Source organism: Squalius cephalus, assembly GCF_949319135.1.
Source record: "Squalius cephalus genome assembly, chromosome: 9".
NCBI classification, from domain to species: Eukaryota; Metazoa; Chordata; class Actinopteri; order Cypriniformes; family Leuciscidae; genus Squalius; species Squalius cephalus.
Window position 1 is genome coordinate 20,899,178 of NC_137130.1, and position 131,845 is coordinate 21,031,022.

At 37.2% G+C, this 131,845-nt stretch overlaps 8 protein-coding genes across 31 annotated transcripts; 2 read left to right on the top strand and 6 right to left on the bottom strand.

The window, feature by feature from the left end:
* Nucleotides 1–20,510: 20,510 nt before the first annotated feature.
* Nucleotides 20,511–21,387, bottom strand: LOC307164040 (gamma-crystallin M1; the record flags this gene model as incomplete). The annotated part of the gene is made up of 3 exons (XM_079880437.1): nucleotides 21,338–21,387; nucleotides 20,916–21,167; nucleotides 20,511–20,786 (listed from the first exon to the last, which is right to left on the bottom strand). The coding sequence occupies exons 1-3, from the start codon at nucleotides 21,344–21,346 to the stop codon at nucleotides 20,511–20,513; spliced, it is 537 nt and encodes a 178-aa protein (XP_079736563.1). The 5' UTR covers nucleotides 21,347–21,387.
* Nucleotides 21,388–26,825: 5,438 nt separating this feature from the next.
* On the bottom strand, nucleotides 26,826–27,582 carry LOC307163937 (gamma-crystallin M2-like; the record flags this gene model as incomplete). Its single annotated transcript, XM_079880284.1, has 3 exons — nucleotides 26,826–27,098; nucleotides 27,195–27,437; nucleotides 27,574–27,582. 3 exons carry the CDS (start codon nucleotides 27,580–27,582, stop codon nucleotides 26,826–26,828), a joined length of 525 nt encoding a protein of 174 aa, XP_079736410.1.
* A 2,036-nt stretch (nucleotides 27,583–29,618) lies between these two features.
* On the bottom strand, nucleotides 29,619–36,642 carry LOC307163938 (uncharacterized protein; the record flags this gene model as incomplete). Its single annotated transcript, XM_079880285.1, has 9 exons — nucleotides 36,625–36,642; nucleotides 36,212–36,454; nucleotides 35,776–36,031; nucleotides 35,657–35,676; nucleotides 34,170–34,412; nucleotides 33,812–34,067; nucleotides 30,455–30,501; nucleotides 30,070–30,312; nucleotides 29,619–29,894 (listed from the first exon to the last, which is right to left on the bottom strand). The coding sequence occupies exons 1-9, from the start codon at nucleotides 36,631–36,633 to the stop codon at nucleotides 29,619–29,621; spliced, it is 1,593 nt and encodes a 530-aa protein (XP_079736411.1). The 5' UTR covers nucleotides 36,634–36,642.
* On the bottom strand, nucleotides 31,281–32,135 carry LOC307164046 (gamma-crystallin S-1; the record flags this gene model as incomplete). Its single annotated transcript, XM_079880442.1, has 3 exons — nucleotides 31,281–31,556; nucleotides 31,724–31,966; nucleotides 32,127–32,135. 3 exons carry the CDS (start codon nucleotides 32,133–32,135, stop codon nucleotides 31,281–31,283), a joined length of 528 nt encoding a protein of 175 aa, XP_079736568.1.
* Nucleotides 36,643–37,188: 546 nt separating the features above from the next.
* c9h2orf80 (chromosome 9 C2orf80 homolog) lies at nucleotides 37,189–41,577 on the bottom strand. Of its 2 annotated transcripts, none has more exons than XM_079880433.1 (9): nucleotides 41,509–41,577; nucleotides 40,903–40,992; nucleotides 40,678–40,759; nucleotides 40,407–40,489; nucleotides 40,214–40,304; nucleotides 39,380–39,457; nucleotides 37,791–37,878; nucleotides 37,570–37,670; nucleotides 37,189–37,411 (listed from the first exon to the last, which is right to left on the bottom strand). In XM_079880433.1, the coding sequence occupies exons 2-9, from the start codon at nucleotides 40,941–40,943 to the stop codon at nucleotides 37,343–37,345; spliced, it is 633 nt and encodes a 210-aa protein (XP_079736559.1). In that variant the 5' UTR covers nucleotides 40,944–40,992; nucleotides 41,509–41,577; the 3' UTR covers nucleotides 37,189–37,342. The 2 variants fall into 2 exon arrangements, with proteins under 2 accessions (XP_079736559.1, XP_079736558.1); XM_079880432.1 differs by having other exon boundaries at nucleotides 37,564–37,670.
* Nucleotides 41,578–41,833: 256 nt separating this feature from the next.
* On the bottom strand, nucleotides 41,834–45,907 carry sgo2 (shugoshin 2). 4 transcript variants are annotated; one of them, XM_079880425.1, is made up of 8 exons: nucleotides 45,722–45,907; nucleotides 45,552–45,632; nucleotides 45,240–45,415; nucleotides 44,884–44,961; nucleotides 44,655–44,694; nucleotides 42,542–44,455; nucleotides 42,287–42,392; nucleotides 41,834–42,157 (listed from the first exon to the last, which is right to left on the bottom strand). In XM_079880425.1, exons 1-8 carry the CDS (start codon nucleotides 45,786–45,788, stop codon nucleotides 42,073–42,075), a joined length of 2,547 nt encoding a protein of 848 aa, XP_079736551.1. In that variant the 5' UTR covers nucleotides 45,789–45,907; the 3' UTR covers nucleotides 41,834–42,072. The 4 variants fall into 4 exon arrangements, with proteins under 4 accessions (XP_079736551.1, XP_079736554.1, XP_079736553.1 ...); XM_079880427.1 differs by having other exon boundaries at nucleotides 42,066–42,157; nucleotides 42,287–42,341; nucleotides 45,722–45,898; XM_079880426.1 differs by having other exon boundaries at nucleotides 42,066–42,157; nucleotides 42,287–42,389; nucleotides 45,722–45,898.
* Nucleotides 45,908–46,322: 415 nt separating this feature from the next.
* On the top strand, nucleotides 46,323–53,590 carry uchl3 (ubiquitin carboxyl-terminal esterase L3 (ubiquitin thiolesterase)). 3 transcript variants are annotated; one of them, XM_079880429.1, is made up of 9 exons: nucleotides 46,323–46,505; nucleotides 46,659–46,670; nucleotides 47,017–47,145; nucleotides 51,089–51,245; nucleotides 51,371–51,456; nucleotides 51,553–51,600; nucleotides 52,175–52,250; nucleotides 52,413–52,471; nucleotides 52,585–53,590. In XM_079880429.1, exons 1-9 carry the CDS (start codon nucleotides 46,464–46,466, stop codon nucleotides 52,666–52,668), a joined length of 693 nt encoding a protein of 230 aa, XP_079736555.1. In that variant the 5' UTR covers nucleotides 46,323–46,463; the 3' UTR covers nucleotides 52,669–53,590. The 3 variants fall into 3 exon arrangements, with proteins under 3 accessions (XP_079736555.1, XP_079736556.1, XP_079736557.1); XM_079880430.1 differs by lacking the exon at nucleotides 46,659–46,670; XM_079880431.1 differs by lacking the exons at nucleotides 46,323–46,505; nucleotides 46,659–46,670 and adding an exon at nucleotides 46,714–46,737.
* Nucleotides 53,591–54,016: 426 nt separating this feature from the next.
* On the top strand, nucleotides 54,017–105,146 carry lmo7a (LIM domain 7a). 18 transcript variants are annotated; one of them, XM_079880407.1, is made up of 35 exons: nucleotides 54,017–54,406; nucleotides 59,599–59,669; nucleotides 63,894–63,963; nucleotides 66,983–67,089; nucleotides 77,139–77,169; nucleotides 77,796–77,909; nucleotides 78,502–78,697; nucleotides 81,049–81,289; nucleotides 81,865–82,155; nucleotides 82,426–82,707; nucleotides 83,427–83,582; nucleotides 84,688–85,419; nucleotides 87,298–87,327; nucleotides 87,949–88,075; nucleotides 88,500–88,639; nucleotides 88,951–89,590; nucleotides 90,239–90,472; nucleotides 90,814–90,928; nucleotides 92,657–92,818; nucleotides 93,823–93,998; nucleotides 94,112–94,175; nucleotides 94,642–94,698; nucleotides 94,843–94,884; nucleotides 95,940–95,965; nucleotides 96,147–96,254; nucleotides 96,468–96,560; nucleotides 96,898–97,412; nucleotides 98,223–98,279; nucleotides 98,449–98,504; nucleotides 98,683–98,841; nucleotides 99,966–100,155; nucleotides 100,285–100,536; nucleotides 101,439–101,547; nucleotides 104,267–104,369; nucleotides 104,450–105,146. In XM_079880407.1, the coding sequence occupies exons 1-35, from the start codon at nucleotides 54,338–54,340 to the stop codon at nucleotides 104,470–104,472; spliced, it is 5,838 nt and encodes a 1,945-aa protein (XP_079736533.1). In that variant the 5' UTR covers nucleotides 54,017–54,337; the 3' UTR covers nucleotides 104,473–105,146. The 18 variants fall into 18 exon arrangements, with proteins under 18 accessions (XP_079736533.1, XP_079736543.1, XP_079736546.1 ...); XM_079880417.1 differs by lacking the exon at nucleotides 94,843–94,884; XM_079880420.1 differs by lacking the exon at nucleotides 94,843–94,884 and having other exon boundaries at nucleotides 93,898–93,998.
* The last annotated feature ends 26,699 nt before the right edge of the window (nucleotides 105,147–131,845 follow it).

The following is a 131,845-nucleotide window of genomic DNA, read 5'->3' on the forward strand; positions in this document are numbered from 1 at the left end:
CAAGACGTTCTCGACCGCTTTCATCTCCAGACAGTTTATGTGTAGGCTCCCTTCCTGGGCTACCCACAGGCCAAACACCGGCCTGCCCTCGTAGAGGGCGCCCCAACCTGAGTTGGAGGCGTCTGTCGAGATTACTTTTCGTTTCGAGACATTCCCAGATCCACGCTTGACTGATACCTGTCTGTCACCTTCCTGGGATCCAGTGCTGTAACACAGTTCTGAGTCACCCTGAGGCGAACGCGGCCGGAGGTCCATGCTCGAAGTGGGACCCGCGTTTTCAGCCAGTGCTAGGGAGAGGGCACATGAAAAGCAAGCCCAGTCGAAGCACTGCCGAGGCCGAAGCCATAAGACCCAGCATCCTCTGGAAGCACTTGATAGGAAAGATGCTGACGACCTTGAAAGACGCTACCGAGCACTGTGACGTCAGCCGCGCTGTCATTGACACAGAGTCTAAGTCTGTCCCCAGAAAGGAAATTTTCTGGCTGGAGAAAGTGAGCTCTCGGTCCAGTTGATTTGGAGACCCAAATCCTGTAAATGGTCGAGTAATAAAGCTTTGTGGGTTATCAGCTCTGCCTCTGACAGCGCTAGAATTAGCCAGTCGTCCAAATAGTTAAAAATTCGCATCCCTTGATGTCTCAGGGGAGCGAGCTCTGCGTCCATGCACTTTGTGAATGTACGAGGTGCCAAAGACAGACCGAACAGCAGGACGGTGTACTGATAGCTCTGACCCTCGAAGGCGAATCGCAAGAAAGGCCTGTGATGGGGCGCTATTTGAATCTGAAAATAGGCATCCTTCAGATCCACAGAGATAAACCAGTCTCTCGGGCGAATTTGCACGAGAATTTGTCTGGTCGTGAGCATTTTGAACGATCTCTGCATAAGGGCTTTGTTTAACCGTCTGAGATCTAGGATGGGTCTGAGACCACCATCCTTCTTTGGGACGAGGAAATACCTGCTGCAGAAACCTGATTCGCTCTGTATCAGAGGGACCGTTTCTATAGCCCCTTTTTTCAGCAGTTTCGCAATCTCGGTGCGAAGTAGGTGTGCTACTTCGTCTTTCACCGTGGTTTCGACCCTGGCTCGAAAGCGTGGGGGTCTGCGAGCGAACTGCAGGGAATAGCCCCGTTCTATAGTGTTCAGTACCCAATCTGACACGCCCGGGATCATTTCCCATGCTTTTTTGCGTAAAGCCAGAGGGAGAATGGTGTTTGTTCGGGCTTTGGTCGCTGTGTGTGTGTGGCACATAGCATACAGCGTTTGCTAGTGAGCGCGCTCATGAAGGCGCGCGCTCTGCACACACATAACACAATTTGTGTTTATTGATGGGTTCTCTGCACACAGAACACATTTTGTGTTTATTGACGGGGGCTCTGAGTGAGTGTGTGTCACAGAGCGACCCGTGTTTGTGTGTAGGGGTGAGCACTGTAAGCGGGCACCTTTTCTACATTTAAAACACACGCGGCGTGAGCCGGTTTTATTGATGTAGGCCGTGAATGAGTGTGCAACACTGAACGGGCCGTGCTTATGTGTAGGAGTGAGCACTGGGAAGTGGGCACAGAACCTACATTTATAACACCATCGGCGTGAGCCGGACAAACAGACATAATGCTCTTTTTGAGATTTATTTGGGCGGCCATAAAAACAGCCTTTGGGTACAGGCGAGCGTGTTGTGTAACGGGCTCCTGGCTGTGAAATACACATCTCCAATCGCCTCTGCTGAGGGAACTGAGAGAGCGAAGTGTGCTGATTTTAATGGCGGTCCGGCCGTGGCGAGACTCGACCATCTCCGTCTTCCTAGTGTGGTCAGGAAGACTTTGAGGGTGTTCCGGTTTCAGCGCTATCTTGGGCCTGGGTCCCCGGGGGGGAGGCGGCCTGTGGTGGCTTGAAGAGCGCGAGCGCTGCTGAGACTCTCTCTGTCGACCCTGACTCGACCATCTCCTATGGATCCCCCACCTCTATCTCTATAGAGGTGGAGGATCTAGAGAGCGATGCACACAGGGAGATATCCGGCATGCAAGCGCTTACAGCGGAGGCCTCCGGCGTTCTCTGTGAACGGCGCTTTTTACGGCGCGGCCCAGAAGAGAGAAGCGGAGGGGCGGGGTCCACATCGAAAGATGCTAGACGAGCCCGCAGGGTCGACATAGACATCTCCTCGCATTCCGGGCAGCCGCCCTGGGAAAGCGCGTGGTCCGCATGACTTCGTCCCAGGCAGGAAACGCACAGGATGTGGCGGCCCCCATCGCTGAGGGTGGCTCGGCAAGAGCCGCACTTGGAGAAGAGAGGCATTTGCAACAACGCCTCGCTCTTTTAGAAAAGCGTGTGTAACGTAACACGCGTGCAATGTAAGGATATCGGTGCCGGATAGCGCAGCAGGAATGGCGGCTGAAGCGGCGAGAGATGGCCGGCTTCTGAGAAGGCTCGTCCCGCTGAAGGCTCTTCGACGGCGCAGACTTCTCTGGAGAACAGCGAGGTGTGACCACTTCGCTGAAGAGATGAAAAATCAAAGAACAACCTATCTGGACTCTGCTTATATAGTCTTAAGCCACGTCCCTTCTGGCGGGACGTGACGTGCACGGGCGCCCCCGCCCTCATTGGTGCTTACGTCACGGGCAGTCCCTCGATAGGTTGCAGCAGTTGCTGCAGAGCAACCAATAGGTGCAGCAATGCAGCAATGCGTTTTAAATTAATGCAAAAATTAAGGAAAATTTTTTGGCTTCAGTATTCTAGAAAAAAGGGATTTTCCCGTAGCGTAAGCTAGCTTACGCAACACGAGAGTACTCTCGTAAGAGAACTTAAACACATTCAAGTAAACAAGACTGCCACGAGGCAGCACTCTGACACAGGTTTGGAGAATGAAGACCAGGGTTGGGAAAAATTTTGAATTTAAAAACTTGAATTAGGATATTAACCTTTTACAGAGTTTGTGTAGGCTATGTCAACATGTTCAGTTTAGCTCAGTTCATGGACTTTTAGTCCTGTTTTCCTTTGTTTGTATTCCCGCACTTCCTAGTTGCTATGGTCGCTGTCATTATATGTTTGTTGAGTTCAGCTGTTTGATTAATTATCGTGTTTGAATCAGTACTTAAGTTCCGTTTTCTTCTCAGTTCGATGTCAGTTGTTGTATGCATTATACACACTGTTGTGCTCCCACCTGTCTCTGTTTAATAAAACCTTTTTATATCTCGTCTTCAGACTAGCGCAATTTCCGACACTGATACACGGGGTTGTGTACTTGTTCTCATACTCATTAAAATCAGTATAAACAACTGATACCATGCAGTGTGTACAGTACAGTGATTGTGACAAAGAAACACAGACAACAGAGCAAACAGAGAGCAGAAGTAAATGTTTCGAATGAATAGAATGTTAAACATTAAATATTTACGCCTATACAGCTGCTGTGTGCAAGCTGATAAGCGAAACGCGGAGTGAATTGGTGTGCAGCGGCACAGACAGGCAAGCTTGATGAGAGCACATCCCTTTTTCACAGATATCACTGGAAAGTTTGTAGGTCGGTCAGATTTGTCAATAGCAAAGAAGGTAAAATGAGGCACATATTACTACTGTTAAAGCTGCAGTCCGTAGTTTTTCAATTGTCGCCATCTCTGTTCAAAATCTGCAATTGCAGTTATTCGCGGAATTATCAACTTTTCATGGGTTGTGCCTCGACACGGCACAGCACGGATGAATCCAATGTTTTGAGGAGAATGTGCAGCTGTCAGACACCGCGCCGGTGTGGATACTGTCATTTGGAATCACAGATTCTACTTTTTGGAAGTTAGTTCCTTTTTTTGCAGTCTCTTTTTTTCCTGTAGCCCAGGGGTGCCCAATCCTGCTCCTGCCGATCGACTGTCCTGCACAGTTCATCTCCAACCCTAATCAAACACACCTGCCTTTAATTTTCAAGTGATCCTGAAGACCTTAATTGGTTGCTTCAGGTGTGTTTGATTAGGGTTGGAGATGAACTGTGCAGGACAGTCGATCGGCAGGAGCAGGATTGGGCACCCCTGCTGTAGCCACTCCGAAGTCCGAACAAAGTCTTTTGCATTTTCTTTCAACGGGTGAATCTCCAGTTGTCACTGGTGATTTTCGTTTGAACCTTTCTGGATCCGTCATCAAATTGATAAGTTTAATTATATCAAGTGCTGTGAGAAAAGGCTATAAATCTCCAACATCCTCACACGCAATATAGCCTACTAGCCAAAACACCTTCTTTATGTGTACAGATGTGACGTAATGACACAAAGACATGCTTGAATTTCCCGTGGAAATCCACCAGTACCACTGGAATTAAAAACATTATTGTAGAGGCCAAAGTACAATTCATAGTAATGTGAATAAGAGTTAATGTTAAAAAGGTAAATAATTTCATTTAGAAGTTCATGTAATGGTTAAAATGTTAAATAATACTTAAAAGGTTAAAATCATACGAGAATTCATGTTCTTATACGATTTAGTACATATTGGTGAAATAGTGTACTGCCTCTTTAAGAACCGGGTAACTCTGGTTATATTACGTTGATTCTCATTATGTGATTCAGATCTTGAGAGCTGTACGGTTTTCTTACCTGATAACTGATAACTTTTAGCTACTTTTATTAAGAATCTTTTATTTCATTAGCAACTAGAATAAGTGTATTAGTCAGCTCACATTCTTTCTTTCTTTTTTCTTTTTTGTAAATCGGAAACCAAGGAATAAGGAATTTTCATCTTTTATTTCAACAACGTTTCTGAAGTGAATTTATTGAACTGTGTTGCTGGGCTAGCAATAGAGACTACAAATGGAACTGGGCCAAAAATAGACACTACAAATGGAACTAGCTGCTTGGAATAATGTTAGATAGTTATTAGTGTAAGCCATTGCATATCTCAAGATTTCAAACCTCTACAATTATTACAAGCTTACCGTTTAGAATCGAGCTAAGGCAAGCAGATAGTTTTGAACACTGGCTGGTTATGTACTGTATAATTTTTAACCCAAAAATGTTACGGAATGCAGCTTTAAATTATATTTTATTAACAAAGTTTGGAAGGAGCACGTTCAACTGCTAATAATTAACCTGATTAACACGAAAGGAGCGCATTCAGTCAATCAACTCAATTAACGATAAGAGGTTTATATACAGCAAACTGTTCGTTGACAGTTTATCAGCATCCTTCCACCACACCATCTCCTCACTTATAACTATTCTTATCACAACCAGGGGGAGTACTGGGTTTGGGACAAAATTCCGAGCTCGGAGCCCTCCCCCCAAGACTGGGTAAACCCAGCCTGATCTGCCATCGATTTGATTTTGCCCTGCAGTTCAGGCTGGAAACCTGTACATTTATCTCTGCTGCTTCCTTTACAAATTTGCAGGAACCAATCACAAACTGGCTTATCCACTTGGCGCGCTATTGGCGGGTTTAATCCAATCCAATTCCAGAGCCGTTACGGCTCTGTCCAATTCCTTTTAACCTCTCGACGATGCTCAATGGCTTCTTTTTAGCAAACAAATCGCTTGAGTGGGTGTAAATACCACTAACTTTCATGTTTTTTTTTTGTTTTTTTGCATAACCTGCAAAAATCGCTGGATTTCATTGCTGCTTCTGCAAACCGCTGATCAACACGTTTGGTAACACATTTCCTGCACATTTCCTTTCCTTCGCTCTGCAAAGTACATTACCCGGATTGGTCTGATTGGTTGAAGGACTATCCAATTGCGTACAGAGTCATTTGAACTATGCCTGTTGATCACACCTCTTGTGCAGTAGAAAATACATAGCAGACTCCCCAGACCAATTTTCAATCTTAAAAGACTGAGCTTGGTCTGGTGATAGCCAGATTACCTCCCCCTGGAACAACACGCAAAATAAGCATAACCCTTACTCTATTTAATTAAATGTAAGTGTGAACTCGTGAACTGACGGTAAAAATAGAGAGAGTGTGCACTTCTGTTGCATTCTCTTGATCGCTGATCGCTGATCGCTTACTTAGCACACATGCATAATTTGGATTAAAACTAAATTGTATATGTAAGTAAAAACTTGAACTCCACGTGATTTATGTGTAACGAGTGGTTAGGGCTGTCGCAGTGAAGGAATTTCCCTTGCGGTAATTTTGAGTGGCTTAATAGAGCGATATGCTGTATTATCACCATTTATTTATTTTTATTTATTTATATTTATTTGTTGCTATATAAATGAGCGTTACGATGTGGTCAGCATGCACAAAAACAAGGACATTTTCAGTAACCAATGTAACCAAAAATAAGCAAGGCTGTCACTCAGTGCACAGTTACATTGTTACGGCAACGGACTGTCTTTGAGTGAGTCATTAAACCGTTCATTCAACGAACACAGTCAAAAATGTTGATTCATTAAAAGATAGATGTAATGAAACAAGGTGTTAATTATTTTTAACTTTGAGCTCCACTTTTCAAGGCTCAGCTGACCAGCAATGCGTTGCATGTGTTACCCGCATCAGGGCTGGGAAACATGAATGAATAAATAGAATGACCACTTATGCCGGCTCTAAGACATGCTGTGAGATTGATTGATTGCTTTGGCTGATCGATTGCTCCTGTCTACCCTGCCTGCTGCTGCTGCGTTGCATTAGTTTGTGTCTGTAAGCTTTGTATCTTTCTGTTTTAATCATTATTTACTATCATTCCTTGTTATTTATACTGCTAAATATAACTTAATCAACATCACACATTAACCTGACATCGCTGGCTTCAATCTAAATTGTTATTGCTAGCACAACACGCTAGTAATTCGCTAGCCTGTTAGCGTGCCATCCGTGTGCTCTTTATTTATTTATTTATTTATTTATTCTCTAGTGCGCTCTTTATTTATTTTTTTTTATTTTTTTTCTCACGCGCCTTTTACAAGTTCATCAAAAAACTGTGGTGAGTATCAGTCAACAAACACGGTGAGTCATGTCATCTCAGAAGTTCGAATGGGATTTTTACTTCTGGAGCCCAACTGTTGGCCTCTATTTCAGTCCTCATGCTGCCATCGAGAATGGTGAGACATGTAGTTTTGTCACATAAGCTTGTCACTTCATCTAAATGAGAAGTCTTTCTGGCAAGCCATATCACTATTCTTTATCTACAGTGCAAAAAAAAGCTAAATAGTTAACAATGACAACTAAATTATGGCCCATTCTAATCAAGTGTGCCACACAAGTCCTAAAAAGTGACGTCAAAATGGATCCAGCATAGCTCATAAACCCCACCCTCTACATGTAATATTATGGGACGAGAGACAAACAAAAACAATCAAATTACACTTCCAAGAAATTTTTTTCCAAAGATGGTTTCTGCCATTTTAGGTTCAAGTGTTCGTTAGTTATTTGATGCTATAAAAATGGGAGTGTGACGTCATGATTGACAGCTTTGATTGACAGCTTCTCTGGGTCACTGATCCAGACTGTTTTTCTGGATTTTCAGGAGGAGATTGGAGATTCTGCGGGAGTGTGGGTGAGGCCACTTCACATTCACTTCTGTCAGAAGTCAGCACAGGAGTTACATGTGATAAATGCAGGGAGATAGTAAATGCAGGGAGATCTGGCTGTTATAACTCAGGTACAGCAGCCAAACAAAATCTAAAGTAAATGATTTAAGGGTCAAGAGCCCAACTAAAACAAACACTGATCACCATAATGGTGACTTAAAATGATTTCTTCTCCTTCAGTGATTCTGCTTGTTCAAACATCAGGTGTCTTCAATGTTGGCAATAAAAAAAAATTGTTACAAAAAAAATTGTAAATTTTACTCATTTTAAATGGTTAACTTTTAAGGAATTAATTTGATTAATTATTACTCAATTCTAATTTGTTAAATTTAATCAATAATATTGCTTGTAAACTGATGCCACAATTTTATTGATTAGATATAGCGTATTTATTTTTACAGTGCTGTTCCCCGAATTAGAACATACAAAAAACTCCTAAACCCATTCAAGGGTAAAAAATTAATTGATGTTCAACAAATAAAAAACAGATATAATACGGATGAACAAATGATAAAGCTCGGGTTGCTGAATATTCGATCCCTTACTTCAAAAGCCCTTATAGTTTATGATATGATTACAGACTATAACCTAGATGTGCTATGTTTGACAGAAACCTGGCTAAAACCAGACAATTATATTACTTTAAATGAGTCCACCCCGCAAGATTACTGTTATAAACATGAACCTCGTCTGAAAGGCAAAGGGGGAGGTGTTGCTGTAATTTATAGTAATATCTTCAGAATTACTGAGAAGTCTTGTTTTAAATATAATTCTTTTGAAGTGTTGTTGCTAAATGTAACACTATCTACTGTAAATGATAAATCACGTTTAACATTTGTGCTGGCTACTGTATACAGGCCACCAGGGCACCATACAGACTTTATCAAAGAATTTGCTGATTTTCTATCAGAGTTAGTACTGGCTGCAGATAAAGTCCTAATTGTTGGTGATTTTAATATACATGTAGATAACGAAAAAGATGCATTGGGATTGGCATTTAAAGACATTCTGAACTCTATTGGAGTTAGACAACACGTGTCAGGACCTACTCATCATACTCTAGATCTAATATTATCACATGGAATAGATGTTGATGCCGTTGAAATTCTGCAGCAGAGCGATGACATCTCAGATCATTATTTAGTCTTGTGTAAACTTCATTTAGCCAAGGCTGCAAAGTCGACTCCGTGCTACAAATATGTTAGACCTATCACTTCTGCCACTAAATATTGCTTTATCAATAATCTTCCTGATCAGTTTCATCATCTCAGCATCCCAGATAGCTTAGAAGAACTAGATATTGCAACAGAAACTCTTAACTCTCTCTTTTCCAGCACTTTAGACACAGTTGCTCATTTGCGCTTAAAGAAGATTAAAGAAAATAGTCCAACGCCGTGGTACAGCGAGCACACTCAGGCCCTTAAGAGAGCAGCCAGAAAAATGGAGCGCAACTGGAAGAAAACAAAACTAGAGGTATTTCGCATTTCATGGAAAGAGAGCTCGATTGCATACAGAAAGGCCTTAAAAGCTGCTAGATCTGCTTATTTTTCAAACCTATTAGAAGAAAATAAACAAAACTCTAGGTATTTATTTGAAATTGTGGCTAAGCTAACGAAAAATAAATCTTCAACCCCAGAAGTTTCCAAGCAGCACAGCAGTAATGACTTTATGAACTTCTTTACTAACAAGATTGATAATATCTGGGAGAAAATTACTATGCAACTGTCTACTACAGTATCGCATCAGGGAGTGCATTGTAGTCTCTTTGAAGAAAAATTTTATTCATTCGTTGCTATAGGAGAGGAAGAATTTACTAAACTCGTTAAATCATCTAAATCGACAACATGTATGTTAGACCCTATACCGACTAAGCTACTGAAAGAGGTGCTTCCAGAGGTCATAGATCCTCTTCTTAATATCATTAATTCATCTTTGTCAATAGGATATGTACCAAAAACTTTTAAGCTGGCTATGATTAAACCGCTTGTTAAAAAAACGCAACTTGATCCTACAGAATTAGTCAATTACAGGTCGATCTTGAATCTACCTTTTCTGTCAAAGATATTAGAAAAGGCAGTATCCTCACAACTATGTTCCTTTCTAGAAAGAAATGATATCTGCAAGGATTTCCAGTCAGGATTTAGACCGTACCATAGTACTGAGACAGCTCTCATTAGAGTCACAAATGATTTGCTCCTATCATCCGATCGTGGTGGTATCTCGCTATTAGTGTTACTCGATCTTAGTGCTGCATTTGACACTATCGACCATAACATTCTTTTAAATAGACTCGAAAATTATGTTGGCATTAGTGGAATTGCACTAGCATGGTTTAAATCATACTTATCTGACCGTTATCAGTTTGTAGCAGTAAATGAAGAGATGTCTCATCGATCACAAGTTCAGTATGGCGTACCACAAGGCTCAGTACTAGGACTACTGCTGTTCACTCTGTACATGCTACCATTAGGAGATATCATTAGAAAGCATGGCATTAGTTTTCACTGTTATGCTGATGATACTCAGCTCTATATTTCTTCACGCCCCGACGAAACTTACCAATTCACAAAATTAACGGAATGCATGGCTGATATAAAAAACTGGATGACTGGATGACTAGTAATTTCCCACTACTAAATTCTGAAAAAAACAGAGATTCTAATTATTGGACAAAAAACTCCCACACGTAATAATCTAGAATAATGTCTAACACTTGATGGCTGCTCTGTTAAGTCTTCATCGTCGGTTAGGAACCTGGGTGTGCTCTTTGATACCAATCTTTCATTTGAAAGTCACGTGTCTAGTATCTGTAAAACCGCATTTTTCCATCTTAAAAATATATCTAAATTACACCATATGCTCTCAATGACAAATGGGGAACAATTAGTTAATGCGTTCATGACCTCAAGGCTAGATTATTGTAATGCTCTACTGGGTGGTTGCCCTGCACGCTTAATAAACAAACTACAGCTGGTCCAAAACGCAGCAGCTCGAGTTCTTACCAGAACCAGGAAGTATGACCATATTAGCCCGGTTCTGTCAACACTGCATTGGCTCCCTATTAAACATCGCATACATTTTAAAATATTGCTGATTACTTAAAGCACTAAATGGTTTAGTTCCGCAGTACTTGAGCGAGCTCTTAACGCATTATAGTCCTTCACGTCTATTGAGATCTCAAAATTCCGGCCAGTTAATACCTAGAATATATAAATAGACTGCTGGCGGTAGATCCTTCTCCTATTTAGCACCAAAACATTGGAACAGTCTTCCTACCATTGTCCGGGAAGCAGACACACTCTGTCAGTTCAAAGCTAGACTAAAGACACATCTCTTTGACTTAGCATTCACATAATACATTATAGACTTCTATAATTCCATATTAGGCTGCATAGATTAGGTCAGCCGGAACCGGGAACACTTCCCATAAATCCTGATGTACTAGTTACATCAAAAGAAGAATGGCATCTACGCTAATTTTAGTGTCTTTGTTTATCCCGAGGTTTTCCCGCAGCCTGCCGGATCCAGGCCGTATCCAGATCTGACGAAGGACCTTCGCCTGGACCCGATGTCAACGCAGTGCTGAAGTGCCAACTAGTCTCTCCCTATAGAGGACCCCTTTACCACTCTACAGATAAAGCATTGTCGGGAAAATTCGTTTCGCGTACCTACCCCGAAGTGACAAAATAAAATAAAATTCTGTATCAATTTATAAGGAAAGTCCAGTACTTTGTTTAGGCTTGGTCTGTAGGGAATTCCAAACCTGCACACATATATTAAAATGCACATAACTATAGAACCAATTCTTAATGCGCATGTGAACGCCATCAGCGTTTCTCACAGGTTCGCGTTTAAAGTCTATGTAGAGAGAATGGTGTCGTCTTAGCGGCCCCTAATTTAATAACAAATGATCGGTGCGACGGAAGCGAGTCAATCAAAACCAACTTTAGCTGGAAAATAACTTTATTAAAGAACCACTATAAAGCCAAAACAATCTCTATTACCTTAAATTATACGTTTATCTCTGTAAAGCTGCTTTGAAACAATCTACATTGTTAAAAGCGCTATATAAATGAGGATGACTTGACTTGAGACAGGAGTACTGGCTGCAAGTTTCGCCAAAGTTTAATTAACTCTCAAGCTTTTCTTAGCTCTTTATGTATTCACAACATTAACATTTAACTTTACAGAACAACAATTACTTGTTTCTCTGGAACACAACACATTCCATTAAAGAAAAAAACATTTCAATAAAGGCTTTTCAGAAGTTACTTTTGTCTGTACTTGACTTGTTCTGCAACATTAGAATCAATCACAATACACTGACCTGTCACAGTGTTTTCACATGTTTTCAAATCATCATAAACATTAATTCCATTTTCACACTGCCACATAAACGAGTCTCGCATTTGGCTTCACACTAACCTCATGTTTTACCAAGGGGGTTATCCAGCATCCGGAAAGCGTATGGGGGCATCCATTGGCTAACAAGCCATCACCTGCTGTTAGCATTCCATTGACTCCCATTCATTTTGGCATCACTTTGACAGCGGATAACTTTACATCTGAGGAGTTTAAAGACTCTTTGTCCATTGTTTATTTCTAAAGAAACACGACAATGTATAAAAGGCTCCATTACCTTGTATCTTACGTTATGGCCCCGTAGAAGCCGTTTTTGTAAAAATAGGCTAACAATTGCGTCATAACCACGAGACTCTGTCGCACAGTAGAGAAATTACCGTAGGCCCTATAGACAGGAGGAGAAGCTCGCAGGCAATCGGGGGGACGTGGAGGCATAAAGTCCGATAAAGTCAAGGGAGAAGAACATAGAGAAAAAGAAAAGTTGCTCCTGCTCCTAGCTCACAGCTCCTACTCACACTCTCCGTTTCTGCAAGATTCGGAAGGGAATGATTCAGATTTCTCTTGGCACAGCTACTAGAAGACTTACAACTGTCAGACAGGTTGCTCACGTCACATCTACGTCGTCAAGCTCAGTTTGAGGCTGCGCAGTTGTGAAGTAGGCAATGTAGCTCGACTACGCCACCCAATTGAAGAGCTGGGACTCGATTAATTAAATAACTGCAAGTTCTTTTAATTTGGTGGGAGCAACACAGATTCACCAAGACAACAAATTTGGTAAAAAAAAAATATATTTATTATAATCTCTAATTCAATAGAAAAAGTAGGTGCCCATGCACACACTCTCACTCAGGCTTTTAAAACTATTCATCAAGGTAAAAGCTGGACATCAGACAAACACGTTCAAGTCCACTGGAAGTCCATAGGTGCACAGTCCATAAGCAGTCCCTCTCGCGCAAGTCCGTCTCACGCCAGGCAGTGACGTATACGCAGCAGGCCACCTGTCAATCACCGCACGCACCAGCACAACACTCACACAACAGGAAGAAAAACCGCCAGTATCTCCACAATAGATAACAAACACTGCATAAGCACAGCACCACACTGCATAAGCACAGCACCACACTAGAAAGCTATCAATCGTGCACTAATCAATTACAGCACTACAATCCGTGAATATAAGTTAATGGTATGACTACAGTGAACAGACTGACGCTCTCTAATTTAGATGAGACCGTGGCGTGGATCTTAACTTCGGACGAGGCAAGACAGCATAACTTGGGAATGGGATAGAACGTCACTCACCCATAAACTGGGAGCAGAAGAATCTAACTCCCAGTCTCGTTGAACAGCGCTCCTCAAACCACAGGACCAGAACGAACGAGGCGGGGCTCGGACAGCACAGCGGAGGACAGCAGCAATCCCAGCGCAACAGAGGACGGCAGAAATTCCAGCACAGCAGAGGATGACAGCAAGATTAGCACAGCAGAGGACGACAGCAATCCCAGCGCAACAGAGGAGACGAAAACACCCAGCAGCCACCGAGTCGACAGCAGAAACGGCACATCAGCAGAACTTCAGGCTTCGATACAAGCAAACAATTATCTGTGCGATGATCGCGGAAACAAATATAACAATCCAGCAATAACGTGGGGACAGAGTTGCAACAACAGAGTTCGCAGGGCAGCAGACACCCCGTTTCAGTTCCTTCGCTCTTTTTAAGCCGTCTTTGATTTAACGTAAATTACCAACAGCTGTTCATCTGCTAATCAGCTGTCATACGAACAGCTAAGACAGGGTTCACCAATCTCGGTCCTGGAGGGCCGCTGTCCTGCAGAGTTTAGCTCCAACCCCAATTAAACACACCTGAACCAGCTAATCAAGGTCTCACTAGGCATACTAGAAACTTTCAAACAGGTGTGTTGGAGCTGGTTGGAGCTAAACTCTGCAGGACAGCGGCCCTCCAGGACCGAGATTGGTGAACCCTGAGCTAAGAGAGTACAGGGGGGTGTTGCCCAACATTCTAAATCACAATCAAACAATAATATGTGCATAGAAAATAATCACAAAGAAAATCAAAGGGAAAAAAAAGGAAAAACAACAGTGCAAAATACACACGCACACAGAAACACAGCCAAATCAAATAACCCATAATCTCTACATATGACACAGTACGCTCAGCCATCAGGAAGAGAGTGTATGTATGGCAAGCCGTTTTAACATTTAATCCTTAAAACCTACTAGTCTCTATTTTCATGCTACTAGTACTTATTTTTTAGATACTAGTATCTATTCCATTAAGCTAATGAATAAGTACTAGTACTTAATGGAAAAGGTACTAGTATCAAAAAAATAAGTACTAGTAGCATGAAAATAGATACTAGTAGGTTTTAAGGATTAAATGTTAATTAAATGCTTCTAATTGACTTCACTGGTCTCCGTCGAAGTCTGTGGGGTCGCTGTGTCCATTTATTTTTCTGTCTATGTGTTTTACATGAAAGTCGCCATTTTGGCTCTAGTTCATGCAAACATGCGCCGTCATTTTGGATCGAGATAACTCTAGTAGCAAATGTACATTTAACTCACTTAAACTTTATCATCCAATTACAATCAACATCTAAAACACTTTAGAAACATTGCTGAGTATTTTCTCTCATTTCACTTCAAATTCACATATTTGTCACTCGTGTGTAATCCGATATATGACTAATTACTACTGCATGTGTATTAATAAAACTAACAGTCTTTCTCAGTAACCCATCAAAAATCAACATACATGTTTGAAACAGTGTTTAACATCAGTTTCAACCAGTTTTTGAATCGTTTTTTTTTTCTCACCTGTAGAATAATAAAAGACACACTGTGAGACAGGAGTACAGGCTGCAAGCTCCGGCAAAGTTTAATTAACTCTGCAGTCTGCAGCACCCGCGGGCGCAGTACCTTCAACAGCACTAAACTAAACACCCTCTACAAAAGACAATAAAAACAGCAACACATTTTCTTTACCCACAAAATGTTGAAGGCACATACATTTATGAACAATAAAAAAATTTTTTAAAGGGGTGTCTTTTTTTCCTCTTTTATTTAAACATATATATACACATTTTCCAACCTACATGGGTAATGCTGAAAGCTGATGCTTCACTTAATAGAGACCAATGGCATTGATTCAATGCGTGACACACTGGTTTTTTTTTTTTTTTTTTTTTTTTTTTGCGGATTCTTCGCGCTGTGGAATGCTGACCAGCGCTGACGCCATTCATGGAATACCCTTAAACGTTAAAAGGATGATATGACAAATATTTTGCTTTCCTTGGACACAGCAACCTTTTCACGAATATAAATGACTTGACCTCAAAGACAGACGCAGGTAAAAGCACAAGCTCAGTCGATCTCTCTCATTCACTGTTTAGTCTGTTTAGGCTTAAAGGATAACTGTCGCCAAAATGCAACCTAGGGTCTTTTTGTTAATCTACCCAAGGCAAGCTTTCGTTTAAAAGCATAATTAGAACGGAATACGAAACGTATTTTCGTTTTCGGTCAAATTGCCTTTTGAATGGGAGTGCTTGGGGCACTACTATGATAGCATCAAAAATCACTATTTTTAAAACACCAAGAAGGCTCGACACAACATGAAACTTTGCTCAAAGTATCACCAGGGGCTCTACACATGAACTCGAGCATTGAGAACATTGTTTGTGTACACAGAGTTTACTAAAAAGAACGATTTTGAACAACTCACTGTAGCTGTGTCCGCCGGCATTTTGACAGTCAAAAATAGTCGAACTCCGAATGTGAATGAACTGACTCTGAATTTTAGAATTGCTTCTTATATGAGCATCCTTTTTCAAATACAAGGTCAATATTGATTTTCACTAACGACAAAACAACAAATTATCTGTGAATTTATATGGAACTAAGCTTTAGGAGCTTTCCATCTTTACTCTCCTCCCTGTTACGTTGCATTGCCCTTTCCCAGACTGGCGAGAGGAACAAGGCATCGACGGACCGTCACCGTTTTAGGCCCCCACTTTACATGTGTGGTCAGAAGGTTTGGTTGTCAACCGAGGACATTCCTCTCAAACTTCCCGCACGTAAACTGGGACCCAATTTTATTGGACCGTATGTCGTAACCAAGGTGCTTAACCCGGTGACGGTTCAACTCAAATTATCCCCTCAGTTTAAGAAGATTCACCCGGTGTTTCATGTTTTCTGTCACAGTCTTTCTGTGGTCGTCCTGTGCTAATTTCCTCTCAGTGGTCTCCTCTGTCTGTGTGTCCTCTGGTGTGTGTGCGGAGCGCACGGGAACCACCATTCAGAGAAGCATTTATTTTTGCATTTATTTTGTGTTACATGAAGTGTTTCTTTTGTTCACAAAGTTTACTAAAAAACTTTTATCACATTTGTCACCGCAATTGAGTCCTCCATTTCTCTGAGTTACCTGACAAACATAACCATGACACTTGGGTCTCATAGATTACTTTCATGTTGTCTTTACTAACTTCTTTGGCTTGAAAGTGGTAGTTGCGCAGGCTGTTAATGGAGGGACAGAAAGCTCTCAGATTACGAGTTTGGAATAGGTGTGTAATGATACAGTACATTGCTATATCAGATATCGCGTTATAAAAATGTGATTATGTGTATCGTTGATGTAAACGATATGATTCGCGATATAGAGTTAGTTTTATCCAAGACTCAGTTTACTGTATTTATAAGGTATGATTCACCAAAAAAGATTTCTGTCCCTCCATTTAAAGTCCATTCCTCTAAAACTTAAAAGATCTAAAAAAAAAAAAAGTCATAAAGGCATCGGAAATAATTAGATCCAAATATTTAAGTGGCTTTATTTTACATTTGACTGCATTATTTTTAATTTCTGAATGTTTACCTCAGTTGTTAAACACCAAACTGACTGGAAAGACATTTTATAGTATATTGATGGTAGGCCTAAAAAAAAAAAAAAAAAAAAAAAAAGAGGTTTATTTTACTATTTGATTAAATTCATGTATTTTGTTGTTATTGTATTAGTGTCACGTTTCTGTGTTTTGGTTTAGTTATGTTATCTAGTTTTCCCCTGTCTTTTGTGCTTTTGGTTTAGTCCTGTTAGTTTCTCCTATGTTCTAATTAGTCATGTCTTTCACCTGTGTCCTGTCAATCACCTTGTTAATTATCCAGTTAGCCCCAGTGTATTTAAGCCCTGTGTTTTCCCTCAGTGTTGGTCGGTTCTCGTCTTTGTGAGCTCCTGAGCTCCTAAGCAACAACCCTGACAATTAGTTTGTAGAGAATGATTGCTTGACTACATTAAACAAGATGTTATTAATCGCTTTATGCCATTTTGATACAATATTATATCAACTTTGTATATAATTTTATTTAAAATAAGAGAAGGCGATATTTATATTGCTTTTGCTGCTGTCCAATAAAAACCTTTATTTGCTTTTATTTATTTGTCTGTTTTGTTATTTAGTAAGAAATCCCTATTACATTACATGGCACCAGATGGGACTCTGAAATGCCTTATACTATAAATTATATAAGTGGAGGGCCCATATCAATGCTTTTTAAGGGGGCCCAGATTTCCCTAGCTACGACCCTGATAATAGTGCATATATTATGATTTTATCGACCATGTACCTAAAGTAACAAAGTTCTGTATTAGTCAGTAGCTCCATATTTAATTTATGACAGGAACGAGGATGTGTGGTACAGAACTACAGTGTGTTCAATAGACAGTACTGTTGTTTAAAATAATGCTGGTTAAGCTCAATCCACACACAAAATAGAATCAGCATTTTTTTAAGCCACTACATCAACATCTCTTATCATGGGGTGGGGGAAAGGATTCCAACAGCTGTTTTGTTTGCCATCAGATTCTGTTCCCCCCATGTTTCTTACACAATGAGGTTCTAATTCAAATTTGAGTCCTGGCTTGTAGTCTTTTCCTGATCCCATCCCTCTCTTTCTTTCCCACTTCTCTTGTAGTCTACATACTGTCCTATCATAATAAAAGGCAAAAACACCCAAAAATACATATTTTAAGCCACTACATCAACGTCTCTCATCATTGGGGTGGGGGAACAGATTCCGACAGCTGGATTGTTTGCCTTCAGATTCTATTCCCCTCATGTTTCTTACACAATGAGGTTCTAATATTTACAAAACTGATTCTGGGCTGTTGGTCTGAGGCCTGGCTCATGGACTTTTCCTTTTCCTGATTCATCTGCGTAAAATTCAATTTGGCATCGCAATATATGTGGCGAGCAGGACGAGGCCGAGGGGCGTGAGAGAGTGGCACTAGGCCGGTGGCGTGATTACTGATGAGCGACACCTGTGTGACACACCGGTCTCGTATCTCTCACGGAGGAGCAGAAGCATAAAGGGGGAGCGAAGACAGTGGAGATCGAGAGAGGACAGGCCTGAACTTGTGTTGTGTTTTATTATTTGTGACAGTAGTCGTCGGTGAGGGGCTGCTGTCTTTTACTTTCGTTTTGTATATTTGTATCATTAAAGTTTTTGAATGTTCGCTGGTTCCCGCCTCCTTCTTCGCATAACAACGAACTGCGTTACACTGGTGCCGAAACCCGAGAAACCCGCGTTGTCAAAGAGCCCTCGCCACTGTAGGGAATCCGCGGTGCCATCATAGACAGTAAAAGAAATGGACACAGCGACCCCATTGGAACTCAATTGAGACAAGTGAAGCCCATTTTTAGCGATTTCTTAGCACTTCCTTTCCTGACGCGCAGACTCAAACCGAGCAAAGCGTTACACGGACCACGTGAGCAACCCGTCTGTCTTCTAGTAGCTGTGCCAAGAGAAATCTGAATCATTCCCTTCCGAATCTTGCAGAGACGGAGAGTGTGAGTAGGAGCTGTCCATGAGCTTGGAGCAGGAGCAACTTTTGCTAGGTATTCTGATTAATTATTTTGTCATTTTGCCTCCACGTCCCCCCGATTGCCCGCGAGCTTCTCCTCCCGTCCATACGGTAATCTCTCTACTGTGCGACAGAGAGTCGCGTGGTTATGACACAATCGTTAGCCTACTTTTACAAAAACTGCTTCTACGGGGCCATAACATAAGCTACAAGGTAATGGAGCATTTTATACATTGTCGTGTTTCTTTAGAAATAAATAATGGACAAATGGAGTCTTCAAACGCCTCAGATGTAAAGTTATTCGCTGTCAAAGTGACGCCAAAATGAATGGGAGTCAATGGGATGCTAACTGCAGGTGAAGTTCTGCTACAAGATGGTGGCACGCGGCCGGCTTCAACTTCCGGTCGACTTCCTGGGTGCCATCGAGCATGTTGAGCAGTCCCGACGCCATGGACGCTCGAGGCGGTGCGCTGGTGTGCGTTGCCGGGTGGACGGTCGAGCTCGCTGCCGCCCGCCTGGGTGCTGGAGGGGCGGCTGCCGTCTATGAGGGAGCATAGGAGTCGCCGCTGTTTGCCAGAGGCCGGAGCCTGCTGTCGTCCACCTTGATGGGGAGGAGCAGGGAACGAGGGACTCCTTTTGTTTTATTATATGTGACAGCAGTCGTCCGTGAGGGGCTGTTTTATTTGTATCATTAAAGTTTTTGAATGTTCGCCGGTTCCCGCCTCCTTCTTCCCATAACCGAACTGCGTTACAATATAGTTTACGCCCTCACAGCTGCAAAGCTGTAGAATTTTGAGCGTCTTTTTCCACGCCAGTAGACCGAAATTGCTCTAAACATTCAAATATATTTAGATATTTTACATTTTCAAGGTTTAGAATGCTTTTATGCATTTTATAGTCATTAAACATTGAACATAAATTGTCATATGTTCATATCAAATTAACCAGACAGATAGACATATGTACAGAACATGTGCTCGGAGAAAACTCACCAGAGTTGAGGAAGTCACAATAAACTAGAACCTCTGTTGTAAATGGACTTTTATCTTCACAAACAACAATTTAAAAATATAGTCTAAAAATAACAGATTCCACTCTTGCTTCAGCTTCTATTATTTTTTTTATAAACTCTGTCTCCACTTATCTTCTCTCTCAAGTTCAGTAGCCTAAATATAAAAATTGCCCTCCTACACATGCATACTGCAGAGTTGTCAGCGGGTCAATGGATTAAATGTATATTGTACAAATAGTACAAATAACTACTAAGTAATAGACATGTTTTCATTATTCTCCATAATATTCTGCCTTTGATGTGGTTTATAGGGAAAACTATAAAAAAAAACTATAAAAAGGTCAGTGAGGGCATCATGAAATAAACAAAGCACCTAATTTGGATTAATATTTTTAAATTAAATTAAAGGTTGATCTATGCAATTGTTTTCAAATCTGAATTGAAATTAAGATGCAAATGGGTGTTCTGAAATGTTTGGACCTTTTGGACATGAAGCAAAAAAAGCCCTACTTAAAAAAAAGCCCTATTTAATTTTAAGGCTCAGAGAGAGGGTGAAAAACAGCCATGCAAAACTAAATTATGATTGTTTTAGTCTAACAAAGTGACTTATGTTATTAAGTTAGGTTTAAGTCTAACAAAAAAGTATTAAATTGTTTAAAAATGCATGATCTAACCCTTTTAAAATGTCAGCCATTCAGTAATCTAATGAAACAATGGAAACGAAAGCTAGTTCTGAAAATAACACTTTATTTGCTTCTAAATTCTAGCTATTTAACACATGTCAGTGATACGCCTCATGCTCATGAATCTCATGTTGCTATATCCCATATCCCTGAAGCTCCTGTACTCTCCAGGCCTGAAGTAGGACATCCTGCCTCTGTAGTTGGGCTGCTCATACATGAGCCAGTGGCCGTCCATCACATGACAGGACTGGCAGTCAGACATACGGAAACGTTCCATGATGTTTTCACAGTCATCCATCAGCTCGTACATCTGTCCTCCAAAGTTATCCCTCTCATAGATCCTCATCCTGAAGGATCCCCTGTACTGTAAAACAAAGAAAGATTATTCATTTAGCAGTCTTTCAGCAATGCATGCATAGTATACCGTTAAAATTATGAAAAAAGTGTGCATTGCTAAATCTGCACAACACCGTTAACAAAGTGAGACCCTTACTGAAGGAATCATGCGGCAAGATCTGATACTGTCGAACGTCATGCCCATGCTCATCATGCGCTGCATGTCATGGTACTCGCCCCTCCTCAGGAAGAACTGGTTGCCCATGAAGTTATTGCGCTCATAGACCATGAAACAACCACTCTCCACCCTGATGGAACCAACGCGGCTCAGGTATGAGGAGATATCAGAACAGTCACTAATGCACTCATAGTTGCGGCCCTGGAAGTTCCTGTCCTCGTAGAAGATGACCTGTTGATGGAATTAAAAAAATACACTGTTTTTAAATAAACAGAATGCTTTTTAGATCTGAATTGCATCAGGTTTTAAACAAATACACACTCGCTTCAATATGAACATATAAAGCTTTCTATCAATTATTAAGCATTTGTATGAGGCATACTTATTTCAAGCACTATTACCTTGCCCATGGTGGTGATGTGTTGTTTTTCTCAGTGCTTCAGCTCACTGTACCAGCTGTACTTTGATGGCCTTTGGTTGTGGTTTTTATACAAGAATCAGGGGCCCACATTTTGTTGTTATTCAAATGCCAAAAGCTGATGATTAAGCAGTATGACTTCTGCTGAAGTGGTCCTGTAAACTGAAACAATAGATTTTATCCATACATCTCTGGCAGCTTTTTGTGCATTGTCTTTTACAGTATAGACAAAGCTTTAGTCACATCCAGAGTGAATGTGACCATATTCACATGACAGAGACAATGTGGCTGATAGATTTTCCCTTATCATATTAACTAGTTTACAAAAGGGACAAAATAGACTTTAGACTAACCTCTAGAATTATACATGTAATTTTTATACTCAAACAAGGTAAGATTGGATGTCAGGACCATGGAAATAAATACTTTTTATGCACAAGTATAGCATTCATCACATACAAACATACAACATTTAGTGCATTTGACAATATTTAAGTCTCTTTGTATTTACAGTCTCTTGTAACTATGCATGTGCCATTTATCATTAAATGTGCTAAATATTTTATTTTATATTTATAAATATACATTTATTACTCATATTTAAATATTGCACATGGAAACAGAGAAAATTCAGTTTCCTAAATTTATTACATGCACATTACAAGCAGGATTGCTCATTCCAAGAGAAATTCAATTGACCATGGTAGATGAGCATCAAATGAACCAAGCAAAAGTAGTATTTTTTTTAATTAAAATAATATATTTAATCCAAATAATAAATATATTTAAATATATATAAAGTTGTAAATGTATTATTTGGATCAAATGTATTATTTTAATAATAATAATAATAATATATATATATATATATATACAGTGCAATGCATAAGTGAATACACCCATGCTAAAGTTGACTAAAAAGAGGAATAAAAAATCATATTTTGGAAATTGAACTTAATGCCTTAATTTAAAAAATTAGGAAAAATCCAACCTTTAAGGACACCAATTTTCTTTGTGAATGAATAATGTATCGTAAATAAATAAATGTTCTTCCTTAAAATACATGGTGCATAAGTGAGTACACCCCTATGTTAAATTCCCATAGAGGCAGGCAGATTTTTATTTTTAAGTATTTTTTTTAAAAAATTTTTAGGATACTATGCATCCTGATAAAGTTCCCTTGGCCTTTGGAATTAAAATAGCCACACATCATCACATAGCCTTCACCATACCTAGAGATTGGCATGGGGTACTTTCCATAAGATCATCTCTCAATGCAAATCAAACCAGCTATTAGGCTAACTGAAATAAAACCATGCCAATCTCTAGGTATGGTGAAGGCTATGTGATGATGTGGGGCTATTTTAATTCCAAAGGCCAAGGGAACTTTATCAGGATGCATAGTATCCTAAAAAAAAAATTAAAAAAATACTTAAAAATAAAAATCTGCCTGCCTCTATGGGAATTTAACATAGGGGTGTACTCACTTATGCACCATGTATTTTAAGGAAGAACATTTATTTATTTACGATACATTATTCATTCACAAAGAAAATTGGTGTCCTTAAAGGTTGGATTTTTCCTAATTTTTTAAATTAAGGCATTAAGTTCAATTTCCAAAATATGATTTTTTATTCCTCTTTTTAGTCAACTTTAGCATGGGTGTATTCACTTATGCATTGCACTGTATATATATATATATATATATATATATATATATATATATATATATAACTAAATGAATAAATATAATATAATGAATAAATAAATATATTTATATATATTTAAACACGTGGATGAGAATATTTAGCGAGTATGATTTTAGATGTTCTGAAGTATGTGCTTCTTATAAATATAAATGTGCTTTTTAGTTTCAAAAGATAAATAAAATGTATTTTTTGTTTATTAATGTTTAGGCAGTGACTTTAGTTTAGATCAGATTTTATGACCATTTTATGGAAAATCCTGTTAAATATTTCCCTGTATGTATTCCGGATAAGTTCTACTAACTCTAAAACTTTGAGGCAACTGATTGCCTCTATTTTTTTAAAAGTTTGCCAACTTAAATATCAGTAAGCATAGCTAGTTTTTTTTAATAAACATTAATTTGAATCAAAATATATATTTAGTGTTTTGTTCATCTTAATTTAATGCAACTCAAATTTTTAAGTACTGACAACTTTAATTACTTCACTTATGCAACTTAAAATATCCCTTTTATATATATCCAAATTTTACTTTATCTAAACTTAGTTTTTTTAAGTCACTTTAAATGTTATTAAATTAAATTATAGAATTTCATATAACTTCAATTCTAGTAGCAATGTTACTTAAATATTTTGTGGCAACTGATCGCCTTGTTTTTTTTTTTTGTTTTTTTTTTTAAGTTTCCTCTACTCAAATATCTACATTTTACAACTTAGACAGTCACTGTAAACCCGAATAATTTGGCAAAACTCAAAAAAAAAATGCAAAAAAAAATTACGTTTAGAAATCGAAAGTTTAAGCAGAACTGGCAGATTTTTATTTTGTACTCATACATTTTACTTGGTCTTAACTTGAAATTTTTGAGTAGACTATTTCATACATATAACTTAAAATGTTCATGTAATCTCAAAGTGAATAATTGTTTAATTGTTAATTGTATTTAATTGTTTTAATTATCATTTTTACGCTGACGACATTCAATTATGTACTACCTGTACATCGACTTTATCTCTCACAACTGACAATATCTCTGCTTGTGTACATGAAATGAAAGATTGGCTTCATTCAAATTTTCTAAAACTTAACATGGACAAAACTGAGATTATTTTCACTGGACCCTCATCACTCAATAATAAAATTCTTACCAACTTCACCTGTGAGATCGCTGGCTCTCTTATCAAACCATCTAGTACTGTTAAAAATCTTGGTGTCATTTTTGATTCCTCTATCTTTCCACTCTCACATTAATTCTATCACTAAATTGGCATTCTATCATCTACGTCGTATTGCTCAGCTCCGTCCCTTTATCAGTATCTCAGATGCTGAAACTGTCATCCATGCATTTGTCACCTCACGTCTTGATTACTGCAATGCACTTTTCATTGGCCTATATGCTAGCTCCATTTCCAAATTACAATACATTCAAAACTCTGCTGCCAGACTACTCACCCACACCAAGCGTTCTGCACATATTTCCCCAATTCTGCATGATCTTCACTGGCTTCCTGTGGCTTACCGTATCAAATTCAAAATTCTCCTTCTCACTTTTAAGTCTCTGCACGGCCTGGCTCCCCCCTATCTCTGTAACCTGCTTCTCCCCTACACCCCTACTTGCTCTTTACGATCCTCTGATTCCAGCCTTCTCGTCGTCCCTCGGCATCGCCTTGCTTCAATGGGGGGCAGATCATTCAGTGTTGTTGCGCCCAAAATGTGGAACTCTCTCCCCCGATCACTCTGTTCTGTTAACACTATCTCTGAATTCAAATCCATGCTCAAAACTCACCTATTTTCTGAATGTTATAATTCTTAATTTCCTATTTTTATTTTTTATTTTTCAAAGTTATATCTGTTTGTATTCTGTTGGTTGCCGCCCTATCTACCCAATTTTCACTTACTGTACTTGCACTCTCAACTGCCTACTGTTGTTCTGTCTGCTGTCTTTGTCAACTGCCTTTATTGTTGTTTGTTTATTGTAAAGTGTCCTTGAGCCCTGGAAAGGCGCTATATAAATAAAACTTATTATTATTAGTAGTAGTAGTAGTAGTAGTAGTATAAACTTAGCTAGTTATAACAAACTAGTTTAATAAATGCTAACTTGCTCATTTGCTAACATGTTAACAATAGCATGGTATAGCATTTTCTGTATGACTGCAGCATATAAAGCTTGTAACATTGTTCTCAAACCAAGCCACATGCACCACTTGTCACCATGATGGTAATTCTCCTAAAATCAACATTAACAGAAATTAGTATAAATTAGCATAATAAAACATTAGTCACTAATCTCCCACTTAACATTAATCTTGCTCAAAAAAACATATTACACTTAATTTAAAAAAATGTCTCTCCCTTTCGTGTGCCATCGGCAAAGCATGCTGGGAAATAGAAATCCCAGTTTCAGTTAAATTTAAGTTTGTCTGTAAACTTAAACCTGAATAAGTTTGCAAAACTTAAATAATATGAGGTAATTAGTTACATCAAATTTTTAAGTTAAGACATTTAACATTTAAGTAAGCAGAACTTACAGATTTTTATTTGTAATCATACATTTTTATTGCTGTTAACTTAAAATATGTGAGTAAGCTAATTCATATTTAACTTTTTTTTTAACTTTTAACTTATCATGTAATCTCAACTTAAATATTTTAGTGTAAACTTGGCTAGCTTTAACCAGCTAATTTAAAACAAGTAATAAAAACTCAGTGAGTGTTTTAGCGCAATTTTCTGACGTCATGGGATCACAACACTAAGAGATAGTAAATCTTTTTATGTTTTGTTTTTTTTGTTTTGTTTTTGTGTGCGTTCCCGAGATTAGACCTTCCTTAACATAATGCCGAAAACCCGAAGTCTCTAGGTGGTCTGGTTGAGGAGGAGATAGAAGTGCAAGATTGGTGCGCACAGACAGAACAGAAATCATGAGTTAACAATCGCAATTTTGTCCGTAGGAATATTGCGCTAAAAAATGCTACCTTGCTAATTGGTGACATATATCATACACTGTTCTCAAACCAAGCTCAAGTCAGTTAAATTATAAGTTTGTCTAAATTAAAAGAAACAAGTTCATGGAACTCAATGAAACAATTCAACTTACTTAAAATGTGTCAGTTTTGTGAACTCAAAAGAAAAAGAAAGTTCTAAATACTCATGAAAGTTAATTTGATTGAACAAATTTGTGTAATTTAAGTTGGCCCTACTCAAACCAATTAATTATTTTGAGCGTTAGGGTTTACAGTTTACAGTATGTGTGACATTAAAATATTTGATTATGGTTGAAACTATTTTTTCAAGTTCCCTAAACTCTAAACTTTATCGGAGTTGTAAAAACTTCAAAAAAATATCTAGTGTTAACTTAAATCTCTGATAGATGTTGAATGAACTCAAAAATAATAGTTAGTTAAACTTTCTGGCACATTTTGAGTAAAAGGTACTCATTATAAGTTATACTTTTTGGGTTTACATTTATTGATATAAATGCAATTTGTTGTTATTATTATTGTTTTATCTTTTAATAATTGTAAGATTTGTAAATGTGTAATAATGTAAAAATCAAATTAAAGTGGTTGAAAAAAAGCCAGTTAATTCTGTTATAAAAGTCTGATTTCTGACAATTCAGTAAAACGAGAGTACTTTATTATTACAAATATCATTTTATTCTTTTTTTTTTTAGATCCAGGCACAAGAAGTGAAAAATCAAAATGTTTATAAACAGTTATGCTTATAAACAGGAAATGAACAGTTCATATAAATTAGTGCAAGCAGAATGGCTAATAATCATTGACTCGTCTGAAGGAGCCCACAATAGCGCAGGTAGCACACCAGTCTCGGTATCTCCTGTATTCCCCAGGTTTCAGGAAGTACTGCCTCCCTCTGTAGTTGGGATATTCATAGAAGATCCAGTAGCCATTCATCACATTACAGGAGTACACATGCCGATGGTGGAAACGGTCAGACACACAGGGGCAGTCATCCATGAATTCCATCATGTGACCTCCATAGTCAGCCTTCTCATAGATCCTCATTCTGTATGGTCCCCTGTACTGTTGACATCAAGATGCAAAAGAAGGATTCAGTACACTGGCATCAAAGAAACCATCATGTATATCCACAAAAGCAGCACATTCAGTGAACCTCACCATTGGTATCTGGCGACAGGATCGAATACAGCTACTGAAGCCCATCCATCTCTGGTAGTCAGAATACTCGCCTCGCTTCATAAAATACTGGTGGCCCATATAATTTGGACGTTCATAGATCATGAAACAGCCACTCTCTACTCTGATGGAGTTGCAGCGACTGAAGTAAGTGTGTAGGTCTGTGCAGTCGTTGCTGCACTCATAACTACGACCTTGAAAATTTTTGTCCTCGTAAAAAACAATCTGAAAAAGTTAACAAAATCAACACTTCATTTTAGTGCTGCTATTAGGAGAGTAATCCGTATGCATCAAAGGTTAGTATACATAGGGGAGGTGCAATTCATTGTAAAAGTCATGAAAGTGGTGCCAAAAATCCTACCTTGCCCATGGTCACCGTTGGAGAGATTCCATATGCTTCCCAAGCTTTTTATACTGCCTCTTGACAAACAAAGTATTGTTATTCAAATTATCACAGGAATATGTCAGGGTACTGGCACATGTTACCTTTTTGTTAGAGCACAATATTGGGGTCAAAATATGGATTTTACTTGAAAAAGGATATATAATTACATGTTTGGTGTTTTCTCTTGCATGGTCCAGGGAAATGACTGGTACGGCACCCACACATTCACAACACAATGCTCACAGAACAATATGGAACATCCCTTTTGCATTAAAGAAGTTGCTCAACAAAGGGAGCGGTTACTGAGATTCCATTCTCAATAGGACTTTCAACTGCACTGACATACTTTACAGAATTTTTACAGAAAATGCAGAAATTATATGGAGAATTTACAAAGGGAAATTAACAGAGAGAAAAAAAACCCCTATTGTAATCCTAACTGTGTTTTGGGAATGATTGAACACAAGTGTTATGTGAGCATTGTCTCATTCAAATGTCAATTTGTCTCTAGAACAGGGGTGTCACATTCAGAAACAGGAGGGCTACTATCCAGAAGAGTTTAGCTTCAACCCTAAATAAACATACCTAAACCAGCTAATCAAGAAACTTCCAGGGATGTGTTTTGGTGCTGGTTAAAAACCATAGATATTGGTTAATAAAACTTTTAGTTTGTTTTAGCTATTAGTTAGGCTAGCAATATTAGCAACAAGCAAAAGGCCCAAATAAAGTATAAAATAAATTAATTCATATATTGTGGCATGTAAAATATGCAAAAAGTTTATCAAAGTTTTGTTTATCAATATGATGGTCATTTTCAATTTCTTACTAACACACCTACAGCTGTGGATGCAGCATCTTGCAAAAGTTAAGTAGAAAAAGTTCAATGTAGAAATTGCAGCAAGCTTGTCAAAACAAATTTTCTGTAACGTGCATGTGTATTATTTATGTGCTTTTTGTAAATCTCTTCTACATGTGGATAAATATCCTAAATATTTTTAATGGTAAAAGTAAAATTAAATGCAAAACTTTGTGTGGAAAAAGTGGAAAAAAAATACAAACATCTTTTAGAAAAAGGCCTAGGATACACAGTAAAAACCAAGCAAGCAAGCAGTAATCATTTCATGTTCTTGTGATATCATACTAATTGACTATGTGTGCAAATAGTTTTTATCAGTCACACAAAAGGAAAAATGATTCACAAACCTGTTAACAGTAGTATTCCAAGAATAAAAATAACCACATAATCACAAAGCCATACTTGCATAAATCCAAGTAAAGTAGGACACTTATCCATCTACCATGTTGTGTATATTCTTCCATTAGTAAAAAACTTGTATTAAGTTAATTACAAAACTGTACAGCATGGCATTGATGTAGCTATTTGGATTATGCCTTAAAAACAAGCAGATATTATCAGAAATTTAACTGTATCACAACTTAAATTACTTACTTTCATTAAAAATCCAGAATGACTTAATTGATTGATTGATTTTGTCTTCTTACGCAGTCTTCTTCTTTACATTATAAAGCTGAATAGGTGTTTAGGAGAAAAAACTTTGTAATTTGGTATTTAATAGCTTCTTTGTACCAAGATAACATGCATGTGTATTAAATACGTCCTCTAATTTCTTTGAGGTCAACGTGCATTTAAATAGCAGAGCTGCTTTTGTTTTTTGTCATGGTAGTGATAGATTTAACTACAATGAGGACAGTTAATCCAGACTGAGCCCCACATTGTTCAGCCAAAAGCATAAGTTGTGTGATAGACAGTTTGCCCTCAGTTTTGCTTTACTGAATTTTTCAATGAATATTTTCCAGTCTGGTAACCAGATTTTCACTGATAGGTCAGTGAAGTAAATTAAGTTTAGAATAACTATAATTACAGTTTAATTATTTAAATGATGTTTTATGGTGATTTTAAGTTCACGTTAAAACACTACAACAGAATAATAGCCAGACAAGAAGATGCTTCAGTCAAGAGAATTTATTTAGTGCATATGTTGCTGCACAGTTCATGTTGTCTAGTTGAAAGTGGTTATTCTCCTGAGGGACCCAATTCTTGGGGCCGTTCCTCCCCAGTCGCTGTGCTTTCTGTATTCACCTGGTCCAAGGTAGTACATTCGTCCCCTGTAGTTGGGCTGCTCGTATAGAAGCCAGTGACCGTCCATCACGTGGCAGGAGTGGATGTCAGATGTATGGAAGCGGTCCATGATGTTAGGGCAGTCTTCTGTGAGTTCAATCATCTGACCTCCCATATCAGCCTGGTCATATAGTCTCATTCTGTAGTTACCATTATACTACAAGAAAACACGGATTTGGGATATACTAAGCAACACATTTATCATTTCAAGTGGCAAGAACATAAGAACAAGTTTGTTTCAGCAGTCAAAAGCATTATATTTATTTGAATTCATGAACTAGTGCATGGTTATTTTTTTAATCATTTAATATTTAATCCCTTAGATCACTTACCATGGGGATCATACGGCATGATCTGATATAGTTACTGAACCCAATCATACGCTGACAGTCAGAATACTCGCCACTTCGCAGGAAGTACTGCTGTCCCATATAATTTGGGTGCTCATACACTATGAAGCACCCACTCTCTACCCTGATAGAGTTGCATTGGGTAAAATAGGGGTGCAGGTCTGCACAGTCACTGCTGCACTCATGATGGCTGCCCTGAAAGTTCCTGTCCTCGTAGAAGATGATCTATTAAAGAAAAGTGGTACAGTAAATCTACTATTCAAGTTTGCAATAATATGAGCTTACAGCTGTAAACTGGCTTCATATTATAGAGTTAAAAACCATTATAAGTCTATTAGTCTGAGAGTGAGGGAAATTACAATCTTACCTTTCCGATAGTCATGTTGGCATCTGGCAGGGCTATACTGCTCAACACTGGCATCCAATTTATCACTGTCTTTTATAAAACCTAGAAGCAGCTGTGATAAAGTTTTGTCAGCATAAAGTATTGTCATTCAAATAAATCTAGCCCAGGGAGTAGAAATAGGGGCTACAATCAGGGGGACAATGAAACAATCTGATTATGTTTGGCTTGGCCTGGTGCAGTTTTTCCATATTCAACAAAATGCTCCTGTCCTGCTAGCAGAATCTTCAATCTGGCTGCAATCAGCACAATGAATCAATGCAAAATATCTTTTACTGAACCAGTTGTGTAATAGATGCTTAGTCTGGATGAAAGCTGAAAAATTGTTATAAGATTCATCTTATATATAACGACCAAACTAAAAAAAAATACCAGTAAACTAACATGAAAGCAGAACATGGAATCATTTTAAAGAACTTTTGTCCTTTTACAAAAGAAAACATTACAGTCATTTATAAGCGGTTTTATTTGATTTATTAGTCGTAGAAACAAAATTACATAATGAAACATATACTGTCAAATATGAAGTAAAACATTCTATGAGTCAAAAATAAACAGAGTTTATAAACATTTATTTTTGAGGTAACATAAGAGAGTGTCAAAGCTCAACATGGCAGGCCCTAAGTAAGCAAATATTGCCAATTTGAGTATTAAGCTTGGTGTGTGTTTACAACAATATTACAATACAAAATGAACAAGTAATAAAATAAAGCATCTAATAGATTAAATATAGCAAAGTTTTAAATGAGGTTTAAAAATATTAGGTTGATTTTAAGCTTAAAAGTTAATTCTAGTAATCCATGATTCGTTTGATGGAACCCACACGGGCACTCATTCCTCCCCATTCAGTGAATCTGGTGTATTCTCCAGGCCTTATGAGGTACATCCTGCCTCTGAAGTTGGAATTTTCGAAGAAGAGCCAGTTTCCACCAATTACCTTGCAGGAGAATATGTGGTTTGTTTGGAACATGTCCATCACATCTGGACAGTCTTCCACAAGAGACATCATTTGACCTCCATACTCCATTCTCTCAAAAAGCTTCACCTCATGAGAAGATCCCTGTGTGTGATAGACAGAAGAACAAAAAGTGTATGTAAATTACAGTAGCTATCCACTCATTTTTTAAGAAAAAAATCCTGAAATGTAAAAGAATGATTGGAGAGATAAAAAAGTGAAGTTTGTAATTTCTTTCAATGTAAATCACTCAATCATATATAGTAGCATATCATCACCATGGGAATTACACGGCAGGAGCAGACAGAATCATTTTTGCCCAACCAGCTTTCAAACTCTGGGTACTCTCCTTTACGGACCAGGAATTGCTGGCCGTTGTAATTTGGTTGTTCATAGATCATGAAGCATCCACTCTCCACCATGATGGAGTTGCAGCGGTTAAGATAGCAGAGCATATCTGCACAATCACCACTGCATTCATATTTATGACCCCCAAAATGTTTGTCTTCATAGAAAATTATCTGTTAAAAAAAAGATAGAAGAAAAAAAAAGAAATTTTATACATGCACAATTTACAGTAAACCATCATACATGTCTTCAATATAACACAAAACAAAAGCCTATTTTTGTGGGTTAACCCAAACCCTAACCCTTTCTCACTTTCCTCACAGTATTGCATACCTTCCCCATTTTTGACAGTGCAGTTGTACCATGGGAGTGTGACACTGCTCATTACTTTGAGGACACTCTTTGGTATATATAGCAGACACGAAGTGCCGACACTGTGTGTGTCATTCATATTACAATTGCAAAAAAAAACAAAAAAAAAAAAAAAGGGAAAGAAAAGGGGGCAAAAAACTTTTCTACTGGTATTCTTTGTTAAAAAAAATATATTGTCCGTACTGCCATTTTGTGAAATAGATGATAAAATAGAAACTGTAATCACATTAAAAAATCTTTAATATCCATACCCAATATCCAATAATTCCTGAAATATTGTTTACAAATTGCATTTAAGTCTCGACATGTGATATTTATTTAAATCTATGAATTTACAATGGTTTGTGGGATTTGCATATCTCATAAAATGATAAACATGCTTAATGTAAATGTATGTATTTTAATTATTTAATTACTTAATGTTACTGATTATTTAATTTAAATGTAACTTTTGTATCTATATTTTTATATCAGTTTCTAATGGATACGTTACAGTTAGGGTTACTCACTCACCATGTGCTTACAATAAAAAAATCGATTGAAAATATATTTAATCATTTTAAATTATATGTATTTAATGCTAATACACACACACACACACACACACACATATAACAGTCAGAATACTTGCCCCTCTGCAGGAAGTACTGCTGTCCCATATAATTTGGGTGCTCATACACCATGAAGCACCCACTCTCTACCCTGATAGAGTTGCATTGTGTAAAATAGGGGAATATATAATATATTAATATATAATATACCACTAAGTCACGCCCCGTATTTAGATTATACACAATCCTATTGTTTAATGTTGATACATAAACAATGTTAAACATTGGCCGTATTATTAAAAAGCACGTTTTTTTATATATATATATATATATATATATATATATATATATATATATATATATATATATATATATATATATATATATATATATATATATACACACACAGTTCACTTAAGCCGGGGACACACTTAACGACTGTAAGCTGATTATGAATGTAATTTGATACTTACGACTGATCATGGCCAAATGCGCCGAGTCAGAGACAGTTGCGTTCAGTCAGTGTTCACAGTCGTTGATTAAAATCTGCTCCAGTTGTTGGAAACAGTCTGTAAGTGTGTTCAGTTCAGCCTTAGAGTGTTTCAGATAGTTGTTAAGTGTATCCCCTGCATTAGCCTACTTCACCTGAACTAAACTGGGGTTAAGTGTATTGCTCAAGAGCCACTAAGTCACACCCCGTATTTAGATTATACACAATCCTATTTTTTAATGTTCATCTACATAAACAATGTTAAACATTGGCCGTATTATTAAAAAGCACGTTTTTTACACTTCATCTGTTTATCATTAGTTATTCACCATGGGTGAGTTTAATGTGTAGTACCAGCAAAGAGAACACTCAACACCTGTCTCATGGAGGAAAATGTTTCTATAGTTTTATTCAAGTTACTGAACAGTGTAAAGTAGTCTGGCAGCCTGTAGCAAGTGTCATCATCAGACAGTGACCCCCCCAGGTAGAGGGTGCAAGAACAAAACTGAATACACTTCAGCACAGACACCATTTTATTTAGTGTGTGAAAAAGGGCATACAGCAGACATTTCAAAAGGACTCCTTTCATTAGAGATCCATGATACGTCTGATGGAGCCTATCCTGGAACTCATGCCACCCCAGTCACTGTACCTCTTGTACTCGCCAGGCCTCATATAGAAGTGCCTGCCCATATAGTTGGGCTGCTCATACCCAAGCCAGTGACCATCCATCACATGGCAGGAATGGAAGTCGGACATATTAAAGCGGTCCATAAGATTAGGGCAATCATCCATGAGTTCCATCATCTTGCCGCCCATGTCAGAGCGCTCATAGAGCCTCATTCTGAAGGACCCACGATGCTAAATGGGTAACAAAACAGCAGTTAAGGCTGAGTACTTAATTTCAATGTATTAAAACAAGACCATTGATAACTTTAGATAATGATTTGCTTCAGTCTTTACCATTGGGATCATACGACAGGATCTGATGCAATCATTCATTCCCATCATACGCATGTAATCGGGATACTCGCCCCTTCTCAGAAAGTGCTGGTGTCCCATGAAGTTGCTTCGGTTGTAGACCATGAAGCAACCACTTTCCACTCTGATGGAGTGACAGCGATTGAAGTAGGAATGCAGGTCAGCGCAGTCACTCATGCACTCATGGTGACGGCCGCCGAAGTTCCTGTCCTCGTAAAAGATAATCTAGAGAAAACAATTTAGATAATGAGAGAAGCACAATAATAATTCATTTATGACTAATGCGTTATTGTAATTCATACAGACCTTTCCCATGTTTATAGGGGCTTTGAAATCTTTCTTGTGGAGGTGCCAAGTGCTGCTGGAACTATAATATATATCCGAGAAGATAATGGTACTACTGTTTGTGTTGTAGTGTACTCATGTCAGCAGAAACTGTACAGGAAATTTGTAAACATGACTGTCTGTTTTAGCCTAAACAATCACTGTGATTGCCTCCCTAGCATTAGTTTTTCCAGCAAAAGCTGCTCTGTTGAAAGCTGCTGGAAAGGTCTGGGGAAACAACACAACATTAGGGTTAGTCTGCATTTATTTTAGGATTACATTAAAATAATTGAATTTAAACTGAATAGTTTTGCTTCTGAAATTGTGAAATGTCTTTAGGATAGCTGATAGTGGATGTTTATATATGTTTCATGAGGGTATCTGTTAAAAAAAATGTGATGTCAGTTTGATGTCAATGACAGTCCCATTGCCATTATTCATCTCACTAACTAATGTATTGGACCAATTAATGTTTTGCAGGACCTTGCCAGTGTAGGATGGCTTCTTCATCAAAATAATTGTCAATGACTAATAATGTTACCATGGTATGATCTACGTGATAGCCAGTAGTGACATTTAGTTTGTCATTACAATCGTTATAATATATAACAGGTAGTATATAACTTGCTTGATTCCAAAAGCAAAAGTGCCATCAGTTACGATATGTAATGCCTACAGTGTATTTCTAAATAATTTATATTGGCAAACATACTAATCTTGTGAACACTTTTTCCCCCCGATGGTCCACTTTAGACATTCTAAGAAACAAGAGGTAACTTTGCAACTACATGTCAACTAACTCTCATTAGAGTCTTAGTAAACTGTCTGCTTAATATCTGCTAACACTTTATTTTGATGCCCCCCCAACAGACATTCTACTGATAAGTAAATTTGTAACTACATGTCAAATTATTTTACTTAACCAGACCCTAACACCTAACCCAGTACTACTCTGATGAGAATTAGTTGACATGTAGTTGAGAAGTTACTTATAGTTACTAGAATGTCTAAAGTGGACCATCAAAATAAAGTGTAGCCCTATTCTCTTTTAGGAATTAAAGCATCCCCCACAGATGCCATATAGTCTGAAATCTATGTTTGATCATGGACAGCTGTAATAATCAACTTGAGTGTGAATGACACACCTGCAGCATGAATACATACACTGCAAAGCATATGGTTTTGTGACATTTTATTGACAAGTCAATGCCAGTAAAGGCACAATTATTTTAATAATGTGGACTCTAAAAATCAGTGATTTTGCGGAAGGAGCCAATGGTGGCACACATGGCACCCCAGTCGCTGAACTTGCGATACTCTCCGGGTGGCATGAAATACTGACGGCCTTGAAAACTGGGGTGCTCATAGAAGGTCCAGTATCCCTCCATGACATTGCAAGAGTGAATGCTGCGGCACTGGAAGCTTTCATGGATGGACCCGCAGTCATCACTGAATTCCATCATCTGACCTTGGAAATCTGGCCGATCGTAGATCCGTATGCGGTAGGATCCACCACTTTTCTGCAAGTTTCAAATAGTTAAAGTCAAGAGTTTTAATGTGTGCTGTGTTAACGTGTACGACAACACAAAATAGAACAAGAGGCTTAAACAATGTGGGTACTGAGAACAACAAAGTTCTTGTGTGTCAGAACAGCAAACTACAAAGATGGAATAATAATCATTAACATGCATATTACTCACATTGGAAAATGTACGGCATGAGCGAATAGTGTCATTGTAGCCCATCCAGCGCTGATATTCAGGATACTCTCCCCTGGTTAGCACATACTGGAAACCAGAGTAGTTGGGTCTTTCATACAGGACCCAGCAGCCACTCTCCACTCTGATAGAGTTGCATCGACTGAAATGAGGGTGCATGTCTGGGCAGTCTGTGCCACACTCATAGGAGCGACCCTGGAAGTTTCTATCCTCATAAAAAATAATCTGCAAGCAAGCGATTAAAGCAATACTTTAAAGCAGTATTGGTTCTGTTGTTATGTTCATAGTCAAAGTACAGTTAAGTATAAGAAGCATTTGGATAACAATTTTTCATAGTCAAATGCTAACCTAAAGTTTCCTCAAGAAATGCAAAAGTCTTTGACCGTCTCATTTACCTTACTCATTATGATGTGAACCTCAGGAAACAGTCCTAAACAAGAGAAACAGTCAAACAAACTAGGGCATGAGGTCTGCTTTATAAACCTCCATCAACATTGTGGATCAAACTTTATTTGTCCTCTCAATGACTGGGATTTGTCACTCTGATGGTGCTGCTTACCTCTTAATCCTATCCATAGATTTAAAAGCCCTGATTCATCAAATCAAAATTCCTACCTGGCAAATTACTGACCTAAGCAGCCCTCCTCTCTTTTGATCCAGGCACTAATGAGATGGAATTATTGCTTATGACATGGAATGCATCAACAGAACGAAATACATCTGCAGTGTACCACGGGTTACTGAGTTGAGAAGTAGTTCAATAACTTTATTGATTACAGCATATTTAACATTGCATCTTCATTCACATGTACTATAAAATGAGAATGCATGGGCAAAATAATTATACACACCTTCTATTTCTTAAAGATAATGTGTGACATGTTGGACATAATAAGTCAGTAAAACAAGTCATCTTGGTATTTATAAAATAGATTATTCTAAATTAATCTCCTCTCTTTATTATTCCCTGGCTGTGAACAAAGTCTTGGGAAATAACCAATATTTTAACAATAAAGACAAACCAGGAAACACCTGCAAGGATGTTAAATGTGTAATCATAGCGGTGTTTAATAAACCATGCAAATTAATTTGCTTGTTGGACAGCTGCTGTTTTCAGTCCTGCAGAGATTCTTGCAAGCCCTCATAGTGAGCGGTTTCATCTTTTAAAGAGTCCTCACTGTCCTGTTTTTGTCAAAAGACAGGTGCAACAATTACAGTACATAATCTGAGCACATGATGGCAGTAATTTTCAACTTTATGAGTGCATTGTTATTTTACTGAGTGTATAGTATAACAGATTGCGGTAGAATGTATCTGAGGAAAAGCAGACTTACACTCACACTAAATGAGGAGCAGGAAGAGGAGGAGGACTTGAGTGTCTCTGTTACTGGAGAGACTTTCTGCTTACTGTGTTCTTTGATCCAGCGTTTCAGCACCTGGGCTGGTAAAGAGACAAAAGGCAATGATAAACAATCAACAAAACCTTTTGTTCTATTTTAGTGATCACTTTCAATTTATGCATTAACAATGTTTTTATTAAAATATGTAAAAGGTCACATACTGTGTTTTCTTGAGCGCTCTACTGCTTTGAATGAACTAAGCATAGCAAATGGATGATAAGAGAGGGACAATGGGTGAACAATGTTGCCCTGTTGAGGAAAAGACATTGAAATAATTTTAAAACTATGCTGAAATTTGATGACATGAAACTCTTCAGTTAAAGCAATTAAAGAGGGATTCTGGAATACCTTTTCATGACACTGTACTGTATGTCTGGACGGTATAAAGTAGCGCCTCTCAACCTGTCTCAATTTGAAGGCCCTCCATATACTGTATGATAAAATATAGATTTTGGTATGTCTGCTGTAATTATGACAAGGCTGCTCGTTTTCAAGCTTTTTTTTATTAACATAAACTGATATATAATTTATCATGTTTCAGTTGGTAATTTCAGAAGTTTCAAGAACTATAGGACTACATATTTATCAAGAAAAGTTGTTGAGGGGGAAAAAAAGAAATATTATTGCTTTTTTATCATTAACTATTACTGTTTTTATTTACTATTTTTATTACATTTTTAGTAATGCAGTTAGATACAATTATAAATAAATAAATACATTTTTAAAAGATAAATAAAAAATTGTGTTCATTTTAAGTCATCCTGCAGACCTCTTTTATGTTTGTTGAGGCCCTCTAGTGGGTCCTGACCTTCTGGTTGAGAAGTATAATGTGAGATGGCAGACTAAACAACAATTAAAGGCTTTCTATTTACAGATCATGGGCCTGTACCATGATGGTAGTTGATCAAACTCAGGGTTACAGGATTAGTTTTGAGTTGACAAAACCAAACAATCCAATCAGGCTTTGTTGGTACCATGACGCTGATCATCAACTTTCTCTGTCAACTCAGGCTTTGATCCTGAGTTTAGGAGTTTAGATGTGACATCACTAGAAAACAGCCAATCACATGCTGTGGAATAGTGAAACTGCGATTCACTTCTCTCTTCTGCAGAAAATTACGAGATTGAAAAATATTATGCATTTAAACAGCAAAAAGAAAAGAGCCGTCTATGAAAGAGGACAACTAAAAGAAATTGGAATCTTGCTATATCAATGCAAGTAAAAGTTGTGAAGTTTATCTGTTGATTCTAAAGCTTATTTATTTTACCTTTATATGTTTATAATAATTTAAACTAAGGGCATAATAATAGTTGATCAACTAAAATTGTACATGTGTAATGGGTTAAGGGTATAATAATTACATAAATAATATCTAAATCATACACAATTATTATTATAAGCATTGCTAAAAGCCAGACGATTTTGTCTTTAAAAATAAGTTGCTATGTAGTGACCTTTAATTTGGAGTAGAAACTTATTTTGCTCACAGCTGATTTTGATCCAGTTTTGGTATGAGATCTCTTACCTGGAGCATAACCTGCCCCGGACCAGGTTAGCCGTGCAAGTTACTATGGCTTTCATGGTGCCTAAAACCCAGTGTTGGCACAAACTAAACTGAAACATACCTGGCTAGCCACCTAAACTGGCTCCATGGTATAGGTCCCCATGTATATCCAACGCCCTTCAATTTTTATCCTGCATGACATCTGCTGTGACAAACACTCTCAAATAATAAATACTCTCAAATACCTTATCGTGATCATGAGGGTAAGATGCAGATGGTTTGCAACTGTACAGAGACAGAATGTCTTCTATAGGTAAGCTGTTCTGAAAATGAGAGGACATGATACAACTTGTCAAAAACAGAATTGCTGTTGAAAACCTCTGGAATTCAAAAGCTGACAAAATAATAAATACATAAATAAATATACATAGAAATGTAAAAAAAAAAATATCTATATATATATATATACATACTTTTATTTCCTTATTTATGTATAATTGTATTTTTTCCAAATTTATTTTTATTATTATTTATTATTATTATTTAGTTTTCCTTTATATATCTATTTATATCTACATTTATATATTGTTTGGTCACACCACAAGGTGTCACTGTGCCTCAAAACTTCAGCACTGCCATTCTGAGCTCTAGTCTGTCTGTATGCTAATGAGGAGGGCGTTTTACCTCAAAGAAATGTATAAATAAATGTGAAAATAAATAAATGTATAAATAAATAAATGAAAAAGTAAATGAGGAAAAAACACAATTATAGTTATAACAGAAAGTATTCAACCCCCATTGCAAACCACATTGCATTTTCAGTTGAATTTGGGGAAACCACTTGAAACATTTGTGTTGAGCTATTTCAATTGCTGAAATTCTGTACATTTTGCCAATAAACCTGATTTGCAATGGGTGTTGAATTATTTTGATTATAACTATACATAAATAAGGAAACAAAAATATAAATACCGGTACTGTATTTTTGTTTTTTACATTTCTTTGTATATTTATTTATTATTTTGTCAGCTTTGGAATTACATAGCAACCAGCAAATTATATTCTCTTCTGAACCTTACCAGAAGCATTCCAGCAAAGGAAGAAAGGATCATTGCTTCTCTTTCCAGACGATTAGGGTACTGGCTAATATGTCGTAAACTGCCAATTCCTCTACAAAGACATAGCATGGTCAAATGTGATTTTATGCAAACACTGCAAAAATAGCATGAAACTATTAAACATACACAAATTCCAGTTATATAAATTACTCACATGTAGTTGTTCTCAACTAAATTCTTCTCATCATCTTTATTGAGCCACCACAAAGCCACACTTATAGCCAAATCATAATGGGCCTATATGAATGTGTAAAGATGAATATTTAGCAATACAACCCAAAGCTAGATGAATCTTGTGGGTTTTTTTTTTTTTTCATAACATGTATGATTATAACATAAAAACATCAACTCACAACTAAATTTTCATCTCAATAGAACAATATAACCTTTGAAATTAAACTGTTGGTTTAATATTGACCACTTACCAAATCATCTAACATTGTAAAAGTGCTTTTCCCTTTTGGATCAAAACCATTTTCTCTGAGTCGCAGTCCAATATATTCACCACTAAAAGATGTTAAAATATATATACATTTTCAGCAGCAATTAAAAGTTTTAAGATTTGTTCTAAATGTGTGTCCTTACGCAAGTACAATTTATTATCCTATTTATCCTGATACACATCAGTGAATTTATTTCACACTACTTACAGCAAAGTTTTAACATCCCTCTTCAATCGCTTTGCCTCCATGTTGTAGACCCTCAGTTGAGACACTTAATTCTTTATGCCAAAATTCAGTCTGGAAAAATAGTTGAAATTCCATTATAACAGTAATGTTAGGAAAAATAAAAAAATAAACATTATGGGTTAAAAAAAAGTTAAAAAAAACCCCCACGAATTCAACTTTACCTATAATATTATTAATAATAATAATCTATTTATAAAGAACTTTTAAAACCAACAGTACAAAGTGCTTTACAAGAAACAAATAGTACTTAATCCTCTGCCAGGGGCAACACTAAACAGAGGAAGCAAACTGCAAACTTTGGTTTCCAATGAACAGGAAAAGTGAGACGAAAATTTGACAGGTTATCTAACAGACTTGTGTTAGGTTACCTGAGGCATCTGGTAAGACTAACATTTGCAAAAAAAATGTGATAATCCAACAAGTTACTAATGAAATAAGAAACAGTCCATGAATATAAACCAATTACATTTTAATGTAATGCATCTACTTATGCCTTGACGCAAAAAGACTGATACAAATAAAAAACACATAAAAATTGTTGTAAACTAAGAAAACACCTTAACTTACCTAAAACTAACACTTCCTGATAGCACAATAAGATGCCTATATCAGAAGCTTCCATCTGCTTTCAGACAGTATAAACTGGTTGAACAGACACTCCTACTCGATCTCAGAATTGTAGTCCTCTCATGTGAACAGTCCTCTAAATAATTCATTCAGTCCTTTAATCACTTTAACACTGTCGGCCAGTGCTCAGTTACATAACACAGATACAACATTCATGTATATATAAAATGAGTTAGGAAAGAGATTAGAGATTACTTCCATATGATCAGTAGGAACACAATTTAGGGTTGGAAAGCAGAATCAAGTTAATAATAAACAGCAAATAGAGCAGGTCTTCTTTATTAACCACAGAAATAAATATAATTTAAAATTCAAACGAAATCGCCTAAATGCACAAGAATGAAACTATGCTGAGATCTGAAGGCTAATTAACAGCTGTCATTAAAATGCTTACTTTAAGATCAATCCATTAAACAATTTAATTGCATAAAAAAGTAAATAAAACAAAATAACAAAAAATAAAGTTAAATAAAAGACTGAAATCAATCAATGGGAAATTCACTTCTAAGTTTGTTTCTTCTTCTTATCTTTGAACACCGGAGAGTTTAAGAATTTTGTATCAGAGTATTTGTCCCCACGCCTCATTTTGCTGCAAAACAAATAAATAAATCAATGAAAGAAAATACAAAAGTTATCCAAACTTATTACAGATTCTATATCAAGGCAGAAATAAATCATAATATATTTTATCTCATTATATTATTCAAGTGTGACTCACCAATTGAGAGTTGGCTCTTTGTAGGAGACTGGTGCTGCTCTTCTTCGTGTTCTCCCTAAAGAGTTAACGTCTGTATTTGTTATACTCTTCATAACCCTGGTATCTTCTGTTCACAGAATAAAAACGTACAAAATACAAACAAATATAAGACAAATATGTGAAATGAAAAAAGGGGGGGGGGGGGGGATTATTATTTGATTCACCTTGTAAAATACAATAATTGACAAAGCATTTAAACCAACACATAAGGATTACCTGGAGCTTGGTGCCTCAGTTCTGAGTCCTGGTCCTGGTAAATGTTCATAGTTTGAGAGCGGGCCTCTGGTTGAGGGTTGTGAGCAGAGTTTTCGACTGAGAGCGTTTCAGCGTAACCATCTATAGCCTCCCATGGAGGCCTCTCCTCTGTGAGCTGAATGTCTTTTGTGTGTTCACTAAAACGGTCTGCAGTCGCATTATATTTTTCTATGATAAACATGCCCGAGTTCATGGCAGGTGAAACATCATCCATTTCAATTGTGAGAAGATGATGTTCAGGAGATGATGTTCTGCTGGAAGCACCACTGTCAGTCATTTCTTTATTTAGAGATTCATGAGAAGATGAAATTACATATGTTTTCCTGCACCTGCTCTCATGAGCTTTGTTGTTTTGGTCCAGGTCTATGTTAAGAGCATCCATATTGATATGGCCAGCCTGATCAAGCTTGTCAACAGAGAAAGGGCAGCGTATTTCAGTGGTTTCTGCATTATGTTCATCCCTGATGTCCTCCTCTGAGCAATGAGATAATCCTGGTAGTTGTAAAGTATTAGACAAAGACCTGCATCCTGCTCCATTTTGAAGATCAATCACATCTTGCCTTTCAGTCGACACATTTTTATCCATACTCACAGCACAACTGTTTTGTTTCTTTGTTAATGCTTTGGATTTTTCTTTTCCTGCAGCATTCCATTTTTTTATTTTATTTGCCCCCTCTTTTCTGTGTTTCTTAGCTTTAACGGGAACTGATGATGGAAATTCAGAGGCTTCCTGTACAAGGCTGATATGCACATCTTGTGTACATTCTGGATGATAGGTGTTTTCCTTCAATATCTCATGAGAAACATGCTCAGGCTCCTTGTGCTGTTGTGCAGTAGTATCTAAACCAATATCTTGAGCTGTCATTTGGGTTCCTGGTGCTACCTCCTGTGATCCTTCTGAACTGTTGAATGATTGACTTGGCTGTATCACAAATGTTCCTCTGTTTTTTTGTGCCAGAGTTTTGTTTTTATGTTTTTTAACTTGAACTGCACTCTCACTTGCATGCACGTCAGTACCAGCAGTTTCTGGCCATACAGTACCAGCAGACTCAACATTTTCATGCACATACGATGCACTGTGATCCATCATAAGGGATGAGACTTTGGTCCTCCTGCTCTTCTGAGGTCTTAGCTCGTCTGGAACTATACATGTTCTCCTGGGTTCCTGGGTAGCATGAGACTCTTTTGCTTTATTTTTAGCAGCTTTACTTGAAATATTTTCATCTAAAGAAATTGTCTTTCTTTTTTCAGAATTCTGAAGCTCAATATCACTGAAACAATCATTAAAAATGTCATTAGAAGGATCTTGGGAGATATGGTACGTTTTCCTTGGATCTGGGTTTGGTTCTTTCCGTTTACATGTGCGCCTGCTACTTTTAGTGCAACGAGAGGTGACGTGAGTCTTCCTGCGTGCAGTTATTGACTCCGTTTCATGCTCATTCACCACCTCGCTCTGAACAGTGGGAGAGCACTGCTGTGTCACAGTGGTCAACTCTTTTGGCACAGCTGATGTATAATCTGACCTACTAAATTCAATTGGTAAGTTTTCCTCTGCAGATACACGCTCACTACCTTCTCCTGGAAGACACAAATCCTTCTTTTCCTGATGTTCTTCTGTAACTCTAGAGGTTCTTCTTGCATTTGTGTCAACTGTTACAATTTCAGCAGCACTGTCATTAACAGTCATCTCCATTTCAGAGTCATATAGGGTGTTTTGCTGTGCTGGACTGTTTCTCTCTTGGCTGAGAACATCACAGGCTGTAGGTTCTTTAACCATAGCTGTATCCACTGGTACAGACACAACATTGCCCTGCTGTGGACACAACGGACCCTCTGGCAAATTCTCAACCTCTTTTTCCATTTCAAACAATTGGTCTGAAAAATAAATAAATAGCTAATTAAAATTATAATAACAGCATCAACATATATTGCATCAAGATACATTGAAAATGCATAACTTTTCTAACAGTGCCAACCATTCAAACTTGAATGGGCTATGCTTTCAAAATTAAGGTTGACTGACATTCTTAAGGAAACTTGTATACAATGAACAGCTTACACTGTCTTCTCATACCTTTACTGGTGTTGTGTTCAGTGTCCATACTGTCTGGAACCTTTAAAAATAATATTTATTATTATTATTAATGAACAACAATAATAATTTAACAATTAGCTATTTGTGAACAATCAACAAAGCTTGACTGAAGTCTTTAAAATAATAATGATTCATACCATTCTGATTATTATTAACAACAAGAAAAATAGCCATATTACTTAATTATTAGAAAATTATATTGACTTACCTCATCATTACAAAAAATGTCAACAGCCTTTGCCATCCAGTTAAGAGAAGAGTCATAGAACTCTCGTATAATGGAAAACTAGGGAAAGAAAATAAACTACATTAACTACATCTATTGTAAATAATAATAATAACAATAATAATAAGTTATGCATGTTCTTTAAAGTGTTTTTAAAGTACAGTACAAGCTTAATATGATATACGAGTCAGACTTTGTGCCTGTACACGTATATGAGTCAGGGAACCAAGGCTTAAGTTAATACGAATGCCTAAATTTAGAAAGTAACCTACAAAAACAAACCTTCGTGCCAGAATAATTAAATTCCATATAACCACACTTCACTCTAACGGTCTCACCAATTGTTTGTTTTTATGACGCTGATAAGCAAGATCGAAATTAGTGGTCTGCGCATCTTTCCTCAGCCGCACCACCTCTTCCTCCAGCTCCCTGCTCTTCTTCTTCTGAGCAACCAGAGCCAGGGCCAGAGCCTTGTTGTTGCTTTTCAAAGAGAACTTAAAGAATGATGAGGTATCTGGAAAACATTATAATTATCCGGTGTCATACCGATAATAAAAGTTATGGTCATCGCTCAACTTACAAAAGAGCACAAGTAACGTTAGCCAACGGCAAACAGATTAACCTGTTTGGCATTTCTGATTATTTCTTACTGTGTATTTTCGTCTTTATCTTGGCTGCGTATACAGACGTCTGTTTGCCCAGTCGTATGTTTTCCTTTTTATCATTGGGCGCTGTAGAAAAGGCATAAGTGATTATACAATGTCGGAATAAAACACAGCCGTTAAGAATATGATGCTATATTCTGACTAACGTTACTCACCAGCAATAAAAGACGACGACAAACTCGAGGCTTGATGTGGTTTATCTTTATTCTTGTTATAATGCATTTCTATTCGGATAACAAATGCTGCGCATACAAATTAAACTGGTTTATACAAATTTAAAACCAAACATTGCCGCGGAATTTTAGAATTCTTCTTCGCTTGCGGTTTACAGAATCAACTGTTGAGTAAATACCGCCACCCACTGGACTAACATTAAATCTGTTGAGTGACAGCCTACAACAAACCAGCTGTAGGCTGTCGCTGTCTGTCACGCAGGAACAAACCAGCTAACCAGCTAATATCACTAACATTACATAAAACTAGAGTAGCCTTATGAAAGAATAAGATGAAGCAAGTAAAGGATAAAATAATTACAAAGCACAAAAAGAGAAGATTTCAGAATAAAGGTTTAACCACAATATCGACTTTAATAGAAAACTGATGTGCATGTACGCATGGTGAGACTATCAAAGATCTTCGTGATACTACAACACGAATGATGCCGCATAAAGGCACGTTGTCCCGAATATAAAAGACTTTTATTTTGAAATTGAAGCCTGCATTTCCGTTGGGACATTAGGCCAGTCGCTGAATTCACACCACACGCACGCGTCACGCCACGCGCGCCCACATATTCCATTGAACTTCCTCATCAGCTGTCAAAGCGTCCACACCATTGCTCGTGGAAGCAATATCATCTTTTTTTTATTTAGGATATCAGACGGGGCTTAATCTGAGATGGAGGGCCAGCGCTGGTTACCACTGGAAGCTAACCCAGAGGTATGAATTTCTCCCCAATCTCACGATCCTTCGCCGTTCATTTAATTTTATATCGTTCGTGGGTTCATTTTAGCAGGAACGGTAAGCTGCAGCTTATGTCTTTTACATCATATTTTATATGATACTGTTTTGTGTTCTGTGTCTGCTTTACAGGTTATGAACCAAGTGAGTAGATGTCTCGACTATCTGGGTGTGTCTAGGATTCAAAACTTGTGCCAAATGAATGAATCAGGTTTATTAAAGCACGCTTGTGATAAAGCTAATTATCAACTTTGATTTATTATGTTTATCAATAATACCGCGCTTGGTATATTGTTTGTAACTTTATTGCATTTGTACTAATGTAAAATGTATATTATGTTCCACATTAGTTTATTATTCACATGTTTAAATAGAAATGCTTTTGGATTGTGTAGGCCCTTTGGTGTCTATGTGTGTTCATACACTTCAAACCCCTTTACTAGTCTTATATGATTTGTATTTAATCTACGTGTTGTGTTATACTTTTAAGTTTTTACGGCAGCTTGGCTTGGTACCCACCTGGCAGTTTGGGGATGTGTATGGTCTGGAGCCCGAAGTTCTCAGTTTGGTGCCAAGGCCTGTGTGCGCTGTACTTTTGCTCTTCCCTATAACAGAGAAGGTATGACTGTACTTTACACTCATGTAGACTCCATGTCCGTAAACAAGCTCTGTGTTTATAGTTAGTTGTCTGTTTGTAAATGATGGTGGACATTAAACTGGATATGGTTGTTTCTGGCATCAACTCTTTCCCTTTATATATATATATATATATATATATATATATATATATATATATATATATATATATATATATATATATATAACTATACAGAGTAACTATACAAACTATACAGAGAACCTTCTCATTTGGTACACTATAATATTAGAGGTTAAAATTAAAGTCCAACTGAAATCAAAATTGACCCTATTTACTTTGTTAGCGCATATTACTAGTCTTGTGGTGAAAAATTAATCCGTGCTAAAGTTAATACACAGAAAAAAATTGTTTGCCGTCGTAATCTTTAATCAAAGTCTGAAAAGTTACTTCCCGTTTGGAATGGCGTTCCTTCTCTGATGATGTAGGTTTGACGGCTTGGGTTGGGAAACGCTTAACCACTCCCCTCAAACCGTTAGTCTGCTATGAGCAGAGATGGAGAGGAGGAGCGCTAGAGTAAAACCCTGCTCTCTGTTCAATATTCCGTTTCACTGGGAAATACGTCACAACACTGGAGAAAAGTTGTTTGCAACTTCTGGTTCACACAGACTTTAACAACAGAGCTATTCAACTGCTATTTATTTCCAGATATAATATTTACACTCAAATAAAAGCTGAAATGTTTGTATACAATTCAGTTACACATTAATAGTTTTCATAAGCACTTGTTTTTATGGCAAATTTATTCAAACATACATACATAATTAACAGTAAATAAGCTCCTCTCTAGTTTTTTTTTTTTTTTTTTTTTTTTTAAAGATTGGCTAACTAACAAACGAATGACTTTCCTAAGGTTAATGCAACATTAAGTGATATTGTTCACAAGCCAGTTTCAAGCTTCACATGTAAGTTTTATTGACATATTTCCACGGTTGAAACACTGTTTGAGTGATTACATGAGACATGAAATTGGATTTCTTTAAGTTGTACTGTAACTTTCAACTTACCTTCTGATATTCATGCATGTTTTTCTAGATATAATTTGTTTTAAATTGGAAAAATAGACTGCTGCTTGAACTGAGGCGCTACAATGATCTGTCACATCACATTTAGGAGCGTCAAGCGTTTGTTTCTTTTTAGAAGTTACAAAGAACGGAGTTATTTGCTATTTATTGGGTGAGAGGCGCGCTACAAATAATGTTTAGTATAGGGAAAAACTGCAGATCTGGCAACCCTACAGGTTTATTGGGTCAAATAGAGTCTGCTTTTATGTAACTGTTTTTAGCTGTTAATCCGTTATTGTCACATTAACTTGCCTGAAATTCAACACAAGATTTTCTTGTTGCAGTCGGTCATGTTTTACCGCACCGTTTTGATTGACAGGATATAATCGGCACTGATCATCGGCTGTTTTTAAACAATCGGCCGATGGCTGATCGTGAAAATAATTGCTTTTATCGCCGATACCGATTGTTGGCCGATACATTGGTGCATCTCTTATGTGTGTGTGTGTGTGTGTGTGTGTGTGTATATATAATATATATATATATATATATATATATATATATATATATATATATATATATATATATATATATATATATATATATATATATATATATATATATGAATCTGGTAAAGACTTGACCTGCATGAAATGTAACCGAGCAGTCTCATCATGATTTTTAGTAATTTTTTCTCTTTATCATGACCCAAAATAAACAAAATAACTGAGTTTGCTGTACCAAATGTCTAATGATATTCCTGATTTGAGCACCTTTTTTGTTGGTTTAAAGCGATAATCTGTCTAATCTTTATGTGCTTATGTAATTAGTGTTAGTGACTTGGGCAGTTAGGTTTCAGCATGACAAAACATGTGACAAATTGTATGTGTTATACAAACCTGGGCTCTCATACAAACATGCACAAACGTTAATTAACAATACTATCTACCAAAGTTACTTAGGCAGTAAATGAAGAAATAAGACAAAACTGCAAGCTATTACAAGTAATTTGTATTAACGGTGCAGTCAGTGATTTCTGAGAAACACTGTTGGTATTTGAAATCAGCCCAAACAAACACACCCCTCCCTTCATCGCTCCGCCCCCAAATAACAAGTGGCCTACACAATGCAATGGATGTCTCTTTATCATAGCTGAAGCGAAGCAAAATAAATCTTCATAAAAAATAAGCAAAGATGACGAAGGAAGAACAAAATATGAGTATATACAAGCAGGAGTTTGTTGTTAGTCATCATCTTCAGACAAACAATGGCTGTGTTTACATGAGGCATTAACATGCAATCACCGTGATCTGATCAAAAAGATTGGATCATTAGCCAATCAGGACAAGGCGTGTTTTCATTTGTTCACATTAAGTGGGCTCTGTATCTGGATGACCGATTGGATTTCTGTTTCTCACACAATATTTAAATGAGGTCTGTGGCTCGTTTGAAAAGCAGAAGCTTCAAATGGCTTAGCGTAAATCAACTTTCACTTTACCCTCTATCAATGGCAGTGCACACAGCAGGGATTTTTTGTGATTTATTCAACGAAAGGACAATTGATCACAAATAGAGCACTTAATCTACCAATTTAATTTTCCCAACATTAATCTTGTATGATGAAAAGCATTTATATTGTATGTGTAACATGTCGAAAATGGCAGAACCTGAACACCTATGTATTAAAGAAATAAAAGAACACCCATCACATTAAAGAGCATTAATTAGAACTAAACAAGGGTAGGCTATACTACACCAGATTAAGAGTAAAGATGATCTAAATTAAACAATGTACCATTGCTTTCACCCACTTACTTTACCCACTTACTTTACTTTCCTATGCAATCTCCAGTCTTAGATCAAATAAAGTTTTTTGAATGAAGGAATACTTCTAGAGTTGATCATACAAAAATAACTGGGTTGATCATGTTAAACAAGTCACATCATCGATCATCAGGGTTTAAGGTTATGACTATATTGATGGAAATAGGAGATTAAAGGTGCTCTAAGCGATGTCACGCATTTTTTAGGCCAAAACATTTTTTGTCACATACAGCAAACATCTCCTCACTATTCGCTAGCTGCCTGTCCACTGAACACTGAACTCTGTAGACAGCCCAAGCTCCACAAACGGTAACAAAAACAAACTGGCCCAGCCTTGGTCACGAAACATAACAAACAGTGCTCCAGCCAATAATCGACAAGAATGATTAGTGCGCGTGCACATGAAGGGGGGTGTGGGGAGTGGAGGAGAGAGAAGCATGAAGACGGAAGTTAGCTAGAGAAGAGATGTCCACGACAAACGGCTAATGTTAAAAATGTATATTCTTGAGAATTTTGATATGGCCGACACACGACCAAAGAGACGACGTTCCGATGAACAAAGAATAGGGAAAAGAAGGAACGCGCAAAGTCCCGAATTTACATCGGAAAAGCGTTCAAAAGGTGGCTAGAGCACCGCCGGCAGAAGGGCTTCCAATCCGAAATTCAGGTGGCTCTGTTTTTGCTGGACAGGTGGGTAAATCCAGTTTGGTTTTTCTAAATGGTTCATGACTGTTTCAGGAAGCACGGAAGGGAGGGGACGGGATGAGGAGGAGGGAGGGTCAAGCTAGCCTCCGTTTTGTTTGACAATACTTTGAACGTCAACAAGAAGTGACGTCACCCAACATCGCTTAGAGCACCTTTAATGAACATGCTGAAACAATAAAAACATACAACATTTAAAACATTAAAAAATACAAAGTGTATTCCGATTATTTCTTTGGCAAAGCACTAAAAAAGACTATATTCATAATCAGTCAGTAGAATGAAGCATCTTTGTCATTCTTTTTTATTATTATTTTTTACAACATGATATTTACTGTAGATTTATTTTAGTAACATAATTATTTTCCTCAATGCAGTATGAAACCTTTAGACAGGAAGAGGAGGCAAAAATTAAGGCACAAGGACAAGAGGTGTCCTCGGATGTGTACTTCATGAAACAAACCATCGGCAATGCTTGTGGTACAATAGGGCTGATTCATGCCGTGGCAAACAATCAAAGGCATCTGGAGTTTGGTATGTATATGAGTTGCTCATTTTCAGAATGATTTCCCTTATTTTGAAAAGTATATTATTAGTCAGTTCATTTGTATGTTTAATATATTTGTTTATGGTATGTTCATGAAATTCTTCTTCTACAGATCCGAATTCGCCCCTTAAGGCTTTTTTACTGCAGTCTGCAAAGATGAGCCCAGAAGAAAAGGCAGCTTTCCTTGAAAAAGATGAGGTGATAAATAATGTGTATTTTACATTGTTTTTGAAACTTTTGTTTTTGGAAGTTTAAAAAACTTCTGACTGACCTCTGATATTTTTATGTTTTCAGAGTATCCGAGTAACACATGAGTCAAGCGCTCAGGAAGGACAAACAGAGGTTGGTATTTGCTAAATATAGTAGTTGATTAGTTGTTAATACAGCATTCAAAACAGTACCAAGTATCTAACACACATTTTGAAGTTGTATCCCATTGCTGAATGTTCTATGTTATGTTTTTCTTTTGTTGTACTTGCAGACATTTTGAAATGCGGACTATATTGGAAATATTGAAGTGTTAGTCCTTGTTTCTTTTTAAAAACAGACAACCTTATAACAGCTTATCACTGTCCTCATCTTCCATGAATAAATCTCTTGTTTTTGTTCCTTTGAACTTGAAAATTGCTGCTGTCTTACATGTAAGAGACCCACTTTAAATGTGTCTGAAATTGCACACCCACACTTTTTTTTCTGCAGTCACCTACATTATAACTTTTAAGAGCCCTTCCAATCTGGTTTCACGGCTTTTCAAAGGACTGAGATGACTTTCCTAATTCTTAATGACCTTATTGTTTTCTCTGACTCTGAGGCCTTTAGCATTCTCTTTGTGTTGGATCTCAGTTCTGCTTTTATGTCTTGTTACTACTCCAAAAAATCTAACCTGCTAACTTATTTGTTCTGCTCACCTTTATAGGCTCCAGGTTTAGATGAAAAAGTGGATTTGCATTTCATTGCCTTTGTAAACGTTGAGGGATATTTATATGAACTGGGTAGGTACATTTTAATGTATTTTTGTCATTTTGTTTTAGGTGCTTGTCACTTCTGCAAACAGAATGTAAAGATTAACAGTATCAACACCTATTTAAAGAAATATACTTCATATTTATATACATAATTATTACAGATGTTAATGTTTTGTTAATGTGTTTCAGATGGACGTAAACCTTTTCCAATTGTTCATGGGAAAACCACAGACGACACATTTCTTGAGGTGTGATGTTTGTCATTGACTTTCTATAGACGTATAGACTCTCTCTGACAAGGTTGTATATTTGGAACTTGTTTTTGTTTGTAGGCATTGTTTAAATTGTGTTTGATCCACAGGATTCTGCAGAGGTCTGCAAGAAGTTTATGGCACGTGATCCCCAGGAGCTCCGCTTCACTGTGGTGGCTCTCTCCAAAGCATAAATGTTCTTATTTTACCTGAAAGAAAAACTGCCAATCAATCAGAAGTGCTGAATACTTTAAAACTTTAGCATACAGTATAGGTTACATTTTGACTGATTAAAATAAAAGTTTGTTGAAAGTTTTGACTACAAGGCAAATGAGAAGCAAATTAGAATTAGCCAATATCAAGAAATGTACATGCACATAAAAAATTATTTTGTATTTGAATGTTGACACTCTGACTAAAATACTTTGTGTTCATTTCTTCAAAATGATATGAAATGCATTATCTGTTAATGATACAAATTGACCTAAGGGCGTTGTTTTTCTGCCAGAAAAGAAGCCATTTAAAATAAAAGTTCTCATGATGAATATGTACACATTTTGACAAAAATAAATGTACTGTCCTCACAGAAGTGTTAGACCGATGGCAGTGTTTCACTACATATGGTGTTCTACTTCTAAATACAGTTTTCTCAAGAATACAGCAAAAAATCAGTTAAAAATCAACTAAAAGAATAAAGAACAAATGTCCAGTGTTTTCATCTCATGTTGGCCTCATTGCTGTATTATGAGTGACAACAGTTCACTCCGTGAATACTCAAGCAATGATTAATTTCTATATTTTGTTTTTACATCCATGCTTTTTCCCCATCAAAACAGCAATGTTATCTAAAAATAAATTAAAATGTTTACCACAATAATTGATTCAGATTTATATTTGAACGTAAGGTTTAATTATGTTTAAGATCAATTAATTGTTTTCCTACCACATTCAGTGGTCACGTGTTTGAATAATCACTGTTGTCCATGGAAATTCAAGAGAGCTTTGTTTCCTACATAGCTGTGATGATTTATTTGCGAATTATTTGACAAATACCCTTGAAATAAGCGTAATGTACGGTCAGCTGGTTATTATTACAAAATAAATGCTGGTAGGTCCACGTTTCTGGAAGATCTGTCTTCTCACGTAATGACAATAATTTTGTTATTCCTTAATTGCAATTTAGTCAGAATGACTAGCTGACTGAAATGAATCCCTTATTTGCATATTAACTAGTATGTACTTGCACTTTAAAAATCAAAATGATGAATATAAGCTAAAAGTATTTCAATTGTAGCCTATTGTCATGAGAAATATTAAATCAAAACTTGTATTAAAAATGATTAAAAGTCGCCATCCTATGCTTAAATTAGATAGCCTACAATTTACCATTTTTATTTATATGCTATGCACTTCTGATCTTTAAATATTTTTACTCTGTACTTGTAAATGTGTTTAACTAAATCTTAGACATTAGTTTTTATGTTTTTGTTTTTTCTCCAGTGTTTTCTTTGTCCTAGTTTGGCACCTGTAACGTAACCTGACGCACTAGGGGGCGTATAAAGTACACAACACATCTCTAAAGTTTCTCTGGAGTAGCTAAAAGAACAAGGGGAGATTTAAGAGTTTATCCTGCGTCCTTTACGGTCGTTGACGTTCGATAGCATAGAGTGATAGTTCTGAAAATGGTAGTCGAATAAGAAAAGCGTTTCAGCGGCTGACTTCTTTTTTTTTTAAAGAAAGCAGGTAACGTTAGTATTAAAAATATTCACGCGACGCGGTACCGTAGAACAGAACTCTCGCGTCTTGGCTCTTGGATTGTAGACGCCTGTTTCCTTACAGCTTCACCACTTAAGAAGACCGGTGATGGAGTGGCGAGCGCAGTCTGCAGTGGGTTATGAGGCTGCTTACTCAGAAGCACAGAGATGGATTGAGGTAAGAACTTCTCACTTTTACACGTGCCGTGCTCTCATTTAAATAAATATAGTTCAGGAAAATGACACTTGACACTGCCAAATTATGAGGTAACTAAAACGATAAAGCACTGAATTAATTTACTCATGTTGAATTATACTCAGACACACCTGTTGAAATCGCCTTTAACAATGATTAGAATTTATAAAAAGCTGACTAAAAATAACATGGTGTTGCATGCGAAATATAAGTGTATAAAAGTATCTCCAAAAACCTGATGGTGAATGGGTTACTAAATCAGACATTAGTGTCTGTTTGTTTATGATTAGTTTGGAGTGGGGTTTCAATCTTCAGTTGGCTGAAGATTGGCAGGAGTCACGTGACCTGTCAGTGGCTGGTGGCAGTCTGGGCAGGTCACGTGATCTGCTGGTGGCTGGCGGTTAGCCTTGGCAAGTTTAAGCAACCATTTTTTTTTTTTTTTTTTTTTTTTTTTTTTTTTGGCAGATTTTATGTTTTGTGTTCCTCCCTCTCAAGTTCTGGCGAATTACATTAATTTATTTTTGTGCATCTGTTGATATGATGATGTTCCTTTGATTGGTGTTTTAAAGAATTCTATCGTAATTAAAATAGTCAGATAGCCCTGCTGGTTGACGCTTCTCTGGCCGCTGAATCCAGCCAGCCGCGGATGAGCTAAGAGTATATCTTGTTTTTTTATATATAGGCCTATGTATGTATATATGAAGAGTTCAGATGCAAAAGCCTCTAAGTGCCATCTGAAATGGAAAGAAACAAAACCTTTATATTTATTCAATTATAATAAAGCCACAAAAAGAAAAACATTCCATGAATCAAAGTAGGCCTATGAAAGATAAAACACGAAACTCATCATATAGGCCTAAAGAATCCATGACAAATTTGTTGGAGTTTGCAGCTTGGCCTATTTTATTACAGGTGTAAAACATGAGTGGTGAAAAATAATTCCTTCTTGGAATGAGACTGGGAACCAACCAGTAGGGATCATGGCCATTTGACCGCTTTATTTGTGATAAACCTCTCTAACATGTCGATTGTGTAAATTAATGTATTCATAAGAATACATATAAATTATAAAATAATATATTTCCTTGCAGCGAGTGTGATTGGGAAAGTGTTATAGCTCAACCTCGGTAGCCGGTCGTGATCCACCAGGGCTATCTGACTATTTTAATTACCATAAAATTCTCTAAAACACCAATCATGTAAAAGAACATAATCATATCAAGAGATGCACAATAATAAATAAATGTAATTCACCAGAGGGAGGAATACAAAACACAAAATCTGCCAAAAGAAATCAATGGTTGCTGAAACTTGGCAAGGCTGACTTGCCAGCCACTAGCAGGTCACGTGACCTGCCTGAATCAGACTGCCAGCTGCCACCAGCCACTGACAGGTCACGTGACTCCTGCCAGCCAGCTGAAGATTGAACCCCTACTGTTAATTTGAGATAATTTTCTGTTCTCATTTACTTTTACCAAACGCTGAGGGTGAATAAATGAGGGCAGAATTCACATTTTGGGGTGAACGATCACTTTAATGTATCACTGTTTACTTTCATATGAAACTTTCTTTAAAGGTCACACTCACAACATTTCTAGTACCCTGTCGCACTTCATATCATGGTCAAAACAACAAAATGGAGATACTCTTTGGTTTTTATTCTTATATTATTCAAAAAATTTATAAATAACATAATTATCTAATATTGATTAATTAAACGAATACAACTTTTTATTCATTTTATATATATATATATATATAGATATAGATATAGATATAGATATAGATGGACATATAGAGGACATGACAATGCATTTTTGTATCTTATTCCACGAACAGTGATGCATTAAAGGGATAGTTCTCCCAAAAAATTAAATTATGTCCTCAATCAATCACCCTCTTGTCGTTCCAAACTTGGACGACTTTCTTCGTTACACAAAAGAAGATATTTTGAAAAATATTGGTAACCAATTTAGTGACCATTGACCTCCACTGGCCATAAAACAGTGAGACATTTCTCAAAATGTGTTCCACAAAAGAAAGAAAAACATACAGGTTTGGAACGACATGAGGGTGAGTATAAATTACAACAGCATTTTCATTTTTGGCTAGAACTATCCTTTAAAGAACCTTTTAGAAAAAACTGATCTATTTTATTTTTTCATCAAGTTCACAGTGGAAAAACTAGTAGTCCTGCAACAGTTTGCACACGCTTTACTGGGTTTATTCTTCCAAACCCTCTGGAACCCACTTAGTCTGGGGAACAAATGATTAGGACTTTCCTATCCTTGTGAATTCCCTTCTCAGCGGGAGATGGCAGGGCCAAAGCACTGGCTGTAACTGAACAAATATTGTTCTTAATTCATGAGGGGTGAATCTAAATGCTTTCCGTGTGACATCAGTCTCACACAAATGCACACTGGTTCATTGTCACAGGCAGTGGACCTTGGCAGGGCAGTTTCAGCCCCAAGCCGATTGCTCCCCTGCAAAGGAAGGGGATGTGCCACTTAGCGTCCAATCTGAATGACTAACGGGTTGTCAGGCGTGAGGGCACACTGAGCAGTGCTGGAGTCTGAGTGTGTGAGTGTGTAGGGTGTCATGGTCAGCTGAACGATCTGGAGTTTGTCACATGTGCTCATTCTTGCACCCGGTCTGTGGGCAGAGACATTCCTGTTTTTTCTCCAGGGTAGTTCTCAGCTTGTTAAAGTCAAACCTAAAATTAGCCACCCTTCTGAAGTTGCTTGGTATGTCTAAGTGTAGAAAGTTGCCATTAGCCACTGTGGCTAAATCATTATTGTAGTGAAATCATATTACATAGAAGTTTTGTTAAATATCTCATCCATTATTGTTTAGGTAAATCAGGGTCATCTCATTTGAAGTTTAAATTTGTAGTTGTACATGAGGTCATTATTTTTTATCTTATTTTTTATGTTTTACAGATTTTAATTGATTGTTCTTTTTATCCTAAAATGACCCTGGTGATGTGGTGTTGAGCATTTTCTCCCAATATTTCTTCTTGCTCAGCAGACTTTACTTGGGCAAAGGGATTAAAGCACTTTGGCACAATTAACGATGTGCAACATTCCGTGTGTCCAAACAACTTGGAATGCCTCATTGCTCCTTCATGAATGAACAATCGCTGTGTGCAAAAGTGCAGCTGAATTAAAATAATGTCTTGCATTATCAAAACCTGCTATTTAAATTGGTATGTAATCACATTATGTGAGCTTGAAGGAAAAATAGTTTGTAGTAATAACTCCTTTTTTGGACTAGATCTTTGTAGGTAGAAAAGGTGCATGTGTGGAGGTAAGGGATGTGAGACTGTTTAATTTGAATTCTTTAGGGAATCTCAAATTTGTGTTTTTTAATAGAAATACAGTAAAACAATAATATTGGGAAATATTATTAAATGTCTATATTTAATATTTTAATATATTTCAAAATGTAATTTATTCTTGTGATGGTAAAGCTGAATTTTCATCATCATCACTCACATATGTCACATGATCCTTCAGAAATCATTCTAATATGCTGATCAAGAAACATTTATTATTATTATTATTATTATTATTATCATCATTGTTGAAAACAGTTGTGCTGCTTAATATTTTTGTGGAAATTGTGATGCTTTTTTGCAAGATTATTTTATTACTGTCACGTTTGATCCATTGAATGGATTCTTGCTATATAAATTCTGTTTTTCCTTTTACAATTAGTATATCATTTAATAGTTCATATTTTTGTTCAGTTTTTTATTGGTTATGTAAAAAAACTGGTTATGTATTGTTCAAGCTCTTAAATTGTTATCCACCTGCTACAGAGATCTGTTTAAAAACAATAAGCCATTATGGACATTACAATGACAGGAACAGCAGGGGTCAGGATTTCATATGTCATTGAACAGTGATGTTTACTGCACCAGTTTACTCCTGTGTGAATGTGCTTCATATATGATTAACCTCTTGTCTCTTTACACTCCATATCTGTGAGGGTTTGTAATGGTTACATAAATCTACATGAAGGGGACAGGAAGCTATTTGACATTTAATTCCAAAAACATTGATCTTTAATATTCTGACAACTTACAACTTTTTGGCTGTATTATAAGAATATCTTGGGTTTTTTTCTCAAGCTTTAAAAGATTTAGATCAGTGTGACATGGAATACAAAATTCCCTTTGAAATAATCTACCTTTAGTTTGTAACTTGTAGTGTAACTGGATCTAGTACAATAGGATCATAATATTTGTCCATACATTATTTCTGTCCTTGTTTTGTTCAGCAGACATAACGTGTCCTTTGAAGTTCTGCTTCTTAAAAGAGAACAATTGCGGTTCAAATCTCGCAGTCAATGCTGATCTCAACATAACCAGTGTCCTTTTACATGTAAGGCCCTCCACACCCTCTGAATACATGCCATGTTTTTGAGTGGCAGCCAAGTAAAAGCAGCTTAAGAATGTCCTGTTCTACACAACAGACATCAATAAGTGGTTACCCTTTATTGACATCTCTAGATTTCATATCTTTTGCATACTTTCTTTTTGCAACAAGACTGTTTTGGAGATATTACAATACAGTATGTCTGGCCTGATTGTTTGTAGTTAATTTCTTAAATTTAATGTTATACCAGTAGCATATTATAAAACATACCTAAATAAAGTATTACTCATAATGACATTGTCTCATGAAAGCTAAACTCTGTAAAATGTTTTTACTGGCGTTTAAACTTGGAAATTGAAAACATTTGCATCGGAAAAAGGGCTTTAGTCATAGATTATGTTATATGAGGTGTGGAGCAACAGGGCTCACATTGTAACAGTGTAGTCTGAGGGAATAAACACAACATAAATGCTTCCCTGTGTGTGAGCAAAAACAATGGGCTGCCTGCCTTCTGTATCCTGCAGGAGTAGTTTGAGATCATTGGAAAGGCATGAAGCTGTGTGTAGAACTGTGACATTCCTCCAGATGCTCTCGTTCTCTGTGGTTTGGCCACTGGGCTCCAGCTCTGATTACTGAATAACCCACGATTCTCCAAAAGAGGCTGTGTTATTGTACTGGTGTGCTAGACGCTTGGACTTAAAGCTCGGAAGAACAACTTTCCTCTGCTTTCCCTGGACATCCTACCTTCCCACTCACTGGTTCTTAGTGCTTCCTGTGTTTGTCCTTGTCTCGCAGGCAGTCACTAAGAAGAAGTTTGGGAGCAGTAATTTCCGGAGTTCTCTGGAGAATGGACTTCTGTTGTGTGAGTAAGTAAAGCTATGTTTATTTATACTTCTTTATTTTTTTTTTACTGTAGTTTTCTTGCTTAAACCATGAAAAGGATTCTGCTATAATTTTGTGGCTTAGGCTATCATTTTGTAATGGTTTTTAATATTCGTTGCACTTTTTGTGCACCACAAACATAATGTAAACAGTCCTAAAGGACAGTTCATTCAAATAGGGAACATTCAGTCTTCATTTACTCACCCTCATGTTGTTCCAACACTGTATGATTTCTTTCATCTATGGAACACAAAGTAAGAACATTTTGAAGAAAGTCTGTTTTTTTTCCTCATATTATTAAAGTCAATGGGGTCCAAAAGTTTTGAGCTCCAAAAGTACATAAAGGTAACGTAAAAGTAAACTGGTTTAAATGAAGTCTCCTGAATCAAAATTACTTTGAATGATCAACAGAGCAAGAATTAAGTGGTTATTCAATTTCAAACCTCATTGGTGCTTGTGTCATAATGTTAAGCAATGGCAAATAATTTAGAATTTTGGACACCACTGACCTTTGACTCATTGTGTGGACAAAAAAAAGTAAAAAAAAAATAAAAAATAAAAAAAAACACACACACACACATACATGCATACATACATACACATATTTAAAAAAATATATATATATATTAAAAAACACAACTCTTAAACTAAACCATACTCTAAACCTAAGCAATAGTGTTAACAAAAGCAAATGTGAGTTGGGGAAAGTTACTTTTAAAAGTAATGCGTTACAATATTGCATTGCATTTAATTCCTAAAAAAGTAACGCTCTGCGTTACTTATGGCAGTTTTCCACTGCATGGTACGGTTTGGCTCGCTTTGCTTTTCCACTTCGTGGTACGATTCGGCTCGGCTCGGTTTGATTTTCCACTGCAGTTTAGTACCGCTTCAAAGTGGGTGGGATTATAGACTGCTCGTTAAAGTTGATGCAAAACTTTTTCATTCCTGGTCACATATCCAGCTCTCGCTGGATCCGCTCCTCGGCTACCAGCGAGAGGAACGTCTGCACCTCGTCTACTGACCAGTCACCACTATTCAGCCATTTCTTTTTACAAGTTTTTTTTTTTTTTTTTTTAAACATTAATAACAAATAATACTTGGGTGGCTGTTGCTGACTATTTAAATCTAGCGGGTTTGGTGTCTTGTGTTGCAAATCCGATGACTTTGGTTCTGTCTGACCAATCGCATTTTTAATATCGGTACAGTATGCTTGGAACCTCAACAGAGGTGGTACCATTTAAAGTGAGCCGTACCATGCAGTGGATAAGCGCCACAAAATGAGCCGAGCCGTACCGTACCATGCAGTGGAAAAGCGCCATTAGTTACTTTTTATGGAGTAGTAACTTAGTTACTTTTTAAAGTTACTTTAATTTTGCATTACTTTTTCTCACCTGGGATGGGCTTGCCTGTTTGTTTTTTAATAAGAAAGTTTTAAAAAGTTATATTTTTGGCAAATGGCCAAAAGTGAAATGAATAAGCCTCAGGCTGAAGGAAATTAACTTTACAGGCGTGAATTTGCAACACTCTTACTTCAGCAAAAGTAATTTTGGTTATTAGTATGGTTGAATTGGATCATCGAAGGTCAGTAGCAAAGGCATTGGTTTATACATTTATTTGTGTAATTTAACATATTTATTTATTTATTTATTGCAGCTTTGTAAAATATTCTGAGTTTGCAATGCATTTCACTGTTTTTATTCATTTTGAGGAGTAACAAATCTGCTTTTATTTGTGCAAGTGAGATGAGTAAATACCTGCTCACATTCAGTCTAGAACAACAATACCCATCATGTTTACACACAACAACGCCTTTGCACTTACTCCCGATTTCTCTCAACATAGGGACAGTAGATGTTTCAGTCAATGAATCGGAAAACAAAGTAACTTTCAATACTTATTTGAAAAAGTAACTTGCAATTTACTTGTAACTTGTAAGTAATGTGTTAAGCTGCGGTCACACTGGACTTTTTTATAAACATGAATTCAACAAATAACAAATAGTAATGCATTCAAAATAAACAATCTACTCGAACTGAACTTTGGAACTCAGTGAAATGCGAAACTTTTCTCATGAGCTTGCGTTTGCGGTCTGATGCATTCGTATGCGTATGAGTGAAAGTCAATTGAACGAAAAGTGTAGTGTGACCGCCCCTTTATTTTACTAGTTACTTGAAAAAAGTAATCTAATTACTTAACTCGCATTACTTGTAATGCATCACCGTCAAGACTGCGCTGAAGTAACCATTTAGCCTGCTTCTACAAGACTTTGAGCTCTTTTATCACTCATGTTTTACTGGACTCATACATGTGTGTTCTGCATTGCAAATGAAATGCAGTACCAGGTAATTTACCAAGCAAGTTTACATCATAAAAGCCAAACATATGGAGCTCAAAATGGTATAGTTTACAAATCATGCAGCATAGTAAAATTGTTGGAGGTCTTAACATAGTATTGTGCAAGGAACCGTGCAAAAATAAGTCTTTATTAATAAAAAATCTGCCAAAAGTTGCAAAAATGTGGTTAGAGGCACATTTTTCCTTTGAGCCTATGTTGGAGCTATCCCTTTAACTACTTTTCTATAATGCACTGAAACAATATTTTACCTGTTGGCTGAAATGTGATGCAAGCTAACACTACCTGAACTTTTTCATTTGGAATTTGCATCTAATTCCAGCTGCATGTAATTTAACGTGCATGATGCCTTGCAGCTATTTTTAAAACAAATAATTTGTACCCTGCTGTCACAATCAGAGACTCTTCCATCCCAGGAAGCATTAGTAAGCCCAGCAGAGGAAAACAACATGGATGGCAGAGCATTTAAAAGGACAGCTGGGAAGAGGTGTTCCATAGTGCCAGCTACTCTAGCCGGGTTCAGAAACCTGAGCAGAGGACAGGCACACGAGGAGAAGCAGCTCTCGGGCCTCTTGTGCTGTTTATGTAAAGGGAGCGTTGGGTAGGTGGACTGGGCGTGACATGCTGCAAGCTCAGGGATTTCAGCACATTTCTGAACCTGACTGGATGGTTTTGGGGCAGTGCGTGGGCCGGTTTGACACGCTGGTGTCAGTCGAATGACTCAGCAGACTAATTACCACAGTCCAGTGCAGAATGTCATCGTCCTGCTCCTGCGATCTTATGCTGCCTGCTTACAGTCTGTATACCGAGCCATTAGCTTTGCTGTTTCCACATGAGCTAACAAAAGCCTACATTACCTGAGGACACTGTCACTCTGGATTTCACGTCTAAACAAAGAGTCCTGTGAAACTACTGCTGGGGCCGGCACAGCAAAGGCTTGACTTTAGCTTAAAGAGTGTGCAAATACTTCTTAGATGTGTGAATGGGTAGATGTGGTTTAGTGATTACAGACAGAGAATAAATGGCCAACACTACATATTCTTTAGATACTGTATCTATACTTTTTTTTTTTATAAAAAAAACCAAAAAAAAAAAAAAAACATTTTTGGGCCACCAATCTAATTTTAAAAAGCTTTGTGTAGCTCTAGTTCCGCATATTAGTATATAGATACTGGTGTTTAAAAAGTCATTTATTTTAAACAGGTGCACACATCTCTGACTATGTTATGACCCGACTTTTTGCATGCCGCTGCTTCATTAACCAATCAGATTCTACATTTTACCTTTAATTGTAAATGTTACTGTTAAATTTAGCATTCAACCAATCACATTTACACATTATTTTGTTATTCTTTGCATGTTATTAAATATTGATTCTAAAGCCTGTATTGACCTGTTACAAAAATGACAGCTATGTTATTCCTTAAAGTTTTTACCCAAAATGAAAGTCCTGTAATTTTTTACTCACTGACTTTTTCTTTTACCACTGAAGGAATTGCGCATCACTAAATGAGAGAAAATACACTCTATGAGACAAGTCATAAAAATGTTAATGACTGCCACTCCCTTTAATGCACATCATTTCATGCTCATCACTCAGCCGCATGCCTTGTATTTTGCACTTCAATGTTTCTGTGTATTTCCCCAAACCAGTTTTTCACACAAAACTAGACTTACTTGGAGGCTTTTGACTGATGTCTGTTTCCACACAGAGCTGTTGGTGTTTTTTCAGGGCATTAGATGGCTTTGTAAACTGAAGCCAGATGGTCAGAAGTAAAGAAAGCCATAAACTGGCAACTGACACGCAATGTAATTGTTTGTGTTGACTTTTTTTGTTCTGCTTTTCTTTTTCTAGACTGATCAACAAGATCAAGCCTGGCATTATCAAGAAATTAAACAGATTATCCACACCTATTGCTGGCTTGGTAAGTTGTTGTTGTTTGTACTTTGACATGCATACAGGATTTTTGCTGTAGTATTCCATCCTGATAAGAACTTTAACTCTTAAAAGAAGTTTGATTGATTTACTAAATGGTTGACATGTACATGGGTATTTAGCATGAATTGCAAAAAGTTTATTTACTCCTGCCTGTTATTTAATAGAAATCATTTGTCACCATTTTCCAAACAGGAAGCATTGCAATTTTCTATAATGAACGATCCATACACATGCATGTAGAGAAGAGGAAATTAGATTTTGAAATAATATAATATATTACTTGGACAGCACAAAAACCTATGCTCTATGTTCTTGCTATGGTCTATGCTCTTGCTTTTTAATGCAAGAGCATAGACAAGTGGCATATGGACCTGAATTAAGCTGTTTTTATTGAAACTTTTTGGCCTAATCAATGCAAAACATGCTAATTTATTTCCTATTGCCCTTTAAAACTCTTGACCCAGGTAAGCTTAGATAAGCATCTGCATATCCAACAGCATCACAGCGGTATTTCCATAAAATGCTTCCAACCCCAAAACCTATCGAGCACAGCCTAAACTCACAATTGAGGGCTTACATGGCACAGGCTAAGCAAAGGCATGCAAAGAAAAACACATAGTTTGGAGTATATTTTAGTTTTGCTAAATACTGCTGAGCCTATAAAGTTTGTCCTTAAGAGAGCTGTTTCTGAGCTACCAGCAAACCGTAAGTTGCAAAAGAACATAATGCACTTATCCAACAATGTTTATGACTGATGAAAGATTTTTTTCCACAGAATGAAAGGCTCATTCAAGCCTCTGAAATCTTCCCAGCACTATTATTGTTCCTTCTGGCTGCTTGGCTTTTGTTAGACGCAGTTTTATTCTAATACTGAGGTTTTATATTTTGTTAAATCAAGGCTCATTAGTGCAAGAGTGGAAATCTCTGGTTTTGTGGACGGTGTAGCGACTCTGGCTTTGGATCACTAAACTCTACTCAAGGTTTGGCTTTGGTTGATCTTTGGATCACTTTCCCATAGTTCCATCAAATCCGGAGCCGTGGTTTACCCTTGTGTTTCCCCGGATAGCTGATCCTCCTTTTAACAATTTGAAGAGAGGAAGCCTACTCTTGTGTGGCACGCTGGTCGGCCACATTAGAAAAGTCATTCTGGCAGGGCTTTGGACTGAGGTTTAGATGACTCTGTAGAGCACAGCCCTTCATAAACCCTCCTATAATTGAGCTGGATGGATATATTTGCAATGAGTCTCACCACTGTGAAAAGAGAATTGGCAGAACTAATTATTTGAATAGGATTTTCCACAGGCCACCAGGCTTGTTTGCTCTTAAAAGTGTGCATTTAAGCAGTTATATTTTATTATTTACTTTAATTGAACCCATAATGTCTAAGTGTTGTAATTTCGTTTAGCATTATTGCCTATTCACATAATAGTTTACTGAAAACAACATGATTCATATGAGAGATTGATCTATGCTGACACAGTTTATCACAAAAATGTAACTTTAGCATACCTCAGATTACATACATATCACTAGTAATGCCTGTGCAACAAACCAACAACCAGCAGTTGCAAAAAAAAAAGCGTTTGACGGTAAGCTTGATAGTTTTTTCTGATGGTTGTAATCGCTGAATGAGTATTTCTGACAGGATTACTGTACAGTATGTGCACTGGCTGTAAAGTTAGAGATTCATTATGTCACTGTCCCAAAGCTATCTGTGCAAAATTATTAAAACATATTAGTGTTTTAACCAACATGTCCTGTTGAGGAATTGTAGGTCATTTAAAATTCCAAGTAAAGGTTAAACATGTAATAGTCTGTTTGTTCCTAACCACCTGCTTCAAGACATTTAGCATTCAGGTATTCAGGTAAACGTGTGACTAGTTGGACCTTTTCACATCTCAGATATTTTGCATAAATCTAGGTTAAAGGTTAAGGACACTGATCAAGCTGTTGGAGTGTGAGAATTTGGTTGAGGAACAGAACAAACAATAAGAGACGTCTTGATGTTGACATTCATTTTCTGTGTGGTGTATCTCATTTGTCACCTTTAAACACAGATAAAACGTACTTCAACTGACCCTTTGACTCCCACACACAGGGTCAGGGTGAGACCTTTGACCTTGCACCTCGGGAAAGGATTTAAACAGCAGGCGAGGAGGTGATTCAGAAGTAGAGCTCCTCATTGCCATCTGCTAATAAGCATGTTTGCTGTTTAAATATAGGCCAAAGCACCCTGTAATTATTTCAGAGCAAGCGGGAAAGCAGGAAAGGGTGGGCTGCACGCTCTGAACTATGATCCAGATGGTTGATCAAGTCTAATTGAAATAATGTCATAACACGACTTCACTACCATGATAGTCTACATTTCTCAACATACCAGATGTGTATGTGAATGAACAGACACGATCTTTAGTTTGCTTAATATTAAAAGCATTTCCTGACCCACCCACCAAGCAATTTTAACAGTTGCTTGGGGGAAATACTTTGTCGTTTCTGTCACCTGTGTTTCATGGCAACCTCGTCTCCAAAATAATCCACCGCCCTGAAGATTCCTCAAATATTCTGCTGAGAGATTTGTGTGGCGGTTTCTGGGTGTGAAAAGTGAGAGTATGCTTGAGTTTATGTTTGTGCACATGCAGGTATGTGTTTGGGTTAGTCTAGAGCGAATGAAAAGAAAGTGCGTGTGTGTGTTTGTGTGTTTTGTGCAGTACATGTGTGGGGGAGGGTACTAGTGGCTTTGACACTCTCTGTCATACTTTTGCACCGCCCCGAGGCCAAACTCCTGCTCTCACAGGTACAGTCACAGGTCAATCAGTGATATCCTGCCTTTATTCTTTGCTCTTGTGGTGTCACTTTATTTGCCACCTGCCCTCTTTCGTCTCCTCCCACTGCTTCAGCTCACTGGACTGAACTTTGGAAGCAATGATTTCTGGACTGTGTGTGCCAAAGATTCCCATATGAGTGCTGTCTAACTCAGAAGGTGGACACATATTCTCTGTCGACAGGACAACATCAACCTCTTCCTAAAAGCCTGTTCAAAGTTTGGACTAAAAGAGGCCCAACTTTTCCACCCAGGAGACCTGCAAGACTTTTCCACACGTGTGACTGTCAAGTAAGTTTTGGTTTTCTCAACTTACAATGTTCGGTAATAAACTTGACCTTCCGCCAATGTGAAAATAGCTGTGGTTTTGCTATAACAGAATGTGTCCAACCACTGTTTATGGCTCACTAGATGGTGATTTTGGCAGATCTTATTGTCCTCTTGTCTCATATCCACATATTTTTGTAAAACAGGCTTGTATTACTAAACCAGTCATTTAAATTCAACTGAGTCAGTATGAAACTCAATGTGAATGGCTATTTTAAAAAGATTCATGGGCACGTTGTTGACATAATAGCTTAATAACATTTATCATACAGTCATGCCTGGCTTGTATGAATATGTCTTGTTTGTGAAAATGCATTGAATATTAAATAAAAATCATGAATTGGCTTTGCGCTCTGTCAGGTGAGAAATTAAAGTTAGAGAAGAGCCAATAAATAAAGAAGAGCAGAGGTGAGTTGCAATGAAACTATAATCTGATCTTAAAAAGGCAGAATCACCCTCATGAGTGAAGCATAAACTCTCACTATCACTGAAACACAAGCTGACAATTGGCCTGTGTATGTGTAAATTCAAGATGAAGAGAGATTAAAGACTTTGTGTGTGTGTGTGCGCCGTGGGTAAATTTGCCACTTGCAGGTGTTTATGTCCTGTGCATGCTGTAATCATGCTATATTGTTGTAGTTTCAGTGTTTCAGATCAGCCCATGTCTGTGAAAAGGGTGGAAAAACATGGCATGTTGATCAACCTGTTCAGTATTTTCACAGGTGTGTCTTTGGGAGGTAGTGACGTTGTGAGATCTTTCAGTCCAGCTCTGACATGTTCATCACCGCAAGCACTTTAATATTTGTGAACAAAAACAAAAGAAGTCCTATGCTATTATATTTTCTTGGTGACTTAAATTAACTAGAACGTTTCAGAATTCATTGCAACAGTTCACAGAAAAATAATAATTCTGTCATCATTTACTTACCCTCATGTCATTCAAAACCTGACTTTATAGTCTATGAAGCACAGAAGGAGAAATGTTGATAAATGTGCTGGTTGTTTTTATTACCCAGTGAAGTTGCATTGAATAGGGACTGAAGCTGTCAACCTTCAGAAAAAGGAAGTAAAAGCGCCATAAAAGTATAATAAAAGTAGTTTGTTTGACTTGTGTGCTATTTTCCAAATCTTCTGAAGTCATTTAATAGCTGTGACTAAAAGATTAATTGTTTACTGACAATCTTTGCTGTGAGTGGATTGTTATCTAGATCATTGAGTCAGTGAGTTGAACTTGAAAAGTTTAATTGGATCAGTTCAATTTGTAAAAAAAAAAAAAATTCTGACTTTTATGATCTGTTTAATCAAATTCACTGAAAAGATAGGTTCATTTGTGAATTGGCAATCACTATTACTCTCATAAGCTCTCATGAATTCTCATTACCTTGCCAATGAGAGTTTGGGCGAATGTCAAGTTTTTCAGTGAATAATGGCTTAAAGTTGGTGTATTCCACTCACAAATCATATGATGTCAAGACTTAGAAATAAATAAATAGCACAAGTCATGTAAACCACATTAATTTATGTTGCTTGTGCTTTATGGTGCTTTTTATGGTGAGCTTCAGTTATCATTCACTTTATTTTAAAAAGTTCTGATGATATTCTTAAAAAAAAAAAAATCACCTTATGTGTTTTTGGAACATATTTACAAGTTTGGAACAACATTAAAAATATATAATTTGGGGTGATCTAATTATTTAGTGGGCTGTCTGCAAATGATTCTTGTTCTTTTCCTGTGTTTTCCGATAGTTGATCCTTTTGTGAGCTTCATTTGACTAGGTGTGTTCAGCTCTGGCTTGGTCCAGTGTTGGGGCATTGTGACATATCATAGCTGTATTACGTCACATACAAATTAGTAACGATTCAAATATGTGAAATCAACCTGCCCATATTGATAAGACTGCTTTGAATAGGGCAAGGGGAGGGCTTTATGTTTCTGCCCATCCTGTCATTGTTACCTCAGCAAAAGTGACAGTGCTGTCAGACACTAACCTGTGGGCCGAGATTAAACAAAGCATGCCTTGCTGCATGACGGTTACCATACCACACCCTTACTGCCATGGAAACTGTCCAGAGGCTCTGATTAAACAGGACTCATCCAATCCCTATAGGCTATAATTATAATCACTTATGCCACTTACGTCTGAGGGGGTGTGTCTGTGAGCATGAAGAGAGGGTTTATCTGCGTCCACTGTCAGGTATTTGTCGGAGGAGTTCCAGGGTTCCTAATTTTAGAATTGAAAGGTCACTTTTCGACACTAGATGAAGTGCAGCAGTGATATGATTCCTGACTGTTACTATTTTTAGCTTGTTTTCTCCTTCATTCTCCTGGTGTAACTTTACATACTTCAGAAACATGTTTGTGTTTACATCAAGAACACAACAAGAAGGCTACCATTTTGGCTTGTATTTTCTGTTCCGGGTTTGTGTAGACCATGCAATTTGCATATACTAACTGTAAGCTGGCCAACAATTAGACTACACCCTATCAGCACTGTCCAACACCGATTATATGGTAGGGCTTGTTTTTAAATGTTTTTACAACGACCCCTGCCAAATCATTCTAGAAAATGCATTTTTTTTGTGTTCTGAAACGATACATTCAAGCAGTAAACCATCTGTAATGTGAGGGCAGAGTTTGCACGCCACATTACAGTTTTCAGATCTCTCACACTGATCTGAGGTTTATTGCCCTTGTGGAGTTTGATGGCGACTGTTCACAGTCACACAGAAGGCAACGTGAGCAGATATTGCAGCCTGTTGCTGGCAGGCTTGTGATAAGCAGCGCCTACATTCATTATTACTCATCAGTCCATGAAAAGCAAGTGTCTCAGAGAGGGAAACAACTCCAGGTCTTCTGTCCCACTGGCAGCCTCTTCCAGCATGACAGCTGCTCAGTTTGATGGCCTGTTTACATGTGCCAATAAACACGATCAACATTACTTTACTTTCTCTCACACAGACACAGACACACAGATACATACACATATGTATTGTACATAATACAACTTTTGGTTTACTAACAATGTTATTGAAATATCATTGAGCTACTGTTAAAGTTTTTATTCATTATTAATAAGAATTCTATTAATAATAAATTATTATTACGGATGCATAAATACCACTTTTTCCAGAACGAGTCTGATACTGATACTTTCGTTTTTGGTACTCCCTGATACCGAGTACCGTTAGCTGTTTTTTCATTGCATTATTATTATTATTATTATTATTTTTTTATTTTTTTATATATATATATATATATATATATATATATATATATATATATATATATATATATATATATATATATATATATATATATATATATATATATATAAAATTTAAATTGGTTATAGAAACCAAAAGAAAAGTAATCCTATTAATTTGCTTAATTCACAAATATATGTTTCCTTCAGTTATTTTCATGCTTAATTATGCCTGTTAAACTGATTGTACAAGCTTCTTATACTCTTCTGTTCTGTTCACTGTTCATTATATTTCTCGTAATTTGTTTATCGTATTTCATCTACAGCGCACATTAGAGCTGCTCCAGTGCAGCGGCACAGTAATCACATGACCTTTTTCTGTAATAATGTAGGGTTAGGGAACCACACGTTATACATAAATCACGTAACTTTAACTAAAATGTAATTTAGTAAGAGTTAGTTGTAATCCAACTAAGCGATCAGCAATCAAGCGCATGCAACAGAAGTGTGCATGCTCTCTTTGCTATTGACATAACTTTTCATTGTTGTCTGTGATAAATGGATGTGCGTTTGACTAGCTTGTGCATCTATCAATACACTTAGCCTGCTTCACTTATCAGCTCGTGCACAGCAGCTATACGTAAATATATTTATGTTTAATATTCTTTTATAGACATCATTTATCTCTTGATATCTCCATGTCTCTTTGTTCTGTTGTCTGTTTCTTTGTCTGGACACAAACACTGCACACACAATGCGTCGTATCGGTTATTGATATAAGAGCATTTTAATGATTTCGAGTACACAAGCACAGTATTGGGACCGATGGACAAGGCATTTGTTGGTAGATGAAAACTATGACTAGTGGTGAATCATAGTTTAGAAGGTTTCATTTCTTTGTCATTGTAGATGGTGAAATCTAGGTAGCTGTGTGAACTTTGTCTCTGTTTTATTATTGTCTCGTCCAGTGAACATATTGCCATGTTACTAGCACTTACAAAATGTTAATGATAAAAAATGTTATCTCTTCCTGCATTCCAGTAGTTTATAGAGTTGTGCATTTGAACTGATTAAGAGTCTTGATAGCACTTCACTTTTCAATTTCAAACCGTATTAATAATTATGGACAATCATCAGTTATTGACTTTAAGAGAAGCCATACATTGCTCCAAATAAGAGAGCCAAATTATTCATTAAAGAAATGTGATCACAAAAGCTTTCATGTCATTAATACAAACTTCTAAAACTGTAAGAGATATTGGGATGTCAATGCGGTGGCGCAACCGAACACGAGAGCAACGCAACCTGGCTGTTTAGATCTTATTGGTTGTTTGCTTGTCTGCTTGTCAATGGTAGCACGCTGATTTATCAAAACATCTGATAGGCTGTTTAAGATCTATGGGCGATGCGCACGCATTTTAATGAAAATATCGAGTGCTATATCAAACTTTTTTTTTTTTTAATATCGTTACCGATAGTGGTGTACCGTCGATAAATACCGATACCGTTTTATCGCCCAGTCCTATTCTGTATCTGTTTCAGATGGGTTTTTTAGCAGCAATACAGTGTGGCAGTATTGTTCTTATTGACCGCAGATGCCATCATCTCATGCCCAACCACCAAACTGATTGACCGAAATCACTTTTAAAGCTCTTCTCCTAGTACATGCAAATGTACTCTGAGGTTGGCTGCTGGATACTTTAAGCTGGTTAAGCTGGTTATTGAAAAATATTTCAAAATGGATGTGCTGAATGTTGTATTCCTCCTTATTAGTTTTAAATACACTACCGTTCATCATTATCGACAATCATCACAGCTTGATTATTGTAACTCCCTTTATATTGGAATAAGTAATCAAATATGAATCGTCTTCAGATGGTTCAAAATGCAGCTGCCTGACTTCTGACTGGCACACCACAAATTTGATCACATCTCCTCTCTATTATGCTCTTTGCATTTACTCTTGAGTTAATAATTTAACTTAATTTTTTGTGTGTGCCTTTTTCACACAAAAAAATCTTTAAAGCTCTGAGTGGAATGGCTCCTGAATATTTCTGTGATCTTTTAAATCCAAATTCAACAGTTAGATCTCTGAGGTCTTCTGAGCAAAGAGTGTTGATGGTCCCGAGATCCAGATTAAAGTCGAAGGGTGACCGTGCCTTTTCTATTATTGGGCCGAAACTGTGGAACAGTCTTCCGGTTTCCCTCAGATTAACCTCTTCAGAATCTGAATTTAAATCCAAGTTAAAAACTTGTCTTTTTACCTAGGCTTATAACTGTCCCTATTATAAGGATCTATCACCTATCAGTGTTTTGGTACTCTCCTCCTCCTCATTGCATTACGGTCTAAATTGTTTATATTTATTCTTGTCTTTTTTTAGCAAGGTTTTGTACAACACTGTTCAACTACTGTTGTTTATATTGTGCTTTATGAGTAAATTTAGATTTGATTTAATTTTGAATACCGTTCATAGGTTTGGGGTCAGTACGTGACATTTATAAAGTTGCAAAAATTGTTTCATATAAATTCTGCTCTTTTGACATTCATTAAACAATTCTGGAAAAACAAATATTTCCACAAAAATATTCCAGCACGGCTGTTTTTAACATCGATAATAATAAGACAAGTTTCTTGAGCAGCAAATCATCATATTAAAGTGATTTCTGAAGGATCTTGTGACTGAAGACTCTGAAGTATCTGAAAATACAGCTTTGCCATCACAGGAATTACATTTCTTTCAAAAACATTAAATGATCTTATCTACCACAAACTTTTGAACGTCAGTAAAAAGTACTATTGGTGGACTGTTTGTTTATATTATTTAAAATATCCACTTTTCTACATTGTTGTGAATTGTAATATAATGTTTTCATTATAAGTGCTGTGGGAGACTGAATATGTCATTTTCTCAATGGTGTGTGGCACTGGATGGCATCAGTGGTCACTATGACAGGGACACTGGTATATTGTGAATTGCTCAATTGTCCATACCATAAACAGACAAACAAGAGCTGCATTTGTGCAACACTCGCTCATCCGACTATAGTGAAAATTATTCCTTACAGTGTTTTACTTGTGAATTATAGCTGGTGAATCGGATAAGAATGTAACAAGCCTTTTGGGAGACATTAAATCAACCACAGCCAATGCCTCAATTTAAATGTATGTGTTGTATCATAGAGCTGAGTAAAAACACAAAGAATGATTGATGCAAGCTGGCATGACTAATTAGTGGCATTCGTACATAAAACCAGGAACATTCTTTACCCGCTGAATGTTACTAAAAAATGGGCTGTGAGGTCTTACTCTCCCAGCTATGCACACACACCCACTTTATAAATGAGGGGTGTTGATATGTCATGAACCTGCCCGTCCATTGTCACTGTGTCATTTTATTGCATTTCCCAAAAGGGTTTGGCAGGCCTTTTATGGACTAAAAGTATTTCGAAATAGAATAGAAAAATTCCAGAAATATGCCGCGGATATTGTGTAACTGAAGGCTAGACTTGTGTCCATGTGTAAGTATTTTACATTATGTGTAGGTGATATTCTATCTCTGTTATAGACTACCCTACTTTTTCACTCACAACATCTTTGTGAGCCACTGTGGTTTAAACATTGTTTGGAGGGAAACAGCACAGTGCCATTTAGAAACTTCCGTTGTGTTTTATTTTGAAATGTTCCAAATCAATCACACATACAGAAATGGTTTGGTTTCTAGAGAGACAAATCCTAATTGTAACTGTGACTTTCCCACGGACTGGTACAATACTTATGACATTGACCTGCTCAGACAGTATATTTAGGCCCTAAAACGGTCAGAACACAGTTTTGGGGAATGTAACTTAATTTCTGAGTTCATTACACATGAATATTAAAGAATGCAGCGGTTGATGTCGCCTTTTGTGAGAATGTAACAGTGCAAACATTATATTCTCACAAATGGTCATTAACATAAACAACATTTTTTGCCTTGGGAACAGACTGAGTGATTATAATCAATTTAACGCAGTCTTGTACTTGTTTAGACACATTAGTTCAAAGCATTTAAAAGCCTGATGTGTGAATAGAGACCCTATTGAAAAGCATTTGTACTCTGATTATGTCTGACAGTGTTTTGAGTAGAGAAATTTGCTGTTGTAATTGGAATGTTCCAGCCACAGTTCACTTACTAAAGGATGGAGAATTAAGAGTGGCAAGAGCGGCTGTTAAACATAAATGCACTAGTTGGATATGGGTTAGGTCACCCAAAAAAGAAAATCCCATTAATATTTATTACTCATCTGGAACACAATAGTGAATTTTTAATAAATATTCTGCCCACTCTTTTTAATATAATGAATGAGGGCAGGGGTTGTCAAGCTCCAAAATGATTTTAAAAAGCACCATAAAAGTATTAGAAAAGTGGTCTGTGCTACTCATGTGCTTTACTGCATGTCTTACAATGCATATTATAGCTTTTTGTGAGGAACAAAACCAGAATTGAAATGTAACTGACTACTTTTATGATACCTTTTCACATATACCTTTTATGGTGTCTTTGCGTCCTTTTTGATGTTTGAAAGTTTAAGTCCCGATTCATTGTAATTGCAAGGAAAAGAGGGCCAGTACATTTTTCAAAATGTCTTCTTTTGCATTTTGCAAGGTTTAAGAAGTTTATGACAACATGAGAGTGAGTAAATTATAACACAAGTTTAATTTTTGGATGAACTTTTTTTTAATCAGATTGGATCATAAATGTTGATTTTGCTGATTTAGCTTTCCCTTTCAAGATTCGTACATTCTCTCAAGATCTTTTTTTTTTGTCTTTTTTTTTTTTTTTCAAAAAGGATTTGCTGATAAATAAATGCCTCATATTCATGTGAGTGAACAGCTGATCAAAATACACCCTAGAGGTTCCCAAAATAAAATAATTTCCTTCCCTCTCTTCTCACCCCAACAAAGAGTCCTTTGGCTTTTTCAGGGATCATAAATTATCATTAGGTAACAAGCATTAGAATGTTCTTGACTTTTTTTTTTTTTTTTTTTTTTTTTTTTTTTTTTTTCTTCAAACAGCTTTATAAATGTGGACTTTGTTCTGATGGCAGACACAGACTTTTTTTTTTTTTTTTTTTCTCTCTCTCTTGCAACTTTTATTGGAGCAATAAATTGCTGTTATCGTGAGCAGGGAACGCCTTCATTCAGCTAGTTGAACATGTCATACAGGTTCACCAGCTTGAAAAACACAGGTTGCTGACTAGCATAATCACTCTTCTACCTCTCAGCTGTTGAACTCTTTAGCTTATGTCATAAATCTTGCATCATGGCTGTCACAGCTAAAAATGTATTTGTATTCTGAAAGTGTATTGTTAGTACTGTAAGTAACAGTTGGACCAGTGTCACTAAAGTCCATTGGAAATTGATTGGATTGTTAGATTGTTGTGGTTTGCTACTTCTGTGATGTCATGTGAATTACAGGTTGTCCCGCCCTTGTGCCAGTAAACACGTCATCAGAGAGGTGTCATTGCAAGTGGGAGGGAAAGTCATTTTGATTATTTAAAAAAATAATGACGTGCAAGGACAAATAATTTCTAATAAATACTGCAATATTCCATTAAAAAATAAGAGTTGTTCATTTTGATTTCATGGTGACTTTTGGGTCTCAAAATACTAAAATGTACGGCCTAGGCCTGAGCTACTGTACTATTGTATTACCTATATCTCTAGGAAAATGGGGCATATGTAGATGAGGGCCACATGATATTTACTGTACATGTTAATATCAAAACATTAAATTGTGTCATGTGATAGAGTAAAAATAAGACTGTGGCAATGAGTTTTGTAAAATATAGTCCACAAACATTGAATCATTATAACTGGAACAGGAACTTTGTTATTTTTGTTACGGAATAACAAAAGCAAGACAAAAGGAGTCAAATTTTGGTTAGTTAGCCTGGGCCTATTTGCCTATCCTTCTGATATATGCCTTTAATATGCACTCTGGACACACAAAAAAGCATATTTCTCCATTCACATATCCATTTAAAAGCTTTGTAGCTATTTTTTTAAGTAATGTATTAAAAATAGTAATGATGATGAAGATAATGATTATTATTGTTGTAGTTTATATCTTAAATCCCTGCATGTATACATAGTAGTTTATTGATATGACATACTAAATTATTATTTCATTATATTATAGTACAGTGCCCTATTTAGGCGGGCTCTTAAGGGGCACTCCAGTTCCAATAACTAATGGCTCAAGTATTATATAATCTTTTGGTTGAAACATCAGCAAGAAATACAGTACCTCGCTTTACATGCAACAAAAGGATGTCAGGAATCTTAATGATGTTTTACATCAATGAATGTGGTATTTTTATAGTGATCATATTTGGTTTTAACCTTAGGTGACAGTGCTCATATATAACCAGTCAAGGACAAGATTGTGACATAAAAGTAGAACATACACAGTACATATACTGTATCTTATTTTTTTTTCTGCTTATTTTGCTTGTTGCATTTATAAAATAAAATATATTGTCAATTTATAGTGGAGCTTGTGGGAGTAGGGTTCTTTGGCTGTTGTTTTTCTGGTCTTTATATCTGCTGTCAACCATCCCTATGTCGCGGAGTTTGTCAATGTGTTTGAGTGAACGTGTTTTCAGTTTGTATCCTTTTGAATAGAGCTGCTGGGAGCCGGCCTGATAGGATTGTGCTCTCACTTTCTAGCTCATTCACTAGGGCACACAGAAACCCAAAACAATGTTCTTTTATTGTCCTTTTCCCAGACTGTGAGTGATTAACCAAACACCTCTTCTCCCCTACAGACGCCAGGAGAGCAGCAGGAGGCTCAAAAATGTAAGTGCTAATGCTGAATTATTTGGGCTAATGTAAAATCGTGTTTATCCCCTAATTTGCTCAATTGAAATATGCTGTGAGCTTTCGGAGTCTTTGCTTCATTCCTGTGGTGTCAAATAAAATACTTACTTAACAGCTCACATATTGCGGTTTGTGTTTGTATGTTTATTTCTTAAAGTATCACAGTAGCAGTATGTCATAGTAACATTTCAAGACGCTTCATCTAAAACTCAAGTACACTGATCAAGACATCTATTTTTTATATATAAATATAAATATAAATAAATATATATATATATATATATATATATATATATATATATATATATATATATATATATATAGAATAGAATAGAATAGAATAGAATAGAATAGAATAGAAGTCTTGATTTTGATGTTTTTTTGTTTTTTGTTCTAATTGTAAAGATTATATAAACGGTGAACTGATTTTATGTATAAAAACTAAAATGACCACTCAAGTAATTAGGAAACTTCTCAAAAAGGGAATAAAAAAAAAAGTTCAATACTTTTTAGTACCAGTGTATATAATATTTATATTAATGGTTTATTGACATACAACTTTGTTGCAATATGTACTAATACAGTTGTTTTGATTTGTCTCACAGGTTCTGATCACCATATATTGGCTGGGCAGAAAGGCACATGCTGATCCTTTTTACAATGGACCTTACCTAAAACTAAAGGCTTTTGAGGAATTACTTGGCACAGCACTATATAAGGTAAGATTATGCAGTATTTGCTGTAGTATTTACGCTTAGATGTTACTGTGTATATAGGAGTGCGTGAATATTGTGGATTCTTCTAGACTAGCTGACCATGTAGAGTAAATCTCATTTTACATCCATTCTGGAATTTGAAATATCTTGCTAAGAATGCAGCATACTAGTCTCATGGTATGAAACACAGTCAGCCAATAGCAATTAATTCACCTGATTGCATTGATACTGTTGACCATTACATATTGTAAAAAAAAAAACAAAAAAAAAAAACTTATATGATTTTGAAGGGAATTTGACCATGCTTATTCTATCCTTTTAAGTGACATAAAAAAATTACCATTAAAACCTGCCATTTAAGTTTACAACTGTGCACATTTCAGTTATTGTATTCAGGATCATCTGTGTAAAAAAACACAGTTTGAACACTTTCAAAAGTATGACTTTCATTGGAAAAGATACGGCAAATTCTCACGAGCAAGACTGTGTTTATGTACTATGGAGGCTGTATGCTGTGTTTGTTGTTTGTGTTGTTCCCTTGTGCATGCTGTGTGTCGGCCTGTCTCCCTCACACTCACACCCTTGTGCTCGACAGGCACTAGAGGATTGCACATCACTGCGGGGCAGTGCACGAAACAGCACTTGTAGAGATAGCTGGTACTCCGAGAAAGAAGAGCTCTTCCCGCTACGGGCCGGACACAGGAGAGAAGACTCTCTAGACAGCCTCGACTCGCTGGGATCCAGAACTTGCAGCACATCCTCAGACGCTACACTCAAAGGAAGCAGCGAGGGTAAGACTCTTCAATCTCTGAAGTCACTCTTGTGCATTCTAGCTTGACTTTGAGAGTCAGAGATGAGTAGTTGTACGAAAGGTGGAGGTGGATATCTCATTTTGTGTCTTTTTAAACAAAACACTCCACCAGTGCAAGAAAAATATGCAGTCAAGTTTAAAAACCTGACCACAGATAGCTTTGGCTGAAATGTGGTTAATTAATTAATTAATTAAAGGATTAGTTCCAGAATTAAAATGTCCTGATAATTTACTCACCCCCATGTCATCCAAGATGTTCATGTCTGTCTTTGAGGAAAACATTCCAGGATTTTCTCCATATAGTGGACTTCAATAGGGTCCAAATTGCTGTTTCAGTGCAGCTTCAAAGGGCTGTATATGATCCCAGCCGAGGAATAAGTCTTAAAAAAATTAAAATGTATATACTTTTTAAAAACAAATGCTCATCTTGCACGTCCATGACTTCACGCATTATGTAATCACGTTGGAAAGGTCACGCGTGACGTGTGTTTACAAAGCGAATGTGCAAAGACTTTTCACCCTTTACAAAAAAAAAGGTAAAACAACGATGTCAGACGATTTTGAGGAGAAAATGAGATGGAGTTTTTCGCCCTACCCTACTTTTTTGAACCGGAACACGTGTGACCTTTCCAACCTGATTACGTAATGTGTGGCGCATCGCAGAGCTAGTGCAAGACGAGCATTTGTGGATAAAGTATATACATTTTTAAAAATAAAATGACAGATCGTTTTGCTAGATAAGACCGTTATTCCTTGGCTGGGATCGTGTAGAGCCCTTTGAAGCTTCATTGAAACTGCAGTTTGGACCTTCAACCCATTTGTCCCTGTTGTAGTCCACTATATGGAGAAAAATCCTGGAATGTTTTCCTCAAAAACCTTAATTTCTTTTCGACTGAAGAAAGAAAGACAAACATCTTGGATGACATGGGGGTGAGTAAATTATCAGGAAATTTTAATTCTGGAGTGAACTCTTGCTTGTCAAAACAAATGCCTGGTGCCCTCTAGTGGTATTCGAACTATACCTTTTAATGCATTAATGAGCTATATTTTGCTGCCTGTGATGGTCAGCAGATACTGTTTTGATGGAAAGTGCAAACTCCCATCAATTCATTCTCTTCTACATGTTTGCGTTTCAATGACATTAGCATCTTTTTACTCAGTCATGGTCCCAGGGGCTCAATTTCAGCTCATAAGGAAGGTGCTGATGTAATTAGCTGCTGATATAATTACTGTGCTGGACTGTCTACACGTTCACACCAGTGAGACATTTTTTCTTATTCCCCACTGACCTGCCAATGAGTCAGACGCATCCCACTATCATGTTTACTACAGAGAAGTGTGTTCAGAAAAGCTGTCGTCTTTCCGTGTAAAATATTTACAACAATAGAAATTGTGTAAATATGTATTAGGATGATAAAGACATTTTCAGAGAGTTCCATTCAAAAGTTTGGGGTCGGTCAGATTTTATAATGCTTTTGAAAGAAGTCTCTAATGCTCACAAAGGCTGCATTTATTTGTAAAAACAGTAGTATTGTGAAATATTATAATAATTTAAAATAATCGTTTTCTATTTTTTAATAAATATAAAATGCAATTTGTTCCTGTGATGGCAAAGTTGAATTTTCAGCATCATTACTGTCTTCAGTGTCACATGATCATTCAGAAATCATTCTAATATGCTGATTTTCTGCACAATAAACATGTATTATCACAATTGTGCTCCTTAATATTTTTGTGTAAAAATGTTTTTTATTTGAAATATATTTTTTTTTCTAAGTAAAAATTCTTTACTGACACCTTTGATCAATTCAATGCAGTTTTGTTGAATAAAAATGTATATATATTTTTTTTAAATCTTACTGCCACCAAACTTTTGAACAGTATTATATTATATGAATTACATGTATTTTCTTAATCCATCAGCATAGAGTTTTCTTGCTTTAAATTTTGTGAGATTTGTGTGTAAAATAAGAAAAATCTAAATTCTAATGAAGAAAACTAATTTTTGCACTGCATATATTGTGTGGATCAAATTTTGTCTCCTAGTATAATAAAATGTGAATTCACCTATGGGGACCAATAGAAAAATAAGAAAAATCAGCTTTGTAAAAATACAAAATAGGCTAATGTCTCAATACAAAACAAAAAAATTCAAAAAGATTATTCTGTTACATTCTGTAAGGTTCAGGGTTATGGATTAGAAAACATCATTAGCTCAGTATAAAAACAATAAAAGTCAATGGAAAGTCCCCACCAGGAAAGAATAACAATCATGTGTGCATGTGCGTGTTTATACACTCACACTCCTGGCTCTCTGTGCTGTTTCTCCAGGTTGTGGTAGTGACCCCGAAGCAGATCTGAGCTTCATGATGTCAGAAAATAAGGAATACCGCCGTTCATTGGTCTTAACACCTAAGACCACCACTCCGTTCAATCAGTTCTTGCCATCAAAGGATAAGCAGTCGGGCTATGTTCCAGCACCATTACGCAAGAAACGTGCAGAGCGAAATGAAGACAACAGAAGAAGCTGGGCTAGCCCTATGTTCACAGAAGATGACGGCACTTTTACTAGGTAATGCAAGTCTACACTCTAAAGATTCAATGGGGGTTTTCATGGGATGGTATATTCACCTACTCTGGTGAAAGGTGACCATCTGATCATTGATTTATGATGTAATACAGACCGAAGAAAAATGTTTTTTTCTTTCTTTGAGGAAAACACCCACAGAATTGAAAAGTCACAAATGAGGTCTCAGTAGTTTCTCCTAGGCAGCAATAAAATTAAAAAGAGAGCAAAAGGAGACTTTTTTTGTCTCCAGCTTTTCAGATTTTTCTCCAGACAAAAGACCCTAGTAATCTTAAATCTGTCTCTTCTAGAGTTTCAAAAAATATCTCAACAATGTCTCACATTGTGCTCTGATACCTGCCATCAAAAGATCTGAATGTGAACTTTTCTCAAAACAATTCTCAAAATTTGTCTCTTGATCATTTGCTTTGCTTCCTAGAATTGTTTATCATTATATTCCTCCTTTGTAGGTTGAGATGTTAGCTATGAAACATTCTTGATGTTTGAATGCCGGTGCTTATTATTCCCACTATTTCTTGGCATTTTGTGCTTTCGTGACCATCATTGGTGGTGTGTCCCAGTCATGAGAGGGCTGGTTCAGACCCTTCATCTATCACCGAGTTGAAATCCCAGACAACTGCCCAACAGTCTTTGGCCTATGAGTATGAGAGCAGTGATTCAGATACAGATCGCCCGGATCCCGACATGGTTCTAGATGACCTCGCTAGCCGTAGATTTCACAGGCCGTCCCCTGTCGCTCCAACCAACTTTGCCTTACCCATGAGCCCGCTGGAGGGAGCTGCTGTCTCGTGTACCACCAGGCCACAGGTGGCTGTCAGTAATGTGCCCCGGCATTCATTGACCCATCTCAGGTCAGAAACTGGCTTCTTTGACACGCATCTGTTTGCTATTTTATCAGTGTTAACTCTGGGTCTTCTCCAGAAACCTTCGAAGTTTGGTTTTGAGTTGCTGTGATGTCATTATTTCGCTTGATTTTCAACCCATAGCGTGGACTTTTTGAAACAACATTTTGTTTTCAATGTTTGATTTTCATTTGGTTTGGTGTGCTTGAATAACCATGGATGGTTTGATGTGCATTGATCATTGGTGGTATGTAACACAAATGGCTGTCTTTTGAGCAGCGGTCAGTCACAGCCTCTTCAGAGGACTTACAGGAGGCCTGTATCCGCTGATGCCTGCATTTACGATGACTCTGAAGAAGAGGAGGATGAGTTTGGCTATGCTGATCCTGTTCAGGATGACCTTTATACCCGTAAAGTAGGCCTGATGCCACAAACATCTGCCACAGTGCCTTTTGATAAATTTCTGCCCAAGTTCTGGACACCTGAGGAGGATACACATGTGAAGAAGATCAAACTGGGCTCCCAGCGCCGCCCTTGGTACAGGAAGATCCAAGGTTTCAGGTCTGTCCAGTACTGAGGCAAAAAAAAAAAAAGAACATAAATTAAGAAAAGAACATAAATAATTCTAATAAATAAAAAATAACCCTATCCCTGACTCCAGGAATACTCCAGGAATATTTTTCAAGACATGCTTGATATTCCCAAAAAATATTTACATAAATCAGCTGTCCCATATTTATTATAATTGGCAACTGTCCATTAAAGTAATTTGGAAGTTAAAATGGAAAAATAAAATTACACTTACTTAATTATTAAACTTCATTATTTTTAATGAAATCTGACTTAGAACCTGTTTTCAATTCTAAGCCCTATTGATCAGTCCATCAGCTGTTTTTCAGATAATAATTTATAATTCTGACCTGTTTGGCTATCCAGTGGCTCCAAAAAAGTAAAGTGCATAATATATTATACCATCAAATTGTCTTTTACCTGTTAGATGGACATTTCATAAAATTTGACAACCAGTACAGATGTCCAAATTTTTAATAAGTTTTTATCTTGATTTTGAGCAGTACATCTGTTTTGCTCATACTTTCATATATTTTTAAGTGTTGCTTAAATGTACACATTTATTGGATGCCACTGTAAACCCTGAGGTTTCTTTTTTACTTATTTACTTTGTTGCTAAGGCTTCTGTTACCTCCTGTCTTCTTTCTGGTGATGGTTACTAACTTTTCTCCATTTTCTTTCTCTGTGCTCTTTCACCTCACATTTTCCAGTCGCAAGAAGTCAGGTTCGTCCTCTGAAGAATCAGATGATGACGCCAATCCCTGGCTCTCTCTACCTGCTTTCTCTCGCACTCAGTCTGAACCCCCTCCCTCTCACTTCCATGCACCTGAAGGCCTCGCTCAGTCCAGCCTCACTTCCACACCCAGGTCCTTATCACAGCCCCATATGCAGTAGGACCGGACATCCACTCACTTCCCCTGCATCAGCTTCTCCACATATTATAATAAATCTATCAACTGATGCGTACTAATAAGTAGTGTTTTTGTTTTTGTTTTTTTTGTTTTTTTTTTCATAATCTTTGTGAATGTTAATGATCTCAACAGACAAGTGCACATAAGTGATGGAAATGGTGAGAAGGTCCAAATGACTCATGCCAAATGACTCTGAAGCTATATATGATTTGCCATCCAATAAGCTGTTCATTCGAGTCAGTGAGTTGAATTCGAAAACCAGTTCATTGAACAAGTCATTCTCTTGAGTCTGATCTTTTCAATGAATACAGCTGAATCAGAAATCTGACTGATCAATTCCTTTTACAAACACACTGATTTCATTTGACTCAATTAATGCTCTTTGAGCTCTTGAATGATGTGCCACAACTGACGTAAGGATAATATCATCAGTGAATAATTAAATTTTGGTCTGTTCCTCAAACAAAGCTATCATATTGTATGGACCATTTTACAGATTTTTTTGGTGCATTTTTAGAGCTTAAAGGCCCACTCACACCAAGAACGATAACTACAGAGAACTATATTAGCCCCCACACCAACGCACCATAACGTCCTGTTTATTATAAGCTTGCGCTGCAGTTATGTCGTCTGTCGCTTTAAATGCTCAAGCTCTTTAAAGCAAGATACATTGTGATTACTGTCAATGTTTTCATTATTCATCAGCTGGGAAAAAAAATATATCTGAAAGTGATTCCAACGATATCATTCCTCTGTGGTTATAGTGGTGGTGTGTATCAAAATTCTTAAAACTACTTTTATTAAATCTAAATTTGAAGTAACTTTTAGTATTTTGAGGCAGAGCGCTCACACTTCTGCTTTTCCAAAATTTAGAGCAAAATGAGTCTGCATAATGCTGCTGTTACTTATATATTGCATGGTTAGTTGCAACCTTCTGCATACACTACTCGTGTTAACTGGTCTTAACTGATTTCTACTCTTTTTTTCTTTTTTTTTTTTACTGTCCCCTTGCATGTTCTGAATCCTTTCTTTACTCTTTTCTCCTTTGATTCACCCACAGTTCTCAGACACAACACCTCACGGTTGCTCAGCAGAGTGCTGGGCTCTCTAAGTCAAAGCCCCCTGATTTTTGGCCCAGACCAGATCCCACCTCTGGCCCCAGACTCATAAAATGTGAAAAGCGCCCCCTCCTTGGGCGTGAACACCCTAACGACCCATACAACGTTTCTGCCGACATCCTGCCTGATTTGGAAAATGACGATATGTTTACACGTCGTACAAAAACCTTCCACTCGAGTGATGATCTGGCCCAGTTGAAGTACGGTAACTTCCTGGTGCCTCGCCGCAGATCGGAGGCTGAAGTCACAGTGGTAATTCAGCCCCGCCATGAGGGTGAACCCGTTTATCCTGACATTGAAAAAGACGATGTGGTTTTTCGAAGGGCTCAACAGCAAATCAGTCATTACCCTCTGTCTGGGGCCCCTGATAACTACCACCCTGTTCCTATTCCAGAGACATGGGCTTTGCCACCAAAACTGCAGGCCAAGCTAATGTTTGGCCCATTTGAACCCAGACAGAACAAACCCAAGTCCGAGATTAAACACGGAGCAGAGCAGCACCTGAAAACAGATGATATGCTACTTAGGAAGCTAAAAGCTTTAAATACCCAAGGGATGGAGAAAAAGGGATCTCCCAGTGTTTCTTTGTCTTGCAATGAAGAAGATATGCAGAAATGGCAAGCCATCAGAGAGGCCAGCCGTGTGCGATACAGGAAGAGGCTGATGGTTGAGAGGTTAGGTTTCTGAGCCTGCAGAAATACCTGTGTGCGCTTGTCATCATGATCTCATCTGCGGTGTACTTTTTCGCATTCTCGTGTTAACTATGATCTTAGACTGGCAATGGCAAATGTTTGTGAGTCTGACAAGGGTTTGACTTTGATTGCATGAGAATGATTGTAACAGGTAGATATTTGGTTTTCTTAGTGTTTTTCTCTTAAATAATTTTGGACCAGCTTCAAAATTTGCACTCATTTAGATAAGTTTGTGCATGAAGTGATGGGGTCAAAATGGTTTTCAGCATTGAAATGTGTTGTTTTATCTTATCTTATTTTCTTGAATGTGCAAGGCACTTCCATTGTCAGCCGCTTCCAATTATTTTAGCTGTACAAAAACTGGTATTTGTTATCATATTATTTTAATTTATTGTCATAATCATAAGCACACTGGTTTGTAGCACATATAGTTTTACAGTTTAATGCACTTTCTTGTTATTCTTCTAGTTATTTACCTATAGTGGTTAATGAATCAAAAGTCTATTTTCTTAGGTTTACTTTACTGAATTATATAAAATTAAAAGCATTTTTGATTAGCTGGAACAGCAAAGAATGTGACATTACAGATACACTTTGTTTGACTTTGGAGAGACTGACCATTTGCTTGTGAAATGCATTTTGCTTGTGTTTAATAAAAGACTGAAAGTTTTGGTCATGAAAGCATCTAAGAAACTGATACATCAAGTACAGACTCATCTGCTTTGACTTTCGTTTAAGTCCCAAAGTCCTAACAGACTTTATAAGGTGCGAGTGTATCCAGCTAAGCTGTGGTGGAATTTTAAAACCTGAGCAATGTCTAAAAATAATCCAGTCAGACACATTCACTCTTTACGAAGTAACTTACAATGCGCTCTAGCTCCAAATTCCCCACACCCTTGTGATCCTGTGAAAGCTGGAACTTACACTTATGTGACCATGGAAACACACCTAGCACTTGAACCCCAAGTACAACATTGCATTTGATCAGAGTCCATGTAATGTCAGGGCATTAAAAAGATCAAATGCACTGGGATTGGTGGGGAATTCTACAAGTTTCCAATGATGTCATTCTACCTTAAACTGAAACGAACTAAGTTACAACTGACAGTTAATATTATGTTTGCACATTTTAAATGTCAGACAGCCAGGTCTGTAATCAGCGAATTAACTGAATGCTGAAGCATGACTTTGTAAAAAATAATCATTATGCACTTGATCATAGCTGGAGCTGTGTGGCTAAAACTAATGACATGTACAATACCGTTCGAAAGTTTGGGGTCAGTACCATGATTTTTTTTTTTTTTTTAAGAAGTTAATTATTTTTGTCTGCAAGGATGCATTAAAGACATTTATAATGTTACAAACATTTTCTATTTCAAATAAATGCAGATCTTTTGTACTTTCTATTCATCAAAGAATCCTGAAAAAAATACCAGTTTCCACAATGATATGAAGGAGCGCAACTGTTTTCAACATTGATAATAATAAGAAATGTTTCTTGATCATCAAATCAGCATGTTAGAAAGATTTCTGAATGATCATGTGACACTGAAGACTGGCTGCTGGAAATTCAGCTTTGCCATCACAGGGATAAATTATATTTTTATACATATGAACATAAATATAATTTATTTTAAATTATAATAATATTTCACAATATTACTGTTTTGCTGTATTTTTTTTTTTTTAATCAAGTAAATGCAGCCTTAGTCAGCATAAAAGACTTCTGTCAAAAAAATCTTACCGACCCAAAACCTTTGAACAACAGTGAATGTTACTTTATTGGTCATTCAATACAAACTGTCAATCAGCACACCAAAATATGACTATTTTGTTGCTGTGGTTCTCTTTGGTTTCTAGACTGTTCCAGAAAAGCTCTGATAGTAAAGGGTGAGTTGTGGCCTTGTGCAGTAACGGCATGTTTGTGTGTGTGTGTGTGTTCACGGCTGCTGTGTAGGCCTCTGCCCTCCCCTATATTAAGCGCTGACACTCACAATGTACTCAATGCTATGATCCCCATGGGCTGCTGTCTAAAAGATTTTCACTGCAAAAAACGTGTCGACTACAGATATGCACACTGCTGGCTAATTTAATCTCTGTTCAAACGTGTCCTTCTGGAAAGATCCAGAGCATGAGAAGCACAGATGTACTTCTGCAATGCAGACGTATTGTGCTCTCACAGGTAAGTCACATGTGTGGAAGTGATTGAATGAGCAACTCATGGAAAATTATTAACCAATTGCCACATAACATAATTCGTTAGTTGTCTATTATGATAACTAATTGTGGCTTGAATAATATTCAGGACATGCTGTTTTACTAACCCTTCAATACTTTGTCTTGTAAATGTCTGTTTTTAATGCTTGCTTGATGTGAGCTGAAACACTTTTATTCATATCAAAATGCTGAATGGCTAAACTCCATTAAATCTTTTTTCCATCCTAATGCATTACTTTTTTTTCTTAAGGAATTAATTGGACTACTAACGGTTTTTGAAAAACATGTTTACAGGAGCAAATCAGTGAGTGACATCACTGATAGTGAGATGAACCTCAGCACCTCGGCGGTGGAGTTGCGCTTCGAAGAGCTGCAGAAGATGCGCAATCGGATTAAGGAGAATGAAGATAAGTGGCAAGATGTGAGTATCGGATCACGTGGTTTTGTTATTGATAATATTCATAGCTGCAGATGTTCGGCCTGTGATTCAATGAAAGTTGAGACTAGTAAGATGTCCTCATAAGGACCTTGACTGCTTCGAGTCACATCAATAATAAATAGTTTAGAACTGTTCAGTGATACTTCGTAGTGTGAATGTGGTTGGACTGAGCTTCAATACAGCATCTAGGTCATATACGGGCCTCTAATTCGCACGGGAAAAGAAGTCGGGTGGAGCCAAACAGGCAAAATAGGACACCGGCAAAATCTAGTCCTCCCTCACTCCTCAATCTGTCCTCGTATCTCTCCACCCTTCCCCTGCACTGTCCCTCCTACCGTTACTGCTTATGAATAAGCACCTGTGCTCCAGTTATGGAGGCTGAGCGTCTTTCTCCTCGTCCCTGCAGGATCTTTCAAGGTGGAAGAATAAGCGCAGGAGTGTGAATTCTGACATAGTGAAAAAGAAAGAAGAGAGAGAACAGATCGAGCAGATCACTTCAGGCGGCACCAGGAAATCAAAGACCTTGAAGGAAATGCATGATGAGAGGTGAACATACATTCCTTCAAATCAAGCTGTAGTTGTGTGTGTGTGTCTCTAAAGCTTAAACGGTACAAAACTGTATATTTAATTTAATGTTTAATTTCAATTATTATTTAATTTCCTAATTGTATTTCTGTTATTGTGTGTGGTGAACTATGATGAAATGTTGCTGTCACTGTTTGTTTTTTGACATTCTGTTGTCTGTTGTTAGTGCGGAGAGTGTAGTGTGTTCTACTTTCTCTGATCCGTTGTCTGCTCATTGTAAAAGTGTAATCTAATCGCGGTTCTCGTCCTGCCTCCCTCCTGCTCCTTTTCAGAGAGAGCCGTGAGCAAAGCAACTACAGGGACCGCTTTAACTCCAGCGTTGATGATGTCTTTGAAGAACCTGTACCCCGAAGCAGAACTCTGCCAGCACGTAGCTACACCATTGACACCCCTTACGCCCCCACGGAAAAACCTTCACTACCCTCCATACCATCTATGAGAGAAAAGGAACCTGTGGCTGGCACCCTGGCATCACATCAGCCAGATTTTCCAACCAAACCTGATCGCTCTAGCCCAGATATCCCACTTACTATGAATAACAGCATTCAGGAGAGCAAAACAACAACCCAAAACCTTCTGGATGATCCAGTTCCTGCTTTCTCCTACAGCAACACCAGCCTGATTAAACCCACCAACATGATCAAGCCCATCAGCGTCAGTAAACCCAGCAGCGTTCTCAACAGCTCAGACTCGATTAGCAAAACCAAGCCAGTTGAAAACTACAGCAGCACCATTAGCTCATTGTATAAGCCCAATTCAATGGATACAAAGCAGTCTGGGCTGGATCAAGTTTCTGCCTCCCTCCCCAGGAGCTACCAGAGATCAGATAGCGCAAGACTCACCTCTGTAGTTACGCCCAGGCCATTCGGCACACAGGCCACCCGAATAACCTCTCTTCCCAGAGCATTCACGGTGAGTTGGCCCTGTTTGGTCTCAAACATCATGATGGCGTTTTTCTTTTTTAATGAATGAAGGTCTTTGAGAACATTATGCTACCTGCCGCAGTGTGCGATCGATTTACAATACAATGAAATTCTGATGTAATTATAGCTCAAATGAATTATAAAGAATCTATTTGAGTTACAACACTAGAATAAAACTGTAATGTGGAAGCCAGATTTTTTGGGCAAGGCGTACAGTGACATTAAAGAGTGCAGTGGTTCTGGAAGTAAAAATTAATTTTCTCCATAGATTTTTTACGTTAACTTATAAACTGTTAAGTACCTACTGTGTGTGACAAGGTTGTTATATTTGTTCTATTAGTTGTTATAATTGATGGGAAATGCTTTTGTTGAAGCCATCAGCTTATAACTCTTTAACAGACACGTTTTTTTAATTCCTATGGGCAAAAAATTAATTTGAATACTTCCAGAATCAAGCCAGCTGAACTGGACTGTTGCACTCTATTCCTCTGTTTGACTTTTCCCATGGTTAAAATGATCAGTCATGATCTCTTCTGCTTGTATTCACTATAACTGTAAGTAATGAATGCATCTCAAAGAGTGAAGAGTTTAAATTGGTTCTGAAAATACTTACAGTATATGGCATCAAACCTTTTAGATGGATGACTCTCTTAAGCGCACCAATGGAGAGACAGACAGCCTCAAGAAACCTACAGTTTTCAACCGCTATGCTCAGTATGTGAAAGAAGATGAGGATATGTCCCAGGAAAGCCCTAAGCAGAGCAGTGACGAAGAGGAGAGATCAGAGGAGAGAACCCCGTCTCCTGTCCCTCCGATCAACAAGGTGTTGCCTCTGCCTAAATCTTCGTTCCCGATCATCCCTCCAATTGAGGCAAGACACTCCAGAGCAAATCTCAACTACTGTACACATTACAATAACATTACATTTTCTAAAGCAAAATAAATTTCACATGCAGAGACAGACATATGAGCACTTTAGATTCAGTAAATCTGACTAAATCCAGATCATTTAAAAAGTTTATAGCAACATTTTGTGGTCTGGGTTGCCTTCTGTGTAGATTAATGACAATTTGGTTGTCAATGTTGCTGCTCCTCAAAGTAATTTTGATTTTATTTCAATAAATCTCAATGGCACACTCCCGAAAACCAGAAATCACTTAATGTGAAATCACTTCACTTTCTGTGTATAGCTGACCTGTCTGTGTCTTCCAGGTGGACTACAGTGAGATGAGGATCAGCCTAAACCAGAAACCCAACAGTAGCCGGGACTTTGGCTTCCAGAACGACTGGGACTCCACTGGGGTCCGTGTCAAATCTGTAGTTCCAGGTAAAAGAAACTGTTAAAGTCCTCTGAAATAGAAGTGATGTCAAAAGTGATCTCATGTGCTGCCCAGTGAATTAATGAAGCACAAAGTACAGGCTCTACCTGCAGCTTCAGAGAACGTCTGCTACTCATAAAAAACACACATGTACTGTACTGCTACAGTATATAGGGCAGATATTTTTCTAGGTTAAATCTGATGAGCCTTTAGTTGCCCGAGATGGCAATAGAACAAAATGTCCATGAAACAAAATGTATTGTCTGAGATGCTAAAATAAATTGTTTAGTTATATAAATCACAGTTCGGGCATCACTAGCCCCGTTTACATGTAGCATTGTATTCCGATTATAACCAGGTGCAAGTCCAATCAGAATGAAAATGCTCCATGTCAACACCTCAATCGGAATAAAAATGCTCAAACCGATTGAAATTTCGGTCGGATTGAAGGGGGTGGAATAAACCTTTTCATGAACCGATCAAACGAAAGATTACACCATGTAAACGAGCTGATCCGATTACTTTGAGCGTACGTCTTTCTGCGCATGCCTGGTTTTGCGCCAGATAATTCTGTCAGCTAACATAATGCCTTCTGTTTGTGATCCGTTGTGGATTCTGATCACCGAATAAGGTAGGGATATTTATACCCGATGCAAAAAACTATGCACGCTAACCATTACCATAGTAAACATGGTAAATACGCTTGAAGAAATCAGACAAATCATAATCCTGTTTTTATTTTATCTTTCAGTAGCCTATGTCTCGGACTATCCTCTTTTTCTCTGACTGAAAATATAACTGTATCCTTCTGGGAGAGAGTGCTAAAGCTCCTCAGGTCATATTTTTGGTGGCATATTTGTAGAAATGAACATTCTTTCTAAATGTGATGTAAATACGTCCTGTTACTAGGCTACCAAATAAACAGAAACAGACGCGAATAAGTTTTGTGTCCTCTTTCTTTTGTAAACGTTCACAAACGTCATAAACGGTAAACCACTTTATTTCTGTGACTAATGTGCAATTTTGACACAAATTAATTCATTATGATAAATGTATCGATTTTTATATTAAACCTGTGGTAAAACATATATTCTTGGGTTTTAAATATTCAATTAAACAACAAAAATGCCAGCAAACAGTCGCTCTTGTTTTGCGATCGATCAGGCTGTTTCCAGTGATTTCTTTCTGATCAGTTTTCTGATAAAACTTCCTTTTTTTCTTCTTTTTTTTTTTTTTTTTACAATAATGATGGCCTATATTTAATTATATGCTATAATGAGTGTGATATGAGTATGAGAATGAAAAACTGATGCAAATACAAAACAAGACAATAATTAACAAAGAACAATAGCCTACACATTACAATAAAATGCCACGTTTATGGCTCGCACTGGCCCGACAGTGGAAACGCGTCTCATGCCTACAACTAAACGCGACAATTAAGTGATGCACCATCTTGACAGGATTGAAAACGTGGAAATAATGAGCTTCCAGATCCGGCAGACAAGCTGTGTGCGCATGTCAGAAAATGACTTCGATTGAAAGCGTCAGCACATGTAAACACCAGATCGGTTTAGATAACATCCCATGTAAACAGTCAACCGGAATCCGTCAATCAGAACGATCTCAATCAGAATAGCAAAAAAGTGTGCATGTAAACGGGGCTATTGTCATTCCTATAATTGTTTTGAGGAGTTTTGAACATTTATTTTGTGTATAATGCATGTGCGATGCAGGCAGCACAGCGGAGCTCGGTCAGGTTAAGGTTGGAGATGAGATCCTTGCGGTCAACGGGCACCGGGTGGCAGACATGAGCTATAATGAGTGGAAGAGCAGTATGGAGGAGGCCTTGCAGCAGGGAAGTCTGCTTATGGACATCCGCAGACATGGCAAGAATAGTAAGTCCCCGCCATCTCATCGAGTGCAGCACTGACTACAGCAAGCCTTGGTAAAGCTTTCAACAGGAAAAAAAACATGGCCAGACTTCTTATAGTTACCTTTTGCTACATATATTGCAGACTAAGATCCTCTGTTATTGGTTGACCCTGTAGTTAAAATCTATATATCTACTGTAGTACCAACACATAGTGTGTATCATCTATGTTCATCTCATATATGCTTGTCAGTTGTGTGTTTGGCTTTCTTATTGCTGATATTCTTTTTTTCTGCTTTTTTTCCCCATTTAAAGGAAAAGTTCACTAAAAAAAAAATGTAAATGCTATCAATATTTCCAAACCTGTATGCTGCTGTTTTTTTGTGTGATTGGAAAAAAAAAAAAGACAATTTTATTAAAAATATATATGCTTAAAATAGGTATAGTGGACTGTCAAGCTCCAAAAAGAACAAAACTACAATAAAGTACCATGAAAATAGTCCATATGACTTTTGTGCACTATATTCCAACTTCCAACTTTTTATTGTCTTTTGTTTTATTTAAGTTAAGTTTTTTTTATATGGAGCACATATTTTAGTTATATAAAATAACCGGTTTTCATTTTTGGGTGAACTATTCCTTTGTCTACCTTTCACTGGTATGGTTTCTTCAGTATATATGTAGTATGTTTATATTTTTCCTAAACAGTGCATTATTTTAGTTTCTAAAATAAGTGGTTCTTTATATTTTCAGTGGTTCATATTTTCAGTGTTTACTAACAGGCTTATAGTTTGTGACTGAAGGCAGATCAGAGGGCATCTGTAAGCTTGTTGGTAAACCTGGTGTGTGTGGAGCTCATTGACTGCATGGCAGGGGAAGGTGGTCTGTCTTTCATCCCCACATTTTCGAAGTATTTACCAGACACATTCAGTTTTTAGTATCTGTCTGTCTGTAGTCGTACATCTGTTTTCATGGTTTGCTAATTCTGTGTTTTTGAAATGAATGGATTTGTTGACATGCCACAATCAGACTGGGGCAGAGACCTACCTTCCCTTCCATTTAAAAGCCATAAGACCATCAATCTGACCAGTCTGGATCCTCTAGGTCCCTCCGAGTCATACATCAGCACCAACCTGGATTTCACATCCCAACAAACCAAGGACAACGTTGTGAAAACCGTGAATGTCAGCTCACAGCCAGGCAATGTGAGCAGACTAATTAATCGCCTACTATATATGGCACTTTAATTTTTAATTGGTATTTGAATGTATTTTAAAGCTTCTTTCATAATGCTAAACCGATGACCTTTTTTCCACAGAATAATGGTTCAAATGGAATAAATGGTGGTTTCCGTGAGGATTCAGAGAATATGAATAATAAAGGTAAATTACTTTTTTTAGCTAATTGCTTGGAAATATTCTGTAGAGTTTTTTTTGTTGAATGCTTTTTTTAATAAACGCATTTTTGTGTGTGAAAATTTGTGAATCTTGTCCTGAGATTGTTTAATAGCTTGACAAGAATGCTTGTTTTTGATTAACTTAAAACAGTGTGATAAAGATCAGCTATCCAAATTCTATGCACATACTGTTTATACAGTGTGTGTGTATATATAAGTAACACTTTACAATAAGGTTCATTAGTTAACATAAATGTATTGTTCATTCTTAGTTCATGTTAACTAAGGTAGTTAACTAATGAACCTTATTGTAAAGTGTTACCATATATACTTTTTTTTTTTTTTTTCTACCAAACTTTTTTTAAGAAATCAGTGTGGATTAAGAATGTTTTGCTAAATCTACTTCCCCAGGACAAATTCATCTTCTTCTAACATTTTTATCTCCCGTGTAGAATCTGAATCCATTTCTGTGAAAAACTTAAAAAGGAGATCAGAGTTTTTTGAACAAGGTAACAGAACAGCATCAGTGCAGTGCTGATGCGTTCAGGCTATGTGTTTCGGGGGCTGTGGGTAAACCGCTAAGTCTTCATCCTGCCATCCTCCTCTCCTCTCTCTAGCAGAAGCCCCTCATAACCTCTGTGCTCTTCCCTCAGGCTCTGCAGGGCTCACAGTCAGTTCTCTGGTCTACCTCTGTGGTAAAGGGGGGTTGAGTGTGCAGTGTCCACTTCCATCTTGTGCGCTGACATGCTGTCTACAGGAGCCAGAGTACTTTAAAAAGTAGAGGAAATTTGGCGAGTAAATAGTGCAGAGGAACAAAACAAACTAGTTTATCGAAAAATGGCAACTCTGCCATCATTAATCACTGATAATCTTCCCTCCAATAGGCTGTGAACCACTGACAGATCAGAGTCAGTAAGTTTAACTGGATCATTTGTAAATCTGATTCAATAATTAAACTTGTGATCCAGATCCACTGATTCATCAAAAAGATTATCACGCTGTCAGTGCGAACAAACCTTAAGAGTTTGTAAATTGTTTTTAAAATATATCTTCATTAGTCATTCTCTGAGGCCTCTGAAAGACAGCATGTCAGGACCATACCAACATACAAAGCACTTTAAATAAAAGTAGGAAAGTACTTTAAAAGGAAAGTTTATCTTGCTGATATCTTACTTACAGTCCCATTTTAATATAACATCAGAGATTTTCCCCACAGGTATAAATGAAAGAATTTAGGATAAGACAGATATGAATATGAGACTGTTTTACCTTCACACACTCAAGTCATTCTTGCTGAATATTCTTGATTGTAGAAGCAGCTCAGGAAAAGAAATAAGTAATCAGTGTGGAGTGTGTTGGTATTGTGTTGTGAATGCAAATAGTGCATGCTGTGCTCGGCATGGATATGGGGTTTAGTTTTACTAATAGCCAGTGCTTCTGCATGTGGCATTGCATATGGGGACTGGCCAAAGGTGTTTATCTACGAGATGTGTTTTTGCATTATTCATTTGGTTTGCTTATTGAAGTCTTTGCATGCATTTGTTTATCCGAGTCTGCATGTGGTTCTAATTTAACATATATTTATGGTACTGTTATGGGTTTCTTATTTTAATATATTTTATGTTATCAGATATTGGGATGGAATGCTGTTCATGTGTTCCCTTCATGCTATGATGAAGGTTTTTTTTTTCTTTTTCAAAATGTAGGCTACACTGTCTTAGAAGCATCTAATTGTAGCTCTTTTTTACAGGTGGATCTGATACAGCAATATCGAATGTAAGTTGAGTTTCAGTGTTTTCTTTTAATCCAACCACTGTTGCTTACACGCATATGATCTGATTAATTAATAATAAGTGAATTATAGGGTTTGGGTGAAAAAAAAAAAAGCCAAGATATTGTAAAGGATATCTGGGATATGGTTGGCTCCAATAATTCAAAGCATTTTCTGTGTGTGTAGCTTCCCATGCCCTCCATCACTACATCCACTACACGCTGGTCCTGGGACCCAGAAGAAGAGCGCAGGCGTCAGGAGAAGTGGCAGAAAGAGCAGGAGTGTTTGCTGCAGGTGAATATTATATGAGCTCAACCGTTGGGCTTTATAGAGTTATGGCCTAAATATGGGTTATGTTGTTGGGTAAAAGAGAATATATAACATTTAAATGAATAGTTGTGAGATTATTTGTTCCTAAGGTTGTAGAAACTAGTTCTGGAAGGAGATATGTATAGTGCTGCTGATCATGCAAACTCAAACTGTTTTTCTCTTGTTCTCATTGTGCAGGAGAAGTACAGAAAAGACCAAGAAAAACTTGATGAGGAGTGGAGAAAGGCACAGCAAGATCTTGCAAAAGAGGGCCCCAAAGATTTTGAGGAGGTATGTTATATGTTATGTTATGTTATGTTATGTTATGTTATGTTATGTTATGTTATGTTATGTTATGTTATGTTATGTTATGTTATGTTATGTTATGTTATGTTATGTTATGTTACACTTTACAAATTACACTTTTCAAAAGTTCATATAAATAATCTGGTGATTTTCCTGCAAAACAAAACCTATTATTTTATCTTGTGGAATTTATGTAAATGCCTGTAATTTCATATAGCTCCATAAGGGCATGCAAACATTTTTTTTCTTCAGATTTTGTAAGAGGGTATGTAAATGTATGTCATTGTCACTGTCAAACAATTCTTTGATTGTTGTTGAACAGGAGATGGAGCTGAACAGACACAACCTCTACTCCCCTCTTCCCTCCATCAGACAACCTACTGTTTCATGGGAAGAGCAAGAGGCCTCCAGATTGGCCCAGCAAGAGGAAGAAAGGAAGAAAAGAGAGGAGGAGAGGCTACGTTTAGAGGAAGAGAGAAAAAGAGAGGAAGAGAGGCTGCAGTTAGAGGAAGAGAGGAGAAAAAGAGAGGAAGAGAGGCTGCGGTTAGAGGAAGAGAGGAGAAAAAGAGAGGAAGAGAGGCTGCGGTTAGAGGAAGAAAGTAGAAAACAAGAGGAACAACAGCGTCTTGAGGAAAAGAAGAGAGAAGAAGAAAGGAAGAGAAGAGAAGAGGAGAGGCAGCGTTTAGAGGAAGATAGTAGGAAGATGAAAGAACAAGAGCGCCTTGAGGAACAGAGGAGGAAGAGAGAAGAAGAGCGCCTCCTTCAGGAAAAAGAGAGGAATAGAAGAGAGGAGGAGTGGAGGCACCTGGAAGAGCAGAAGAGGTTTCAGGATCAAGAGTGAGTTTCTGCGTTTCAATAGTCAAATAATTGGTTTCTCTTGTTTTAATTTTATGTCCCATCTTTCATTATCTGTGTCATGCTAATATGAATGTATAATTTTCTCAAGCATGCAGTTTAAACAGTTTTTGTTTTTTTTTACTTCCAGAACAATAACATCAAGGAATGGCATTGAATAGCATGCTTGACAAATACATGTATTAGTCCTGCTTTAAATACCAAAGTAACCTGACTAAACTAACATTGTCTGTGTTAGGGCTGGGCGGTATGACTCTATAAATTTGTAATACATTCTAAGTATTGGTAGATACTGTATGTATATGTTAGTGAGCATGACTGTTTTGCATTATTTACACATAAAGAGCAATGAAGAAACATGGAATAACGCGAAAATACATAGTGAAATTAGTTAATATGAGGACGCCTATTAAATACACTGTAAAAGAACCCACTGAAATAGTTTCAGGATTCTTTGATGAATATAACATTAAAAGTAACAGCATTTTTGTAACTGAAATCTTTTGTAACAGTTTTTACAGTCAACGTACTGACCCCAAACTTTTGAACACTGTAGTATAATAAATCAGTAGTATACAATTATTTTGGGGGGTAAATTTTTGTGATGAATGCTGTTGCCTTGATACAAGATACTCATGCCACGATTAAAGATTTTAGTCCTACTGCCCAGCCCTAGTATGTGTTTTACTCATGCATTAATAATCGCACTAATTTATCTTCTATTAATGTTGTCCAATCATGACTGTGTGACCATCTGCTTGTCTGTGCTGATTCTGCTGTTTGGCCACACAGTAAGGTGGACTCCTTTGGCTATACCAATGTTTACCCTGAATTATCCTACTCGCACAGGTAAATTGGATTCTGCTGTTTGCACTACCATTTTTATTTAACAAAGTTGTAAATGAATGCAATGCTTTCAGGCTATGCGTCCATACAGGAGTTATACATTGATGAGATCTTTCATCTGAATGTTTATCGGACTGAGTAATCTTATTCTCTCTTTCGGTTCGGTTTGCAGGTCCATTTCCAAATCTACTCCAGAACTTGATGAGGTTGCAAAACCAGATATTAAAGGTCAGTGCAGCTTTTATCTTTTCCTCTAACCCTTTATGTGTGTCTATTGTTGGTTTGACGAATGAGGAGCCGCTGAGACAGCATTCCTGAAGAGCGTGCTGTCAGTGTGCCACATGTTGTAAGGGCTGGAGTTAAATCACACACAGTACAGTGCTGTAGAGTCTGTGGCTCTCTGCAGGTGTGTACAGCAGACACAGGGGGTTGGCAGGATGGCTGCTGGAGGAGGAACTGAGGCGAAAGAAAAACCCTCAGATCCAGAAAAAACAGGCAGCGAGTGAGCTAGAGCTTGAGAGGAGGAGCATCCTCAATGCCATGAAATACAGAGACCCAGAGAGAGGTGGGGCGGCTCGGACCGACGCCAATCAATCAGCTCAACCAATCACCTTGGCCTTATTTGCTGCAAATTTGACAGATGCAATGTCAGCAAAATCAGATGTAATCGAATCTGTGTCCACATGATCAGTGTGCATTTGATTAAAAACTCTAATATAAAAACAGTGGGGTCAAACAGCCTGAGACCATAAGTGAAAATGTTTCTATTTTTAAATTGTTCTAATTTAATTACTTTTTTTCAAATGATCTAATATATATTACACTACCATTTAAAAGTTTGGGGTCAATAAGTTTCTTATACATTTATTTTGCAAGAATGCATTGTTAAAATGTTCTATTTCAAATAAATGCTTTTCTTTGGAACTTTCTATAATCATTAAAAATAAATGTCAGTTTCCTCAAAAGGAACATCACAGGTTTTCACCTTTGATAATAATAAAAAATGTTTCTTCAGCACCAAATCATCATATTAGAATGATTTCTGAAGTATCAGGCGTCACTGAAGACTGGAGTAATGATGCTGAAAATTCAGCTTTGTCGATCACATTTTAAAACATTAAAATAGAGAATAGTTATTCTAAATTGTAATAATATTTAACAACATTACTATTTTTCTGTTTTGATCAAATAAATGCAGTCTTAGTGAGCATAAGAGACTTCTTTGAAACATTTTTTTTTAAATCTTACCAACCCCAGATTTTTGAAAGGTTGTGTATATTATCAATAAAAAAAATACTAAGTTACATTTTTTTTTTAAGGATGTCTTAATTTTGTTTATCCTCGTTTTTCTTTAATAATAGCAACACGAGCTGCATGAACTTTATGTAAAATACCTGATGATCATGTTCTTCAGCATGATTTGAGATGATCCAAAGAACTTCATATTGAGTTTCAGTGGAAGCAAGAACATCTGAGCGTCTGTGACTTTTTTTATTGCCAGGCTTGCATTATATTTTGAATCCCAGATTTTCACTGTGGTCTTTCTGTGGACATTCAGACCCCACTATATATATATATATAATCATATGAAGATTATCTGAAATTGATTGCTCTTGATGTGAAATTACATGATGTTTGTCCAATTACAACTTGTCACATTGTTATTAATTGTCATTTTTGTCTGAGCAGCAAGTGGTGGTCTGGGTGAGGTCAGCAGGGACTATAAGAAAGAGCCTCTATCTCTGGCTGAATTGGAAAGGCAGCAGATCCTTCAGGAAATGAAGAAGAAGACTTCCTTGAACACAGACAACAGCTGGATTCGCCAGCAGAGCTCTGCCAGTGTCACCGCCAAAGAACCGGTCGATCTTCCCATTAGGAGGTTAGTATATGCCAATTTTTCTTACTTTGTAAGTAAACAGTGAGGAAGAAAATGACTGAGTGCTCCTGTAAAGATACAACTGATGTTACTTGTGAGCTACAAACACTGACAAACTCACTTTGCTTGCAGGGGCGAGTCTCTTGACAACCTTGATATGCCCCATTCCTCCTGGAGATCATCATGGAGCACATCTAACAGCACCTCGTCCATACCAGACTACAGCCGCCCTCATTCTGCCCTCTCTGGCTCCTCGTCGTACCATAGTGGACGTCCAGGGTCTGCCACTCTCGAGGCTTCTCAGTCCATGAGCTCCCTAAGGCAATCCTGGTCTCCATCCGCAAACACACCAGAGCCAGAGCCTCGGGCTCCACCACGAAATAGGTATTCCTCGCTAAAAGAAATTGTTATTGGTTTCTAAATACTCTAAAACAGTGGTTCTCAACTGGTGGATTGATGACAGCAGAATAATAAAATGCAACTAATTCTGGATAGCAAAACAAAGGACTTGTCAGCTTTTAAAAGGTAGGAGGAAAAAACCATCCATAATTTTTTTGGTTGACATCAAAAAGGCCATGTGTCCTATTAAACTGCATTTTTTTTTATTTAAATTAAGACAAGTTAAAAAAAAAAAAATCCTAGTGCATTAATACAAAATACATACTTATTTTTAAGGATTTTTAGATGTTTTTACTAAAAACAAGTAAAAGTCCATCTAAAAATTTTAATTGTCATAATTTTCTCCCCCTCATGTCATTCAAAGTCCGTATTTCCTTTCTTCTGTGGAAGAATTTTGGTTCCCATTTACGTCCATTGTATGGACAAAAAATATAATGGAAGTCAATAGGAACCAAAACATTTTAGTTATTAACATGATTCAAAATGTGTTCAGCAGAAGAAAGAAATGCATACAGGGTTGAAATTGCATGAGGGCGAGTAAATGATGACTGCATTTTTATTTTGAATCCTTTTTAAAATGCTTTTCTAAATCCTTTTTTTTTTTTTTTTTGCAGTTAATATATAATGTTGTGACCACACCTTAAGATTTTTTTGTTGACATTTTATATGACAAACAGTTTAGATACTATGTTGGGCTGCCACTTGATGTCCAGTTTGGCTCATCAAGCAAAACCACTTGATAACCACTGACCTAAACAATTCCATCCATCCATCCCCATGTGTCTCCCATATTTTTGTTGTCTTCAAAATGTGTTTGGACCCCACATAAGCCATGGGCTGTGTGCAAGTCTGTTGCTTAGCCCTCAGATCATGTTTTGTGTATCTAGGTCAGTGAGTGGCAGGAAAATCTGTTCGTTCTGTAGTACTCCACTGGGCAAAGGAGCAGCCATGATCATCGAGTCCCTGGGGCTCTGTTTTCATTTGAATTGTTTCAAGGTGAGCTTTCAGCTACTCCGAGGTCAGGTCCAGCCTGGCTTCATCAGTGACTAACCTGACTAATCTTCCCTGCCTGCTTTTACGATTATTCTAATCAGTTGTTGTGTGCACATATAAACTCAGCCATCAAAATGTCAACCCAGAGAATCAAAATGCCAATTCTAAACCTCTAGCTGATTCGTAGATAACAACACTGACAGCTCTGCCCTGTGACTTTCCTTTCTTTTCTAAAAGACTGTCATTTGTTTCTCTCAAATGGAAACAAACCATCAAGACGAAACCATGTGCATTTTTAAAAAGCTGGACTACACAAATCCATTTCTGCCATGATGGAATCCCATGACAAAAACACGTCTTATTCACTAACCACCTACAGGTGCTGGTCATAAAATTAGAATATCATCAAAAAGTTGATTTATTTCAAGAATTCAACTTAACAGGTGAAACTAATATATTATATAGACTCATTACATGCAAAGTGAGATATTTCAAGCCTTTATTTGTTATAATTTTGATGATTATGGCTTACAGCTTATGAAACCCACGAAATCAAAATCCCAGAAAATTTGAATATTACATGAAATCACACAGTGATACCATGGTCATTGAACCAGGTTTTGGTTCTTTTGGCAGTGTGGGCAGGTGCAAATCCTGCTGGAAAATGAAGGAAGCATGAAGTGCTCTGAAAATGTCCTGGTAGACGGCTGCGTTGACTCTGGATTTAATAAAGCACAGTGGACCAAAGTCCTCTTTTCTGATGAGAGCAAATTTTGCATCTCATTTGGAAACCAAGGTCCCAGAGTCTGCTTGAAGAAATCCAAGATGCTTGAAGTCAAGTGTGAAGTTTCCACAGTCTGTGTTGGTTTGGGGAGCCATGTCATCGGCTGGTGTTGGTCCACTGTGCTGTCTACTCAACGCAGCCGTCTACCAGGACATTTCCAGAGCACTTCATGCTTCCTTCAGCAGACAAGCTTTATGGAGATGCTGACTTCATTTTCCAGCAGGATTTGCACCTGCCCACACTGCCAAAAGAACCAAAACCTGGTTCAATGACCATGGTATCACTGTGTAATTACTGTATGATTTCATGTAATATTCTAATTTTCTGGGATTTTGATTTCGTGGGTTTCACAAGCTGTAAGCCATAATCATCAAAATTATAACAAATAAAGGCTTGAAATATCTCACTTTGCATGTAATGCAGGGCCGTTTCTAGGCATAGGCAAACTAGGCGGTCGCCTAGGGCGCAAACAGCTGGGGGGCGCCAGTGAGAGCCTCCACCACACCAAGATATTTTTTTCTCGCCCAAGCGAGTGGAAGAAAAATCCTTATTTTTTTACATTTCCGATAATGGAGCGTATATTTGGACTAAGTGCCTGTCTTTTTGGCAAAAAGACGCCCATCTCTAAATATCTACTGTGGCATAGGTCGTAAGGCGTGAGGTGTTTGAAAGTAGCTTTTGATGCATTCGACTCGAGTTCGAATCCGCCTTTTGCCGAACTCGCTCTTCTTCTCCCTTTTCCCAACACGAGATGTAAAATTTATAGCCTAACATAAAGGTCTCTAGCGTTATATTTGGTCAACGAACTAAAATCGAAATCGTGATGCTTTGTGCCTTTATAAAACAGCACAAGACTTTAATTAAGTAGCCTATATAGGCATTCTGTTTGTGCTGCGTGATTTAGAGAAAAGTGGGAATTGTGGGATTTAGAGAAAAGTTCCTCAATAGGAATCTTGCCTAGGGTGCCAAAAAGGCTAGAAACGGCCCTGATGTAATGAGTCTATATAATATATTAGTTTCACCTGTTAAGTTGAATTCTTGAAATAAATCAACTTTTTGATGATATTCTAATTTTATGACCAGCACCTGTATAGTCTACGCCTATATGTGCTGGATTAGCACTGCAGCGTGGCATATTTAATTAAAAACTAAGTTGCGTAAACACGCCTCATTTATATGCAAATTAGAATAGAACAATAAATTGCACCTTATTCACTAAATTCTAAGTACTATTTGACTGGTGCAGTAAACATTGTGCTATAATAAAGTTGTATTTAAAAGGCATATTTGTGTATGTGTACAATTTGCAAGGGTAATTCATCAAATGATGGTGAAAAGTGTTATGATGGACATATCCAAAAATGTTGTGTAATCAAGCATACTTTCTGTGTGCTATTTAACTGTCATAGTGGCCCAGTTAAGAACTCCAGATTGCAGTAATCTGCTGCATCTTCCATAATTTAGCACACAAAAAATGGCCTGCAAGATGGTAAATTGCATTTCTGTAGAGAATCGGGTGCTAAAACAGCACAGACAAGTGCGTGTAAATAAGCAACACTATCAGTGGGCGCAGTTCATTCTTATTTAAAATCCCTTCTGAATTTATTCCTGTCTTTACCTTCAGAGCAGCCATATGTTTCTCATCTAGAGCTTTATCATTCCTCGCACATACTCGTCATTCTCCAAATGCCAGTCATATGTATTTCTGCTCATCCTTTCATTCACACTGCATCGTCCTCTTTCTAATCTTGTTGCCGGATTATTTCTGGTTCTTTGGGCTGGTGTTACTACTGCAATTTCATATCCTCTTATGCTGCTGCCTTTGACCTCAAGCTAGGATTCTCTCTCTCACTCTTAGATGGAGGTGAGTGAATGATATGGCATTACATTGAGGATTCTGACTGTCTAACAATGTGTTCTTTCATCTTGTGTTTGCAGTGTTCTGACTGCAGGTCTGATTTGGGAGGCTCAGAAGCAGGAGCAGAAGTCAGAATACGAAACCAACAGCTCTATTGTAACTCCTGCTATGTGCGACTCAAAAGTAGGCCAGACATCTCTGCAATATGTGCAATATAGTGAGATTTCTGATCTTCTTTATGACTATATTTTTTCTCTTTCTAGCTGGGCAGCCCACATCCATGTGATCTTGCAGTACTGCAGCAGATTGAGGAAGAACCAATCTCAGACAAGGAACTGTAAACACTAAAGAGTGTGTTGGAGATGTGATAACCATTGAGTGATTCAGCCAGCCTTGATAATTCAATGAGCTTCTATTCTTCCTTTTTTACTTATGAGAGGGTGAGATTCCTAAGGTTATGTTTATTTGAAAGTATTAGTTTGTACAAAAGGGACGTGCATGTACCTGAATATGAACTATGCATTGAAAAGATAAATCATACACTGTCTTTTTCATCATCACTGATTGAAAGATTCTTATGATTTCTGGCTGGTTAACGAATATTTGTATGGTCCTAAAAGTGTTTATAGTAATTAATAGAAATGTTATTTTATTGTTATTGCTTGTCTAGGTTTCTTCTGCAGTGTGTGTTATATAAGGGTTTGCTGACTAAAATATCCTGTTAATATTCCAGTTCATCTGTGTGCCTTTTTGTTTTTTGATGGGGAAAGATAATTAAGGATAAATGCATTAAGACTTTATTTAAAATGGCATGGTTAGTAAGCAGCACTCATTAGTTATATACTGGTAGCATCCATTTTATGCATTTGAGCAATTTCTCTGCTGGGGGAAAAATTAATCTAGAACAAAAGCAGCGTACTCGGTAATAATTGTAAATAAAATTTACCAAACTATGTCTTACCTGGGTGTGATTTATTTAACTACCGGTAATCTATCATTAATAAGATTTCTACACCTTAGACTAGGCTGAATTCATCGTTGCTGTCTCCATGAAACATTGACTCATCTTTCATAGTTCATAATGTAACCTCATCACAGTTGCAGGGGAATTTCATCCAAAACCTTTTCTAATGGTTCATGTATTTTTATCACAGTACTACACTGCATTTCCCATGACACTATGTTTTCAATGTGTGTGTGTTGCAGTTCCCTAATGATATTACAATTGCACACTGCCAACATCTGTTGGCAACTTACTGCTGGTCCTCTGAATAAGATGTATCAGGGCCTTGGGAGCATTACGATGGAAATTGTATATGCAGCCAACAGTTTTCTGGTTTTCTTCTAATGGAGAGCATCAGCTGATTCTCATATCAGAGTAGTATTGCCAGATAACTAGCAAGTAAATACCTATCAATATAAACATTGTAAACATTTAAAAAGCTTCAGATTGCCTTAAGCCCTACATTTCTCTCTGTCTCCCCATGTGTATTTCTTACCCTGTATGGAACATTAGGCTACAATGGCACAAAGAACTGAGTGGAATTTTTTTCTAGATTTAGATGGGAGTTTCTTTCCAAGAGTTTCCAGTACTGATCTGCATCATCCAGAAAATGTAAAACTCTAGTTGGCTACTTAGCCTTCTTAGCTACTTATTTACAGTATTATCTATACTTAATTTATTTCTGTTTGCCTAATAAACCTGCATATTTTAACGTCACGAGAGATGGCATTAAGGCCCCGATATAGGCTACTCACGGCAAAGTTCTTTTTCGTTCTTCGTTTAGGGATAAAGCAAAGTTCGAAATACGCATCATTCGACGCCGCCCACGCTGCTGAAAGTGACGGTTCGATGAATATGTCCTCTCAAAATCAAAATAAACCCACAACAAAATTGAGAAAACAGCAAGCATTTATTTTAATAAAGCATACGAAAAACAACATGGATGTTTGCATGAGCTCTGCAATTCAGCATTCTAGTAAAGTCACGTCACATTTATTTATATAGCATACAATAGGTTGCTTAAAATCAAGCAGCTTTACCGTATTAAACATGAAAAACTGTCAGTCTCATTTCATCAAAATAAAGCAGCTCTCCAGTGTTTTCATGTTTTCACTCACGGATGTCTGACCTCAATGGACTGAACAGGAGAAATGAACCATAAAAAATTTCCACGTGAAAGAATGCGAAGCCTCCATGCACACCTACCTAAGGTGTTAACCAGCTGTAGGGAACTTTTCCAGAAAATTATAAATATATTTATAAACTATATAAATATATAAATACATTTAGATCACTTAACTTAGTGATTGCTATCAGGATGTGAAGAGACCTTCAACCAGTATTACAAAAAAAAATTCTGGAACAAATCGCCTACCCTGCCTTTAAGTATGCATAAAAGCAGAGACTGTTTCTGATTTCCCTCCCACATCATGTTGTTTCTAATCGAAGTATAGTCAGCTCCAGGAGGCGCTGTAAGGCGCCTAGATGAACCGTTTTAACTGACCTGTGGAACATGCATAAAGAGATCTTTGAAATTCATTTAAAGAGATGATACAGATGTCCGATCTCATTGTCTGAGTGTCTTTAGTTTGCTGGGTGGAAGGATAGAGGGTTTCATCCACCCCCAAGCTCACCCACCTGCTATCTGGACTGATGCTAATTTTAGTCCTCATGATTGATGTCAGCCTTGTCTAGTTGCCATGGTTTTAGTTTCTCACTGAACATCACCTGCAAGGTGCTACACTTCTCTAATCTGACATGTTTGGTAACATTTACAAATAAAGGAAAAAATCATTCATACCTGTACCACTCTAAAGATATTCTTATCTAAAAATGCTAATTTCATTGTAAGGCTTATTAATGTAAGTAAGAAATGTACTTTTTATTATTGTTTTTATTTTTATTAAGTTTTCCATGTCCTCTGTTTCATCAAAGACCTTAGTTTGTTGCAGTTATTTATATACAATTATAGTATGTATTAATAAAAAAATTAAGATTTAATTTAGTAATCTTAAGTAATTTTGTGGTTTTAGTTCATTTTTTTTGTCTGCATGAATTGGAAGTTGTGATAGTCTTTTCTTCCCAAGTGTATATCTAAGTGAAACAGCTTGTTGAACAAGAAAAAAAACTTGATTTTGTCCATGGGGAATTGATTGGATGGTTGTGGCTGCTATATGTGATGTCATGTGAGTGACGGCTTTTTTCAAGTTTAACGTGTTTTTGACTTACTACTTTTATCAGTGATTTTTTTTTCCTCAACAAGCGTTTCTTGTGTCACGATAAGCAGAAGCTTCTTCCGCCGCTTTGAAAATGATTGTTGGAGGACCTTTTGATGAAGTGAAAGGAAATCAAGTTAGATCTGATGTGTCCCAGACTGTAGCTCTAGGCAATACTTTGGATCGATTAAGGATAAAGAATGTTCCCATTTTGTTCTAGCGCTGTGGAGGCAAATGTGCACATTGCTTTTTTTTTTATGCAGCTCACATTTAGTTTTTCAACACTGAGTTTCCTGAATGTCTTCAATTAATGCAGTGGTCCTGTTTTGGTTAATTGTACAGGTAGTTGAGTTGTATCCCCCTTTTCTAGTGTTTTGTCATGGCTTGTTATTATCAGCCTTTCTGTGCAGGAGGCTTCTGTTGTTTCGTGGAGGTGGGTAATATGCTTATTGACTAGAGTAGGCCATTAAACCAGCACTTAGTAACCTGGCAGTGACATGCAGCGCAACCCTCAATCATAGTTTTTTAGATGCCACATCGTTTCTCCTCCGCACTTTAGAGCCAAACACACATGAAAAGTGAGTGGCTACCTGACTGAAGTGGATGAGGGAAGGGTTCTTGCAGGTGTGAGAATCAAAGGGATTTTTTTAAAGAGGGGAAAAGCACCCACTCTTCAGTCAAATGGAGATTTGGTGTGGGGGTAGAAAGTGATTCATTTTTTTATGTCAAGTGCTATCACTGCAGGCACTGATTTCTAATTTCCCTTGATGGCATACTTCAAAGATCCAATCTGGCTTCTATCTTACTGTACTGCTCAGTCTAACACTTGGCCTCCAATGAAATGTCCAGGCCCTTCATTTTCATTGACATGGAAAATGCTTCACTGCTCATGAATGCTAAGACGGCCACAACTGGAGGAAGCAGATATGCTTGAAGTTATTATGCCAAGAGAATGTTTTTTTTTAGCCCACAGTGATTTCAGCTGCCATTGTGCTAAGCTGGGCATGGAGGTGAATATTAAGTCACAAGTTATTCTTCTGTTTTCACACTAAATGATTTTTGATGATCTCAGGAGATCAAGTATGGTGTGAAGTTTAGGGTGTATTGGCAAATTACAGCTGTGGGCAGATTTTGGTATAGACACAATCACACTTTTAAAATCTTAAAAGGGCACAAGTGCACTTGATTAATCCAATTATGTTTTTAGTCTTGATTCATACTTTAAGACATTTACTGTCACACATCTTTTACTGTATCACCCATATATCTGTGATTGTATGTCATTTCTTGGAATTAATAAGTGCTCATTTAAAGCGCTCACATAAGAATTTGAAAATTATTCTCACCAGATTGTCATTTGAAATGCATATAACACTGAAATGATGGAATGTCCCTCTTTTAAAATATAGTGATACTTGGAAAGCCTTTAGAATTATTATTATTGTTTTTTTATTTGTTAATAAAATAAAATAATTTACAGGAACGTTTTAGATTAAGTAATGCTAACAGTTAGTTCTGGACTTCTTCAAATCTGACTGGCCAAAAAGCATTCCAGGAGTGTTGTTACAAAGCACAAAGTCCACACCAAAGGTCTCACACTGTGGCTGTATAAATGAGCTCACAACGAAGGAGAATACAGAATCAACAGGCTTTCATAAATCCACGTAGGAGAAACACAACCACTAAAGTTAAACAATGAAAAGACTAGACAAAGAACTGAATCAAACAGGGAGTATATATAGCAGAACAAATGAGGGAACTAATGAGCTAATTAATTAAGAACAGGTGAACTGAATTAGAAAGACTTGAAAACAAGGTCACAGGAACAGAAACAAACACAAAGCATAATCCTGACAAAAGTTAATCTCTTCATCAGAAAACACTTGCTTGAAACGTCTCATTTGCAGTCCTGCTAGTGCTGCAGTGATGTATTTTTGATGTATTTGATAGTTATAGCTTCACCCTGGTTTTTCTGTTCTGAGTGATGATGTTTAATATTCCAGACAACCTCGTAGTCCTATTTAGCCACTTGTTAGCAACCTTTTCAAGACAATTAAAAGCTTTAAAAAAAATCAAAAGATGGTATTACTGATGTATTCTATGTTGTAGAATAAAACGTATGTTGCATTTAACCACAAACCTGTTCAAAAAAATGAAAGTGCTAAATTGATAACTCGCTTCCAGTTTTTGCCCTACAAAAATAGCCTACGTCATCCCCGCATGCAGCACTCTATTATATCCCTCTCCATGTTACACATTTATATAATGCCCGTCTGTTGCTTTGATTCGGCCTCAAAGAACTTGGGTTAGTGAATTTGCTATGTCAGGGACAGTCAGTTTTTTGCTGCAAGGGCCAAAAAAAAACATTGAATGGACATTCAGTGTCGTCACCATATTTGCCATTATAGGTATAATGCTGTTTACAGCTGCTCATGAAGCCTCAGGAGCTGAATACCTGATTATGGAAAGGGTAATTATATTTTCGACACTTTAAACGGTTGACCAAATACAATAGCTTGGGCCAGCTGACCAATCAGAGCAGACTGGGCTTTTCAGAAAGCTGGGCTTTAAAGAGACAGGAACTAAAACAGAGTGTTTCAGGCTGAGCGTGAAAAGAGGTACTGCAGCAATGTGAAGTATGAGAAAAATATTGTCTTTTTTAATGAACTTTAAATTATGTAAATGTATTCTAGCAGACTTCAAAAAAATGTATTATGGACTTAATGAGCATTATATGGCTACTTTAATGAAGTTAAAGATTAAAAGTAAAAAAAAATTACTGTAACTAACATAGCCTACTGTACTGACGATTAATAACTGAAATAAAAAAAATGGGATTGGGATTTTTACTTCTGGAATTCAACTATTGTTCTCTGTTACCAGCTAATACTTTTCTATGAAAAAATAGTTTTGTTTAAAAAAAAAATACAAGTACTTACCGTGCTGAAAAAACACTATTGCTGGTCACCAGCATAATTTTGCATGGGAAGCAGGATTTGGTGGATCAGCCACACCAGGGCTGCGTTTCCCAAAGCATCGTAAGCTTAGGTTGACCACCAATAGATCAATTTAGGCTTACAATGCTTTTGGGAAAACACAGCCCAGCTTAATTTTGTTTGAGAAAAGCATAACTATGCTGGTCCACCAGCTAGACCAGCTCAAACTAACCTGGGCCAGCATGGAATTCATGCTAGTCTATGCTGAATTTTTCAACAGTGTATAGAATCATTATCGTTCCTTTTTATTTAATTCTTTTATTTATTAGTTAATTATTAGTAGACCTATATGAATGAATTCTCAAAAGTTCATTATTTGTTTTCTATAGTTTTCCTTTCATTTTTGTAGGTGAATACATTTCTAGCTTTGCAAGTACATAATTCCTGTGGGTGGCACTTGCTCTATATGTAAACAGTATTTTGCATATAGTTACATCATGTTCCTTTCTGTATGCTTGTGTGTATCATGGGAGAGTTACCAGGTGTGAATGGTTTGACATTAGTTGAAGGTTCTGCTGGACTTTACTAAGATAAGGTTACTAACAGATGCTGTCACACTAATGCTAATGCTACCAAGTACTTATGTGTACATTTTCATGCCTGTATATTTTCAAAACTGATATTTTGTGCTCAATCCTGTATTTTAAAAACAGAATCAATTGTACTTAAGCTACTGTGTTGACAACCATACTTTAAACAAGGCAAAGCAAATAAAAAATGTGCTCTCATTATTTCTTAATCATTTAGAATGAATAAAAGTGCAGTTTAGCCCCACAGAGAACTCCATGACTTCAACAAGACAAATGTTAACAGCTGTGTGAGAAGGGTAATGTACTGTAGTGGTGCATGACCTTAAATCAGATGTTTTTGGCTTTGTGCCTGAATGACATCTAAAATGAGCAGGGAAGAGATGTAAATGTAGGCTATAGGGAGAGCCTTATTAAGTCAGTCTAAACCGAAGCAATACTATAACATGGTCAACACATTTGGATGGGTTGAGCAACACAAGGCCAAACCTGCATTTTTATGACTAGAATGAACCATATGCCTCTAAACTTCATGAGATGCCAGGTTGGTTCAGTTTGTTAAAAGACTGTAGAGTACAATGTGAGATCAATATTGGGGATCAAGTCTTTAATGACAATGTGTGGGAGATTATTCCACTGACTTAAATCAGTATACATAACATTGACATAATATAAGTTTGGTGTTTGAACAACGTACCAACTGCTGCATTGATGCACTTTGAATGTGTTTGAGAACCTCAGTACATACATTGGAAGTTTTATTTTTATCCAAGCTTTAAGTAGTGACCTCAGATCTTCTAAAGATGTCAGTACGTTGATCAAGTGTTCACTGGGTTCGATGACGAAGCAGTTGTCATAGAAACAAATGCCTGGGCTTATAATGGAGGTGAGCCAAGGTATTATTTGTAACTGGATTAAAAGAAAGCGGCTTCCCGTGCTCCGTAAACCACTGTGGAATTACGGAAACAATTAAAGCCCATTATCATAATTCAAAGTGTGGTCTGAGGCTGTATTATTCTTCTTTGCAGTGTTTTACACTTTTTTTTTCAACTTTGGAGAATGCGCTCATGTTTTTACACCTCTGATTAGAACAGGGAATCCACGAATACTGATTTGCCCGATGGATTTAAATGTATGAATTTTACATAGTTTCCTTGTATTTGAACACTGCTGCAGCTGCAAGCTGGCAAGACGGGCAACAGAGCGACACAAAGCCTCCTCCTCAGGTGCTTCATCCTTATTCAGTGCTGTGAATATGTCAAGCTACTTTTAATCACCTGAATGCAACATACCATTTGTGCTACAAGAACTGTGAATTTAGAGTGTTCCCTTCCTTAAGAAGTTAACAGTTTTATGACATAAAAATGCTTTTATTTCTTGCAGAGTTGCAAGATAAAAGCCATTAGAGCTTAATCACTTTAAACACTTGTGGTCAGACTTGATTATTACACAATAATTATTTTTTGAGTATTAGTTAGAACCTAGGTGTTTTACTAGCTTTACTGTACATTTATATATTATACCATAAAAAACCCGATTACTGTAAATTAGCTTCTACAGTGCTTTGAAATTAACTTCCATGCACTGTTCGAGGTCTCAGAGACCCCAGGGCAATTTTGATACCTTAAAAAATACATACTTAACATTTAAGTAATGGGTTGATATCTAATGATCTTCCAGCCTGATCTCACGGCAATTCGTACGAATTCTACGGGATCTTCCCTATAGAAATAAAGACTTAAAGGGATAATTCACCCAAAAAGGAAAATTATGTCATCATTTACTCACCCTCAAGTTGTTCCAAACCTGTGTAAATTTCATTGATTCAGCTGAACAGTTGTGCCGCACCCTTGACTTCCATAGTAAGTCAATGGTGCCCCACAACTGTTTGGACTATCCCGTTTAACTTGAATAACACATTTTTACTGTTATATTACTTATTAGACTCCAGAATATGATGTGAATCTGACGTTAAAATAAGAATTTAATTTCAAAATTATTATTATTATTATTATTTTTATTATATACATCATGGAGGTGTCACGTGTCAGGGAGCCCAAACATAAGTCAATCTCAACAGGACGTGAGGGTAATGACAGCCATGCGCCTCTCCTGCATGTGTCCATTCACCCTATTTGTTTCTCATTGATAGATCTGATTTCTCCTCACAGCAGTACAGAACTGATTCCTCTCTGAACTCTCTCCAGTCGAGCAGTATGCTTTTTTTCAACTTTTCATCAACATTTTTGTTACCTTCTTCATCAGTCATGTGACTCATCCCACACAGAAAATGTACTTGTAATTGTTTTTCTTTTTTAAAATGTTATTATCCGGTCATTGTAAGAATGAATGTGTAATTTTCCCTTGGTATAGCTTCTGTTCTAATCTGTAGACACTCTTTGTCTGAAGCCAATTTTATATCCCTTTATGTTGCATTTGAGTAATTACGACAAATAATCCTGTAATCTAAAAGTTCATTCACAATGTGCAGATCCATGAAGGTGACAAATTGCCAGCAGCAGACTGATTTTTGAAAAAAAACATGAATAGACAAACTGTATAAAACAGTGCCGTCTTCAAGCAAAAGTAAACAGAAATACATTAACTGTTTGAAATAATATTTAAATAGTCATAGTAATGAAATGTACAACCTTTGGATAAGAATGCTTTAATTCCACAATATTTGGAGATTTACTGAGACATGTCAAAAACATTTTTGAAGAGTAGTTTTTTGATCCTCAGGATAGGTCAGCTGTTATCTTCCTCTTGCCTCCTTGACTGAAGGGCTTGAATAAACCGAGCAGCATCTGCACCAGAGGAAGACCACTGAGAGGAAATGACACTCTCAACTCTTTGCACAGCTTAGCTTGTTTGTTTTGGGAAGAATTCTCATTATCTCCAAATGGACTCAAAGACTGTCAAATAGGTATTAACCTTTTCTTTTGTATTTAGGTGATATTACATTGTGCTGGTGCACACTGTTTAGACTGGCATGTTGACGAAATGAAGTTGAAGGATTACTTAAATCTCGTGAATATTTAGTTCATTGCTGCTGTTCTCTTTTTTTTAAAGACATTACTAAGGGCTTTTATTCAGCAAGGATGCATTAAATTGATCAGACTTACATTGTTACGAATGATTTCGATTTCAAATAAGTAGCACTCTTTTGAACTTTCTATTCATCAAAAATATTAAGCAGCAAAGCTGTTTTCAACATTGATAATAATACAAATTGTTTCAGCATATTAGAATGATATCTGAAGGATCATGTGACACTGAAGGCTAATGATGCTGAAAATTCAGCTTTGCCATCACAGGAATTACATTTTAAATGTATTACTTTAGAAAACAGTTATTTTAAATTAAAGTAATATTTCACAAAATTACTTTTTATTGATTTTTAACCAAATAAGCTTTACCAACCCCAAACTTTTGAACAGTAGTGTTAAATGTATAATTCATACTGTATAATTCTGTTTCGTTTAAACTTAAGTCAAACAGCATAATGAATTTGAACTATTAAAGCGATAGTTCACCCAAAAATGGAAATTAGCCCATGATTTACTCACCCTCAAGTCATCCTAGGTGTATATGACATTCTTCTTTCAGGCGAATACAATCAGAGTTATATAAAAAAAAATCCTGGCTCTTCCAAGCTTTATAATGGTTGTTCTTTAATAAAATCAATAGGGTGCACTAATCAACATTAAAAGACTTAATTTTCCTTAGAAAGGAATCTACAGTGACCCATTAATCTTTAGAGGATCTGTACATATGTTTGTATGTATAGGCGTCTCTTAGTTACTGAAAGGCCCACACCAATAATAGCATTTATTTAGTTGCATCCTTTTCTGATGATGAAAGCTAGAGGAAGGTAGACGTTTGAGGGATGAATCAGACCGCTGCAGTGGAAGAGTCTTTTGATTACACAGTGCTTGATGAATTTCAAGGTTATTGTTTGTTCTCATAAAATCAACTTGCATTTGCTTTGAACTCTGAACTCAGTTTCGTACTGGCTTATGAGGCGTTTGCTCTAAGTCTGAATCATACCACTGCAGATGCTGTTAATTATTTTGTAACTTAGTATTGCGGCATCAAAATTACATCTGAGGAGTACCTGTAATAGAATATAAAACTTTTTTAGGAAAGACATAAAAAATAAGTCATGCCAGATCTGAACCAATCCCAGCATTAAAATCCACAGTTGTGACAGCCTAATTGATTTGTATTATGTTTTGTTGTATTTGCTGTTCTCAAAATTTTTGGTGGCAGATTTAAAATCGCGCACTTCTGGGGGGTCCTTTTCCAGCTGAGCAACTGCCACTGGGATGAATGGGAGAATAGCTTTAGAATTATAGACCTCCTTCGAGATCACTGGTGTTAGTGACAGATGTTACTGTACGTTATCAATATAAATCTCTCATGATGCATTTCCAATGAGGAGGATAGGTCATCAGCATGTAATTCTCAATTAAATGGCTTCCAACTGCTTCCACAGCTGTACAGGTTGCACCTTATTGACAATACCACCCCCTACCAAGTCCGGTGGCCAAACCAGATCAATAAATTGCCTGTGCTGGTTCAGGAACAGTGCACTCATGCTGCCATTTACAGACCCCAGCATGGGGAAACCCATGCTGTTTAAGCGAGATAATCTGATGAGATAGAGGATGATGGGGCACTTGGCAGGTCCATCCTGTGGAAGTGTGTCTTGTGACCGTGTTTACTGATTAAACCAGGCTTCCTTTTGAGAAGCTAACAGAAGAAACGATTCCTTTCCTAACTTTGTTTAAGATGCTAAACTGAGCTTCTCTAAGTTCATGTGGACAGACACTGGAACACATCTTTGTCATTTTTTAAAATTCTCTTTATGGTAGAGTAAGATCACAAGACATGGATAAAGAACATAGATGTGGAATATATTTACAGTTTTGCATATTATATATAATATATAATTATATATAGCCTATATATTTAGAGAAATCATTATTGGTACTGTTAACTAAACTGGTACCTAATTCAATAAGAATTTCTATATAACATTCTACAGTGCTGTTTGTTTCACTCCGCTTTGTGTTTGCTTGTTTCAGTCAGAGTCTGTGCATTAGTGGAGGATTCAGTGACTCTTTCTGCAAGTTACGCAAGTAGGTGGCAACAATTGACTCATTATGAGTGAAACATTGAATCATTTACTCAACCGATTTGTTCAAAAACATTGATTAATTCATGAACAAAAAGGGTGCCTTCATTAGTGAGTCATTGAATTGTTCACACTGACTCATTCGGTAACACCACTCTTTGGTAGAAACTAAGCTTTTTCGAAATCAGTTGAACCAGTTTCCTTTCAAAATGATTCAAGTGTTTGAAACACCACACGCTGACGACACATGCACCAGCCCAAACAAGCATAAAACACCATTTACAAACTATTGCAAATGTTTTCTTGAAAGTGTGATCTATTAAATGCAATCTACAAATCATCAAATACCATCAAGCTTTAAAGGGATATTTCACCCAAAAATGAAAATTAAGCCATCCTAGGTGTATATGACATTCTTCTTTCAGACGAATACAATCAGAGTTATATTAACAAATATCCTGGCTCTTTCAAGCCTGATAATGGGAGTGAATGGCTGTTTGACTTTAGAAGTCCAATAAAGCGCATGAGGTGAATTGAGGTAAATTATACTCCTCAACACAACAGGAACCGGTAATTGTCTTTTTTTCCAAATTCAATTGACTACTGATTTAGACAAATGAGCAATTTGTTTAAAACAACGGCAGTAGCAAACATCTATCAACATGCTAAAGGAATATGAAATCTAAATGACGCCTTGTCTGTATCTATATAAACAAAAGCTTTATCTCTTAGTGAGCGGAGATGGGAGACATTGAGGTGATGGATAACAGCAATACTTTACACTCTCATAGCCCTGATAAATCCAGCACACACTCATGCACATGTGCAAAGCCGTGTAAAAATTTACAAACTCCCAGGTTGTCTTTCAAATCATTTAAATTAATATTCTATTTGAATTTATAAGGATATTTCTTTGAGCTGAAAAGGCAACTTTTCCAGTATTATTTGAGCTTTTGCGGTTGTTGAGTCAGAAGTGGCTGGTCTGCTTGGTTCCTGATGATCTTGCAAGGACAAAGTTATTTCCTGAAGAACACAGGCAGGCCCATTTATAATGCATTGAAATGAAGCTTTAGCATAAGTTCTGCCAGGAAGATTTAATTACTACGTCACTTATTACCTTCACATCTATCCAATCATGTCCTTATACTTGCTGTATAAAAGATCGGTATTTACACATGTCTGAGTTCGCAGATGCTGACGCAACAATCACCTCCATCCTCCCCACCACCACCAGGATGGTCCTGTCCTTATCTCCCGGGGGGTCGGCTGCACCCCTGCCTTCGTCTTCAGGCAGGAAATGCAGATCCGCTACCCTCGGATTATTCACTACGGACGGCCCCTACACCAAAGAACTTTATAAAATAATTGCTTGCTGAGCTGTCAATAAATTTATGCTTGTTATATATTATTTCTCCCGATTCTTTCTGGTAGAACTGTAGAACGTTGAAGGTTTGTGGCATGCGCCAAACCAAGGATATCTAGTTTTGAAGGATCTTTTCTAGAATGGAATAGAATATGCATTGAAAATCTATTCTCTGCTGGTTTTATGCTCATGGTTGGTATTTGGCATAACATAATTTGTATGTTTAATTGACTTTATTCAGTTTAGATTGCCTGACATTAAATGTTCACTCTTTTCATTGCCTTTCTGAAAACCACAGAGAGCTGTTACTATGATTATTGACAGAAAAAGCTATACTTATTATTGACAGAATACAGTTAGTTATGAAACAAACCCCTTCCCTCTTAGGAACTACGACTACTTCTTAATGATGATAAACAGATTTGTGGGTAAATTGATTACAGGGTTGTTTGATGCTGTGCTTGGCACTTAGTTGCTTATTGGGTTTTTAAGACTTGTATTGGTCATAGTGGTCCATTTATTTCTTTACCTATGGCTAGTAATTCTAGAAGTAAATGAGTATTAGTGAACATTATAATTGTTTTGCAAAAATAAATGCAGATAGACAGAAACATGAAGACACCAGAGGTGAATAGGTGTACCCTAAAGATATCACTATACTTCCCCCTGTTGATCAAGACAATTGTTTGTATTACAAGTTTTCTGAAATGTTATGTTTATGCTAATGAGGCATTGTGTAATTAAATATGCACACATTTACATACCAGGTCATTAACAAAACAGAACATCGGCCAGCAGTTCTCGGCAGTCCAGAAGTAGACTGAGGTGATCAACCACATCCTGCCCTGGCGTGACTCCTCTGTCATCAGGCTACCGTGGGATGCCCCCCAGTCAGCTCATCGCCAAGGGCGTCCCCCTGCGGCGTCTACATCTGCTCCGGCGCCACAGGAGACAACACCCCGGCCACCCCGTCGAGCTTCCCGCAGGAAGGTAACACAGGCTGTCCCTCCATCTAAGCGGCCATGAAACAGGCATGCCCAGAGATGTGGGAGCTGCTCTCGACCAGGAGGTGGTGAAAGCACCACTCCTTCCGCCGGAGGAGGACCGGGTGGAGAATCCTTGTTTTTTTCTTCTGCTGATGACCATTTTCAATAAAAGAGCAGTTTCCTTGATCTCTGGGCCATACAGGGCGTGGTTTGGCAATGAGCGACGCTACACTTTATCATTCCCACTCCCCCCTTTCACATTTGCCACGAGCCAAGAGGGCGCAATTCAAGGATGCGTTGCCTCCTCACTGTTTCCTCTGGCCATCCCTTCAGGGGGATCCTTGGAGCCATGTAAGTGTCACACTAGACTCACTGCCTCTACTTCGGGAGTCCCCCTAGGTTTAGCGGCATCTTCTTTGCCTTCATGGCAGGCAAACACACCCCTGTCCTGCACACAGAGATTGGAGTCCTATTGGCGAAGGACATAATAGAGCCTGTGCCTTCAACTGAGATGAAGACAGGGTTTTACTTCATCATAGCCAAGAAAGGAGGTGGGTTACGGCCGATCTTGGATCTGCGATTTTTGAGCTGGGCCCTTCACAAGCTCCCATTCAAAATGCTGACAGAGAAACACATTCTCAAGATAGGTTTGCAGCAATCAACCTGAAGGACGAATACTTTGGTAACCGAAGCACTCTTCCCAGGAAATAAAATGTAAAAGGAACAGCAGATATTACACAGTCTCCATGGTAAGCCCTGTCCCTTCCATCCCGTTGACAAGAGGGCTTTTCACACATGAAATAATTAACCCTGGGTCATTCTAAACCAGGGGTAAACAGAATCCTGATTTATCTTTATTTACGTTTCACATTGCTCATACTATATCCGGGGTTAACCGTTAATCCTGGGTATTCTTAAACTGCCGTTTCACACTGCACATTCCTAAACCCAGAGTTAAAGTTCTTGCATATTCGTGGTGTCAATGTTACTGACTGGACAAACGCAGCATGTGACCTGTTTACATAAAGGCTCTAGCATTGTGCATCCTCATATTACACATTGCTGACTGTAATATCAAGGTTCTTTCTGAGTGAACTTTTCGAATTATAATGAAAAAACGGTGTTTAGAACGACGATAACCAGGGGTTAAGTGCAATGTGAAAAGCCCTAAGAGGGACTCACATTATGTGACTTTTAACGGGTTTGAACGGTCTTTGAAAACTCTTTCTCTTCTTACTGCCCTTTCATAAAAGCAAAGATTAAAGGGGTGGTATAATGACCTTTTCACAAGATGTAAAATAAGTCTTTGATGTCCCTAGAGTGTGTATGTTAAGTTTTAGCTCAAAATACCCCACAGATATTTTTATATAGCACGTTAAAATTGTCAATTTTTGAGGGTGAGCAAAAACGCATCGTTTTGTGTCTCTTCCTTTAAATGCAAATGAGCTGCTGCTCCCTGCACAGAGGGCGGAGCTTTAACAGCTTGCACTCACACAGACATGCACTGAAATTTTCAAAAACTTTTAGCCTTTTATGTTCAAACCCGATTTAGACAACGATGGAAAGACTCAAGAAGAAGTGACAACATGTAGAATGCAACAGGACGTTTCTGAATGGTTAGTTGATAAATTTATGTAGCTTATGTGTAGTCATCTTCTAGTCATTGATTAGCATATTCTGTCTTGATAATCTATAAATCGTGTTCCGGGGGGCGGGGTTTATGTCAATTTTAGGGATGGTGATGTCACTAACCCAGGAGGAATATTGTGTAGTGATTTCTTTTTCGATTTTTTTAAATCGAAAGACAAATATCTCCCTTTGCTTTGAACTTTGAGCATTGCAACTTTGCAGATGTTGTTTATGCTCAAACAGCAACATTACACACTAACTAAAGTTAAAAAGGTGAAATCATAATCAACCACCCCTTTAAAATTTGCCATACCGCAAGACAAAGTTGGGCCACTTTTGTGAATCTAGAGCACTTGACAGTTTATTAGTTTCCATGGTAGATTGTAACCAAGCGGCAACCTCCCTGTCTCTCTCTTGAAACCAACACGGAAGTGAATTAAACGGCAATTCATCGACTGGCCACTTGAGGCTGGGTGCAGAAGTGAGTCAAATCTGTATCTCCCCCATGTTAAAATACCCAACTTTACAGCAGAAAAAAACACATTTACAGCCTGGTGCAAAAAGTGGCTTTGGTCTATATAGCTTATTTTTCCCTTCATGACAACTGTGAGGGGGGTGAATTTTTTTATAACTCATCCGTTTAAATTATATTAAGCCTTAAATTTCTGCATAATTAAGGGTGTCCACTTTTGAGTGACAGGTGGATTCCAGCTGCTGTGGTCATTAGTCATCATTAGCCGTTTGTCTGCTGTTTGTTAGCCGTCACCTTATCTCAGCTAATTGTCTGACTGTAAAAATAAATAAATTCGGGAGTGACGCGCTACCAAGATGGCGACCATCGGCCACGCCCACTTTAGGCTTCAAAAACGGTCTTCAGAAACCTATATGGGTGACGTCAAGGACACCATATTTTTTTTACAGTCTATGATTGTAACAGAAAGTTAGCCAAGGGGGAATCAGTCTTACTTTTTTGTCTCAAATTAGACCAATCTAAAATTGTATGCAAGCAACTGACTTAAAAAGTAAATACCAGTCTTAAAGAAAAAAAATTAGACAACTAACTTGTAAGACCAGTCTTAAATAGATTTATGCAACCGGCCCCTGGACTGCCCCTGGTGCTGGGTAAGTTACGACTCAGCAGGAGCAGTTGCCAAAAGGGGACACAATAGCTTTCCAGCATCTGCATTTCCATCACTCGTAACACAGTTCAGTGGTTGTAGCATTTTCCATAGGGACCCCATTTGTCAGTCGACATAATGTTGTAGTGACTGACAGATGGGGAACGTCTTGGTTACTGATATAACCCTTGTTCCCTGATGGAGGGAACGGAGACGTTTTCATACACTCCAATTCAAGGTGGAGTCAATGTATTTCATAGGCCTATATGCCACTATTGTATGTCCCAATCTATATTTAAGTACAACAAGAGATCTCAGTTCATGACATGCTTTTTCATATGATGGTAGCTAGTTTGCAGTTCATGATATCTGAGCATAAGATCATTGCATAGCAGATTATTATATAGCTGAGCACTAGATCATCATAAGGCTTCTCTTTATGGCTACTCATCATACTGTATGTGAGCACACACACACAGTGACTATAATAGTAGAATAACTTGTTAAAGTAAATGGCTATATTCATATTGATTATACTTGTTTAATTTATATTCTGATTATATAATTCTTCCACAGTGGCACCCGCAGCACTCTTGCTGTTTCACCAAATTTTATCACATAAAAGAATCACTTTGAAGTGATTTTTATTTTAGGAGCAAGCCAACCAGGAAATCACAGTCCAGGTCACTGCTGTGAAATATTTCACGCTCCAAAGACAGATTGTGCTAGCATAAAACAGCTGAACTGTGTTTAAATATGGAAGCAATCTTTTTACTATTTTGATATACTGAAGCTGTGCCCTCTTAATAACACGAGAAGTTAGGAGCAGACATCTGGTGATAGTATAATAATGAACAGATGTGTCTTCCCCAAATCACGTTGCCTTTGTGACTGCACATTTTGTAGTGCTTATTATCCAATGAGTAATCCAACAAATATATAAAAACAAACATTTACTACCATTCAAAACTTTGGAGTTTGTTTTTGAAAGAAGTCTCTTATGTTCACCAAGGCTGCATTTATTTGATTAAAAATACAGTAAAAACAGTAATATTGTGAAATAGTATTAGTAATAGTGTTTTCTATTTTAATATGTCATTTATTCTTGTGGCAACGCTGAATTAGTCATTTTAATATGCTGATTTAGTGCTCAAAAACATTTCTTATTATTACCAATGTTGGAAACAGTTGTGCTGCTTAATATTTTATTTTAGAAACCATGTATTTTGTTCAGGATTCTTTGATGAATAGAAAATTCAAAAGAAAAGTATTTGAAATATAAATCTTTTGTAAGATTATAAATATCTTTACTATCACCTTTGATCAATTTAATGTGTCATTGCTGAATACAAGTATTAATATCTTTAAAAAATAATAATAATAATAACTATTTGGGAGAGAGTGATTTGTAATTTATTTGATGCAGATGCAAAAGCCTGTAAATTAAAAATAATACAAATGCACAAAATGTCCCCTTAAGATGTGCTTAGCCTTCTTGTCTTTGAAGACTGACCATCTGTTGTGTAATTTGTACTGTTTGTCTGTTACATGGCCATATACTGACAGAATGATGTTGTTCATACAGACCTTTATGTAACCTGTTTCTTCAGCAAATTATGCATTGGATTTGGCAGAGCTTAAGGCCAACAGACTCCAATTGCCTATTAATGTTTTAGGCCAAACAGCCTCCAAATGTTTTGCATAACACCTGTGTGAAGTGTTTATTATAAGTAGTTGATTAAAGATGGGACTAAGGTCATTCCGACCCAATGTTTTTTAGAAGAAGCTGAGGATGTGGAAGGAAAGCAAGTGATAAAGCTTTTTAATACTGAATTAGTGTCCTTCCATAAAATACATTTCAGTAAGTTACAAAACATCAAGTATGTATTCTGCGAGGAGAGCCTTGCCAGTCAAACTAAAATTGCATATTCTTATATTTGTAAAGGTCACTGCACTTGTTTGGAATTTTCATTTCTAAAGTGTAGACAGCTTTTTTGGTGAACTCAACACAATAGTATTCAGTATGCACTTTTTACAAAACGATAATACCTCATCTTCCTAATAATACATTTTTAATTGTTGTTTCCTTTGATTTAACTTCCTTTGAGCTTACTTCAATGAGAAAACAATGCAACTGCATTAGATTTTCATCACATTTCATTGCAGATTTAACATGACCCTTTAAACACAGTCCTATGACGCATCTGTCACATTATTTTATTTCTATTTGAATGAATTATGTAAAATGATTAATACCGTTTTTCTCAATTGCTAAAACACAATTTCTGAAACCTTGCTCCATTTTCTGAAAACATTGAACACAAAACCTCATCTTCAAGCACTATTCACAAAACCTGACTCCTCTTGCAAAATGAAACTTTCGCCTCAAAACAGTTTTACCTGTGTTCAAAATCAAACACTGCTCTCAAATCATAAACAAAGTGATCAAAATGACATACACTATCAAGCAGTCAGTAAACAATACACAAAAAAATAGAAAACACATTGTTCAAAACATATAGTTCTCGAAAGATATCTACGGACTGCTATTCTGTTTGTAGACTTACCCGTGACACCTTACTGTACCATCAAAAAGTTCATTTGTGAGATACTGTATGACTGCACTTGATAAAAGGAAATAAAAAGAAAAGTAAAAAAAAAAAAACATATATAACACTGAGAAGTACATTTTTAATCTCAAAACAAATTTCATATTTTTCCGTCATTGTCTTTTGATGAACGAAAACATGTTCCATCATAGTAGCTCAAAATTGATCAGAAATTACTACTCTGCTTTACTCTTTGCAATTTTTTTCTTTTTTCTTCCTCCTCCTTGTACCCCTATTTTACAGTACTGTACCCTGCATCTCACAAACTTGTCCTTTGTCTCTGTGATACTGTAATTCTTGTTCTTTGTTGATATGAACCTGCATCCAGTCAAAATCTATTGAGCAGTCAGTACTGTTAACAAATGGAAAGCACAATGTTCAGGCCATACAATTTGTTCATTGTACAGTATACAGCCTACTGTACTACAGTATACAATACTAAAAGGGACAAAAATCAAAGGAGTAAACATGTGATCAGTGTGCTTCTTCTTGTCTTTGGGCTGGTTCAGGCCAGAGAACTTGGTCGACATCACAAGCAACATTGTCCCCCCTCCTTTCTTGCCCTCCTCCCCCTCTTCCTCCTCGTCGCCCACCTCGCATACGCACTCGTCCTCGTCCTCTCACATTGTTTCTTCTATCCATTCTCAGACATTCTCCTTCCCACCTTCAACAACCTGTTTGCTCTCTGAACTGGCTTATATTGCTTGTGTCACATCTTTTGAAACAGGTTAAATCAATTTTGAGTGGTTGTGTTCAATCAATGACGTGTGTTCTCTATTTGTATTTGATTGATGCCACTTGTGTTTACCAGTATGGATGACATGTGCATTAGAGTGCAGAATATGTTTTGAGAATGAGAATGTGTTTAGAGTTTTGCTGAAAAGTCTAAGTGAGATCTGCAAATTGTGTTTTACCATGTGAAATGGTTTAAGGTATTGACAACAGACTGCACAATTAGCTAAATGAGTTCAGGCAACTGAGAACTTTGTTCAGCCAATGGGTTTTAGTGTTTTAGCAATTGAGAAAAACTGTAATTCAAGACAGTATAAATGTGGTTCACCCATTTAACCATTGTAAAATGTCATGTAAAGGACACATTAGTTAACTTTGACAAGAAACAAAGTTACTAGAAAGAGTTTCTAGAAAGTATCTAAAGGGGTCATATGACAGTTCTAAAAAGAACATTATTTTGTGTATTTGGTTTAATGCAATGTGTTTACGCGTTTTAGGTTAAAAAAGTCATTATTTTACACATACCGTACATTAATGTTGCTCCTCTATGCCCCGCCTTTCTGAAACGCGTCGATTTTTACAAAGCTCACCATTCTGAAAAGCGTGGTGTGCTCTGATTGGCCAGTGATCCAATGCATTGTGATTGGCCCGAATACCTTAAGCGTGAGACGGAAATGTCACGCCCCTTACCATTTTTGGAAAGATAGCTGTGTCCCAATTCAGGGGCAGCATCCTCCGAAGGCCGCATTTGAAGGCCAATTGCATCACAGCGGCCGACGAAGGCTCTCCCAAGGCTGCGTTCCAGTCCACTTTTGGACACGCATTTGTGAACTTCCATAAGCACTTCCCCTTGGGGGAATCCCTGCCACCATTTTGAAGTGCGTTCCACATGAATTGGACGAGGGAAGTTTATATGGACAGACCCTCGCTCCCTACGTCAAAATATACCACAATGCAACACGATTGTGACGTCAACTTTGTGTTTAATTTACCCCACCACAAACAACTCTATGATGCATATATATATATATATATATATAACTCCCTAAAAACCTATGTAAAAATGTAATTGGTCAATTTATGTACATAATAAAGTCTAATAGTATAAACTAGCCAATGTAAAATCACATACTGGTAACATATAAGTCAACATTAGAACCTTTATTGTGATATATATTTTTCTTTCATTTTTATTATTAGATACATTAGATTAGTCGATTAAATTGAAACCTAATACTTACATTTAAAAGTGTAATCTGGCAATTTGTCTCCGGCGCGCAATGAATTCTGGGGTAGGCAAGGCTGCGAAGGATCCTTCTGGTGTATCCTGCATTCACGGGAAAAGAAGGACGCATTTGCAGGCCACATTTTGAAGGAGCCTTCGAAGGACCTTCGAATTGGGCTGCTGATGACGCTGTGGAGTGACGCTCCAATGATCAAGTATTCCAATGTATATAAAAAAAGATTAGATTCCTCGTCCTTTTCTTTCCTTGCAGCCTTCCCTCGCATCCCACAGGCGGTGGAACTGAGACGCGAGGAAAGGTAAATAGGATGCACAAATAAGAAATGAGGTGTGCTTCTCAATTCGTATTTCAATTCCTTTCCTCGCGTCTCAGCTCCACCCCCTGTAGGAGGCGAGGGAAGGACTCAAGGAAAGAAAAGGAGGATTGAGGAATCCAATGAAAGCTTTTTTTATACATTGGAATACTTGATCACTCGAGCGTCACTTCACTACGTCATCAGCAGCGCTCAAAGGATCTGCCCTTATGTTGTTAAAGTTTGGTTATTTAAGAAATTCATAATAAATAATAATAAAGCAAGATACCCTGTTGAAATATGTGAGATGTGTGGCTTATATAAACTGCAAAGGTAAATTATAAATGAAAATGATTGTGACTGATGTGAAGGGGGAGAAGAATTTATACGTGCGTCACGTTTAGACGATAAAACACTTCCGCATAAGATACACCTGTATATCCTCGCTCATAACTCCTCAGGAAGCCTCCTCACTCCTCGATCCCTCGCGGTGCAGTTAGAGAACTAATTGAAAAGCCGGCGGCAACAATAATACAGCGAGAATAAAAGTTACGCCTTCTTTCTTTGAGTATACATTTGTGCTGCGTTCCAGTCCAAAATTGTCATGCCCTTCACTCGCTAACTTCCCTTCGTCTCGTTCACTCGGATGTACGTCATTGCGAGTGCCCACTACTGGCGGAAACTGCAATGGGCTGAACTGGAACGCCCTAAGCCCTTGATCACTTGGAATCAGCTATGGAGTTGATTTATTATTTACATTTTTTTCCTTTAAGAATTTGTTTAATGCAGCATCCAAATGTTTATATGTGTGTTTCGGTTGTTTTAAATAAAACAATATATAATTAATATATCATAGAGTTGTCTGTTGTGATGGTGATTAGACGAGATCTGTGGTGACGTCACAATCGTACTGCATTGTGGGACATATAGGTGCCTGAAGTGTACATATGAAGTAGACTCGCTCCCTCGGTCAAAATCGAGGGAACGAGGGTCTGTCCATATAAACTTCCCTCGTCCACTTCACGAAGTGGAACGCACTTCAAAATGGCGGCGGGGATTCCCCCGAGGGGAAGTGCTTAGGGAAGTTCGCAAGTGCGTGTCTAAAAGTGGACTGGAACGCAGCACTGGTCGGTGTTAAACTCTGCCCCCACATACTGACGTAGATTTGTGGGGTCGTGTTTGAATGAAGCGTTGGGGCGTGGCTGAGCCTTAACTTTTACAAAGAATATCTCTTTGGGTTTATAGGCTATTTAATAGTCAAGTCAAGTCAAGTCAAGTTTATTTATATAGCGCTTTTCACAACATAGGTTGTATCAAAGCAGCTTCACAGTAATAAATAAAAACAATACATCAATGTTTGTTTATAGTGGAACGTCCACGTTTGGTAATGCTGATCAATGGTATCGTTGATTGATTAATTCAATTAAATATCCCCAAATATCCCCAACTGAGCAAGCCAAAGGCAACAGTGGCAAGGAACCGAAAAACTCCATCAGGTGACCTAATGGAGAAAAAAAAAACCTTGGGAGAACCCGGGCTCAGTCGGGGGCCAGTTCTCCTCTGGCGTTTATGAACTAGAGACCGGATTTAACTGTAAGATTAAAAGTATTATATGAATGCCTGGCTGAAGAGATGCGTCTTTAATCTAGTTTTAAACTGGGAGAGCGAGTCTGAGCAACGAACAGTATCAGGAAGGCTATTCCAGAGTTTTGGAGATAAATGTGAAAATGCTCTCCCTCCTTTGGTGGATCTGGATATCCTAGGTATGACCAAAAGCCTCGAATTTAGTGATCTTAAAGAGCGCGATGGATTATAGGGCGATAGAAGATCGGTTAAATAGACTGGAGCTAAGCCGTTTAGGGCTTTATAAGTCAGTAGCAATACCTTGTAATTAATACGTGACTTTATAGGTAACCAATGTAGTGATGATAAAATTGGTGTTATATGATCATATTTTCTTGATCTAGTTAGAACTCTAGCGGCGGCATTTTGGACTAACTGTAGCTTGTTTATTGAGGATGCAGGACAACCAGCTAATAAAGCATTACAGTAATCTAGTCTCGAGGTCATGAATGCATGAACTAACTTTTCTGCATCAGAAACTGATAGCATATTACGTAGCTTAGCAATGTTTCTAAGGTGGAAAAAGGCTGTTTTTGTAACATATGAAATATGATTTTCAAAAGACAGGTTGCAGTCTAGTATAACACCCAGGTCTTTTACTGTAGAGGATGAAGTAACAGGACATCCTACTATGTTAAAGTTGTAATGTGAGAGGTTTTGTGGGTGGTTTTTTGAAACGATAAGTATCACCTCTGTCTTGTCTGGATTCAATAAAAGGAAATTGCGCGTCATCCAATCTTTTATATCTTTAACACACTCTGTCAATTTGGATGATTTAGCGTTTTCATCCGGCCGTGATGTAATATATATTTGAGTGTCATCAGCATAACAATGGAAACTAATTCCATGTTTCCTTATAATATTTCCAAGTGGCAGCATATATATTGAGAATAACAGAGGGCCTAAGACAGATCCCTGCGGCACTCCATAGTTTACTGGAGTTATGATCGATTTTTCTCCATTTAAATAAACAAAATGGTAGCGGTCAGATAAATACGATCTAAACCAGCTTAATGCTTGTCCTTGAACACCAGTATAATTTTGTAGTCGATCTAAGAGTATTGTATGATCTATAGTATCGAACGCAGCACTAAGATCAAGTAAAACTAGTATTGAGATACAGCCTTGGTCAGAAGCTAAAAGTAAATCATTTGTGATTTTAACGAGCGCAGGTTCAGTGCTATGATGCGGCCTGAACCCAGACTGAAACTTTTCATAGATGTCATTTTCTTGCAAGAAAGAGCCCAGTTGAGAGGACACAACTTTTTCTAGTATTTTAGACATAAAAGGTAGATTTGAAATGGGTCTATAATTTGCTAGATTATGTGGATCTAATTGTGGTTTCTTAATGAGAGGTTTTATAACTGCCAGTTTAAATGTTCTTGGAACATAACCTAATGATAAAGATGAGTTAATAATATTGAGGAGAGGCTCTTCCACTACAGGTAACACTTCTTTCAATAATTTAGTTGGTATAGGATCTAATAAACATGTTGTTGTTTTAGATGAAATGATAAGTTTATTTAACTCTTTTTGTTCTATAGTTGTAAAGCACTGTAATTGTTCTTGCGGGGTTATAATTGAGGCCGAATTATAAGGCGCGATTGAGGATTGAACGTTTACAATTGTGGTTCTGATGTTTTCTATTTTCTCAGTGAAGAACTTCATGAAATCATTACTACTAAACTGTAACAGAATATTTTGTTCAGGAGACATCTGTTTATTTGTTAGTCTAGCCACGGTGTTAAATAAGAACCTAGGATTGTTATGGTTGTTTTCTATTAGATTGCGGAGATGCTCAACCCTGGCCTCTTTTAGGGCCTTTTTATAACGTGACATACTGTCTTTCCATGCGATTCTAAAGACCTCTAAGTTAGTTTTGTTCCATTTACGCTCTAAATTACGGGTTTCTCTCTTTAGAACATGCGTAGTATTGTTGTACCATGGTGCTTTACTTTTCTCTCTGACCTTTTTTAGTCTAATGGGTGCAACAATATCCAATGTACCAGAGAGAATGGTGCTCATAGTGCTAGTTAATTCCTCAAGTTCATCTGTTTGTTTGGGTTCACTGAGCAGCTGAGACAAATCAGATAAGCTATTTGAAAAATGATCTATGGTGGATGGAAGGATTGTTCTGCCTAATCGATAACGCGGCGCAGCATGATATATTACAGGGGTACGTAATATGCAAGTTACCATGTAATGGTCAGTGACATCTTCACTTTGTGGAGTGATATCTATATCGGTTGGATCGGTTCCATGTGATATAATTAAATCGAGTGTATGATTAAATCGATGAGTCGGTCCGGTAATGTTTTGCTTGACCCCAAAGGAATTTAATAAATCTGTAAACGCAGCCCCTAGCGCATCATTTGAATTATCTACGTGGATATTAAAGTCTCCAACAATTAATGCTTTATCGAAATTAACTAATAGGTCTGAGAGAAAATCTGCAAACTCTTTTAGGAAATCAGCGTAAGGCCCAGGCGGTCTATATACGGTAGCCAAGGCTAGAGATAATAGGGATGTTTTTCTAACATCTAAGAGCGTAACATTTAGTACAAGTACTTCAAACGAAATAAACTTATAGCCCGTTTTCTGAGTAACATTGAGAATATCTCTATAGATTGTTGCAACACCGCCGCCACGACCAATCAGACGGGGTTCGTGCTTATAGGAGTATCCTGATGGAGTAGACTCATTTAGACTGAAATAATCATTTGGTTTAAGCCAGGTTTCAGTAAGGCAAAGTACATCAAAGCTATTATCTCTGACTATTTCATTTACAATAACTGCCTTAGGTGTGAGTGATCTAATGTTTAGAAGACCTAGCTTTAGAAATTGTTTTTGATTACTAATAGCAACATTTTCTGTTTTAATAACAATTAGATTTTTTCTAGATCCTGCAGTAGATTTATTATTTGATCTCACTAAACGAGGAATAGACACAGATTTTATGCAATGTTCAACACTATTTATATCAGTTAAATTGGTGCAGCAGAGACTATGATTTGGACTTTTGGTTACTAGTCAAAAGGTATTTAACGTTTTGGAGATGTTATCTGACAGAAGATCCGATCTGAATCTGCTTGGGTGTAAGCCATCAGCACGGTAAAGCCTAGGACGCTCCCAAAACAGATTCCAATTATTTACAAAGAGCAGTTTCTGCTCAGTGCACCATGACATTAACCATTCATTTAGCGCGAATAATCTACTAAACTTTTCATGACCTAGTCGGTACGTGGGAAGCGGTCCTGACACAATGACCGTTATATCAGGCGATGTGCTGCGTACCGTATCGATCAGATTCCTGAAGTCTTTTTTCAGAACTTCCGTCTGGCGCAGCTCGGCTTGTCTCACTAAAAGGTCGTGGATCTGTTTCTCAACAGCTTCCAGCTCAGACTGCACAGCGTGCAGCTCAAATGTGTCCTCACCTGCACCAAAAGGTAGGCTACTTACATCTGATAGATTTGCCATTTTAACAGATGGACAGTACGTTAAGTTAGCAACGGCGCTACCAGTGATGCTATCAATATTAATACTAATTTATGGCTTAAGTCTTGGAAATAATCCGTCTTTTTAGTGGTACGGGTGTAGAGTAGACGCACGATAGGCGAGAAGGCGGAGAAAAAAAAAGAGAAGACGCGTTCAGCCGTGATCCACGGACGTAACCTATAAGAGTATCCAGCGTTGGATCACTAGGCTTGAGACGCGTCTGCTCAACAGTCCGCGTTGTAACTATGAGGTGAGGAAAAGTAGAAAATGTTCGTTGTAAGTCACAAATAGAAACAATAAAAATATGTCATATAGATCAGGGATAGTCTCTTTGAGACTTGAGACTTTGAGCTTTGTAACTCTGCAAATCAAATGCACAAACTGTGCAAATGCACAAACAGCATAACACACTAAAGAAAAAGGAAAACAAAAAATGCATCATATGACCCCTTTAAGAATGCCAATGATCACTATTTTGAAATGACTAGCCTTGACAACTAAAGTCCCTGGTTTAAATAAGTGAGGCCGACATCTATTCCAAAAGCAGGAACTGCATTTATGATTAATTGTTGGACTTTTCACTTGCTTGTTTGCATTAGAGAATACTATAAGAAATATTCACACATTTAATTATAAACATACAGATTATATAACAGAGAAAGGTTTTGAGAAATCATTCTAAGTAT

Coding starts and splice junctions, on each gene's coding strand:
- lmo7a (XM_079880407.1), top strand. CDS start 54,338: ATGGAGTGGCGAGCGCAGTCTGCAGTGGGTTATGAGGCTGCTTACTCA. Junction 90,473..90,813: donor CGATCATCCCTCCAATTGAG/GCAAGACACTCC, acceptor TGTGTCTTCCAG/GTGGACTACAGTGAGATGAG. Junction 100,537..101,438: donor CGGGCTCCACCACGAAATAG/GTATTCCTCGCT, acceptor TTGTGTATCTAG/GTCAGTGAGTGGCAGGAAAA.
- uchl3 (XM_079880429.1), top strand. CDS start 46,464: ATGGAGGGCCAGCGCTGGTTACCACTGGAAGCTAACCCAGAG. Junction 51,246..51,370: donor TCAAAGGCATCTGGAGTTTG/GTATGTATATGA, acceptor CTTCTTCTACAG/ATCCGAATTCGCCCCTTAAG. Junction 51,457..51,552: donor CTTTCCTTGAAAAAGATGAG/GTGATAAATAAT, acceptor TTATGTTTTCAG/AGTATCCGAGTAACACATGA.
- sgo2 (XM_079880425.1), bottom strand. CDS start 45,788: ATGCATTATAACAAGAATAAAGATAAACCACATCAAGCCTCGAGTTTG. Junction 45,416..45,551: donor GATAAAGACGAAAATACACA/GTAAGAAATAAT, acceptor AATGTTTTCCAG/ATACCTCATCATTCTTTAAG. Junction 44,962..45,239: donor GTCATAAAAACAAACAATTG/GTGAGACCGTTA, acceptor TTCTTTCCCTAG/TTTTCCATTATACGAGAGTT.
- c9h2orf80 (XM_079880432.1), bottom strand. CDS start 40,943: ATGGAGGCAAAGCGATTGAAGAGGGATGTTAAAACTTTGCT. Junction 40,305..40,406: donor TTAGTTGAGAACAACTACAT/GTGAGTAATTTA, acceptor ATGTCTTTGTAG/AGGAATTGGCAGTTTACGAC. Junction 39,458..40,213: donor CCTTTGCTGGAATGCTTCTG/GTAAGGTTCAGA, acceptor TCTCATTTTCAG/AACAGCTTACCTATAGAAGA.